At 34.8% G+C, this 144,179-nt stretch overlaps 1 pseudogene; it reads right to left on the bottom strand.

Annotated features, from left to right (window-relative positions):
• Positions 1–134,618: 134,618 nt before the first annotated feature.
• On the bottom strand, positions 134,619–135,358 carry LOC101282041 (oxidoreductase HTATIP2-like; annotated as a pseudogene).
• Between the last annotated feature and the right edge of the window lie 8,821 nt (positions 135,359–144,179).

Raw genomic sequence — 144,179 nt, 5'->3', positions numbered from 1 at the left:
CAGTTTAAATGTCATCCTAGAAATAAAAGTACATACGTCGGGCAGCCAGTTAAGTCCCTGCTCTTCTGATTTCCATACATCCACTTCACCCTTTTCCTACATTAGTTTGCTAGAGCTGCTATAACAAAGTACTACCACAGGCTGGGTGACTTAAGCAACAGAAATACATTGTCTCACAGTCTTGAAGCCTCATCCCAATACTGTCCTTCAGCTTCACACAGCATTCTCCCTGTATGAATATCCTTGTGTTCAAATTTCCTGTTTTTCTAAAGATATAGTTATTGGATTAGCACCTACCCTGATGACCTCATCTCAACTTAACTACATCTGAAATAGTCTTATTGCCAAATAAGGTGTCATTATAAGATACTGGGAGTTAGGACGCCAACATATGAATTTGAGGGGGGACACACTTCAACTCATAACACTATACAAATAGAACATACTCACCTTTTTACCAAGAGTAACAACACAAGTTCTCGTCCAGTAATTGCATTGAGCATGAAGTCCAGGTTTATCACTCGATGTGTGGTTCTTTGTATCTGATTCAATATGGCTTCCCTTGTTCAGGTGACCTAATATTGAAAAGATATATTATTATCAAAAAATTCTCCAGTGTTTTGGATTTTACCCTGGTTTTAAGCTAACAAGTTATTCTACTATAGTGTCATTGATGATGAAAAAAATCACAAAAATCCTGTGTCAGAGACAAAGAACTGTATCACTGGTGGCACAGCAGGTAACATGAGCTGCATGTTTGCATCAGTTACTATTGACACCCCAAGTCCCATGATTGTGGCACAGGCTGATGCTGTTCACCCAATGGGTCTTCATCCCAGCCCAGGAATTCTGAGTTTATAAAATTCCCAATGTTACGATATCAATTCTGCTAACCTTTGCGCTAGTGGGAGACATTCTTATATCATTACAATAAAATGACATAATTATAATCCTGGAGGAGAAAACAGATCTGTTCTTTGCCATGGACAGGGGCATTATCTCTGTCCCCCAAGATGAAATTCAGTCCTCTGGGAAGAATGTGCTTTTTCAAGGTTTTCCATAGTCCATGTGTCTGTATTCTGGGAGATTATTTTCTTAAACATTATTCTTAGGGACACATCTGAAGTGAGTTTTATGTAGTGTACATTCCTTTGTGTCTGCACAGTTTTCATGGCCACTTTTGTTAGTGTATCTTTGGAGGCCTGAAGTTCGTTTTAAGACTTGAACTGTAAAAGCCTTTTTAATCTAGGCCTGTGCTTCTGTGGCACTGTATTCATTTAAAAGTTTAGTAAGTTATGTTTCTTATGTTCTATTTTATTTGGAAAAATAAACAACCCAGTTTAACCTAGAAAATTCTAAAAATCAAAATAAAGTCATGAAGTAGCTCTACCAGATATTAAAATATATGACAAAATGTAATAATTAAAACAGTTGTGACGGTACCTACATAGCTATATCAGTATAATTTAGTTATAAATTTCATAAATTGGTATAAGCATATATGATAATTTAAAATAAAATAAAAATTTAATTTAAAGTAGTAGAAATTCTATATTTTAAAATAAATGATTGTGATAATTTAGTAGACCTCTGGGAAATATTTTGGAAATGATTCTTTAAAAAGTGGGAATAAATAAGAAGGGAAAAATCCAAATGTAAAAATGTTAATATTTCTCTTATTTGTGATATTTCTATAGTAGAGTTAGAAAGATCTTTGAGAGTATGATCAAAAATTCTAGATTTCATTAAAGAAAACACAGTTAACTACAGAACATTAAAAACATAAGGTTAAAATGACATACATAAAATAAAAATACAAACCATGACAGAAAAATAGCTGTATAATTTCCAATATCTATATTTTAGGAAAAAATATGTTATAACATAGTGTGCAGTTTACTAAAATTTGCTTAAAAAATATAGATAGAGGTAGATGCTTGTATATGCATAGGTCACCTCATAAAGAATATGCAAAAAACCCCACAAAAAACCCAAATCATGGCTTTTCAAAGGTAACTCTGTGAAGGAACAAAACAAACAAACAAATAAATGGTAACTCTGTGGTTGTGGAACATGGGGTTTAACATATGAACATATGTGCCCATATATTTGCATATACTTTGTTTTAAAAATTAATAATGACTTCTTTATGACATATTTAATTTAAAAACAGAAACAAAAAAAAGAAGCCCCAAAGAATTGATCAGTAGAAAACTCATAATTGTATCTGCATTAAGTACATATAGTTTCAATGCTGTTTATTATTTCTAAAATTTTCTAAACTGCCTATATTTTAGTTTATATAGCAGAATCTATGTAAATGTGAAAACAGCACAGTCATAAAATGATTCACATTTAATTTATTAATTACATGTGTGAATCTAACTGTTCTGATCACTATTGCTATGTAACAAATCAACTTCATAACTTAGTATCTTGAAATAACCCTGATGTCTCTGGGAATATATTACATCTGTGGAAAAACAGCTGATTAAAGAAGTCTTTTTTTTTTTTTTCTTCTATGTGTATCTGGGAAGAATGAGAGGAATATTTTTTCTTTGATCCCCTAACAGAGGACAAGGAAGTCATTGTAATTATTTGTTTTTGAAGGCCTGAAATTCCCTGCATTATAGAGAGTAAAGAGGATTACATTTTTCAAAGAAAAGCTCTGGCTTTTTAAATTTCAGGGCCTTTCAAGGGGTTGGGCGCAGCTGTACTGGATAAGAGTATTTTTTGTTTTCTTGAAGCCTTGGGCTACAAGGTATCAGTTAGGTCTCTGTAGGGGCTGGAAACTAAGTGACTAACGTCAGCCATGCAGGTGTTCAACCATGGATCAGCGACCAACTTCCAGTAAAAACTCTGCACACCAAGACTCAGGTGAGCTTCCCTGGTTGGTAGTACTTTGTACATGTCACACATCATTGCTGGTAGGTTAAGCACTATCTTTAAGATTCTACCAGAAGAGAGCACATGGAAGTATAGTGCCTTACCTGCCCTATGTGCCTTTACCTTTGCTGATTTCAAACTGTATCCTTTTTCTATAATAAGTTGCAACTGTAAGTTTTCTGGGTCCTGTGAGTCCTTCCAGTGAATCATTGAATTTGAAGGTGGTCTTGAGGATCTCTGATACAGTAATGTAACAAAATTCAGTATTGCTGAAGATGGCTGGGCTCTGCTGGGGACGGTATACATATATTAGAGAGGTATAACCCTGAATGTAATGGCCTTAAAAGCTTAGGTAGAAGTATAGGTCACTAAATTTAACAAATTTGAGTGGATCAACTTGGCTTAGATAATGGACATTGGCAGTGGAGACCATAACGAACTAAAGACCAGTGATATTTGCTATAAATTACTGCATTGTATACAACTACGGAAAGCTAGGGAAGGAAAATGTCCTCAAAATAAAACTAAACTGAATTTTTCATTAGCCAGGTAGACAGGACCTCAAAGCTATTATGAAAAAAATACACATGGCTTATTTAAAGATAAAACAAATTCAAACTAATTAAGACTCATTACTCAATATGAACATTTGTTTTCCTATTTATATAAATATTCTAAATTATTATGGAATTTAATAGAGCCTAGTTGACCATATTATGACTATTTTGCTAAATATACAATGCTAAATTTGAAGGCAGTTTGCCATGCATCTTAAGTCGTATTGTTCAATAAATTAATTTTATTTACAGGAATATCTCCAAAGCAACTCATTAAAATAGGGGAAATCCAGATATATAAGTATATTCATCACGACATCATAAAAAATAGCCAAAACTGAAGTATACCAAATGTTGAAGGGTTGATTTTGATCAAATATACAATACCAGATTTTCTCGTTTAATATCATTCAACCATATTTATGTAGAAACACAGAAAATGAGTAACATTAACTCAAAACGCAGAATATGGAATTACGTTTCTATTTTATAATTTAATATTTTAAATTGTTAAAATACTTAAAATGATGAAGCCATAAAAGTAATGGAGCTAACAGATTTATATGCAGCCATTAATTTAATTAATTTGAGATGGGGCAACATTAGAGATGGCAAAAAACACGTATTTCTCAGACACCCATTGAAACCTTGTAGTTTTCTGTGAATTCACACACACATACACACACACACACACACACACACACAGAGTCATAACGCTAAGAAAACATTCAACAGTAGAGTATAATATTCTCCTCCAAGAGAAAGAAAGTCACTCGTTAGTGAGAAAGATGTTTTACTCCTACCTTGAACAGCAGGAGATTGGGTAGCAAGGCGAGTCCAAAAGCAGATAGCATGGCCATTTCCCTCCCCCCTCCTTGCTCTATCTTAATGTGATCTGTATTTAGTGATTGAATAAGTAGTAGCTTTTCTCAAACGTTCCTGTCTTAATCATTAGATAGCATTCAGACTTAATGAAAACATTTCCCCAGAAGACAAAGAGTAACATAAACAATTTATCATCATTCCCCCTGGTCAAACATAAACGTTTTCTGAATTGGAGATGGAGATTTGCCATGGCTTAGTGGAATTTACTATATGGCAAAAGCTGTGCAATTTTAAAGCTGAATAATTTGTTTTGTGGTACAGTAGAAATATTTATTTTGGATGAAGAGTAGTTTTCAGGAAAAAAGAAAAATGCTGACCAAGGGGAATAAGTGCTGTTTTCAGGATTGGATTTTAGCAGAAAAGAGCAGAAAAATCTGTAAAGTAAACTAAGTTTACTCCTAAGTTATATAGACATAAACATAAAAGGCAAGGAGTCAAACCCTCTCAAAGTCCACTTTCCATCCCTCCACCTAAGTTTGCTGCTATTCTTCCAGACATCTTTTTTTTTATGGATATACATAAATATATTTAGCTATCATTCTTTATAGGAAATAGAATAATCTTCTAAGACTTCTTATATTAGTCTTCATTTTATTGAACGTACCACGTGCATCTTTTCATAGCATTCAATATATATCTCCTCTTTTTCATGGCTGCTCTGTATTCACTTTAATGGATCTCTCATAGTTTAACTATTCCCTTATTGATGGGAAAGTAAGTGGTGTCCATTGCTGGTGTAATGCTTCCGTGAACATCTGTACTATGATGTAATTTCTGTAAAACAGCTTTCTGTGCACAATTAAAATTTAATGTACACTGGCAAATTACTCCTCAGAAGACAGTTACCAAATCTTATGCTCACTGTGAATATGTGAGTGCCTAGTCTCCCTTGTCTTCTCAAAGAATGGTAGAAGTCTTTAAATTGCTTGCTGGTCTGACTGGTGAAATTATATCAATGCGATAATATGAAATCCTGTATTGCAGGAACAGAAGTGTGTCTGGTTGCAACAATACCCAAATGATATTTAATTTGTTTACCCAATATAAGATAGAAAGAAAAAAAAGAAAGATAAATAAAATGATTATATATATATTTATATATTTATATTTTGCCAACAAATGTCTTTTAAAATTATCTGTATTTTCAAATGTGATAACACAAAATGTTGGTTTATACAATGTGTCTCTCTGATGATATGATGTCAGAATGACACGATAAAATGATGAAAAGTGTTTTTGAATTTGAACTATTTTATTTATTTGAATTTGAATTATTTGACTAACATATTTGGTCATATTGATTACCTGTGGCTGAAAATTGTTCAAGGGACCAGGCATAGGGCTAAAATAATGCCATTCAGCTTAGCATCATTACTAATGCTAAGCTAGAACATGCACAAATACAAAATGGTGGCCATGTGAATTAAGTGAAATCTGCAAGTAACTTGTTTTTCAACAAAATCCAGTTCTTATTCTCCTAAATATTGAATTGTTTGGCTTCAAGTTAACTGACACCCCATCTCTCAAGCCAATGTTATATTCTGGCAAACATAAAAATCTGTGGATGGAATGGTAAACAAAGTTTAATTATCTACTTATTTATTTACCAAGCATTTTCTTCTTCTTTTTATGCCTTAATCCATGTTTTACTGCAAACCAGAATAATAATATGAGCCGTATTTCAAAATTCACATCTGGAGAAATTTCTAACAGAAATCAAATCTGTTGTTCAAATTTATTTGTATTTGGAAAACAGGCCTGCGTTTAAGAGAAATGCAGCTAATGATTATTGAAATTGTTAAAAATGATTTTGCAAAATTAATGGAAACTAAGAAAGCAACATTTTAATGGTTTAAGTGCAAAATAACCAGAAACAGACAATTTCTATTTTCCTTTAAAAGTTTTTGTTTTGTTTTAAATCAAGAGAGCAGTGTTCAACAAAACATATTTTAGCTTCTATTGAAATGTAGAATATAGGATCTTTCTTCTATCTATCTTAAAACAATTTTCAAGCACAAGTCATCTTGAGCTTTACTTTTCTGAAGTAAAAGAAAAGATAGACAAATAGCCCTCCCTCCCCGGTGCAAGAAGGGACTATTTGTTCCCTTCTTGCAACTAATGTGCAAGGCCTTAAATCACAAGTAATTCTGTAATCTTGGCAGTATTCTTTATGGAGAATAGGCAGGCTTGATTACTTGCAATCTTTTTCAGGGATCTATCTGTATAGTGACATTAAATACATATATCTCCCGCTCTTTCTTTTTTTTTTTTCTTTCTAAATATTACTATCTACTCTAGCTTTTGGTCAACTGCAGTTTTCTTTCACAGAAAAAAATAACTGTTAGTGGATACTTTCCTGGAAACTATCCCCCTAAGCAGTTTCATCTTAAGCAATGTATCATTAATCATTAGGCTAAAACAGTCTGGATCATCAAAACTAAGTAATATGAAAAAATTTTATACTTTTATAAAGGTCTAAAAACTACAGTTCTTGGTTTATATTTCCTATCTTGCCTAAAATATAAGCCACATTATGCTCTTAGTTTCCCAAGATTTTCTTTCTTTCTGAAATCTTTTTGTTTTGTTCTTTTTTTGTTTTGTTTTTTGTTTTGTTTACTGGAGGGAGGGAACTTCATAATAAACCATTTATTCTTAAATAATATCAATATTTTCTGTAGCGTTTAGGGTTTACTGAAGCATTAGAGAAAGGATATATTAAGGAACAATACATAAATTGTCTCCATTTGTTCATATCCTCACAGGGATCTATTTAAGAGAATAATAAGTCCAGGATATTGACCTAGTGGTAAATATTATAGATTGCTGATAGGGAATGGAGCAGCCTAAAAAGACTATTCTTTGAAAAAAATGTTGTATTTTTTGAACACTTCCTTTAAAAATAATATAAAAATTCATGATTAACATGAACCAAGGTACTAGAACTATGTGATTGTTCATTTAACACAAGGTGATAATGATGTCAAAGTGTAAGGCTTTCACTGATATAGCCCATGGAACAAATAATTGTTCATTTAATCTCTAGATTTTAAAATATGGGCATCTTTTAAAATATCATTTTGTGTGAAACAATTTTTTCCCTAAGATCAAAGAAGTTTTATTTACATGTAGTCAAAAATCATTATCTGTTTTCCACTTATTTTCTTCCATTTTGTTTACCACAAACAAATGGAAAAGCTAAAGAGAAAATAAGGAGAACATAGTTTGCCTTCAAATCAGTTGGGAAGACACAATTAGGATTTCCATCCCAGAAATATAACTTCTTGTTTAAGCATAGGTACAAAGTTTAATTTTAGTTGATATTCTCTTCAGTGATTTCATTTTACAGAGGCCCATCTGCTTTTCTGTTAGCCTATTCTGGTCCATCATCCCTTGTACACTTGGATATCTCAGCCATGCATTATAATCTAAGCACAACAACTGACTCTGCACTGTGTGTCTTCCAAAATAAGCACAGCTGCAGTCTTTGTATCTTTAGCAGCCTCCCTCCCCAATACTGCACAGCAGTCAGAGATGTTCAGCTATTCTAAATTTAAAGTCAGAAAGATCATCTTTCTGAGAAGCCACAGGCATTGCTTCTCCAGTCTAAGAGTTATAACAAACCATGCATTTCTGTATGGAGGAGCAGATTCATAGCTGACCAAGGTATCGAAAGCATTTCACTAAAGCATACAAACCAAGCTGGGTTGATTCTAGTGCTTTCACCTTAGGTTGGTCAACTAAAGTAGATAACATATATCTTCCTCTGAAATGTTTAGCACTAATGCTTACAGTCATGGGACTCAGGGCTCCCCTCTGTCAGGATGTAAAATGTGCCATGCTAAATGACCCTATATACAATTGTCAGGATTGTAAAGCAACCCACAAGTGTGCTGAGAAATTTATTAGAACATTATGTTTTAACACAGAACTACACTGTATCAAGATAATTTAAAATATTGATGTAAACCACACATTGTTCTAAGCGAAACTATTTCTGGCTAATCGGCAGACCCAGAATAACCTAAACTTATATACAGACCTATGCTTCTATTTTTCTGCCTCAAACTTGGTCAGCACACACTTCAATACTGTAGAGTCTATTGTAAAATTCTGAGAGAATCATGATGTCACATAAATAAGATACCATTAGGAACACTGCTCTAATAGTTTAGTGCCTATAAAAAGATACATTTTTTAACAAACATCATTTTTTTCTACCTTTACCTATATTATTTCTGAAATACTCCTGCCTTTAGAATTCTAAAAGCAAACAGTATATGTATTCATTTAGAAAAAATTCTATATCCATATATTTATAAGGTGGTGATGTATATATATGTATACACACACATATATATTGATTAAATGTACAGCTATTTGTTCCATGTGCTCTATAATATATGTATATATATATACCTGTGCATTTACCTCTCTATCTAAATCCTTTTTTAAAGTGTTGCATCTCTTTATCCCCATTGCCTCCTCCTCCTGCCTGTAACCGAGGTCAAGCTGATAATTAGAAAACATTATTTTTTGGTGGCCTTTGAGTTCACCAAGTGGTGAATTTTTTTAAAAAGCCACTGAGCTAAAACAATTATCATGCCCCGTCCCCAGCAGCATTTCACATATTCACATTACATTTTAGGCTCCTGATGACATCTGAATTGTCTTCTGCTTAATTAGGTAAGGAAAAGAGGGTAGAGAAATATTACTTGGAATTGAGAATAATCACTCTAGGACAGAGTAAGCAAACAAGAACAATAAATTCTAGGAAGTTATTGCAGGTCAGTCTGAAGAAAGAGGAGTTACTTTGGAACAGATGGGGGATGGTATCTTTCCTTTATGAAGCAGAGATCAAGACTGGTGTGAACTGAAGTACGACACAACACAGGAGAATAGGGCAGAAGAGTGCTGTGAAACTGCTTGGGGACTTTACCTACCCATTCAGGGTACCAACCTGAAGTTGGCTTTACTGTTCGGAAACAATACCAGATGGAATTAAGGGAAAGTCTTTAAGTCCTTGAAAGTTGGCCAGACAAGTCAATCTGTGGTTAAGATTCCAGCTACCTTCAGAGAAGAGATGCTATGTAAACTTACCTGTGTCTAGATTCCATATTTTGTCTTAATTTTCCCCTTCTTAAAAAAATTACTTTGGAATGTTTGTCCACATTAAACCAAGACATCTGAGGAAAGAGACAGCCTTTAGGGACTAACTGTGGTACCAGGCATAAAATACACCCATCAAGAAGAAAAAAATCTTAGTAAAGCTGTGGTATTTCACTCTGGTAAAACTCTGGAGCCTCAACAATTACGACCACCTCTGATAGCCCCTCTCTTCATACATGACAATTCTGAGTGAAAATAAACTAGAAAAATGACTAAACATCTTATTTTTCAGAGGCAGATTCACCATATATGCTAGATACTAATGTTACTATATGGATTCTTGCAAAAGATTGCATATAATCAAATGTGCCTATTCTCCATAAAGAATAATAGCAAGATTACAGAATTACTTGTGATATAAGGCCACACATATCAGATGCAAAAAGAGAAAAACATTTTAAACATCATTTTTCATGTTGTATATACATATAAAAGGGGGGGAAGCCCTGAGGAATTGCTAAAATAACATTGTGGCATTTTTAAGACTTTAGATAATTTGAGGAAGAAATGCTTCTTTGGAAATAATTTAAGTCATCATTTGTAGAGTGTTTTTCTACAAAATGAGACTTTTGGTAAAAGGGCAAAAAAAAAGAAAATCATGAAAGATAGCTTTGTTAACTGTCAGTGATATGTGTCTGTTATTCTTCTGCCTTGCAGACTCATAAACTACAAACCAGTTGCTTTAGAGACAGCGTTGCTATTAGCTTTCCGTAGACATTAATGCACTGCAGGGACTTTCTACCACCAAAAAAAAAAAGAAAGTGCTCTTAAGAATTTGGAGTCATCCAAGCCACCCAGAGTGAGTGTTTTCTGGCACCCAAGGTGTTATGATTGCTACGGTCCTGTCACATGATGCTATTTTCCCAAGTAAATGTAATCTTTTTTTTTTTAAATGCTGTAAAGAACTTTGCCCAAATGCTTCAGCTACAAGCCAAGACTTTTTCCCCCCAGTTTGAGAAAGAGAGCATCTGCCATTAAAAAAAATAAAATCTTTCTATAACCTCAAAATTAATTTAAAAAAGGCAGTTGCAACCATGCGATAATATTAAAGGATGTAATAAAAATAACAATTAACAAAGCAGGTACTGACATTTTTCATAGAGTCAATTTTGCCATTAAATTGATATTTGGTGAGCAGAGGACAAAAGAGGGGCAAATAGCTCCCCCTCATGTTCCATCTACTGCCTCCAGGACTGGTATGAGAGGGGGCAGAGAACTGGTAGAACAAAGAAAAAAAAGAGGATTTGGAAAATCCTTGGCCCTGCCACAGGATTAGTTAGAAACTCAGAGTATTGGCCCAACAATCTATCTTTTTTTTAATAAGGGCTCCAGTGTTTCTGATATATGCTGGAATTTAAGAAGTTCTGCTCTACCTTAAGGTATTCCACTGCCATTTTTTAACACAGTGGTAATTTTTTATTTTTGTTTTTTGTTGTTCTTTGTTTTTAATCTAAGTCTAAATCATGTTCTGCAACAGAGTGGTTAGTTGATTTCATATTTTAGAACAAAATATAGGTCCTGCTTTAGTGCTAGTCATGTGGCATCTGGTGATGGAGGATGTATTTCTTCCATCCTCCTAATGTGTTAACTTTATCCATACTCAACCAAGACAATGTGTTTTCTTCTTGTTTCCAAGCTTGTGCCCCCTCACGGAACTTTCAGGAGATGGATGTTTCAAATCTTAAAGATGTTTCAAATTCTCTGTTCATTTGCAGAGCCCAGATAATTCATATAACACTCAAAAAGATAAAAGTAAAAGCATGTTTTATTTCAGATTACCAATATCTGTCACGTGTGCAACTTTAGTAAGGAGACAACACTTTTGGACTTTTTGTATGGTATCCAGCTCAGAAAGGATTTATCCTTATGTTTTATTTACTGCCTTTGGCTGTAATTGCCTTCCTTACTTGCTTATTTATTATTAAACACACATGTTCAAAAAATGTTGAGAATTTTTTGTGGCCACCATGTTTCTCTGCTTTATTTTGTTAGTGTATAGTTTCACATTTAAATATACAGAAGGGGTTTGAGATGGCAGCATAGGGAGATCCTGAACTCACCTCCTCCCATGGGCATAACAAACCTACATCTACATATGGAATAATTCCCCCTGAAAGAGTCCTGAAAACTGAATGACCAGAATCTCCCCAACACAGGGTAAAAGAACGGCATTGAGATGGATGAGAGGCAGAGATACGGTCTCAACAAGGAAGAAAATCACACCCAAGCTGTGGTGACCTACAGTTGGGAAGGATCACAAAAGTATGAAACTTCTCCCTGAAAAGCAAGGGATTTGAGCTCCACATCAGGCACCCCAACCCTTAGATCCTGAACAGGAGAAACAAGCCTCCAAAACACCTGGCTTTGAAAACCAACAGGGAATATGTCCGGGAAAACCATAGAACTGCAGGGAATGGAAAGCCAGCTCTTAAAGGGCTCACAGGCAGACTCACTCAAACCAAAAACCAGCACAAAAACACGAGCTTGGAAAGCACATGGACCATAGGTCAAGGGAACTCACCTATTAACACCGAGACATCTGTGGCAGAGGCAGAGACTGGATAGTGCGTCTATAAGCCAAAGATTGCCAGCAAACTCTAGAACCTGGGAGAGGGACATAGAATGGCCTCCCTCACAGCTCTGAGGAAAACCCAATACTTTCAACCCCTTGATCTCAGACTGCTAGCCTCTAAAATTGTGAGACCATAATTTTTGTTCTTTAAACCACTTAATTTGTGGTCTTTGTTATGGAAGCTTTAGCAAACTAATAAAACTAGGATTGAACATAAGAATTACTTAACAGTATTACCATTCAAAAGCTGTATGCTTCCACCTTTACCCTATAAAAAGTATATGTTACACACAGCTGCCACTTTCTAACAGTGCTCATTTCCAAATTAAAGCCTCTTAAGGGGGCATCTGATTGATAAATCCTGGGTCACATGCCTGTGCATGTAGGAGACTTCAAGAGATACATTTTACTTCTTCTTTGGGTGAATTATCCAAATTATCCAAATATGGGAAGTTCATTCAAAATGTGCCAAGGATCCATAAATGTAAACAATCAACATAATAAATATACACATATATATGAATATAACTTTGTTTTTCAATGGCTCAATTTCCCCCCTGCTCTATTTCTTTTTCAAAGAGACAGAATCATTATCTTAATAGTTGAAGATTTATTTCCTTCTCTTTAGGGCTGCTATAATTTCTAGGGATTTATGTATTATATTGGCATGCTTGGGAGAAATGGAAAACTACTGAACATTAATCTGTGTCCTCATCTGTTCTCTCCATTGTTGTTCCCATTTCATTTTCCCAAACAAAAGTTCAAAAAGTCCTTTGGGTCTCTGTGACTTACCTTTGCAGCTTAAAAAAAAAAAATTGTACTATTTCGTATCCTGTATCTTAGGCTTGTTTCATTGATGCCACATGCAATACTTTTACTCTATTTAACTATTGGGCATTGGATTCACTAAGCCCTCATTCAAGAAGAAAGGCACTGTCTTACCTGTCCTCATGCGTATAAACCTCTCTTGGGTTTCTTCTTTTGCTTTACCCTTCTACCCTCATGGCAGGCTCATGCTCTGTAGGGCAGGAAGCAAAAACTTTTCTTATGGTCACATATCAACATCTAACCATCTTGTTTTCATCAGTCTCTTTTTTCTTTCCTCTCCATGGCCATGGCAATGAAGACAGTCTCTAATTGGCTATCTATTCTTGAAAAAAAATTTTTTTAGAATAAACTTTATATTGTTTCTTTCACGATTAGTCTTTGTAAACACAAGAGCTAAGAACTTGGTCTAATTCTTTGCTTTTCTGCTAAAACACACAAGTACTGAATTTGTCCCAAATGTAGAAGGATTGGTGCTTAGAAAATAGTATAAGAGTTTGAGGGGTGAGGGAGGGACACTTGTGACTCCCTCCTGAGGTTCTCTTCCATACGGAGAGATAACCACTGGTGTGAAACCCCTGACCCCTCATGTCCCTCCCCGTCGGTCCCCTCCTACATTAGAGGCTTGGCACAATAAATTTGGGAGAAGAAACTGACAAGGTTTGCCTCGATTCTTTCCTTCTTGGGAGAAAATCTGCCTGCTGAGAATATATGCTCTTTTCTGCTTTCCAGCATGAAGCAAAAAGGGTTTGCTTTCAGGAGAGAGGTCTGGGATCATTCAGCAGAGTCTGACATAGGATGGGTACATTTGCTGAGGTCTGTGGTTCATTACAAACAGTGTAAACATATGTCTTGGTTTGTCAGGATGGTCTTAATCTATGCTCAATGTAATTAATAACATTGCTCCTTTTTTCTTCCCTGTTTGAAATACTAAATAATGTAGTTAGCCTAATTATAAGGAAGCCCACTCTCTCAAAGATAAAGATGCAACTTCTAACGTTACATTTATCTTTTATTTAGGAGTAAAGATAATCTCCCATTTCACTCTTTTGTATCAATTCTCAATTGATACAGAACTTAAGAAAAGGGAGGGGTTTTTTTGGGGTGGCTATTTGATCCCAAAATGATGTAAAAAAGAATAACCACCAGAAGAAAGTTGCAGTTCCTACTATTTGAGCACTCAGGAGAAGAATCAATTATTTTAGAATCAAGAAAGTCTTAACTGATTCTGTGGATTTTAGTTGTTTACTTAAATTATAATCACTATTCTACTGATTCTTTGTGAAGATCATAAGTGATTATAATCTTTCTGAAAGAGAAGCTCCATTTGTAGAACTTTATAAAGCTTATTTAATTAAGGTCATATTCTTTAAAAAACAAAGGTTAAAGGCCTTATTGTGTAAACATCACAGTAATGTTCTTCATAGAATTTCTAGCACTTCCCAAATAAGAAAAAGAATCAAAAAATTTTGAGTAGAAATTTTTCCAGCAGAATTCTTACTTCTTGAAATGATAACTTTATCAACATTTACTTTACCTTGGCTAGGAATTAATTATAATGGGAAAAGGCAAATAGAATTTTAACTAATGCTTTGTAAACTTCGAAACATAGATGCTTGTATACTTGTATACTTACTACACTCCATACACTATTCTAGGCCGTTTGGATAGTCAGTTAAATAAACAGAGAAAGCCCAACGCTCATGCATCTTGTGTTCAAGTTTGAAGGGATTATACAGACAGGATCCAAATGGTCGAACATTTTGACAGTCATGTGTTTTCAGTTTTTTTCATTACTTCTTTCAGAAACACAGCATGTCAGTCATATTAAAACGACACATCTACAAGTGATAACTTAAGGTTTCATGCCCATTTCAGTTAAGTGAAGGTGAAGTAAGTAATGAATTTGGTATAACTGTATGAACTTGGTACAATAACTAGTAATTTTGCAAGGTTTCCTGAAAATGTGACATCTGTATCAGCAAAGTAAGACTTCTAGACTCTCCAATTTGTAAAAACAGGGTCTAACAAATAAATGAGAAAATAATAGATAAAAAGAAAGATAGTTTTGATATTTTACTTGGCATATTGCGTATAGACAGACAACAAAATAGTGGAATAAATCCTTCAGAGAACTTTGTATGGAACTCTGCTTTGCTACTCTCTCGTACAAAAATGAAATTGACTTTTCATACATCGTTATTGCCTCTTTTTTTTTTAAAAAAAAAAGGAATTTCATTATGTTGCACAACCTCACAGGGTAGTTGCTAAAACTAAATAACAAGGCATCAAATAATGGCAAAACACTTTTCACTTAGCAATGCTAGAATGACTGTATGTGTGAAAATAATTTACCATGTAACCAACTTCTGGGAGACAAAATAAGCCAAAATATTAAATGGTTCCCAAACATTAAAAAAAGTCAAAAGATATTATCTTCCCATAAAACCCTGTTTAGTGAAACTTTTCCATCAAACGCTCTGTCTGACGTTGAATCTCAGAACAAATGATAGTACAGGGTGATTCATTCATCGCCTTTTCCAGGGAGAAAACCGTATTCATGTCAATAAAACATTTATTCCCTTATTCAAGACTCCTGATCAAGAAGCTTCACCAAATGTCGAGGGAGTGTTTACCTTCCCACCATCAAGGATAGGAGTGAGTTTTCAGTGGTACTGTATATGTAGGAAACAATCCAAAAGAGCTAACTTTGAAATTTTCATCTGTTTTCTATGGCAATGAAAACCAGCCCACAGTTGTCATTTGTTCTGGTGAAATGTAATGCTTTAGCTTGCATGGCAGTAGATCTAATAACTCTATTTCTCATGGAAAAAAGAAATACAATTTTGGAAAAAACTCTTTGTTGTTAATAATAATTAAATCATAGATTTTCAAATCCTATCCTCTCTTTGAATTCAATATTTTACTTTCGCTGATTCACTTAGCATATTTCAAAAAGAAAAATTTTTTTGAAAAAAAATTTAGTGCATACTAAAACTGCTAAATTGATAATTCCTAGAAATAAGTAACATTAACGGGTAAGAAACAGTAATAATAAGGTGCTATATGATGATAATAGAACTTCTGACCTATTATAATTATTGCTGATATGAATACTAAGTGTTTGAAATATTGTTCTTAAATAATAGTAATCTTAAAGATTTAGCTTCTATTCATGCAAGAGTTTACTTGAGGGAATATTTAACACTTCAGTTAGCATTGTCTCTACAAAGCATTTTTTTTTTTTGGAGTATAATTGTTTTACAATGTTGGGTTAGTTTCTGCTGTACAATGAAGTGAATCAGCCATATGTATACCTATATCGCCTTCCTCTTTGACCTCCCTCCCACTCCCCCTATCCCACCCATCTAGGTTTATCACAGCACCGAGCTGAGCTCCCTGTGCTACACAGCTGTTTCCCACTAGCTATCTATTTTACACATGGTATTGTATTTATGTCAAACCTAATCTCCCAATTTGTCCCATCCTCCCCTTCCCCTCCTGTGCCCACATGTCCATTCTCTACATCCACATCTCTATTTCTGCCCTAGAACTAGGTTCATCTGTACCATTTTTGTAGATTCCACATATATGTGTTAATGTTCATTGCAGCACTATTTAAAATAGTCAGGACATGGAAACAACGTAAATGTCCAACGACAGATGAATGGATAAAGAAGATGTGATAGATATATACAATGGAATATTACTTAGCCATAAAAAGGAATGAAATTGGGTCATTTGTAGAGATGTGGATGGACCTAGAATCTGTCATACAGACTGAAGCCAGAAAGAGAAATACAAAGCATATCTTGAAAGCTACTCTTCTTAATAGTCCAAGAATTCCCATTTTTATGCACACTCAGAATGAAATTTTATAAATAGATTTTATTAACGGAAACAAGAAGGCATATGCACATGCATACGCATACATTCCACAATTCAAATATGACATATGAAAACTATTAAATCTGCTGAATCACAGATTTTAAAATGCTTATCTACAGGTGTCAAGAACTGTGAAAGGTCTAAGATCTTATGCTATTTGCAAGTGAACAAGTTAGGCTGCTAGAGTTCCATGGATGCTGGTAGAAGACACAAGACTCCTGAGTCAGAGACCAAAGAAAAACATGGGAGTCCTTCACATTATAGCCAGATATAATACTGAATATGTTACATGTCTCCCAAAACGATGGGCTCAGGCAGTAATGAGGACAATTTGAGTGGTGTAGCCTTGAGCAGCAGCTTACTTCCAGTTTGACTTATCACAGAATGATCCCCTACTCTGAACATCTGCATAAGTGACCCAGATGGATTGATAAGCAGCCAACATTTGTTTCCAGAGTTAATGGTCCCAAAAAGGGGTATCTTTAATCTGCCAGTCTGCTGTCTTCAATGTGGCAAATGAAGCACCCAGGCCATGGGCAACAACCGAAGAGTCAGTAAAATATAACAAGGTTCATGAAAGGACCAGCCAGAGCTATGAGAATGGCCTTGAGTTCTGCCCACTAAGCAGAGTGACCTTGCCTGCTTTTGGCTATACAAAGCTCATTCTATAGGTCCTGTAACAATAATAGGTTTCAACTTAGGTGAATCATCACTAAATCTAGCCCAGGAATTTAAGCCTCGGTGAACTGAGGACCCTCACGAAACTGCAGATTTGCTCCAGGGGTCAAAGAGGATGATTGCTACTTTTTTCATGTAATGTCAAGATGTCACTGGGGCTAGGCAGGTTGTATTTTGAATATGCCATTTCCAATGGACAAGTAAGCTTGACGGTTCTTTCTACCTCGTTAGTTATTGAGTACATGGTGATTTACTCCATCATGGAAATATCAGGCAAGAGAGTCACAAAGCCCCCTTGGTCAGGCATTCAGTATTGAGAAGCTCCTGGTAACAACCTAATACTTGCTTTCAAAAGGAGTATACTTGAGAGCCATGTTAGGGAGGCGATAAATCCAAAACCCTAGGGAGTGCCTTTGGGTGTTAAGTGCCATCCATTTGTTTGAGACTTCATTGAGCAAGGCTATCAAAGACTTGTAGTCCAAAAAGCTCACTTGATGCTGGGGCACCACAATGACAAAGAGCATCTACCACAACAAGATGGACAGGTTCCAAACAGCATATCAGTTTGGGCCCCACTGAAGGGACACTTCTTTGTGGATCGGCCAATATAAAGATTAAGAAGAATGCATTAATGAGGCAAGCATTGTCTCCAATACTCCAAAACTCCAGTAAGGTACTAGGTCTTACTTTTGCTGTTCAGGAGGTTGTCCAAAAACATAACTTTTTTTGACTGCCAGCAGAGTTAATCGTTATGAATGTGTCCATGTAGTCCCTAGAAACTTTACTGGTGAACAGCCATTTGAATTATGTGTTTATCTGTCATTCCTGCTGGCAATGGTGTAATTACATCATTCTCAGGACCACTGAGGCTGTGATATGCCAAGACAATTCAGAAGGTGACTGAGAAAAATCAACTAAAGAGTAAAAGCTTTAGATATCAAGGATAGAAGCAGTCACACTAAATTCTTATCCACAGGCTGGTGGCAAATGGCAGATGAGTTTGTCTTGTTAGTAGTTTCCTATTGTTAGACATTCTCAATCAGGGGAATCCTGTATGGTACTTATGTGATGGAGAAGCACAAGCATATAGAACATCAGTTCCTATGATATAGTCAGATATAGAAGCAGGAAGAGTACACTGTATTAGTCCAATACAATCTTATAAGTCCTCACCTTTAAGATCATGCTTACCTCACTTTCCCACTAGTAATCCTGCCCAAACCCCATGGGCTAAAATCATGCATCTGTTTCCCCACTTCTACCCCATGGGAGACTATTGGAAAGAGCCATACACGTGGAAATTCTTCACATCCCCAAAGGTCTTCAGCATACTCCATGGTATGTAAAGTCTTCAGTCCACCTTGTAGAGAGGGAGACCTTGCTGCCACACCTAATCCTCTTTTATCTTAAGGTAACTGATATCATGGAGGAGTGAGAGATAAGGGACATGGTACAAGTGAGTGGCTGTCACTGTAAGCCAGATGGATAATAAGCCAGATGATTTTATTTTCTGTTCTTTGAGTGTAGAAGTTGCTACTGACAGCTCAATCAAACGAACTTCCACTGTCTTTGGTCTACCCAATGCCCTATATCAGGTGATAAGGCAATTATTCCCTATACTATCTATTTCAGCTTTGGGGATAACTTGATATCCCCAAATTCCTTTCTCACTGGGGCCATAGGCCTTGAACCCAGTGGCTGGGTAACTCAGCCATCAATAACTCACATGGCAACACTTTATAAAGGACTCCATCTTTTTCTTCTTTTTTTTTTTAACATCTTTATTGGAGTATAACTGCTTTACAATGATGTGTTAGTTTCTGCTGTATAACAAAGTGAATTAGCTATATGTACACATATATCCCCATATTCCCTCATTCTTGTGTCTCCCTCCCACCCTCCCTATCCCACCCCTCTAGGTGGTCACAAAGCACTGAGCTGATCTCTCTGTGCTATGCAGCTGCTTCCCACTAGCCATCCATTTTACATTTGGTAGTGTATGTATGTCCATGCCACTCTCTCACTTTGTCCCAGCTTACCCTTCCCGACCCCATCCTCAAGTCCATTCTCTACGTCTGCGTCTTTATTCCTGAAGGACTCCATCTTTATCTATGGTATTAACTACCCCACTGTCATGATAATATCTCTTAAATTTATATTGGGTTTCATCTTAATGGGGGTAGGAGGATTTTTTATGCTCAGGGAAATTCCCCAGAGAGGGCCAAATCTCCCTTAAATGAGTCAAAAAACCACTGCAATAAAAATCTGAGATCTTTTATGGTTATCTTTGAATGTATCTAAAGTTGGCATGGTAGATGCCAGGAGAAGCTAAGATGAAGATTTAAGACAGTCCAGCTGTTGCCATCTTCCTAAACAAGCGTTACAGAACACACTTCCTCATCTTCCAAGAGAACCAGCATACTCACAATTGGTTCGGTTTCTGCCATAGCACTAGAGAAATTTTCCTCCCTTCTCACTCAGCCCATGAGCTTATCTCTTTATTGTCTGAAAGGCAGTGAAACCTTCTGGCCACCTAGGGTGAATCTTAGCATTTGTTGTTGCAATGGGGTGACCACCAGATTGGCAAGGAATCCCCCTGCCTGAAGGGTATTAAGCAAAAAGATACTACTGAGGAAACTACGATAGCTCTGAAACTATTTTCCAGTACTCAGCTGTAACAACTGACCTAATTCTTCCTCAGTAACAGGCAAAAATGTAGAGGATGACTTATTGCCCAATTAGCCTTATAGTATGGTCAACACACTGGTGATTTATTTTCATGGTCTTCCTTCAAATCCTGTTAATTAGTCAATAGCAACCTTATCCTTCCTTTCTAGAGAGTCACGTCTCTGTCAGTATCCCATCTTCATTGCTAAAACTGTTTTTATAGACTGAATGTTTTTGTCCCTCCAAAATTCAGGTGTTGAAATCCTAATCCCCAGTGTGATAGTGTTAGGAGGTGGGGCCTTTGGGAGGTAAGTAGGTCAATGTTTTTGTGAAAGAGATATCAGAGAGTAGTCTCACTCTTTACACCATCCGAGGGCACAGAGAGAAACGGCCATCCATGAACCAGGAAGTAGACCCTTTCCAGACAAGGGATCTGCTGACCCCTTCACCCTAGACTTCCCAGGCTCCAGAACTATGAAAATAAATGTTTGTTGTTTAAATCATCCAGTTTATGTTACTTTTGTTATAGTAGCACAAACTGTCAAGACTTTTGAGGGATCTGCGATGTTACCCTGCTTGCAAGCTAAAAAGTTTATGAATGCTTTCAGAAGACCCAAGATTCCTGGTTCAGAGCACACTAAGCAACATAAGCATCTATGAATTTCTGAATTTTCATCAGTTTTCTGATGAAAGGTTTCATGGGATTGTTCAGAAGAGCTCAGATGGATGCCTGAACATTTAGCGAGTTGCATTAAAGGAGAGGAATCTTGAGCTAAGAGAATCCCAATTTTTATAATGGGCAGCAAGCTTGCCCTTTTATCTGGAAGGAGACATTATTAAAGGCCATTCCTTTTACAGATGTACTTATAAAGATAATCCGAAACAAAGTGCTGTTAGTGCTTCTTCTCACAAGTTGTGCAGAAATGAGAAGGTTCCATGAAGAAATGTTTCCCAGTTATGGTACTTGGTTTTCTGATGGGGCTAGCTTTCATTACTATGGAATTCAGACTTAGCAGTTTATCATGCCAGAGCACTCGTAGTGCCTTATTTGTTGCTCTGCTGCTTTAATTATGTGAATTAAGTCCTCACAAACAGCACATTTCTATAAACAGTATGATAAGACTTGAGAGTGAATATTTTTTCTTAGGAGACTACTTTCAAATAAGTTGACCTAGAAAGAAAATGCTTAAGATGAGTATAAACAAATGTGTTTTAGTATCTCTTTGGGCTCACTTTCTTTTAGTGTGTCTACACTTTCTAATTTTCCCTCAATGTCCAAATCTTTCATAAATCTACCTACTTTGTTAGCATGTCAGTCATTGTCTTCTCTATATGTTTTATGCTTCTTTTACCACTTGGCCTTATATAAATGCATCTCACTCAATTTCTTACTTATCTGTTGCCTCTAGTTTATACATTTATTTATTTACTTTTTGACTGTGTTGGCTCTTCGTCGCTGCACGGTCTTTCTTTAGTTGTGGCGAGCAGGGGCTACTCTTCGTTGCGGTGCACGGGCTTCTCACTGTGGTGGCTTCTCTTGTTGCAGAGCATAGGCTCTAGGCATGCGGGCTTCAGTAGTTGTGGCGCATGGGCTTAGTTGCTCCGTGGCATGTGGGATCTTCCCAGACCAGGGTTCAAACTCATGTCCCCTGCCTTGGCAGGCAGATTCTTAACCACTGCACCACCAGGGAAGTCCCCTGTCTCCTCTAGTTTAGAACCAGTTAAGAAAGAGACTTATCTCCTTCATGTTCTTCTTTTGATACCAACAGTACTAAGTTCAGTGCTAGGCCTTGGTAGATGCTAAACAAATGTTATTTCATTTCAATTCACTTAAATTTAGCCTATAGTCTTGTGGTCAAAGTGAGAAGTAAATAGCTTATTTGGCTTACTTTTTAAATTACTTAAAATGTTTTATTGTTTTTTCTCATATATCTTGAGATTGTGTGGGGTGTGTGTGTGTGTGTGTGTGTTTGTGTGTATGTGTGTGTGCGCACACTTGTATCCTCTGTCAATAATTTCTTCCATGACATCAAACTAAAATGAATTGGAGGAAAAACATTTAAAAATACATGCTTTTAAAATATTAATCTCTGGGCATCATCAGAAAATTTACAAACAACAAATGCTGGAGAGGATGTGGAGAAAAGGGAACCCTCTTGCACTGCTGGTGGGAATGTAAATTGATACAGCCACTATGGAGAACAGTATGGAGGTTCCTTAAAAAACTAAAAATAGAATTACCATATGACCCAGCAATACCACTACTGGGCATATACCCAGAGAAAACCATAATTCAAAATGACACATGCACCCCAATATTCATTGCAGCACTATTTACAATAGCCAGGTCATGGAAGCAACCTAAATGCCCATCGACAGATGAATGGATAAAGATGTGGCACATACATACAATGCAATATTACTCAGCCTTAAAAAGGAACGAAACTGCGTCATTTGTAGAGATGTGGATGGACCAAGAGACTGCCATACAGAGTGAAGAAGGTCAGAAAGAGAAAAACAAATATCGTATATTAATGCATATATGTGGAATATAGAAAAATGGTACAGATGAACCGGTTTGCAAGGCAGAAATAGAGACACAGATGTAGAGAACAAATGTATGGACACCAAGGGGGGAAAGTGGTGGTGGGGTGATGGTGGGATGAATTGGGAGATTGTGATTGACATATATGCACTAATATGTATAAAATAGGTAACTAATAAGAACTTTCTGTATACAAATAAATAAATAAAATTCAAATAAAAAAATAAAACAGAGAAGATCAGAAAAGAAAAAAATATCAGTCTCATATTCAATTTCTTAGCATCTCTGATTATAATGAATAAAGCATTCCCTTATTGTTCACAGATGCTAAGCTTGGATTTTCATATTTATATTTGGATACACAATATCTTCTGAGAAAATACTCTGAAATTCAAAGTGAGAAAAATTTTCCCATTTTAAATATATTTTTTAATAAAATAAAGTACTTTGAATAATCCTAATTACCATGAATCACTTTGGTTAACATCTTCCATACTGATAAGCCTCAATTCAGCAATTTGGGATTTAAAATAAAGTTTCATAGTCTTTAAACTTTTAAATTATAATATGCTGAGTTTCCACTCTGCTTGCTGGAAAAAACTACTTCGTCACTCCATGGAATCATCTCCAGTGATATGTTCAGGATTCCTGGTGGTAATTACATGGCCCAAGGGCTTAGTTATGAACATTAGTTTTTGGTAGAAGGTAAAATCTAAAGTATTTAGGTAGAGGGATATTTTCTGTTTATCTTTTCATCCTGCATCCAAATATTTGAGAAAATAACATGTGACACTGTGTAATAGATACTGAGAGTCTAAGAGTGAGCCAAAGCAATAAGAAATCTACCTCTTAAACCTTAGTCTAGTCTAGTGGAGGAGTTATCCTTTAATCAAATAATCAAGCAAACAAAATAAAATTATAACTGTAAGTCTAAAAGTAAGCAATTTTGGGAATTACAAAAGCACAAAATAGGCTGATTTATCTAATTCGGACGTATCAGGAAGGACTTTTCCAAGGAAGTAATTACTGAGCCATGATGAAGAAATAGGAGTTTAAGGTATGAAAAGGGGAAAAAGAAGAGCATTCTATGCAGGAAGAAATACATATACAAAAAACACCACTGAAAGAGAGACCATGAGAGAAATAACTCCCTGATTATATATAGCAAGGGAGTATGGCTGGAGGAGAAAGAGAAAAACTAATATAAACTCAAGCTGAAGAATGAGACCCAAGACCTTCCCCCTCCACAGAGTTTAACTATTGAGGCCTGAGAACAGAGGCCACCTGAGTCAACAAGACTTTCCTATTGGCTTTAAGAAACTCTTGTCCCAGAAAACAGGCTGTAAACCAGTAAGTACTTCTCTGGTTCCTTTGGGAAATTCCTACAAACCAATCTATCTGAATTAATCTAGGGAAATAGTTCCTTGATCAGAAGAATACATTGCTCACCTAGACAACCAGCTCATTTATCAGTTTACCTAAAACTTACTTCTACGCTGGGTTACCGAACCGTAAACTATTATTATGACACAAAATGTGCCTAATCCTAATAAGCTCTCTGCTTTGAAAGACTCTCCTTATACCACCTGAGTCCAGATTTCAAAACTTCACAAATATTCTCCCCTGGACTTCTTCTTCTGAGACATTACTGAGACTCTACCAAGGTGACATTTTCCCTTATCGCAGTATACACAATACATTCAATTTTGTTGAATCAACAGACAATTCTGCTGGTGTTTTCTAGGAGGAGTTAGAATATGAGGGGATTTGTAGGCCACAAGAAGTTTTCTATCCTCCCCTCGATTCTATACATATACAATATAATACCCTTGAAATATTTTAAGTGGGGGGATGGAGAGTGGCACTGGGGTGAAAGTGTGATTAGAATTGTATTTTTAAATGACCACTCTGGCTTCAGTGTAGTAACCTGCTTGGAAAGAGCCAGCATGAATACTGGAAGTTCAGAGACATTTAGAATAATGGGGCTTAGAGATGATGCCAGCTTAGCCTAGGATGGTGACAGTTGATAGGACAAGAAGTGGGTGGGTTCAAAGCATTAAATAGTCCTTAAAATATATAAGGTATGGTGATAGAGCAAATAGGAGGGGTAAGAGACAATAAGGTAAAAAAAAAAAAAAAAGAGACAATATGGTACCAAAGATGGATTCCAGATTTCTAATTTACATAATCCTTATTATTTAGAAGGTTATTCTCCCCTATAAATTGCTAAAGAGCATCACTTTGAAACACTGATAATGAATCTATCTCAGTCTAGCCCTCTTGGCCTAGTTAGTTTTAAATTGTGTCCACCTTTTTAGAAACTTGATGCCCAGACAACTTGATGTTGTATTTTTTCTCTTTTGGATGAAAATATCACCAGGAAGGCCAACAAAAGAAGAATCAGGCAGATACTCAAGGCACCCTGATCCACATGACCTCGCATTGATTATTTCTGGACTTTATATAACCAAATGTATGGCTCAGTCCTGATTTTTATTTATACAGCCCCTTGAGTTCAGAAATGCATAGAGTTATTTCTCCAAGCAATCTGGTAGATTCAGAGTGACTTGGCCCAAAGGCATCTCTGGTCCTGGACTGTATTATCAATAAAATATTCAATTTTTCAATATCACCACTTATTTAGTTTATTACGTATTCCTTCTAACCCCATTCCTAAAGCCCTCCCTACATATTGTCAAACCCCTTAATGTGTAAGATATGTATCTTTGTAAATTCTCAGTACAGATTTTGTATTATATATATATTATATATTAATACATATATTATTATATCTGTATATATACAAAATTTTTATTAACTGAATGGCATATTCAATTGCTATAATATTAAGATTTGTCCATCTTACTGTGTCTACATCTAGTTTGATGCTTCAAATGGCTGCTTAGAATTCTTTCCTGTATATTCACCATATTTTGCTTATCTATCTTTCCATTATTAGACACCTAAGCTATCTTAAATTTCTCCCTACAACAAAGCACACTGAGATGAACATATTTGTATATGTCCCATAGTGGAATAGTGTATGAATATACTGGGTTTTGTACAAAGAATAATTGCTATGTTGCTCTGTCTTAGATTTTGTGCAACGTATAAGTGTGTGTATGATGTATATGTATATATGCTGAATTTTATGAAGTACTGCAGATTGCTCTCTAAGAAGGCTGTACTAGTACATTCTTGCATCAGATGCACATGCATCAGGAATTCTGTTTCCCCACATCTCTATAAACACTTGACAATGTTTAAACTTCAAAATTTTGCAGACCTAGTGGGTGGGATATCCTTTGTATCTGATTCCATTGAACTTTCATATGTCCGCATCTACTTATTATCCATTTGAGTATTATCTTATATAAAGTATATGCTCATGTCTTGCCTATATTTCTATGGATTATTTATTTCTATTTATTGCAATAATTTCTTGTAAGTCTATATATTAGTGCTACTCAAATTTATAGAGTGTATCCTCTTCCAATCTGTCAGGTGAATCATAACATCATCTATAATATTGAATCATAACATCATCTATATTATTGAATCATAACATCATCTATAAAGCAAACTAAGAAATATGTTTATTCCTTAATTTAACTTTTTATTGAGATAACTGTAGATTCATATGTAGTAGTTATAAATAATGCAAGGTAATCCAGTTTCCCCTAATGGTAACATCTTGTGAAACTATACTGCAAAATCACAGGTTATTAATATTTAAACAGTCAAGATACATAGTAGTTCCTTAATCAAAAGGATCTCTTCTATTGTCCTTTTAGAGCTACACTCATCCCCCAGTTCCTAATCCCTGGAGCCATTAATCAGCTTCCATTTCTATAATTTTGTCATTTCAAGAATGTTTTATAAATAGAATCAAACAGTCTGTAACATTGCAGGATTTTTTTTTTTCCACTCAGCATAAAGGTCAGCAGATTCATCCAAACTGTTGCTTGTATCAATAGTTCCACCCTATTTATTTCTGAGTAATATCCCTGGTATGAATGCACCACAATTTGTTTAACCATTAAACTATTGAAGGACATCTGGTTTATTTCCAGTTTAAGCTGTTATAAAACAAATCTGCTATGAACATTTGTGTGCAGATCTCTGAGTAAACATAAATTTTCATTTCTTTAGGGTAAATGTTCAAGAGTGCAATTCCTGGGTTGCGTGGTAGTTACATGCTTAGTTTTATAAGATACTGACAATTTTTAATCAGAGAGATTGTACCATTTTATACTCCCACCTTCAATGTAAGATTAAAATATTTTCTCTACAACCTTGCCAGTATGTGGTCTTATTGCTTTTTTAATTTTAGCTATTCTGGTAGTATAAGATATAGTAATATCTTATTGTGGCTTAGTATTTGCATTTCCTTAAGAGTTAATGATGTTGAACACTTTTTTATGTATTTATTTTCCATCTGTAGATCCCTTTCGGCAATATGTGTTCATAATTCTTTCCCATTTTCTAATTGCATGTGTTTTTTTTTAACTATTGAGTTTTGAGAGTCCTTTGTATTGTACATTCTAGATATTAGTCCTTTGCCTAATATGAGATTTGCAAATATTTCTTCCCTGTTGGGAGGTTGTATTTTCATGCTCTTAACAAGATCTTTGACAGAGAAAATAATTTTAATTTATCAATATTTCTTATTATGGATCGTATTCTTTGCCTAGCCTGGGATCCAAAAAATTATCTCCTATGGTTTTCTTCTAAAATTTTTATATTTCTGCAATTTAAATTTAACTCTGGATCCATTCTGAGTAAATTTTTAGTATAAAAGTTGTGGTTTGAGTCAAGTGGGTTTTTTTTTTTGTTTTGGGGATTGGGGGGTCTCTGATGTCCAATTGTTCCAATACCATTTGTTGAAAAGCTATCTTTCCTCCACTGGTTTGCTTTTACACTTTTGACAAATATCAGTTGGATCCATTTACTTCAGGATTCTCTATTCTGCTTCAATGATCTATGTGTCTATACCTTACCAGTATTACACTGTCTTGTTTACTGTGTCTATATAGCAGGCCTCATATCAGGTAGAGTGATTTCTCCTATTATATTCCCCGAGAGTTTAAAGCTATTCTAGGGTCTGTATTTTTCCATATAAATTATAGAATAAACTTGCCTATGTCAACAAAAAATACTTTACTGTGGTTTTAATAGGAATTGCAGTAAGCCTTTAAACCAATTTAGGAAGACATGACACATATACTAGGTTGAGTCTTCCAATATTTCTCTCCACTGTTTTGGTCTTCTTTGATTTCTTTAATCACCATTAAAAATTATCATACAGATTCTGTGCATGTTTTGCTAAGTATATAACTATTTTTAGAGTGATTTTGTTATGTTTTTAATTTTGGTTTGAGTGTTCTTACATCCTGCAAAATTGCTGAACTGACATCAGTTCTAGAAGATTTTTTTGGTTGTTGGATTTTGTTTTGTTTTGGTAGATTCCTTAGGATTTTCTGTATAGACAATCATCTACAAGTATGAGCTGTTTTACATCTTTCTGATCTGTATTTCTTTTTTTCTTATTGCAACAGTTAGACCTTCTGTTACTAGGTTGGATAAGAGTGATGAGAACAAGTATCCGTGATTTGTACCAGATTTTAGAGGAAACACGTTCGGTGTTTCACCATTATGATGTTAGTATCTTGTAGATGAACCATATCAATTTTAGCTGGCTCCCTTCATTCTTAACTTGGTGAGAGTTTATAACATTAATGAATATTGGACAATGGATATTAATAATTATGACAAATATTTATTCTGCATCCATTAACATGATCATAAAATTTTCTTCATTAGCCTGTTAATTACATTGATTAATTTTTAATGTTGAACCAGTTTGACATAATTGGAATAAATTTCACTTGATCATGTCTGTTGTTATTTTTATGTAATTCTGGATTTGATTTGCTAATATTTTGTTGAGGGATTTGTATCTAAGTTCATTAGCGACATCAATCTGTTGTTTGTTTTTTGTACCATTTTTATATGGTTTTGTATCAAGGTACTAATGGCCTTAGTAAATGAGTTGGGAAGTATCTATTTCTTCAACTATGTATCCACAATACCTAGAATAGCTCTGGATACTTAGAAAGTACTCAATAAATATTAGTCACTTTTTAATGCCTTGCAATCAAATAACTGTTTATATGGCTTTTCTAGATTTGTGCTATTGTACAATGAAATTGGTATCAACATAAAGCTTTGATAATTTAATAAATTTACTTATAGTTATACATACCAATAAGAGATAAATTGAAGTGCATGTGTGTCTAGATCCTTTAGCTTTACTAAGTATACATTTATGGATGTTTATAATAGAACAAGCTAGTAATAGTTACTTTAGACTGGTGCTTTCCAATAGAGATGGATATAGTATAAGCTATGTCCCTTTTAGCATAAAGATGTGCTCTGAAAAAAAATTCCTCTGCAGCAATTCTCAACTTCTCTCTCATTCAGTTTATTTGCACCCCAAGCTAAGGACCATGATTTTTAGTAAAATATTCTTGGATAGTTCGTCTCCTAAAAAAATAAGAAAAAATGCAGAAGACATGTTCAGAGCTAATAAGCAAATGTGACTGCTTTTCTAGGATGTAGTTTTAAAAGAAAGCCAACTATTTTTGGATAAATCTAGATAATAATCTTTCAGGGAATTGTGGGGGAAATAACTAGTTGGTTTATGTTCTATCTAACAGAAGTTTTCCTTTTATAAACACATGTAAGCAGTGGATACTCTCCCAGGGACCATAAACAAACATTGTATAGATAGCTTTTGATAAATCTGACCTGTTTCTGATGGTCAGACTGCAAAGCCTTCCTTTTCTTTAACTCACTTGGTCACCTTTTATCACAAATGTAACCTTTATACTTTGTATGTGTGTGCACTGGGGAATAGACAGTTATGAATATTATTCTCTTTTCAGAGTTTTACTCAATTTTTTTGTTTTCCTTGCCAAGGTTCAGGTTTATCATACCTTTCAAAAGATATTATTTAAGAGTAGAATCAAAAACTTTTAAAGATATAGAATCATTATGTTGTACACCTGAAATTAATATAATGCTATATGTCAATTATATCTCAAAAAATATTCTTTAAATTCCATCATATTATGTCACTTTTAGGATTTAGAGCAGGCCAGTGAAACCTGCAGTTTCAATTTGATTTCACAATTTAAAAATGCATCTCCCTAACACTGCCAACTTTCGCGTTCAGTTGTGCTAGCTATTAAGCTAGTTTTCTTTCCTTTTAACCTATCCTTCTATACAGTGATTTTTATGATATGGGGGCTAGAGCTCCACAAACTACAGTCCTGCCTTGTCAGCTGGCTTCCTGTTAGGCTCTGCCAGGGAGTTAAAGGGAGATTGCGAGGCTGGAAGAGTAAGAAGGAAATTGTTTCTTTCTCACTGATTTTTTAGACTTCCTGTTCCTCTCAATGGCACCCACCCTTGCTTCTTCAGCCAGCAGTGGTGGGTTCTTTTCACTTGCAGCAGTTTGGAGTTTTTCCAATACTTGTACTTGTGACCTTTCAATGACGCTGGCATGGAACCAGACAGCATCCCCTTCGCAGAAATCCAAGTCCCAATCTCTTAGAGCCCCTCTTCTAAACTCTGAGATATTAGTGTCAGACAAACTTCTTCCCCTGGGAGGTTGGCCTTCAGTTTAGGAAGACCTCTCCTCCAAACTTCAAAGGTTTGGTAATCCCAATCTCTTCCCTTTGTTCTCATAGTTCCAGGGATGATAACTGCTTCCTACAGTTGTTTCCAAAATAATGGCTTAGTTTCTCTTTTACTGTGTTTCAATATTTCAGTAACTCATTAACCATTCTTTAAGCTAAGCTCTCTTTGTTAAAAGAGCTGGTATGGTTTATGTCTCTTGACTGGACTCTGACTGATACAAGGTCCTTTGGTATCCTCTGCTCCATCTTTTTGAATGTTACTGAATGTCTCTTTAAGATATTATAATAAACATCAATAATATTTTTTTTAAAAATAGAGAAACTAAAGAACAGAGGGCATGCTTTTCTGATTTCCCACTCATTGGGATTTTAAGCAATCTTTATTGCATTTAGAACATGTAGATTATACCTATTTTAAGATTATGACCTAATATAAACATCTCCTTTGCGATTTATTGCATTTGTTCTAAATTGATAATTATAAATAATGAAACCATCTTCTCACAGTAGATATCTGAATTAAATGGTATTTTATTATTTTACTCTATTTCACAGTGTAATTTTAACTTTTTAGTCCCATTATATTTCTACATACTGAAATATAACTAGTCCACTCTCAAGGAGCAAAGATGTAGGTTAATAGAAAGACAATGGAATATATATGTGTGTGTGTGTACATATATATATATATATATATATCTCAGATGAATTGCGTTTATAACAAATTAGTTTTAATAAAGAAATAAACTTTGAAATTAGATTTTGCTTTTTACCAGGTCAAACTACACGTGAATAAGTTTTCGAGTGCTGACCCAAAGGACTTAACTAAAGTCAGAAGCATACAGACAAACAACAACAAAAAACTTTTGACACAAGAATTCGTAGTCAAATAATTAATGTATTTAATGGAAACCGAAAGCTTATTTTGGACCAGCCAAAATAATAAAACACTGTAGCACAAAATAATGAAGAATAATGAAGTTCAAAAGGCCCAAAACTTCTCTCTACTAGAGAACTAAGTCTTTAGCTCTCTCAAAAACAACTATGTTTCAATAACATTGCTCTGGGTTAATGCATCAGTAGTTTTCAATAAATAAACATCTATGTTCGGAGGATGTCCTCCACTGAGTAATGATAGTTCAACTGCTTATAAAAATATCTCCAGTACATTAAAAAATTAAATAGTTTTAAAAGTTTATTTATGAGTTGTTCTTCACCAATTCTGCTTGAAAGATACTCATGTTTATGAAAACTTACAGCAATATCAAGTTGTAAGCTGAATCAATATATAAATTTCATTTCTCTTTATGATAGTTCATTAAGCATCCATTAGAAAAAGTGAAACTCTGTATAATATTTTAAGACTTTCTTTATAATTGCCAGGGAATAAACATTTATAGTTTATATTAGTCAGATATCTCAAGTATCACAGATATCACAATAAAGAACACAACAGATAAAATTATTCCCTAAAGATAATGACTACCAAAGTAATTGCTTTGACAATTCAATTATTGACTAACGGTTAGAATAGATAATGTTTAGCATGAGTCAAGAATGCATAAAGTACATTCTCTTTGGAACAAGATTTTTCTCCTTCCATACTACATTCCTAATTTTATCTCTTAAGAACATGTTTCAATTAATAGTGTGTCAACAAGACAAAAACAAGAGAATTTCCAAATCAAACTGGAAAATGAGGGAAGTATTTTTCCAGCTCATGTTATAAGAATATCCAGTTGAGGTATACATCATTTGAAGATTTTAGAAGACTTGGTTAAGATTACAGGTTTAATAGCTTGACATATTTGAAATATACTGAAAATAGAGGAGCAGACAAAATGGCTCAGGAAGAAAGCATAGTGATGAGTAGAGGGAAAAGCATAAAATTTCAGGTAACACTAATATTTACAAGGTAGGAAAAGAAGGAAAATCAATAAAAGACAATGAAAAGAGGCAGTCAAGCAGGTTTGAGAAGCACCTGAAGAGAGTGGTTAATTACACATAAATTGGTAAGAGAGTAGGAATTGTAAAGTGTTATGCATTATAAGGGGGCAAATTTGCAAGAAAACTAAGAACTGTTCATTTAATAATTTAAAATCTTTCCCAGTAGCCTTTACTAAAATCATGTTAATTGATGTTGTGTGCCACGTAGTACAATTTAATAACTTAAGTGGAACAAATCAAAATAAGAACAAATATTTTAGAAAAAGAACATAGATTTGAAACAGGACCAAATGTAGATAATGCAAGAGCACTGCGCTTAACATGACTTAAAATGATGAGTGCATGTTGAGTGCTTTTCTCAAGACATTTTCCTGAAATAAATACATTCCAAATTTGAACTTTGAGACATAGGGAAATCCAGAGTAGAAGGGAATTATCTATAGTCTCAGTACTCTGGAGACTTTTATGCACCCTGTTTGCTGTCTTAACTGCTAGAAGCTGTAGAACGATAAGAACAAAAGATGGAGCCACTCTGAGGGTGGTGCTTTATACTTCATATTGTGTAATATCTCAGAGCACAATGATGCTATTTATTGTAAAGTCTCTCTGGCATTTTCATCTTAAAATTGGTTATAGAGACAATGGATAAAGGCATTAAAAGAACTCTGATAATCTCTATTTTTATCTCCCCAAAGAAATGTTAAAAGGATTTGGTAGAAAAACACACCAAAACTAATGTTTGCTAATATGGCTATAAAGCTACACCTGGGATCCAAACCCATAATGAAATTAAACAATTGTATTTGCTGGTTAACCTCATTTTAAATAATATGTTTTCTCCCATAAGGGAGGCGTATGTGAAATGTAATCATCTTTTCATTATGAGATTGCAAGTTGTACAGACATACAACCCTAGTGTAAGTATAACAGAGCCCTATATATCAAAGAGAAGTACCTGAAATATTTTTGCTCATGATATTTCCCCCTCTCTTCCTTAATTTCCTTTTAGTAAGGGTAGTATAGGATTCTCTTTTTACCAGGCTTTGAAAAGAGCTGCTGGTCTATTATGAGTGGTAACTTTAAAAAGAACATCAAATTATTTATCTATTTTACTACTTCCCAGGTTTTAATTTTGAAAACTCTTTCAAATATTACATTTAGGCTTGTTCTACCTTCAAATCTACTTGCTCCTGAGTGGCACCACTGACTCTTGTGAGTATTCCTTTATAGCCTGTATCACACTTGTTACAATTTTTCTTTGTTTTTCACTGCCACTAGACTACGGGCAGCTTGGGCACAAAGGCTGTGAATTATTCATATTTGTATCTTCATTAGCTACCATAGGCCCCAGTATATGTTGAAAAAAAAGTAAATGTAGAAATAAATTGTGGGTTGGGATAGCACTCTAATTTTTAAATAAAATATTGCAAACAACACTTGCTTCTTAACAAAACACAGTTTAATAAAACATGCAGTTTTCCATACCCTAGGAATGATGAAAAAACAAACACACACAATGTGTTTAGAATTTTCCTTAGAGAAGTACAACTCCATTTAGGTTCTTTTCAGAAAGGTTATCCTTTAGTTGGAAAGACCTTTCTTGTTAATCAACAGTCTGGAAGGCAATGAGGTAGTGGATATTATAATCCACTAGCCAGTCAGATCAACTAAATAAACCTTGCCAATAAACAAGATGATGAGTGTACAAAGAAACAAAGACTGTTGAAGTAGATGGTATTTCAAATTACAGTAAACCCCCCACAGTAAAATACAGATTATGTGGTACTGGTGAATAATGCCAATGCTCTGACCTGCCCAAGTTCTCCAAAAGGGGCAGGGTGGGGGAAAGCTAATTTCTTCTTGATGATGGGGTGACAGAAGGAAGTGTTAGCAAATGACTGTCTCATGATCATTTCAGTCTTTCTTAGTTCAGTATAGGGTGCATTTTTTTGTTACTTCTTTTCTTTTTTTGTAACAATCAGTCCTTTTCCCAGTTGGCTTAATAAATAGAAACAAATAAATGCAATGTTTTCTCTTTTCCTTTACCATGTAGTCACTGGAAGACTAACTAAAAAATGTATTTTTTTTTTTTTTTGTTAACATTGCAATACCACTATACCACATTTTGTACAGTTGAATTTTTGGACCTTACTTAAATGAGTTATGGCAGGGTTTCACCATTTTCACAATTTAAAATAAATTCCAATCATGTCGAGGTTATTTCATGGGTAAACTACATTTTAACTTGCAATATGTCTTTGCAAATTACAAAAATTTCATATTATCCTCAATGTCTTAAAAGTAAACAACACTGTGATTGAAACAACCTTTAACAAATTGAAACTTAAACAAGTATTTCCACCAGAAACAAATGTTAGTCTGATTGAATGTACCCAAATATAATTTTGGTTTACTTAAATAAATATTTTAATTTGAAAATTTTTCCAGGGTACATGTGGTCATACAGAAATTAACATATAACACTGTTCCTCATAATAAAGACTTCTTTTTAATAAATATTATGTTACTGAAAGAATAAGAATTAGAACTTAATTTTATATGGGGATTTAAAAAAATTAATTTCAAGAATATTAAATCCAAATATTAGCATGGAAAGAGTAAATTATACTAACTTTAATTATATCCTTGCAGATAGGCAAACAAACTAATGGCCAATAAATACTATATAGTTGAGGTTTTTTTCTTAAATAAACAAAATAGTTTTTCATTATTTTTTATCACGTTAGTTTCACATTTAAAATTATTTGGTCTGGGGAAGGCGGGGGGGCGGTTGGTGGTGGTAGGATGAATTGGGAGATTGGGATTGACATATATACACTAATATGTATAAAATAGATAACTAGTAAGAACCTGCTGTATAAAAAAGACAAAATAAAATTCCGAAATAAAATAAAATAAAATAATTTGGTCCAAATGTAGCCTGCTACTGTATTTTCAGTCTATCTAAGATAATACTAATTATTTAGAGGGATAAAACTGCATTATAACATTTGCCCAAGTGCTGAATGGGCATATATTTAATATGTTTGCAACAAAGCTTAAGTTCTCTTGACAGTCTCAAACGGGTTTCATGTTCATTTTCATTTTTTATGTAAATAAACTTTAAAATAATTTATTATTTTAAAAATCATTTAAATATATCTACAAGTTTGTTTCGAGAGTCAGTTTTACAAATGCAGTTAACACAACAAAAGGAAAGCAAAAAAGGAAAACCTAAGCTAACACTATCTTTTAGTTATATCAATCCCCAAAACTTCCTTCATAAGCAAGACATTCATGTAAAGTTAGCTACTGACCAAGCAGAAGCTTATGCAGAGAACATAGCTTTTGTGTATTTAGAAGAATACTAATTTTGACTGGATTTGGAATGTTTTTCCAGGCAGTCATCACAGTTAAGCATATTAAACTCTCTTTTTGTCAGAGTTAATTCATATTTCACTTCCAAAAGCATCTTTATAGTTAAATACAACTTTGTGAAAGCCAACGGTTATTGCTTAGTCATTCATTTTTATAGAGAAAATGTTGTACTTTGACAACACTGCACTATTTAAATCAGCTGTACTCCTTGTTAATCAAGGGAGAGTTTTTCCATCATAAGATGAAAAAACTCAGATTCAGTGATTTGGAAACATCTTGATCTCTATCTTCCAAACCTGAAATATCTTCTTCAGTTTACTCCTTCTCTTGCTCTGCATCACCTCACTAGAAATTTTTTCTAATCTCCTTTCTGGATCCTCTTCATCACGCCAACGTTTAAATTTTGGATTAACTCTAAGTGTTGCTTCTTTTTTGACTTTCTTGTCTTATCTTAACCCTCACTCCTGTCCAACCATATAACTGTAAAAATGTCCAGATTTACATTTCCACCCCCAATCTCCCGACTAACCTCATACATCTAAATCTACAATTGACATTTGCATGAGAGGTTGAATACACAGCTCAAACTTAATATGCTCCAAACAAAATTTTTCATTTCTCCAATCTCCAAATGTACTCCTAAAAGAAAAAAAAAATTTCACTCTTCATGCATTTAGTTTGGTAAAAATACCTAATCTAGGGACCTTCCTGTTAACTACTTTTCTCACTGCACACTTCTAATCCATCAGGAAATTATATCAGCCCTACCTTTAAAATATATCCAGAATCTGACCTCTTTCTACACTCTCTAGTGTTACCACCCTTGTGACAGATGTGTAAATCCACTTCCCAGATCTCAATTCAAGGCAGGACTCTGCCTAAGGGCAAAGAGAACAGTCAGCAGACAGCCTCTACCTGTCAGCAACTTCCTCAGGATCTGTCTCAGTTGCAAGGAGCCACCCCCTGAGGACACTCCCTTCCCAAGGCAGTTCACATCTTTTTCAGGTGGCTGAGCAAGTGGGAGGTATAAAGCCTAAGGGTCTGGCCTTATTGTCTCTGATGCGTACACTCCAGAACGTTATTACTTAGATTCTATATAGAATAATGAATAATGAAATGTACAGTGCTCACTGACATGTTCTTTGAGTTATCCAAATTTTAATGGTATCTATGACTCTGTATTTTATAGATTCCTGAGAGTTTCATCCACCAATAAGTAAGGATATAGCAAGATGCTAATGTATTCAGTGATGTTTTAAATTCTACTACTTGAAAAATCACCTTAGTCATCACCACTAAAAGAAATATCACTGCCACCACCATCCCTAGAAGACTAATTTTGTGGCAATTTTAAAAGATGCATTAGTACAAAGCAATAGAAAGATGTGTGATTTTCTGTAAAATGATTATTAGTTTGAAAAATAATTATCCCAAGTACCTTCATTTGCATTACTAATTTGAGGTTGTTCTTAAAATTATAAAACATTTGGATCATCTCATATTTGTTCAGTAAATTTTCTTTCAAAATATTATAACTAAAAATCTCACTTCTGAGGACAAATTGAGTAGTTAAGCATTTTCATAGTATTTAAAAGTCTAAGACTTTTATTCTCTGCAGCTATTTCCTTTAATATCTGACATGCTTCCATAGCTACAATGTCATGCCAAAGGGGAAAACTAACTACATCTAAAATAGGAGAACATGAAAAAAAAAAGTGCTTGAGGTATAACCATTTTCTAAATTTGGGTTTAAACAGTTAAAATGAACAGATTAAAAACAAGAACAGAAGTATAATCACGTGTAAAAAATACTCCTTAGATATCTCAACTTCGTGTTGTTTTCATTATTAATACTTTCCACTTATAATTGTGGGAAAATATAAATGATTTAGAAAAAACATGTTATCAAGTAAATATTTATCCTATTGTTTCAGTCAGTTGATCAAATGAGCAATATACAGCTATAATTGTACTTTCTCCAATAATCAAAATATTTAAAAAATCAATGCTCTTATAGTAATCTGCTCTGTGAGGCATTGTTTTATAGATTATACATACCAGGTTTTTTTCCTGCAAATAATTTTTAAGACTACTTAATAACATTTTTGCCCCTTGAGTTTAATATGATTGCTGGAACCTGGCAGGAAGTAACTGAAAAATGAAGATGACTACTCTAAGTTTATTTTTATGTTTTTTTTTTTAATCCTAAGATTTTGATTAGCTCATTCACAATTACAGCAAGTCATGTGAAGTCATTCTTCATACTAGGAAGCTATTCTTCCCTAGGGAAAAAAACCCTGCAAGTGTACCCCAAAAGGAAGACCCTGAATAAGGAATTCAGAGGCCATAGACTGCAAAGTATCAAAAGTTTTATTTAGGGACAGGATCTTTCTGTAATGGCTAAGGGATCAGCTCTTAGCTCCCACCCTTAAATGAGAGAGAACATTCTTTCTGTCTTCTCTCCTTCCTAGTCTACACCCCAGACTGATGGGTTCCCTCTGCAGGTGATTCCCTCTCCCAGGGGAAAAATTAAGTTCAACATATGTACCTCCAGTGGTGTCACAGTAACATATTGGCCTTACCATAAAACTTTAAATTGCTTATTTCTATTCTGAGCTTAGCTGTTCAGATGTTTGGTTTCCAGAAAAGCAGTTTTCCTTATTAATGACTTCAGTTTCTTTTGTTAACTAGATACTCTGTCATTTATAAAATGGTATCTTGGAAACTACTACAGTGAGAGAATAGTTTACTTTCTGTATATACAAGACATAAATCAGAACTAATGATTGTTTTAAACCACTTAAGGATATGTATCACAAAAGGAAGAAAAAATGCCCACTTTCAAATGTTATACAGTTAAAAAATGTACTCTTTGCTTTCACTGGCGTGGTAGAAAAGCAGAGTTTTAAAACAATACAGATTAAATCCAATCAACATATGACATCATTGATGAAGTCATTTAAAGGTGGTAAATATACACAAAATATGCAATTTACCTAAGCAGTACTGTGGAGCTGGTAATATTCATATCGTGGCTCCTCTCCTTCACTCCACCCCATTTTACTGACACTGAATTTAGGAACTGAATATGTCTTAGTATTTTTGACATAATATTTCCAGATGATGAAACATCATCCCAGTGATGTAATTTTCCAAATTATTTTCTAGATAATTAAAAAATCTGGATTAAAATTCAGATTTCCCAGCTCTATTTTCAGCGCTCTCATTCCACATGACCAAGCTGAGGCCACCCTACACAGAGGCCAAACCTTCCTTGCATGCCTACCCTCACGTTTGCTCTCAGATGGGTAGAGTTCAGTACACCCTTGTGTGCTAACCACCAGAAATTTTTCTTCTGTATCAAGTTCACCTTGCATCTCAGCTTCGTGTAGTCTCATACTCAGGAAATATTTCAGTCCCTCTGTTTCATTTTTGATCATCAGTCCTGAATTTGTATATTTAAGAAACATTTCTTTAACCCCTTAAGTAGCACACCACAAAATCTCCAGTTCCCTGTGAACCTTTTCCCAGGAAAATTTGCTAGATGACACCTTCTTGTCCTCTTACTTATGATGTCTCAGCAAACAGTGCTTTTCCCCACAAACATTGACTATTTCAACCTATTCTTTTCTTCCTCAAGTCGCATCACCTAGAAGTTAATTTCACTTTCTCTTTGTCTCCAACTATAGCTGAAGGCAGATTCCAAGGTTGTATCTGTGGGAATTCAGAATCTCAGCCTCACTTGGAGGGAGGTGGGGCAATTTCAATACCTTTAGAAGGTAACTGGATAAAAGGAAATCATGTTAACATGCTAATTGTAGTCAAAATGTGCTAACAGAAGACAAATTTGCTCTACCCTCTTTCTCCCCCTTCTTCAATCCTCACAACTTGCAATTTTGCATCGTTGCTGCTGTTGTTGAAAAAAAAAATCTAAACTTGATTATTTGCAGCTCTGAAGGAAGGTGGGCTGGACTGAAGAGGGCTCATTGAGCTCTTAAAGCTATCTATAAAACCTCAAAACAGAGGGCTAAAGAGTCAATAATTTACTCTTGCAGTAGAATCTGGCCTATTTTAAAATAATATTTTCTTTGATTATCTCTTGTCTTGGTGATTACATGCATTCACTAGGAATCACAATTTCTAACTCATGTGACAAACTTGCAGATACTTTACAAAGTAAGCCCCAGAAATATCATGCAGAGATATGTACGAAATACCCCACAAATGAAAAGTAAACAGTGGTTGCTGAACAATAGAGTAAATGGAACTTAAAGTTGCAGAGCACCCGAGTTCTTTATGTGAAAAAAACAACATTTTAAAAATTATCTCTTACCTGTGAAATTTTCTAGAAACTTAATTCATAGAAAATATACAATCTCTATATGGGAGTAATTGACCCACCCCAATCTAACGCAAAGCAATTTTTTTTCAACCCATGTTTATTATTTTGGTTAAAATAACTTTATAAATTTAGTTATTTTATTATTCAAAGAATAAAAACAATTACTAATACATCTATTAATCAATTTAGAAGACACAATATAGTTCTTTTGCAAGTAGAATTAGATTTATTTTTAAACATGTGAAAGTGTCAACTAGAGATGTCCGAACTATTTAAATTATCCCAACTACCCACTAGTTTTCATTTATCAGGATGTCAGGTTTTTGTGTTAGGTTCTGAAATTGGAGCATGACGTAAGTGTTCTATGTCAGACCCCTTAACATATAGCCTGTTCTACTTCACAGAGTGCTTACTTTTTAGAATGCCAAGAAAGGTACTGAAGATATCCTACAGTGTATTACATGTTAATATTATGGCTAAAACTGGTAGTTACATCTAGTTCTCTTCTGTAGTTTCTTGGCTGAAACTTGAATGTAGAAGACTGTATTGTCTCATATAGCACTTTAAGAGATTTTTTTTTTTTCTGGCCTGTTTGTTGCATTTGGAAAGGTTTTATTCTTCTAGCATATTTAAGATTCATGTGTAATTTCTTTCTCTCTCTTTTTTTTTTGTTACCAATACTTTTATCTAATGATTTGATTGTTTATAGTTGGTAATTTTATAAAACTACTGTTGTGTTCTTTATTTACTGGTTTAAAACACACCGCGTGGGTGGGCAAAACAATACGGCAGAGCTGCCACCATGCCAGCTGGCCACCTCAGTGTCTCACGGTGGGTGTCCAGCTTCGTTCAATTGCCATATGACATGAAACAGGGCTTTGACCCTTGCAGCACTTCTGCTTGTAAAAGTGAGCTAGGCTATAAAAATCACGATGATTTCATCAACAGTGGGTCCTCCAATGATACATTCCATGCTTTTGGTTATTTACTGTACATGGTCAGCAGAGCAGTGCCTTGTCAAATTTAGCAGTTTGAAAAATATTTTAAAGGACTGGGAGTCGATCATGGTTGCTAAAGGTTTTTTTAGACACTAAAGCCAGAAAGTTATTATTAATGATCACATTTTGTAATACATACTATACTAATTTGATATTGGCCTCCTTTAGATTCAATATGTTGCCATTCCTCATTGTGTGGAATTTTATATCTAAGCTCATTTCAGAGTCTATAGTTGTTAGAATATACAGTGCCAGGATAAAATTTCATTGTCTGGACTTTGGTTTTATTCTTCCTTGACTATTTGAACCATATTTCTAAGCAAAGCCAATTCAAATTATGCATCTTGAGTGCTGAGCTCCTTTAAAGACAAATGCATCAGTGGAATTATGTTAATAATCAGAGTACTGAAGTGCTAGGGACGGATTTTTCTCTTTGTTTTTTATGGAATTACATGTGCAAACTCAGAAAAAAGCAGCACAAGAATGTGATGATACTAGCTTATTTGACAGAGTTTAGTAAACTTTTGTTTGTCCCACCAAGACAAAGGAGATATCCTAATGACCTTTTGGAAAGAAAGGTTATTAAAGTAGATGCACAATGTTTCTGTAAATTAGCAGAGAGAAAAATCACTATGCCACAAACACAAAACTCTGTTTAGAAACTTTAAAACATGACTCTGATTTCGATGTTAGAAGAGTGTGCTGAGAAAAGGACACACAAATGCACAGACTTAATAGTATATATGGTTACAGAACATTCAACCAAATCTCCACCAGAGGGGAGAATAATAAGATGGCTTTCAATGTCCCTTTGAGTGTTGAGCACCTATGAGTCTGAGATTTGATGACTGCAGATGAAATTTTCCACATTTTGATAACAGGGTTAAGAATTTTCCAGTCTGTTTGTACTATTATTATTTAATTTTCTAAAAGAGCGACCAGGATACAGTAAAACTAGAAAAATAGAAGTCTGTTGATTCTTCCATGATAGGATACTGATATATTTCTATTTCTTTTTCCAGGACACAAATTTTCTCATTACACCCTGAAGACTTAAGTCAATAAAATCTCCACATTTGGTTCACAAATAGTCAATTTTCAGGAAGCTCCTTTACTTGAGTACCTCTATTACTTATCCCAATCATTCCAGACTTAAAGGACCAGTTAGATTTCAAAAATACATCAAGTAAATAAATAAAGGATAACAGGTTTTTGTTGTGTCAAGTAACACTAGTAAGTCTACCATATACTCAACTTGATACAGTTTTTTTAATTTAAATTGAGGTATAATTAACATATAACATTATATTAAGTTCAGGTGTAAACATACTATAAAAAGTCTAGTTCATATCTGTCACGATACATAGTTCCAGATTTTTTTCCCTTGTAATGAGAACTTTGAAGATCTCCTCTCCCAAGAACTTTCAGATACATAATCCAGTACTATTAACTGCAGTAACCATGCTGTACATTACTTCCCTACGACTTACTTATTTTATAACTGGAAATTTGTACCTTTTAACTCCTTTTACCCATTTAGCCCAATCCCCACTCTCCCGCCTCTGGCAACTACTAATCTGTTCTCTGTATCTATGAGATACATAGCTTTGGGTTTTTTTTTGTTTTGCTTTAATTCCTGTCGACTAATATAGGCATACCTTGCAGATATTGCAGGTTCAGTTCCAGATTACCACAATTAAAAGAGTCACACAGGGCTTCCTGGGTGTCGCTGTGGTTGAGAGTCCGCCTGCCGATGTAGGGGACACGGGTTCGTGCCCTGGTCCGGGAAGATCCCACATGCCGCGGAGCGGCTGGACCCGCGAGCCATGGCCGCTGAGCCTGCGCGTCCGGAGCCTGTGTTCCGCAACGGGAGAGGCCACAACAGTGAGAGGCCTGCGTACCGCAAAAAAAAAAAAAAAAAAAAAAGTCACACAAATGTTTTTGTTTCCCAGTGCATATAAAAGTTATGTTTATACTATGCTGTACAGTATACTGAGTGTGTAATGGCATTATGTCTAAAAATGTACATACCTTTATTTTTAAGTACCTTATTGCTAAAAAATGCTAAGCATATCTGAGCCTTCAACAAGTCCTAATCGTTTTGCTGGTGGAGGGCCTTGCCCCCATGTTGATGGCTGCTGATTGTTCAGAGTGGTGGTTGCTGAAGGAATGACTGTGGCAATTTTTAAAAAATAGGACAACAGTGAAGTCTGACACATCAATTGACTCTCCTTTGCATGCAATGCTTGTTTGATAGCATTTTACCCACAGTAGAACTTCTTTCTAAATTGGAGTCAATCCTCTCAAAACATGACAATGCTTTATCAGCTAAGTTTACATAATATTCTAAATCATTTGTTGTCATTTCAACAATCTTCACAGCATCTTCAACAGAAGTAGATTCCATCTCAAGAAACTGGTTTCTTTGCTCATCCATAAGAAGCAACTCGTCATGAGATTGCAGCAATTCAGTCACATCTTGTCTCCACTTCTAATTTTAGTTCTCTAGTTATTCTCATCACAGCTGAAGTTACTTCCTCCAGTGAAGTCTTGAACCCCTCAAGGTGATCCATGGATGAGGTTTGGATTGAAATTCTTCCAAACTCCTGTTAATGTTGACATTTTGACCTTGTCCCATGAATCGCAAATGTTCTTAGTGGCATCTATAATGGTGAATCCTTTCCAGAAGGTTTTCAATTGACTTTGCCTAGATTCATCAGAGGAATCACTATCTATGGCAGCTATAGCCTCATGAAATATATTTCTTAAATAATAAGACCTGAGAATCTAAATGACTCCTTGATTCATGGGCTGCAGAATGGATGTTCTGTTAGCAGGCATAAAAACAACATTAATACTGTATATCTCCATCAGAGCTCTTGGGTGACCATGTGCATTGTCAATGAGCAGTAATATTTTGAAAGGAACCTTTTTTGTCTGAGCAGTAGGTCCTAACAGTAGGCTTTAAATATTCAGTAAACCATGCTAAAAACAGATGTGCTGTCATCCAGGCTTCCTTGTTCCATTTATAGAGCATGGGCAGAGAAGAATTAGCAGATTTAGCATATTTAAGAGTAAATTAGTAGATTTTGGATATCAGTAATGGTAAATGACCACTGGCTTCAACTTAAAGTCACCAGTTGCATTAGCCTCTAATAAAAGAGTCATCCTGTCCTTTGACTCTTTGAAGCCAGGCATTGACTTCTCCTCTCCAGCTATGAAAGTCCTGGATGGCATCTTTTTCCAATATGAGGCTATTTCATCTATCTTGAAATCTGCCATTTACTGTAGCTACATTCATTAACTGTCTTGGCTAGATCTTCTAGATAACTTGCTGCAGCTTCTGCATCAGCACTTGCTGCTTCACCTTGCACTTCGATGTTATGGAGACAGCTTCTTTACTTAAACTTCATGAACTAACCTCTGCTAGCTTCAAACTTTTCTTCTGCAAAGAGGTTTCTTCAAACCTCTCTCAGCCTTCATAGAATTGAAGAGAGTTATGGCCGTGCTCTGGATTAGCCTTTGGCTTAAGGGAAATTTGTGGCTGGTTTGATCTTCTATCCAGACCATTAAAAACTTTATATCAACAATAAGTCTGTTTTGCTTTCTTATTCGTGTATTCACTGGAGTAGCACTTTTAATTTCCTTGAAGAACTTTGCCTTTGCATTTACAATGTGGGTGTTTGGCACAAGAGGCATAGATAGCTTTCAGTCTGTCTCACCTTTCGACATGCTTTTCTCACTAAGCTTAATCATTTCTAGCTTTTCATTTAAAGTGAGAGACATGCAACTCTTCCTTTCACTTGAACATTTAAAGGTCATTGTAGGGTTATTCACTAGTCTAATTTCAATGCTGTTGTGTTTTAGGGAGGCCGAAGGAGAGGAGAGAGATGGGAGAATGGCCAGTAGGTGGAGCAGTCAGAACACACTCATTTATAAATCAAGTTCACTATCTTGTATGGGTGTGGTCCATGGTGTCCCAAAACAATTACAACTGTAACATCAAAGATCACCGATCACCGATCACTATAATAAATAATAATGAAAAAATTTGAAATATTGCAAGAATCATCAAAATGTGACACAGAGACACAAAGTGAGCAAATGCCTTTGAAAAAATGATGCCAAATAGACTGTTTGACAGAGGGTTACCACAAACCTTCAATTAGTAAACAACACGATATCTGCAAAGCACACTAAAGCAAAGTGCAATGAAACAAGGTATACATGTATAAAGAACACAAAGGGAAGTCAGTAGAGTTTGCTTATGTTTTATTTCCTTAACAAATTACAGTTTACTTATATAGGTTGAGGGTAAACCACTCATATTTTTGTATTTCTCAAGTGAAACTTAGAAATGAGTATATTTAAAATTTCCAATGCAATTATCTCTAAGTCCTTACTTGTTTAACCCCACTGTGAATGTTCTGTATGTATTCCAGTCTTGTCCCCTTCAGAGCTCTGTCAAGATTGATACACCACCTGGTTATGCTACCCTAAGACTAGATAACCCTGGAATATGCTGACCCAAGCAGGTTGGCAAATATTTTGAATATCCTGTAGCTAAGCTTTATAAACAGAGGTTGTGGTACCCTAGAGATAGGCTTAGGGGATGTGACACCAATGCATAAAATAGTCCACATCTTCTTAAATCATCACTGTTATTCTCAGATTAGGGCAATCTTTTTTCATTAAATAAATGTTTCCATATCTTGGCTTTAAAACATCATTATATTTATCTTTGCAGATTCTGCTGTATTACTGATAAAAGAAATATAAAGACTCAAAGCCACAATGAGATTAAGAGTTTACTAATATTGAATCAGGGAAAACCTGATTCTACACAGATGAATTATGCTGCAGAGAATGAGAATTTCAGGTTAACATCAAACAATAATTCAGGAAGTTTGTTTAAAACATTTGCTTCTGTATAGATATAGATGGGGAAAAGGAGTCCGTGTAAAGATGATCTCAGACCAAAAGCAAGGATGGGGCCCATAAAGGCAAAAGACATAATGTTTTACAGGGGAAAATGATTAGTCAAATTAAATAAGTTTCTGTTATATTCAGAATTTGTGATTGTAGCATTGCTCGGTGTGACATTGTTGAACAAATGGGTAAAATCTTGCAGCTGAATTGCTACTTGGAGAAAAAGAACAGCAGGGGGAAAACAAACAAACAAACAAACCCCACAACTAAACCAAAACAAAGAAAAAAATTATAAAATGAAGTTTAAAGAAAGTGCCAACTGCATTGATCTTTTAGATTACTGAATAGGCTAGGAATGATCCCTTCCCTGAAAACATTCTTGCTATTACTAGAGCGGTGTATATCGCTAAGAAAGTAGAATGGCGAATTGCTTAGAAAAAAATTCTTGATTGATTATTTTAAATTGGGAAACATTCATTCTGCTCTAGATTTAGGACTAGTCCAGAATATTTGAAGCACACTGACTAATAAAATCAGCATCACCACTACTGGTAATATTAGGAGATGAAAGCATGATGAGAAACCTATATACAGTTGACCCTAGAATAACATGGATTGGAACTGCATGGGTCCACTTACATGCAGACTTTTTTCAATAGTAAATACTATGGTAGTACATGATCCAATCCATGGTTGGTTGAATCTGAGGATGCAGAACTTCAGATATGGAGAAATTTCAGATATGAAGGGCCAGTTATAACTTATACATAGATTTTTGACTGTGCACTGTTCAAGGGTTAAATGTAGTCACAAAGTATTGATATCTCCTCTCAATATACTAATTGAGTACAAAGAAAATACAGTAACTTTATAGTAGAGAAATCTTGCAGTAACTTTATGGTGGAGAAATCTTGTAGATACCATCAACACCAAGTGATCATTGTATTATAATTAGTAATGGGACAAATCAACATCATGTTTTCTATAAGATTTACTGAGAAGAATACAAAAATCACTTCTGTGATACTCCATCAAAATACAAAATATGAATATACCCATGAGGAAATACAAGACAAAACTAAACTGAGAGACACTCTATATTCCTCATAAGAGTCAAGGTCATGAAAGACAAAATAAAGACCTGTTCCAAATTAAAGGATATTTAACAGCATCATAGTTAAATGCAACATGTGATTGGATTGAATCCTTGATCAGGTAAAGGACATTAGTGGAGAAATTTGTCAAAATTTGAATAAAATCTACAGATTTTATTTTTAGGTAATAGTTTTAGGTAATTATTTTTAGGTAATTTTATTATGTCAGTGGTATCTTTCTGAGTTTTATAATTGTACTTTGGTTATGCAAGAGAGTCCTTGTTTCTAGGAAATTATTTAGGAGCAGAAGGAGTCATGTCTGTCATTTATTTTGAAATGTTTCAGAAAGTTTCACGGACTGTATGTTTTTTATGTGGTAAATTGTTCACATTTGGAGAATCTCTGTGTAAAGTATAAGCAGGGATTCTTTGAACTATTTTGCAATGTATATATAAGCCTATTATTTCTAGATGAAATGTTAAGAAAATTAAATTCATGATAATCAAAAGTTGCCAGTCACTTCTGAATGATTCATACTTTCATATTTGCTATAATCATAGTAGTTTTGCCCAGACTTAGCTCATTTGCTCTTAAGAAATCCTGACTAATGTTTTTGTCAGTCACACCTCACATAGTTTGGTCAGTCATGGTTCACATGTTTTTGCTTTTGCTTCTATAAAATCTCATTCTGGCTATTGATTTTATTAGAAATTCCTTAGGTGCAAAATAGTTTGACCTTATCCAGAAGAACATGTTTACCAAACGTTTTCTGAGCCCCTTCATCTGGAAGCACTGAAAGTGTCTACTGAAGCAAAAGTGAAGAGAGGGGTACAGACAGGTATGTGGATAACATATCTTCTTAGGGAAAATAAAGTTCTAAGGTAAAATTTTCTCAACTAACAAAATTTCAAATGCTTCACATAAGTGTCTCTGAAAAGGCAAATTATTTGTAAAAGATATGCTGGGACACCCATGTTTATATTATTGGACCCATCCTTTTGGCCATAACAAATTAGATCAGAGTATACAGTTAACCCTAACAGAGTGAACAAATTGGCTGGCTCAGCAGCAGTCTGATCTTTAAAAAAATAAATAAATAAATAAATAAATCAACTCAGAAACATATATAGTGGTAGGCTCTGGAGCTGAAATTTCATTGAGAGTCAAGGCTTGAAATAGCACCACAATAAACCTAAGTAAAGTTAAGGAAAAACACAGACCATGCGTCAGTAGAGACATCACATCCCCAGATTGAAGACTCAAGTATTGATAGAAAATGGATTGTGTTTCTTTCTGGAACAGATACAGACAGTCGCCACCTCACATCTTGACATATTAAATCCTCCAAAAGTCATACATGTGACTTTTCCTGTGAACATCCCATTGTCTTTTCAATCAGTAAATTCCATGTTTGGGCTGGTCTTAGTTTCCGTTCCTTGAAACAACAGACATTTAAGTAATTTTTTCTATTCCTAATGCTCAAAGCTAATTCCTGAAGCAGTGACCAAATAACAGATAGCAGATTTTTAAAAAATAAATAAAACAAAACCAAAAAATGATCAGCAATCCATAATACTCTTAAATGTAATACATTTGCATAACTTTAGGTAGAGAGACTATAAAAGTAAGGGTTAGACTATTTGGATTATGGTTCTGATTCTGTCACTTGTTAGCTAAATTGCTTTGAGTAATCATTCTTTTAAACATATGGACACTAATCTCTTTGTTTTCTATAAGTTGAGAAAACTCCTGTCCATATTACTGAGCTAGGAGAATAGAATTATATAATAAAGTTGACAATGTTTTTAATTACCTGTCACTTTCTAAAGCTTGTATAATTGTTAATGCTAGTCAAATTTTATATGGGGCTGAAAGTTAACTTTGGGAAAAATTCTCTGTTACATTTGTATTAAGATTAAAAAATTGAAGTCTCATTAGAGCGAAGGGGGAAGAGTCACACAGACTATAATAAGGGCAAAAAAACCCCATGTATAATATAGTCCTCAGTTCCTTTTTCCCTGCAATATTTATGGAGTTGTCCAAATGCCAAATTCTACTTTCTCTGAAATATCACAGCATTTTATTTTTATTATTGTTCTTCCTCATCTTTGACCTTTCCATAAATATTTATAGAATTTTTAAAAGTAAGTGAACAATAAATTTTCTTCCAAATTCTGGCAACCTAGAAATCATTAATAGTATAGCTTTGATGATTAGCTTCGGAATCTCAGTTTTAATCATGATTCTGCAACTTAACTGTCTGTATGAAATTGGGAAGTCACCCAGTTGAAGTAAGCCACATGTGAGTTTTGTAAAGATTAAATGAGATGGTTAATGTGATAGTGCTCTCTGATTTAGATTTGTAATTAAATCATATTTCTTTGGCTTAATTTTGAGAAATACTAACAGTGTTTATAGATATTACCACAGTGTCTAGTACATAATTGATTGTGTTATTTAAGATTATTTTTTAGGGACTTCCCTGGTGGCGCGGTGGTTAAGAATCCACCTGCCAATGCAGGGGACATGGGTTTGATCCCTGGCCCAGGAAGATCCCACATGCCGTAGAGCAACTAAGCCCATGTGCCACAACTACTGAGCCTGCACTCTATAGCCCACGAGCCACAACTACTGAGCCCCGGTGCTGCAACTACTGAGCCCGTGTGCTGCAACTACTGAAGCCCGTGAACCTAGAGCCCATGCTCCACAATAAGAGAAGCCAACGCAGTGAGAAGCCCATGCACCACAGCTAAGAGTAGCCCCCGCTCGCCACAACTAGAGAGAGCCTGCATGCAGGAACGAAGACCCAATGCAGCCAAAAAATAAATTAAAAAAAATTTTTTTTAAATTATTTTTTATAAGTGACATAAATTCAGCTTTAATCAGGCACACAAAAAAGGAAGATTCATATGTATATATGATATGCAACTGGCAGAAGTTGTGCTCTATATACATCACCATTTTGCCCATAGAAGGACACTGAGAACCTTTCCTTAGATCTATGGTTTGAAACCTAGGAAGGTCTATGATTGGCCAGGTTTTGGCTGAAGCTTAATCCTGGGTCCATCATTTTTGGACTCAGAAAGATGGATTTAGGATTCAGAAAGAAAGGCAGATGGTCCCAGAAAAAAAAAGAGTGGGGGTGGTTTCTGTGAAAACAATAGATGGCCACTTAGGAATGATATCCAAAGTATTTAACAGCTGTTACGTCATGGCCTTCAGTCGATCAGAACAGAGGCAAGCTGGAACTGCTGGAGCTAGGGAGACTCACTATTGGACAGACATATTACATGCAGGCTGGCTCCCTCCTGTCCTTAAAATATTAAAATTTCAACTTCCCACTGAGTCCTATTATCTCCAGAGTAACATACATTGAATATATTTAACTTAATCTTTTAAAAAATTATTATTACATATCTATCCCAACCAGAGTGTAACTTCCACGGGGGCAAAGATTTGGTTCTATACTACTGTATTTCTACAGTCTAGAAAAATACCAACAATCAACATTTATTAAGTGAATGAATGTTTAGAATATTACTGACTCTATTTTCCCTTATTACTTTTGGAGTCCCATAAGAAAGTGACACTGTACAGATGACTTCATTCATAAAGCTCATTCATGGAAAATGCCTAAATTCCATGGAAAGCTGAAAATAAAGATATTATATACTAAGTAATTTAGTTCCATGTAGAGATATTTGTAAATTAAACAAACACATTTTTAAATGGGCTCACATTTGGACTTTAATTACATAGATACGTTTATTTTTCAAATTGCTCTTTTGTCAGAATGGAGAATTCTAACTTATTAAATGGGAATCTCCATTGTAATAAAAGCAAAAACACATTCAGGCTTGTGTTTTGGATCTGTAACGAAAGTTATCACGGTGGTAACCCCTGGAGCAGAATTGAGTATATTTGCAAAGCAGATATCTGTAGTTCCTAGGAAAGAATGACCACTGGGGAAGCAGCAAGAAATAAGGCACAGAGACAGAGCTATAGTTCTTTGGGCATATTTCCCCCCACCTCTGCCTTCTCATTTATCAGAGCTTGATGCAGTGACCAATGGGTGCTAGCTTGTTGCAGTTTCCAAGCCAACATAACATATGACAGGGAAAAGAATAATACTAGTAGTCTTCACATACTTTTAGCTCCAATATCTCTGATTGTGGGGAGTTTAAGATAGTATTAAGATAGGTGGAGAAGTTTAAAATAATCTTTTCTTGGTTTGTTTTTAGATCAATGATTTTCTGTGTGTTGGGGGATGTCGTGAAATTTTTCAGGTTTCTGTCCCCTCCTGGAGCGTCCAGCCAGACCCATAACCCATGTCTAGTATAGAGTGATATACTCTTGGTTTCTGTGTAAATGTCAAGACATAGGAATCCTTATTATAACTCTTCACAATAAGGTATGAAGTCCGCCTATCAGATTAGTCTCTTCTTAAGTACTACCCCCTTTAACTCATGTCCATTAGCAACTAATATGCCCAGCTTCCAGAACTAAAGCCCTGATCTCAAGCCCAGCCATTATGTATGCGCCCCTAACATACTGATAGTTCTTTCTTAGGCATGGACATCAGCTGCATTAAAAACAACAACAACAAAAGAAAACAAAATCTTAATGTGAATCTTTTGTACACATTGCTATTGCGTCTTCAATGTGAACCTATATTATCCTATTCTTAATCTGCCTTGCGTGGCTACTGAGGGATTTAGAACCTTCCCAAATGCCACATCTAAGGATAGCAGCATAAACTGAAGTTTAAAGAAGTTATTGAATTTAACCCAAGGGGCAATTGCTAAGTCTGCCACCAATTAAAACAGCAGAAAGGCAAAGATCCCCAGGTATAAACTTAATAAGAAAATTATAAAATGCTACCAATGGAACAAGAATTCTGAATAAATTGAAAGATAAATGCCTTTGTTGGAATAAAGGACTTAGAATTGTACAGATGACAATTCTTCTTAAGTTATTTTATAGCTTAATGAGATATCATTAAAATTATTCATACAGATTTTTTAGAATAAGAGATGTTTCTAGCATTAATTTGGAAAATGTGTAAGAATAACCAGAAAAATTCTGGAAAGTAGTTATGAGGGGAAGAATAAAAGGTAAAGAAGAGATAATATATTCTATCTTATGTAAATACTATAAAGCTAAAGCAATTAAAGTTGTTTGCTCCTGGTGCAGAGGTAGAAAGAGTAATAAAACATAGACCAGAAACAGACACATATATATGGGTAAAAAGAAAATATAATAAGAAGAATACTTCAAAAGAGCACAGAAATGGTATAGGGACAATTGTATAATCATAGGAAATAAATACACTTGGCTAGCTGACTTAAACAAAAGAACTTCTAGAAAAATAAAAATTTAAATGTAAGTAAAGAAAGAATAAAAGGAAATATCAAAGACTTACATTTCATATAATGATAGCAAAGAAATCCTTCCTAGGGATGGTACCCAGACATTCATAACAGAAAAGACTGATAAATGGTTTTGAATAAATATTTTAAAATTCTCCATAGAAGATATTTTTATACATTAAAAAATAAAAGACCATCTTAAAAATATTAAAGATACATGTTTGATGAGGACTATCAGTAAAATACACTTAAAATATAAAGAATTTGAAAAAAAAGAAAATATATATAGACAAAGAATATAAAATGGGCAAAAGGCATCAATAAAGACTTCCCCAACAGGAAATAGACATATTGGCTTTTAAATTCATGAAACAAAAATGAGCACCCTTAGGAAATTTGAAAGAATAGCAAATTAAAAATACAGTGAGAAAAAATTCCATATCAATTTGTAATGTTGTATCTTTAGGCATGGGGAAACAGACATTCTTAAATGTATTTTTTTTAGTACACTATCTTTAGCAGGCATTTTGACAATATCAAACTAGCAAGGCATATATTTTTTGAACAAGAAATTTTAATTGTAAAATATTTTTATAGAAGTACTCATATGTATACACATATACATATATGTGAGTAAAGGATTCATTGTGGTAATGTTTGATTTCAAAAGTGTGGGAGCAACCAAACTTAATATCAACTGGAGACCTTGTATTTTAAAATAGGGATGTAATATCTATTAAGAGTTACAGAATACACTACTGAAATACATGTTAAGATATATTGTTAAGTAAAAAAAAGTGAGGTTAGGAACCATGATTTGCCTTTTATGTAAAGAAATAAAAGTGATATTTACTTATATGATTATATATGGTCAGACTATGATTATATATGGTCAGACTATCACTGGGAATATGAATTAATAAGAACATGGACCAGAGTGTATTGATAGAAAGAATGTACTTTTCATTATAAACAATTTTATAATTTTTGACTTTGTGTTTAAGAAAGCATGAGCATAAATATATATATATATCTGAATAAATAAATGTTTTAAAATATATTTTAGTAAAATACCTATCAGTTAAAAAATTCATTGTTTTGGGTATTGAGGGTAGAGCATGGATGTTGGGGTCAGAAATATGTGGATTCAACGCTAGATACAAACTAAGTTGTAAACCCTGTGGCTTTGCATAATATACTTAATCTTTATGAATTCACTTTTTAATCTGAAAATTGGGTAATAGAACATAATCTAAGGATTCTTCTGAGGATTAAATGTGATAATACAGAGAATATCCCTGGACTTCTCCCTCTCTCTCTTGTTCTTTCCCCTCAAAACTCTTTTTCTTTCCACAGTAATATGATCTTTCAGGGAGACCTATTAAGTGGTAAATTTGGAAATAGATTTATTTTTCCTATAGAATGATCTTTAAAGTTCTTCATGGTCTTAATATATTTTACATTTTTCTATGTGGTACATTTATCCACAGCAATAAGTACAGCATATTTTTGCAATTTCCAAATTTTTAGAAATTAGAAAGAACCAATGTGTAAGTTTTACTCATAGATTTTAATTTTAATATACCTTCAAACTTACAGAAAAGTTGTAATAAGAATACGAAGAGCCCCCATACGTACCTTACTTAGATCCACCAAATGTTTACATTTTCCCCCATGTATCATTCTTTCCTCCTACCAATGTATCCATCTATTTACAAAGTCTATTTCTCTATCTATTGATATCTATCTATCTATCTACCTGGTCTATTTTTTTTCTGAATATTTTGAGAGTAAGCTGATGACACTCTGCCTACTTACCCCTAAAATGCTCTATGTATGTATTTCCTTAGAACCAGACACTCTCTTATACATTTAAATTATACAATTATCAATAACAGAAAATTTAGCATTTATACAATGTTATTATTATTTAATCCACAATCCAAATTCAAATGTCATTAATTGTGCAAATAATAACTCTTTTTATATAGATTTTTTTCCCCCCATGTCCATGATCCAACTCACAATCACACATTGCATTCAATTGTCCAGTCTGGAATGATTCTTCAGCTTTTATTTGTCTTTTTTTTCCCCCTGACATATTTGAGCGTACAGGCCAGTTACTTTGTTGAATATTTCTCAATTTGAGTTTGTCTGAAGCTACCTCATAAATGTACCCAGGTATGCATTTTTGGCAGAAAAGTTATTGAATTGATAATACATTCTTTTCTAGTGCATCACTATCAGAAAGCATATTGTGTCAGTTTGTCACAATATAGCAGATGTAAACTTTTATTATTTGGCTATAGTGGTGTCTGGTAGCCATAATGATAATTTTTCTCATTTTAGTTAACAATTTAACATTTGATATTTAACAAATTTAATAATTTAACAAAATTAAGGAGATACCTTGAAATGATGTAAATATCCTGATCCTAGTCAAATTTTCATCAACTAGATTTAGAATCTATCGATGACTGCATAGCTCCATCATTCCTTTACTATCTATTGAGCACATTGCAAGAAAAAGCTTCATGTTTTCTGTTATTCAGTTCTTGAATTATTTTAGAATCAACTCATAGTGATTTTATTCAATAAAATTTAAATGCATATTACTTTTACATTATTTTCTTTTTTTAGTGGTTCCATTTACATCTTCCAAATAACACTTCAAGTCCTCTTCCAAATAACACTGTGTCATATTATGTGAAGTTTAAGTACATTATAACAGAGTATTCCCAATTCTTCCTATCTACCCCTTATAATATTGCTGTCATTCATTCACTTATCCATAAAGTATCAAAACCAAATACACTGTTGCTATTATTATTTTGAACAAAGTGCTATCTACTAGCTCAGTTAAGAATAAGAAAAAATAGGGGGTGGAGTCAAGATGTCAGTGAGGGAAGACACCAAGTTAGCATCTCCCCACAACTAGGGCACCTGCCATTACTGGTGGGGGACTTGGATGCCCAAGGATATGGGAGGAACCCCCAAGTAAACTGGTAGGACATGGGGGAACAGAGGAGGGAGGAGAAGTGGAGGCCAGACAGGATTGGCACCCCTGAGGCTGGGGAGATCAAGAGAGGCAGGTGGGAAAAGCCGTCCAGGAGGAGCAGGATAGGAGAGGAGGGCATTTGTCCTGCCCACTCAAGCCCAGGAAGCCTGCTGGGCTCCCAGGTGAGGTCCCCTGCCCTCTGAGATCAGAGGTGGGGGACATGCCTGGACCCCTTCTGTTTCTTGAGCCTAAGCCCCAACCCCCAGAGCTCCCAGGGCCTTTTCCAGGCCTGTGGGTCCTAAGCATAGGGCCCACTCACCACCCAAACCTCGCCCTTGCTTAGGCCCCACCCTCCATAGCCAAGGCCTTTCCCCCTTTTTATTGCTTTCTTTTTTTTTTTTTATTTCCTTCCTCCTTTTTTTTTTACTATTATGGTACTGATGTACCTTCTGGTTGTTGATTCAACTATATTGTTATTTTTATATTCTTTCTAATATGTCTGCTAGTTTCCTAGTCTAATTTTATTTTTTTACTTTGTTATTGTTCTCTTTTTCTTTTTTTCTTACCACCCCACATGGCTTGCGGGACCTTGATTCACGAACTGGGGGTCGGGCCGAAGTACCTAAAGTGGAAGCTCCAAGTCCAAACCACTGGACTAACAGGAGAACCTGAGACCCCAGGAAATATTCATTAGAGCAAGGTCTCACAGAGGTCCTCATCTCAGCACCAAGACCCAGCTCTGCCCAACAGCCTACAAACTGCAGTGTTGGAAGCCGCAGGCCAAACAACCAGTAAGACAGGAACACAATCCAACTCATAAAAAAAAAAAAAACTGTAAAAAGTATGTCACAAATGAAGGAGCAAGGTAAAAACCAACAAGACCAAATAAATGAAGAGGAAATAGAAAATCTACATGAAAAAGAATTTAGAGTAATGATAGTCAAAATGATCCAGAATCTTGGAATGGAGGAACGGATTAAGAAAATACAGGAGGGTGGGAGGGAGGGAGACGCAAGAGGGAAGAGATATGGGAACATATGTATATGTATAACTGATTCACTTTGTTATAAAGCAGAAACTAACACACCATTGTAAAGCAATTATACTCCAATAAAGATGTAAAAAAAAAAAAGAAAATACAAGAAATGTTTAACAAAGATCTAGAAGAACTAAAGAACAAACAGAGATGAACAACGCAATAATTAAAATGAAAAATACAGTAGAAGGAATCAATAACAGAATAACTGAGGCAGAAGAACGAATAAGTGGGCTGGAAGACAAAATGGTGGAAATAACTGCTGAGGAGCAGAATAAAGAAAAAAGAATGAAAAGAATTGAAGACAATCTCAGAGAGGTCTGAGACAACACTAAACACACCAACATTTGAATTATAGGTATCCCAGAAGAAGAAGAGAAAAAGAAAGGGTCTGGGAAAATATTTGAAGAGATTATAGTCGAAAACTTCCCTAACATTGGAAAGGAAATAGTCACCCAAGTCCAGGAAGCACAGAGAGTCCCATACAAGAAAAACCCTAGGAAAAACACACCAAGACACATATTAATCAAACTAACAAAAATTAATTTCAAAGAAAAAATATTAAAAGCAGCAAGGAGAAACAAAAAATACAAAGGAATTCCCATAAGGTTATGAGCTGATTTTTCAGCAGAAACTCTGCAGGCCAGAAGGGAGTGGCAGGATATATGTAAAGTGATGAAAGAGAAAAACCTACAACCATGATTACTCTACCCAGCAAGGATTGCATTCAGATTCAATGGAGAAGTCAAAAGATTTTCAGACAAGCAAAGTTAAGAGAACACAGCACCACCAAACCAGCTTTACAACAAATGCTAAAGAAACTTCTCTAGGCTGGAAACACAAGAGAAGAAAAAGACCCACAAAAACAAACCCAAAACAAATTAAGAAAATGGTAATAGGAACATTCACATCAATAATAACCTTGAATGTAAATGGATTAAATGCCCCAACCAAAAGACACAGACTGGCTGAATACATACAAAAACAAGACTCATATATATGCTGTCTACAAGAGACCCAATTCAGACCTAGGGACACATACAGACTGAAAGTGAAGGGATGGAAGAAGATATTCCATGCAAATGGAAATCCAAAGAAAGCTGGAGTAGCAACACTCATATCAGAAAAAATAGACTTTTAAACTAAAGACTGTTACAAGAGACAAAGAAGAACACTACATAATGATCAAGGGATCAATCCAACAAGAAAATATAAAAATTGTAAATATATATACATCCAACATAGGAGCACCTCAATACATGTGCTAACAGCCATAAAAGGGGAAATCAACAGTAACACAATAATAGTGGGAGACATTAACACCACACTTACACCAATGGACAGATCATCCAGATAGAAAATCAATAAGGAAGCACTGGCCTTAAATGACACATTAGACCAGATAGACTTAATTAATATTTATAGGACATTCCTTCTGAAAACAGCAGAATACACTTTCTTCTCAAGTGCATATGGAACATTACCCAGAATACATCACATCTTGGGTTACAAATCAAGCCTATGAAAATTGAAATCATATCAAGCATCTTTTCTGACCATAATGCTATGATATTAGAAATAGATTACAGGGGAAAAAAAGCTGTAAAAACATGGAGACTAAGCAATATGTTACTAAATAACCAATGGATCACTGAAGAAATCAAAGAGGAAATCAAAAAATACACAGAAGCAAATGACAATGAAAACACAATTACGCAAAACCTATGGGATGCAGAAAAAGCAGTTCTAAGAGGGAAGTTTATAGCAATTCAATCTCACCTCAAGAAACAAGAAAAATCTCTAATAAACAATCTAACCCTACACTTAAAACAAGTAGAGAAAGAAGAAAAAAAAAAAAACCTAAATTCAGTAGAGGAAAGAAATCATAAAGACCAGAGCAGAAATAAATGAAATAGAAATGAAGAAATCAATAGCAAAGATCAAAAAAACTAAAAGCTGGTTCTTTGAGAAGATAAACAAAATTGATAAACCCTTAGCCAGGCTCATCAAGAAAAAAAGGAAGAAGATGCAAATCAATAAAATTAGAAATGAAAAAGGAGAAATCGCAACTGACACTGCAGAAATACAAAGGATTATAAGAGAGTACTACAAACAACTATATGCCAATAAAATGGTCAACCATGAAGAAATGGACAAATTCTTGGAAAGCTACAATTTTCCAAGACTGAACCAGGAAGAATTAGAAAATACAAACAGACCTATCACAAGTAATGAAATTGAAACCATAATTAAAAATATTCCAGCAAACAAAAGTCCAGGACCAGATGGCTTCACAGGTGAATTCTATCAAACATTTAGAGAAGAGCTAACACTGATCCTTCTCAAACTCTTCCAAAAGATTGCAGAGGGAGAAACACTCGCAAGTTCATTCTACAAAACCACCATCACCCTGATACCAAAACCAGGAAAAGATATCACAAAAAAAGAAAATTATAGACCAATATCACTGATGAACATAGATGCAAAAGTCCTCAACAAAATACTAGCAAACAGAATCCAACAGCACATTAAAAGGATTATACACCATGATCAAGTGGGATTTATCCCAGGGATGCAAGGATTCTTCAATATATGCAAATCAAACAATGTGATACACTATATTAACAAATTAAGGAATAAAAACCATATGATCATCTCAATAGATGCACAAAAAGCTTTTGACAAAATTCAACACCGATTTATGATAAAAACTCGCCAGAAAACGGGCATAGACGGAACCTACCTCAACATAATAAAGGCCATATATGACACACTCACAGCAAGCATCATACTCAATGGTGAAAAACTGAAAGCATTTCCACAAAGATCAGGAAAAAGACAAGGATGTCCACTCTCGCCACTCTTATTCAACATAGTTTTGGAAGTCCTAGCCATGGCAATCAGAGAAGAAAAAGAAATAAAAGGAATACGAATTGGAAAAGAAGAAGTAAAACGGTCACTGTTTGCAGATGACATGATACTATACATAGAAAATCCTAAAAATGCCAGCAGAAAACTACTAGAACTAATCAGTGAATTTCTTAAGATTGTAGGATACAAAATTCATGTACAGAAATCTCTGGCATTCCTATAAAAAAACAATGAAAAGTCAGAAAGAGAAATTAAGGAAACACTCCCATTTACCACTGCAACAAAAAGAATAAAATACCTAGAAATAAACCTTCCTAAGGAGGCAAAAGACTTGTACTCAGAAAACTGTAAAACACTGATGAAAGAAATCAAAGATGACATAAACAGATGGAGAAATATACCATGTTCTTGGATTGGAAGATCAATACTGTGAAAATGACTATACTACCCAAAGCCATCGACAGATTCAATGCAATCCCTATCAAACTACCAATGGCATTCTTCACAGAATTAGAACAACAAATTTTACAATTCGTATGGAAACACAAAAGACCCCAAATAGCCAAAGCAATCTTGAGAAAGAAAAATGGAGTTGGAGGGATCAGTCTCCCCAACTTCAAACTATACCACAAAGCTACAGTAATCAAGACAATACGGTACTGGCAGAAATAAAGAAATATAGATCAATGCTACAGGATAGAATACCCAGAGATAAACCCACGCACATATGGGCACCTAATTTATGACAAAGGAGGCAAGAACGTACAGTGGAGAAAAGACAACCTCTTCAATAAGTGGTGCTGGGAAAACTGGACAGCTACATGTAAAAGAATGAAATTAGAACACTACCTAACACCATACCCAAAAATAAACTCCAAATGGATTAAAGACTTAAATGTAATACCAGACACTATAAAACTCTTAGAGGAAAACATAGAAAAACACTCTTTGACATAAACCACAACAATATCTTTTTTTGACCCACCTCCTACAGTAACAGAAATAAAAACAAAAATAAACAAATGGAATTTAAAAGCTTTTGCACAGCAAAGAAAACCATAAATAAGACAAAAAGACAACCTCAGAATGGGAGAAAGTATTTGCAAATGAAACAAGAGACAAAGGATTAATCTCCAAAATATAGGAACAGCTCATGGAGCTCAATATCAAAAAGACGAACAATCCAGTTAAAAAGTGGGCGGAAGGGCTTCCCTGGTGGCGCAGTGGTTGAGAGTCCACCTGCCGATGCAGGGGACACGGGTTCGTACCCTGGTCCGGGAAGATCCCACATGCAGCGGAGCGGCTGGGCCTGTGAGCCTTGGCCGCTGAGCCTGCGCGTCCGGAGCCTGTGCTCTGCAACAGGAGAGGCCACAACAGTGAGAGTCCTGCGTACCACAAAAAAAAAAAAAAAAAAAAAAAATGGGCGGAAGACCTAAATAGACATTTCACCAAGGAAGACAAATGGATGGCCAACAGACACATGAAAAGATGCTCAACATCACTAATTATTAGAGAAATGCAAATCAAAACTACAATAAGGTATCACCTCACACTGGTCAGAATGGCCATTATCAAAAAATCTAGAAACAATAAATGCTGGAAAGGGTGTGATGAAAAAGGAACCCTCCTGCACTGTTGGTGGTAATGTAAATTGATACAACCACTATGGAAAACAGTATGGAGGCTTCTTAAAAAACTAAAAATAGAATTACCATATGACCCAGAAATCCCACTACTGGGCATATCCCTGAGAAAACCATAATTCAGAAAGACAAATGTACCACAATGTTCTTTGAAGCACTATTTACAATAGCCAGGACATGGAACCAACCAAAATATCTATCAACAGATGAATGGATAAAGAAGATGTGGCACATATATACAATGGAATATTAGACGTGGAACCAACCAAAATATCTATCAACAGATGAATGGATAAAGAAGATGTGGCACATATATACAATGGAATATTACTCATCCATAAAATGAAACAAAATTGAGTTATTTGTAGTGAGGTAGATGGACTTAGAGTCTGTCATACAGAGTGAAGTCAGTCAGAAAGAGAAAAACAAATACCATATGCTAACACATATATATGGAATCTAAAAAAAAAATAAATGGTACTTATGAACATAGTTGCAGGGCAGGAATAAAGAGTAGACACAGAGGATGGACTTGAGGACATGGGGTGGGAGGGGGAAGCTGGATCGAAGTGAGAGTAGTATCAACATATATACACTACCGAATGTAAAATAGTTAGATAGTGGGAAGCAGCAGCATAGCACAGGGAGATTAGCTCAGTGCTTTGCGATGACCTACAGGGTTGGGATAGGGAGGGTGGGAGGAAGACTCTAGAGGGAGGGGATATGGGGACATATGTATGCATGTTGCCGATTCACTTTGTTGTACAACAGAAACTAACACAGTATTGTGAAGCAATTTATTCCAATAAGATCTGTATAAAAATAAGAATAAGTAAATGAAAGATTTTATATTATCTTAGTTTGTTTTCTCTAGGGCTATTCCTTTCTTTCAAATATTCCTATTTGAAATGACTATTTCAGTCTTTCATTCATTCCTTTATTGGAATGGCAGTTTTTTATTATTAATTTTGTGTGTGTATGTCTGTGTTTAATCAGCATATGAGTTTTTTCTCAATTATTTTCTCCCAGTCTATGGTTTGCTTCAAAACAAATTTTTAATGTTGCCTTTTGATGATATCTGATTATACAGTTTTTTAATTGTTACGGCTTTGTGTGTCCTCTCTAAAATACTTTTTTGCCTACTCTCAGGATAAGACATGCCTCTGTTTTTTATTTCTAGAATCTTCATCATTTTAGATTTTATGTATAATTTCATTATTCATCCCAAATTATTGGTTAATTTCCAATATGAGGTAGGAGGAAGTAGTTCTTCTTTTTTTGATTAGATATGCAATCTTTTTCAATGTAATTTCTTTGAAAAGGCTTTTCTTATCCCATGAATTACTTTGGAGCCTATGTCAAAAGTCAATTTACCTTCTAAATGTAGGTCTGTTTCTGGATTCCTTATCCTTTCCACTGAGTATATTTAATTTATCTTTAGGTCCAAACTAACCTGACTGTGTATCATTGTAGTAACACCTGAAATGAGATATGTTAAGGTCTCCAAATTTGTTTTTATTTTCAAGATTGTTTAGCTACATAAGTTCTGTGTATTTCCATACAAATTTTTGAGTATATTTTAGAAAAAACTTGTCACATCAATGAAAAATCCTTCTGAGGAAAATAGAAATTTTAACAATGTTGAGTTTTCTAATCCAGGAATACATTTATTTCTCCATTTACTGAAGTATTTAATTTTTTTTTCAGTAATTTCTTGTAGTTATCAATGAACAGGTTTTTCTTTTACCTTGTTTATGAAATTAATTTCTAGTTATTTACTTAAATAATATTGAGAAATGGAGTTTTAAAACTTTATTTTTCAATTCTTTTACTACTATTACTTTGAAATATAATTGAATTTTATATGATTGTGAATCTTTCAACCTTGCTAATTTTAATCATTAATGCCATAGTTGTTTTGTAGTTTCCTTAAGATTTTCTGTGTAAACAATCTTGTTTGACTCATCTATGACTAGAATTATTTTACATATTTCTTTTTAATCTTTATACTTTTAACTTTTATTTTCTTTATTTCTTTAGTTTTCGTTAATTGTTCATATTATTTCTTAATACATTTTGTTTATTTTTGGGGGCAGGAACTACCAGACAATGTTAAGTAAAAGCAAGGAGAGCAGTCATTCATTATTTTCCTTAAATTGAAGGGAAAGCAATCAATATTTGACCATTATGTTTGATATTATCTTTAGGTTTTTCATAGCTATCCTGTGAATGGGTACCAAATTGCATCTATTAAAATGGTCATATGTGGGTTCTTCCCCTTACTTTATTAATGTGGTAAAATATATAGATACATTTTCAAATGTCAAGGTGGTCTTCTAGTATTGGGCTAACCCACATTTTGGCATGATAGTTTTGCTCCTTTTTCTGTTGATAAATTGCTCTATTTGATTTACTAATATTTTGTCCAAGATGTTTCTGCATATGTTCATTAGGGCTAGAGCTCTATAGTTTTCTTTTTTTTTTAATGTCTTTATCACATTTTGATGTTAGATTTTTGCTCACCTCATAGGACATGCTACAAAGAGTTTCCCTCTTTTCTAATTCCAAGAGGTTTTTCATAAGTTTAGAACCATTTATTTATATGGTTGATAAAATTCACTGGTGTATCATGCAGGCCTAAAGTTTCTCTGTGGACAAAGTTTTGTTAGCATTTATAACTTCTTTTATAGACATAGGGCTATTCACTTTGTGTTTTCTATTTCACCCTGTGCCTGTTTCAGTTAGTTGTTTTTATCAAGGAATTACCATATTTCATCTAAGATTTCAAATTTATTGACATAAAATTATTTAGGAAATTTTCAATCTTTTTAATGTTTGTAATATCTATGGTGGCAACCTCTAGTTGTTGTTTTTTTTTCTTTTCTGTTAATGGTAATTTGTGTTTCTTCTCTTATTTGTCATTCCTACCAGTGAATTTTCATTTAAAAAAATAGTCTTAAAGAACCAATTTTTGACTTTAACATTTTTCCCTATTCTGTAGATATACACTCATATCTTTATTATTTTGTTTCTTCTCATTATTTGGGTAGTATCTTTTCACTAGCTATTTAAAATGAAATCTTAGAACATTGATATTAAACTTTCTTCTTTTCGAAATTTACTATTAATATTAGTTGCTAGGGCTGCCATAACAAAGTACTATCAACTGTGTGGCTTTTAAAACAACAGAAATTTATTCCTTTATAATTCTGTAGGCTACAAGTCTGAAATACCACTGTTGGCAAGGCCAAACTATCTCTGCAGAATCTAGATGATCCTTCTTTGCCTCTTAAGCCTCTGGTAGTCTCAAGTATTCCTTGGCTTGTGGCAGAATAATTATAGTATTTTCATCTTTCACCTGGCCAGCTTCCCTTGTGTGTGTGTCTCTCTCCTCTTTTTACAGAGTCCAGTGATATGGGATTAAAGGCCCAGCAGGCACCTAGGATGTTAAGCAGAAATTTAAGAAGAACAAATTATCATCCTGCTCTTGGAGGAAGTAAAATTTAGCTAAGTAAAGAAGAAAGTTTTGTGGTGACTTTCCTCTAGAGGAGAAGAAAATAATGTAGTATCAGAAATAAACTACTGATTTTAGTTTATAATTTACAAATAGAATTTAGGGTTAAAAAATTACTCTGTGAATAATACTCTATTACTTTTTTTTTAAATCCTGGTTTCAGGCATTATGCATCAGAAAATGCATGTTTCACAAATAAGCAATCTCAACGTAAATGTTATCACCATTTAACAAATCAGAAAATTAAACATCAGTAATTAAACATTCTTGCTAAATGTTTAAATACAGCTAAGGTGTCCATGTTGCAGTTAAACTAATGATAATATTATGTATTACTTCACTAATTGTAAGTTTGATCATTAATTTTGATACCTAATAAGTTGAAATAAGACCTACGTCATTTTTTAATCAACTTGTTTCTTTTAGGAGGGAGAAATTATGGGTACCCACAAATAATGTGTTGTTACCTCTAAAGGGTGAAATTTTCCCTCCTTGTACATCTTATAATGAAAATGCCTTATCTACCTTCTTAAAAAAAATATGAATTAAGGCATGACACTTCTATTACCAATTATTAAGGAGCATAGATTCTTGATGTAATCACCTTTTCTTGATGTTCTATAATGTGCTTTGCAGCAGAAACTAAATCATGGGATTTGGTTTTTATTTTCTCTATATTTAGAACTAGCTAACTGAATTACATTAAAGTAGTTCAAAGAATGTAAATTAATATCTTAATAATACTAATTTTCTGTCTTTAAAATGAAATCATGGTTTAAATTAAATATACAAAGTCATAAGTTAGAGATCATTTCCCATCTTTAAGTTATGTTTATTAGAGATACAAAAATTATTTGTGATGAAAACTCAATTATAAATAGTTAGACTACACCAAACATATTCAATAAAAATATGCTTTTTTAATATTCCAGCCTCATACACAAAACAACTACAGAGTCTACTCTGGAAATTCCTGATAGTGAATAAACCAACTTGATACTGATGAAAACCAAAACACTATTTGTTCATTTCATAAATTTAGACATACGTCTTTGTTACTGGAAAATGGTGTTGGATGAAAGATTAAGTAGGTATATATTCCCCTGGGATTCTGTCACAGAGCTGGTATTTCTTTCTAGACCCCCCACATTATGAAAAGATACAGTTTTAATAAACAAACCATTTCTGATCTCAGCAAGGAACTTAGCAGGGATTTTGAAAGTCAAACACACAGGAGCCATGCTTGACTGTGTTGGTAAAAGTAACATCTGCCTGAGAGTTTTAAACAACAGACTTTTCAAATCACTTTTAAAGCCACAGTAGGAGATGTGACAACCATAAGCAATACCTCAGGCAGAACAGGAACATGAAAGCTGGAAGAAGTCAATTGCACTCAAATAATGAAATAATCCCTATTAAGGGGAAACAAGAGGAATAACTTAAAGTTCCTGTTTATCTCTGTCTACCTAAGCTTTTATGTACCCTTTCTAGTCTTCATTACTGAATGCCACTGACTTTAAAGAAAGAAAATAATTACCACTGAAGAAAATTAACTTCACACTGCCCAAGTTACAATAGTGACTTATTTCAAAATCAAATTTGATTCCTAATTCAGTACTTTTACTTAGGATATATAGGATATCAAGCAACATATATCAATTAGTACTGGCCTGGATGATTAGGATGTAAAAAGAGTGAAGCAAGGCACTAACAATGCAATTCTGGAAAAACAAGGTGAAAATATACCCCAAGATACCTAAGGCCTTTGAAATTCATTTAAATGTGTTGTATCTTTTCTATTGTACCTGCAAAACAAGGAAAGATGCAATACGTATTTTTACTTTAGTTTAATACATGTTCATATGTATTTTTACTTTATATGCTGTGTTGTTCTAAATCTGTTACTAGATAATTCACTTGGTTAAAACACAGCAAATAGGGCTTCCCTGGTGGCACAGTGGTTGAGAGTCCGCCTGCAGATGCAGGGGACACGGGTTCGTGCCCTGGTCCGGGAAGATCCCACATGCTGCGGAGTTGGTAGGCCCGTGAGCCATGGCCGCTGAGCCTGCACATCCGGAGCGTGTGTTCTGCAACGGGAGAGGCCACAACAGTGAGAGGCCCACGTACCACAAAGAAACAAAAAAAAACCCAAAAAAAACCCACAGCAAATAAAGCTAAGAGCACAGAATAGACTCCAAAGAAGAGAATATTACTATTCAGCTTCTCTTATACATGTCAATAAAAAGAAAGAAAATCATTTTTTTCATGTTGGCATAAATAAGTTACATGTTCAGGTCTCAAGAAAAAGTACACTGCGTAACATTTCTACTTACTAAAAATCATGAGGTGGTCAATGAAGGATGAAGAGAATTTAGGAGACTGAAGAGAGAGAAAGCAAAGGAGGAAACTGTGTTCCTCCGTAAATAAAAAATGTAGTTAATATGTGCATTCCATTTATCTTGTTCCCTTATAGGATATTTAATAATAATTCAGGCACTCACAATTGTAGCTCACTAAATCTTGCCAAAATTGATTTATGTGATGACACACTTAATAAATGTCAAAAATATTTTTATAGGAAAGAAATCACTACTGACTGAACTATGAGAATATAGTTAAAATAAATTAGCTATTCTCTGTAATATGTCAGCTAGAGAAAAACACACAACTTAAAAGTTGCAAGTTATGTTTTGTTTGGGGAACCTTACTGAGGACTATAGCCCAGGAAACAGCCTCTCAGATAGTTTTGAGGAACTGAGCCAAAGAGGTAAGGGAGGAGCCAGGATATATGAGTTTTTGGTGAATAAAAAGGAAAAAACATGTAGTCTCACATCAAAAGATTACTGCTAATCACAAAAAACACACATCTCAAACTAACGATTTGAGTACTTTTTTATGTACGGGAAGGTGCAAGAATCTGGGTTCATTGAAATTATTCCTTGGATATGCATCTTAACTATCTAGGGCTAATATCCAAAGCACAGAATACTTCTGGTTTTTCTCCATCCTGAATTCCCCTCAGGGCCCACCACAGGGGGTGGCAGCAGAGGTTTACCACTTGAAGGCCCACAACATTCTTCATTTACTGAAATGGCAGGCAAGTTTGTTTTTTTTTTGTCTGCAAATAGATAATTTCTCTCAAAGTTCTCTCTATAATGATCATCAACCAATCTGAGGAAAGTAAAACAAAAGGACAAAGTTTCACCAAGAACGGTCAAGAATTATCACAAGAAATATTTTGAAGTATTTTTTCTCTGTTATCAGCACAACTGTGGCAAACATATAATTCTCCAACTATCTAAATGCAATGTCTTTAATTCATTTGCATTTTATTGAGAATTGACTCCATGCAAAACACTGTGCTGAATATGATGACAGTTTGCTAAAAATTATTACTTTAGACTGAAGGATCAACTAAGGTCAAGGAACAGAACCAGTAAGTGATTATGTGATAGTTAGGACTGAAATCTATGTATTATGACACCAAATTCAGCAAGATTTCTGCTATGTTACAACGGATAATTTATCCACCACAATTAAAATATCTTAAAATACTTTACTATAATATATATCAATATGAAAATTTCCAAAAGAATGACCTAATTATGGAAGTATATTTTATAATTTATTTTCTTCTTTCCCAGGGAAAAGAGTTATGGATACACATATGGACTCTCGGCGTGCACGTGCACACACACACACACACATATTAGCTCAATCAGTTTACTGATACACTGATGAATTACTTCATGTAATTTATTCCTAGAGAAAAATCAACTGAAATTAAAACAACTTGAGGAGATATTATGAAATCCTACTTCTGTGAATTTTTAAAGGAATTTAAAAATTTTTTTAAATTTCTGGCTATATACAAAATCATAATCATTTTGGGGCTATCTAGTAACCAGTCACCATGTACTTCACATTCAATAGCCAACTCTTCCTTACTAAATTCTGATAAAATAAACTTTAGATGTGATGAAACAAAATACTTATTTGTTTTTATGTACCTTTAAGTTGTTAGGGATCCCCTTAGATAAAGTTAATATCTTTTCAGAGAAGTTAGCTTTGTTGTCATACATACACGCTCCTCTAAAGACTGCAATATTTTATAAAGCATGGCTGGTTTAAAAGCTGTCTATAAGGTAAAAAAAAAAAGGTGAAAACAAACTACAACTTGGGAATCATTTCACAATTGTTAATATACCCTGCTGAATTTAAAAATTGCTAAAAAGTCATAAAGAATATTTATTTGAAAGTATTTTCCTCTGGAATATAAAACATAAACATGAAACAATAGTTATCCTTGCTTCTACAAGTCTGAAAAATTTCAAAGTTGTTTAAAGCATATCTAACTGTCTGAGAATGCAGGGATCATAACATGATTCTGGGTACCTTATAACCACGTCTAGTGATGTAAGATTTGGCAACAAATAACACCTGCATTTTTACAGAGTACAAATATATTCATATATTTTTCTTACTCTCTTCTGAAAAATTTTCTATATCTGGAATGTGTGTGTATCTGAGGGACTTGATGATTTCTAACAGAAACAGACATATTGTAATCATCCTTTCCTTTACATGTTGATGATTATCTCAAAAATGAAATATTCTATTAAAACTCTAAGAAGAGCATCAACAGATTAATGTTGGTAATTCATATGAAAACAGAAACATGTAAGAAGTGTTACTGGATAATTTTTTCTAAATGACCATCTACATAATTATCTTTTTAACAAATATTCATAAAAACCCACGAGGAACAAACTGTTGGTTACCAATTCATGTTTATGAATAACCTTATCTTCAAGACTGTGGGCATGAAAGATGATGCAACTAATAATTTATTTCAGAAATAATCATTTTGTCTTCATCTTCGTGTAAAATTATTGGTATAAATATTTAATTTTAACATGTTTTAAAACATGTTTTAAAACATTATTAAGACCCTTATATATAAAAATGGGTTATCTGACAATCAAAAAAAGTAGTTGGGTCAAAACTGTATTTTTCAAATACTATTATCAATCTTTGCTTCATTCCAAAGAATTTCCATACAAAAGTTCAATATATAAAACAATAAATGGTTGCTAATTTGTCTTAAAATGTATAGCATGTCCATTGTATCCACACTGTATATTTATTTAGCACCATGTCCATTCCTTTACTGGACAATTAAATTGGAAATGTGAATTTTGAAGACACAGAACCACATCCACTATGACAGTAGTGAGAAGAGGGATCAGTACACACGTAAGCGTTGATCATTTCTTTTTATCTTAAGGCTTACAGAAGTTCCAAGAGGAGCAAAATAATTCTGAATTTTGAAATGGATAAAACTTTTATGGTCAAATAAATGTTATGTAGGGGATATGGCACACACCCAATAGCTGATGAATTTTGTTAACAATATTTTTCAAAATGACTTCGAAAGTGATATTAATACCTTATCAATATATTGCTTATGAGGGTCAAGGCAGTATACTCTTAGTTGTCAGGAAATTGAAATAGTGTTTAAATTATTATCATTTTATAGTACACTTGTAGATTACTGGTATATGATAGAGGAATGTGGAAGGGAGAGATAGCCCTTAGAAAGAATTATTTAAGGATAATAAAAGGAATTTGAAAGAAAAAATTCAAGAGACAGAAAACCCACAGTAATGGAAAGGACTGAATGCCATAGATCATTTTTATTCAAATCACTGCCTAAAGATAGATAGATTCATGAAAATGATGACAAAACAAAAGGTTTAGGGTACTGCAAGCTATAAGTGCTTTGGGGAAGAGCTAGAATCCATGTTGCAAGTAATCCCCAGCTTTACACACAACCCTTTGGAACTTGATGTGTTTACACACAAATCTAGAAACACTGTAGTAAATACTTCAGGAAACTTCATTACACAAAACTTTTTTGTATCCTTAACTTCAGTGTTTACTCTAAAATACATGAACAATCTATATATCTTTTATCAGTATTTTGGTGCTATGTTAAGTTTTACCTTTAATTTTTGCCTCATGTTTTCATTTTAATTCCAAATTTTCTTTGAAAACATTATATTTTACTGTTACTGCTTGGATGGTGTAGTTCTTCATATGATCATTTCCATGTTCAAATATTACAGAACGTCAAAGACCCTGAATTTATGAACTTTTATTTTCTGCTAAAGTTTAGTGAAAAATTCTAATTGGAGACTAAGTAGGTAAACCCCTCCCCTGAAATACTTTTAATATGGTCCATGTGCAAAAACTTTAGTTTATGATCTTACCCACCACATAAAGTGTCAGAGCAAGATATCATACAACCCACTGAGAAAATTGGCCAGGGACTCTGTGTTTCCAAAGTATTAACTGAGACTTGTTAGACTTTAGTTATATAAATGCACAAATTAACCACATCTTTTAACAAAATAAGATACTTAACTTGTTTTAAGAATATTTTGAATGGTTTAAACAAATCATAATCTTGAATGTGTTATTTTCAAACCACTCTCATACAACCAACGCTAGATCTCATCTTGGAGTATATTTTAAAATAACACAAAAAGAGAGAAAGCAGCATTTATTCCCAACTGGATAATATATGTAGTACTAGGTAGCTTTACCTAGAAAGAATAAAAAAGAAGAAAAAAACCTGGAAAATTCTTAAAAGGAGCAACAAAACTGACCAAGGAACCAACATGAATGAGAAAATAATTAAAGTTTGTACCAGTAACATATGAAAAGTGTGAAATTCTTGTCTACTAATTCCCTTGTCTCCAGTAATAGAAATGCATATGGAATAATTTTCAGGCTATTAAAAAAAAATGGGGGAGGAAAACTCAATTAACAGAAAGGTATTTTTAAAATAAATGTTAAGAGAATTAAAAATTATCTTTAACCTCTCAATTTAGAGATGACTATTAGCACCATATTGGTATATTTATTGCCATCCTTTTTTCTTATATTGATTATACTACACCCTAATTTGTTGTATCCCTGTTCACTTAGGGACATTTATAATTACCATGAGTTTCTAATTGACGTCACAATGAGATAAAGATAAAAATGGGCCAAGATGGATTTATGAGGAGCCAGGTTTGAAGGAAAGCCAGGAATGTGCCAAAAGGTGAAAGTGCTAGCTGGGAATCAAAGGTTTAGTGAGTTCGGAGCTAGGTTATCAATGTGACCAATTTATTTAAAGTATAATTAATGAGATTTTAAAACTGGGTAATACAATAAGATAAATGTGAATGACTTTTGCCTTCAAATCATGCCCTATCTAAATGTAAGCTGAACTTTCAAGGATGACGAAGTGTGGCAGGTGGACACAGGGTGATAAGAGTGCAAAGTGCTTCCCAAATCCCCATCTGCCCAACTAACTCCCACTCTACTCTTCAGCATTAGCTGGCTCTATTAAAATCTCAATTTGGAGAAGAGAAATAACTTAAAATGAAAAAAAATAGTGTCCATGCAAAACTGAAATGAAAAAATTAAAAACAGAGACAGGTTAAAGCATAGCAAAAGATAATGAAGTATTTTAATTAGAAGAATTGCCCTTGGAAATTCTCAGAGAAAAAATACCTCTCCATAATCTCAAAGGAAGAAGCATATGAATTATTTTAAAGGATATCAAAAAATGAGGCATGATTAAAAAAGAAGAGATGATTACTCTCACCAAAAGGGATTAAAAAAATGAACAAACAGAGCCTGGAGAAAATCTGTAGTAGAATTAAATCATTTCAAAAAGTAATGCTAGCATTTGAAGGAAAATATAGATTCTGTTGAAAATTGAGTTGGGGCATGGATAGGAGAAGCTACATTACATGAAGTTGAGAAGAACCAAGAATTAAAGCACAAAGATGATAAACATAAAACTTTAAAAAGATCTAATCTGTATAATTGCATTTCTAGATAAGACAAAAGAGTTAAAAGAAAAATCTAAGTTATAGAAACAATTGTTCTCTTAGATAAATAATAGAATTTTTAGATCATAATGTACAATTTGTACTAGGAAATGTCATTAATAAATATGCCTCACACATATGTATCTTGATAAATATTATGAACTTCAAGACAATAACAAAATCGTCATCCAAGATGTAAAGGCACCTTCAACAGAGGGAAATAAGGACTTCAGACTTCCCAGAGCAGTGATCACTGACAGGAGAAAATGCAACTGTCTGTAAAGTTTTGGGAAAAAGAAATTTGATATGTGTTTATGTTCTCAAATATGTAAGAAATAATAGATCATAGCCCAACAAGTTAATCTAGGAATAACTATTAAAACAACTAGACAGAGTATTAGGCAAAAATATTCAGCCAATGGGAAAATATAAAAATGAAGAACTCAGGAATGGAGAAGTAAAGCGTTTTTTTTAAAGTAGTGAGCAGTGACTACCACTAATTAAAGACTAAACGATGAAGAGAACTATTTTAAAAGATTGGAAATGCTACAAAACTGAACAAGGCAAATTTAGAATAAAAATGACAAATAGAAGTAGGTTGAGATATAGGTGTTCAAATTTTCTCCATTTTCATAGTGAAGTTATTTTTTATTAGCTAAAATGGATACACTGGCATACCTAAGTTTTAAGTATATTATTGGTAGTTTTGAAGAATAGATACTATAATATGCATACCTTCTAAAGCCAGACATTTACACAACAAATAGAGCTTCCAGCAAAAGGTAGGAAATGAACAACAATGATAAAATATCAAATGCAACTTACAATAAGATGGCAAAATTAGAAACAATAATATCTGTAATATTATACTTTTACAAGGTAATGTTAAATGTCTCAAAATGATAGATGGAACAATGTGTGATGAACCTAAAATAGTTACAATGTAATTGGAGAACCTTGGTAATGGGTATATCACTGTAAAATTCTTAAGTCTTTTCTATGTGTTTGAAATTTTTCATAGTAAAATGCTAAAAAAAAATTACGTAATCTGTTAAGCCAAAATAAAACACACTGGCATAAAGTGTGTAAACACTGGGAAAAAAACTAGAGGCCCAGAAGAAAACATAAGAAATTATTGAAAAGTTAAGACCTTTTCATGCACGGCACAGAATACAGAAGCCATTCAAAAGGTTTTCAAAATTATCACTTTAATTAAAAGAAAAAGATGCACATAGAAATAAATGATACATTCAGTTTTTTGAAAAGTGAAACTGGCAAAACATGACAAATCACTAATGTGGTTATGTAATGTTTTACAAATCAAATAGGAGAAAGACTACAAACTCAACAGTCAAATCATCAATATGAACAGTTTACAACAAAGTACATAAAAATGCTTATAAGCAGAGAAATAAATTCTCAATCTCACTCAAAAGTAACGAATTACAAATGAGAGTCCAGTTAGAGAGTATATTATTCCTATAAGTTTCGCAAAGATTAAAAAGTGTGATGATGCCTATTTTTGGCCAAGAAAGGGGGCAACTGGCATTGTCGTATGGCTGACTGAGCACAAACAGTTGTATGGACTTTGGCAGGAAATTTGGCAGGATCTGTTCAACATAAACCTGTATAATCTCTTAGACTCAGAAATTCCACTTCTGGGAGTTTACACTAGAAAAATATTAACACAATTGTGTAAAGATAGGAAAAGACATTTGTTGTAACAGTTTATAATAGCGTAGTTTTAGAACGATTTAAGTTTCTACCAGTGGAAGATAGGTTAAATATATTATACTTAAATAATATGCAGTTAGCAAATAATAAATCAGATCTAAAGTGATGATACTCACAGAAAGCATTATAAAGGGAAAAATGTACAGAGCAGAACAATCCTAATGAACAAAGTATGACCCCAAATTTAGGAAAATGAAAGCAAATACTTCCTAGAATATTCATAAAATATTTCAGGAAGGACATACAAAAATGACTTAGGAATGGATTTGGGATATGTGAGAGAGATGAAATTTTACTTTGTTTTTTTAAACCATGTATACTTGAGTTGGACCCAAACCTGTTTTTCATAAATCTTCCCAGATAATTTTGTTATGCTATTAGTTAAGATCAGTAGTATCTGTCAATAGCAGTAAGTGGTTTGCACACAGAGGATATTAAAATCATTCAGTATGAGGATGAGTTAGGGAAACAAGGAAAAACTGTGTACCAGGTAATAACAGTTGTCTGTAATAAACAGAAGCTCTGGGAATAAGAATGTAGAAAAGTAACAAGGTTTCAAGGAACAAGAAAGGCAAAGGTGAGTTGTCAGGACATCAAGAGCAAAAAATAGCTGCTCAGAGGTAAGGTTAGTGACAAACAGCATCACCCTATTTTCTGCTGGTTATAGGAGGAGCCAGCTTGCTTGCTGGTCAATATAATACCGTTGCTAGTGTAGGCACTAGATAATTACGTCTAAGGGAATTGTGACAGCGTGTATGTTCTCATATCGATTCTAGTCATATTTGAGGCAGAAGTAGAATATTACAATTATGAGTGTGTATTTACAAAGATCAATAATTTTTAGGCCACAGTCCTTCAACCTGAGGTGCTGGTTAATATAAAATCCTTAATAGAGTATTTTTCAGTACAATTCTCAAAGGAGTCAGACTTTTACCTAACAATTGCAGTCAGAATCATCCTACTTTCCACTAAGAGATTTATTGTCTCAGTGACTTACCCACAGTCACCCCTATAAATCTAACCATCTGGTAAATTTCATCACTGCTGAGAAGAGGCATGAAAAGTGTATTACTAACTATAGTATCTCTTTATTAAGCCAAAATAGTACCTTTTCGTGACAAAAAAAGCTGAGCATTTTAAATTATGACAGAAATATACAGACGTTTTGATGAACATACTTTACTAAAGATACGCCATCAATATAGGCATTTGTGTCTAAATTCCATTTCTACAAATTTTATGTCATAAAATTTGGCTGAGTCAGATCTCTTGCCCTTTTTGAGTAACTCTATGTGGATCCAGCAAGTAAACATCACACCTAAATCTCATAAACATTTAAAAGATGTCCACCTACACCTCATAAGCCATCATAAGGAAGAATTAGAACCCCATCCATAATTTGGATTTCAGGCGAAAAAAATCTGAATGAAGAAAAAGGAATCATATAAAAACACTATTATAAATGTTAAAAAATAGTCTGGCACTGTGAAGCAGACTTGAAGCCAAAGCCCAGGAGTTTAAAAAAAAATGATTTTAAATTTAGTATAAGATGGAAATTTCTTGCACCCTCATCCTGGTCCACACCCACCTGTTTCCCAGCCATGAAGAGCTCCTATGCGAACCTAGGAAAGATGGATGCATGTTAAATCGATGAAACTTTGCCTCTAGAGACTCCAATCCCTTTTATGTAGATTCTCCTTTGGAAAAGGTAGACAGTAGAAAAGGAAGAATTTTCTTTCTTCTCTACAAAGAGAACAATAGAAATAAGTAGCTGGCTCTAGACAGCTATATCTGAGGGTGCACAAATCCCCCTCAAGCTTGGGAGATAAATGTTGTTTAGTGCTGCCTTCTCCAACACATGACTTGCATAAACCTTTTCTTAACTTTGAAAAGTAAAAGAAAGAGACAGTGCACACACGAGAGAAAGAAAAGGCTGAGTGCACTACAGCCAACCACATCTGTAAACAGTAGTTCTAATTAAGTGAGAGACCCTAGGCTGCCCAAAGGAACTCCTAGAGAGAAAAAAAAGGTGGTGCAGTTGACAGGTGGAAGCTATTAATTATCAGGCCAAAGGTAATGGACTTGATAGAGATTCACGCTTATGATAGAAAAAAGCCCTGTCAGAATGATAATATAATATTGTTTACATTTTCATCAAAGGAATGATTGAATTTCCTCTGATAAGAGTACATTATTCCTGCTACTTGATTTGATTCAATTATATTTTGTATTATATGAATAGGACCACTTAAAGGAACTTTTATTATTAGATGACATAGATGACATCAAGTGCTTTATCCTTTTGCATTAAGTAGCTGATCATGTTTAAATCATGAAGATAAAAGCTATCCATTTCATATTAGTCTAAAAGAAAGTGGACACAAAATTGGATTTATTCATGTAAATATATTTCTTAAAGTTCAGTAAGATCCTACTTATATGATCTATTGTTTATAGTCTGTCTCCTCTGGAATTCCATGGCTTTCTAGAATGGCTTTTAATTCAGCTCATGATATTTATATTTATCTCCCCATTAACTTTTATAATTTCAGGTGGTCTGGGTTCACGTTTATTATCAAAATAATGTTATATCTCACTGGATTTGCCCAAATTTTTACATACTTGTTGACCTGCATTATTATTAACAAGTTACTGAGTCCCCAAAGTGGGATCTATGAAACCTTTTGGACCCCCAGATCTGGTGATCCCTACTACGTGGCATTGCTCACAATGTAGCAAAGGCACTTGCTAGAAACCTGGTTCCCTCACCCTGGACATCAGGCTGCCTGTTTGAGAAAGGCCTGTGAAAAGTGTCCACAGGTTTCCTTCCAATATCTCTGCACAGTTTCTTCCAGTGACTGACCAGGAAAAAACTGCAGTTTGCATTATTACATAATAGCACCTTATTTGGATTGCCTTTTACCAATCCATTAGTTTAAATTACTTTTAGTAAACTGCACAGTTTACTGATTGGGGAAGTAATGGACTGTGAAGCAAGAATTGCTAGAGGGCCCCTTTTCCTAACAGAACTTTTCTGTTATTGTTTTTGTTTCAACAGCATCTTGAAAACTGTCCATTTATACAAGTGGTAAATAATGCAAGATGAATGACAGTTCAGCATGTAAAATGCTGGCTATTCACCAGGAAAATGTAGATAATTCCATTAATTTAAACAGGCTGGATTTTGTTGAAGATCAGTGACACAATGCAAAGTATTTCAAGACAGGAAGCAGAGGCTGGTGCAGAAGAGGCACCCTTTTCCCTTTCATGGTAATGTTGAACAAGGAAAGCAGTGAAACAATACTCTGAGCAATGCTTTTGACCAATGGCAGGAAAAACTCAAACATTTGTCTTGTACTTTTAGAACAAACCGCGATGGTCAAAGAAACAGATGGAACAACTCCATAACATTTTTAAGGATATATTCTGACAAAGAAATAAGATCTCAGAGTAGTTTTCATAGGATTTGGAGAAAACAGTCAGCAGTTTTCTGTTTGATTAATAATTCAAATAAACAAACTAATGGTCAAACATAACGTCAGAAAATATTCAAAGAAAAAATTTACCCCACATTATAAGTGATGAGATATAGTAATTGCTTTTGAGACAGAAATAGCTTATTAAACATCAGCTGGTAGTTCAGATAGATCTGTAGAGGGAGTTATTAGGTAATAAGATCTGGTTGTTAGCTTCACAGACCAAGAATTTCCACATTATCTGTGATCCACGTTACGTTAAACTCTGAGAAACAATGTGCAAGATTTTTCAGGTACACGATTTAAAATTTCTAATGAAAAAGATAGGGTTTAAATATACTAGACCTACCTTATCCAATATGGTAGCCACTAGCCACACATGCCCACTGAACACCTGAAATGTGGCTAGTCCAAATTGAGATATGCTATAAGTAAAAAATACACTCTGGATTTCAGTGACTTAGTGCAAAAAAATGCAAAAATCCTATGTGTATCTATTGTAGTTTTTTGTTTTGCAGTTCCCATGAGGTTTTGATATAGCAGTCTATATATATATAAGGTTATTTTAAGTTGGTGGTCTCTTAATTTCTAATGCATTTCCCATTTCCTGCATTTGTACTCTACTCTTCTCACTGCTGCTGGTTTTGATACCATATTTTTGTGTGGATGATTTCCTACTTTTACTGTATGTTTGCCTTTACTGGTGAGCTGTTCCATTTATGATTTTCTTGTTTCTAGTTGTGGCCTCTTTTTTTTTCCTCTCTAGAGAAGTTCCTTTGGCATTTATTGTAAAGCTGGTTTGGTGGTGCTGAATTCTCTTAGCTTTTGCTTATCTGTAAAGCTTTTGATTTCTTCATTGAATCTGAATGAGAGCCTTGTATTATGTCATTTAATTGTGGAATCTAAAAAAACTGGAACTCATATAAACAAAGAGTAGAATGGTGGTTACCAGGGTGGGTAGGGAGAAATGGGGAGATGTTGGTCAAAGAGTACAAACTTTCAATCATAAGATGAATAATTTCTGGGGGTCTAATATACAGCATGGTGACTATTGTATACTTGAAACTTGCTTGGAGAGTAGATCTTAAATATTCTCACCACAGACACACAAAAAAGTAATTATGTGAGGTGATGGATATGTTAACTGATCTTACCGCGGTAATCATTTCACAATATATACATTATCAAATTATCTTACTGTACATCTTAAAATTATACAATGTTATTTGTTAATTACCTATCAATAAAGTTTGGGACAAAAAAGAGCCAGTGACTACTTAGTGTTTCTAATTATTTCCATTTTTGAATGGAAGATTTATTATGACTATCCTTTCCTGTTGCTGTATTTGTATTTATTAGGTGTGCATACACACGTTGGGGAGGGGGGAATTAGATAACATGTATTTATTTTGAAAGTCACTAGTCCACAAGAAGCTTTATCTGAAATTGATGGGGAATACAGTACTTTGCTCCCAATTCCCAAATCTTATTCAGAGGTATTATCTGGCTATATTATGGAGTTGTCTCCCCTGGAGAGGGAGTGCTTGTGTCTACATGTGGAAGGAATGAGCATGGAGATTTGAGTGGCCAAAGAGGACCATGGCAGACTAGTATTTGTATGCACCAAATCAATTTACAATTTCTTTTAAGGTAATAGAGTTATAGCTGGCAGCATGTACCTTGCAGATAGGTATAGCCATATGGCTAATTTCTTATCCACAGAATGTGAGCAGACATGTTATCTCCTGTTTTTTGGATCTAGGTTTAAACATCAGGCACATGTGCAGTCAGGCTCTTTTCCCTCCCTGCCCTTTGGAGTACAGAGCCTGGCAGGGATATGGCCATAAATGTGACCACTTGAAAGAATAATGCCTCCAGCATATCAAAATGTTGGAGCAAAACAGAAGAAACTGGTGACTTTAAATGATTTCCAGGAGTAGATTTACTACACCTTTGAATACTGAAATGACTAAATATGAAAGAGAAATCAACTTCTGTTCTTCTTTAAATTACTGAATTATGGAGGTGTCTTATTATATAACAGATACATGTCTCAAATATTTAGTTTTTCTTTTGTTTTACTATGGTTAATATGAATTGTAGCCTAGGGATAGGTGGACTGTATAGTAAGTGGCAGTTTCAATTATGTATGGACAAACTTTTTGAATTTTTGTGGTTGAGTCATAACAGTATTTTCTCAAGTAAATATCAATATGAAGGTTTCCCTACATATGTATAAATATTAATAAACATTTTCCACATAGACATTGCATTAGTAACATTGCCTATAATTATTACTGTAAAAATTTCTTAATATTACTAAATGTATACACAGAATTAAGATGAATTACTACTGTATGAGAAATCCTAAAGTCAAACATTTACTTTTTTGGGCAAAATGAAAACATTTGGTTATTATCTTTACCTCTACTGAAATACTGAAATTACTCACTTAAATGGAGAGGCAATTGACTCTAAGTAATACTAATGTTTTATCAAAAGTGTATAATTTATTTTTGTGTGTAAACATAACTTTTAAATAAAAATGGTGATAACATGCACATGAACTTATTGTTAAACTCTGCACATTGTATTAGATCTAGAAAGGTACTGAGGTAGTAGATAGGTCCCCGGCTGAGCATCTGTAACTGGTCTCTCTGGGCTGAGAACCTGCAGCTGGTCTCCTGCTGACACTTCGAGATGGGATATCAGCAGAGCATTGCACCCCAATTGGGTGTATTCTTGTGGATTTCCTGGCCCAACACATGTGTTGAGAAGGCCCTCAGTCGAGGGGAAGGACAAAAGGAGGGAGAAGACACCAGCTGGAATCCATACTGGCTGAAAGATGTGCGCCACACGAGGACCAAATATGGAGATGATTGGCCAGAAAAAAACCCAGAAAAGTGCCCCTATGTAAACAACCTAAGCTGCCCCTATTGCACACAACTCACTCCACACTTGCCTGTGTGCTCCTCAACACATATTTTGTTTTTGGCCACAGGCACTTTACTTTTTCTACACATTTTGTTTTTTCCACACCTATTTTGCTTCTTCCACACATATTTGCTTCTAATAAATGCTTTTACCTTTTTCACAATCTTGGTCTCTTTGCTTAATTATTTCTTCAAAGAAGACAAGAACCAAGATCTTTCTTCCAGCTTTACACTGCTTGAATCAATACAACAGGCCACCCAGCTGTGATGAAGGGCATAGGAAGCTCAGTTTGTTTCCTAGTGCTGCTTTTGGTTGTTGTGTGGTGTTGGTCAAATTAACTGACTTCTCTGGAATATCTTTAAATTGAGAATAATAATGGACTATTCATGGAGTTGTGATAATTAAAAGATAAAAGGGATGATAAAGAAAAGATAAATTCTATATAATATAAAATAATTGCTACACAGATATAAGTTAATTAGGTAGAAGAAAATATTTGTATAACTATTTACATAAGTATAGGTAACAAGTGCCGTAAATCTTTAATCAATTCATAAATTGCAAGCTTGGGTTAATGTATTCTACTCACTCTATTCCATTTCACTTTGTACATACCCATTTGGAAGAAACATTCAGACTGATGTAGAGTTATGTCCATTTTGTTTTTAATCACTTTTAAGACTCATTCTTTAATTAGCAGGTAATACATGAACACTATGAAGAAGTTATTTACTAATCATATTCTGTGGAAATCAGTAGTTTCAAGAAGTTCGCTAAGATTGTTCTTTAAGGGTTCAGGATATAGAACTATGTATTGTTTAAGAGCACAAGATTTAAAACCAGGGAGTCCTGAATTTGTAATGTCACCTTTGCCAGTTTTTGATTTTGTATATTAGGACAAATTCCTTAATCTCCCTAAGGCTCAGTTTTTTAAATGTTGATTGAAATATTAAATTAAGGCAATGATATCTATAAACCAAGTTTAGCACCAGATGCAGTAGAATGCATGGATCTTTGTAAATTCTCAATAATAGCTACTTCCACGTTCAGAAGCATTAATAATAAAATGAATGCAATCTAAGTTAGATATATAGTACTTACTATTTTTCTTTTAAAAAATACTATAACTTTTATAAGGATGTAACAGTTTTTATTTCATTTCTTTCTAGCATTATGCTTTTATTTTTTTCCCATGCAGTTGTTCTAAGATGTACTCTGGAAATAAATGAGTAACATCTTTGTTATAAACAAAGTTGTTTTACTATTAGAAGGAATATGCCAAATTGCAAAGATTAAATTTTCCTATTCCACTTTAATTATATTAAATGATTTTAGTTCATGATAATAATTTGAGCTATTTTCACCAGCTTTCTTTCAATCTAAACCATGTCATATTATTAAATATCTGTACATACAGTGCTTTTATCTTAAAGATGGAAAATACCAGTACAGTTTTACTCCTCATTGTTTTTTTTTTTACCTTTTTCTTCATGAGAAATGCGCATAATTATTTTTCAAAAGAAGCACACAAAGAAAATACTTTTTATTTGTTTAAAGTTATTATCCTTTAAGTACCTTTACTAAGTTTTCTTGAGTAGAGCAGAATGAATTAATTTGCAAAATGTAAATTTTGAAAGACAGATTTGACATGTTTGCCTTGAGCTTGGAAATTGTAAATAATCACCAGATTGAATACTTTGTGTTGAGGATCTCAACCATTTAATCTGAATATAAAACTATGTGAACAAATAAATATACCTAAATTCTGCATTTATTTTGTAGTTCCACTTGAAACTCTCCACTGTGGAGTTTGCCTGGCATATATTACACCAGCTGATCTTTCTGTTATTTATAGTCCTTGAACTGAAACTCTATCAGAGGTTTTCATTCTCTGTTCCATCCATGGCCCTACTAAGCTTCTCAGGAGCTTTGTTAAAGGATGGAATTGCTCACATGAGAGAACCTTGCTTCTCCACATGTGCTGCAACCACAGGACCTGTGTTTTATATGTTTGACATGTTTAGTTTCTAAGTAAGAGTTTACTTGAAGAAAGAGTTGGGGCAACAGGTAAATAAATAAATATTAATACCTTCAAAATTACTGCTGTAGTTTATCTATTTTATATGTAGTAGTTTGTATCTGCTAATCCCAAACTCCTAAATTATCCCTCCCCCACCTGTCTCTCTATATATGTAACTGCATCACTTTGCTGTACACCAGAAACTAACACAACATTGTAAATCAACTATACTTCAACAAAAAACAAAAACTAAAAAAAAAAAAATTACTGCAGTCACACATTGTGTTGATCTAATAATTATTCAATAGGTTTATTTTTAGCTTCCAAACAAATTATAAATTCTGTTAATGAATTAACACATATATATGATGTGAGTGTATATGTGTGCATGTGTGTTTTAGAAGGAGCTGTTTCAAATTTTGTCTTCATCCAGAGATTCTGCTTATCACAGAGTAGAGTTGTAAAAATCCCAATTGAATTGAACTTTCTAAAGTCCTTAGGAGCCTAGATATGAGCTTGGAATTTTGACACAGATGCAAAATCTAGGAATGCTCTCTTAGGACCTATTTTAAGAAGTTATTGTGCTTTCATGGTTGACAAAACTATAGCAGAGTCAGGTGTTGAAGAATGTATCTCAATTTTCTCAAGCTCAGAAACATCCTACAGTTTCCACATTCAGTTATGGATTGTTTGAAGCGATTGTGGAGACTGTCTCTCTCCCTTCTCTACTGCACCTCGCATATTGAGCTGCCATAATAACTCAAGTAGCCACTTTTCTGAATCTAGTGTAATCAGACTTCTCATAAAACTCTAGAATAGATCCTAGAGCTAGTCATTACCTTGACTCTTAAGAATTTGATGTTGACCAAAGCAGCTAGTATCATAAATCCCCTAGACTTTCTCAGTGTCTCTCTGAAAACTGAATAGATTTCAATTCCAGTCTTGGTCAACACCAAACGAAGAGCAATACAGTGGCTCTGGAACTTATTTGCTCTATAAACTTCAGCATGTTACCTAACTGATCTTGCTTCAGTTTCTTCATCATAAAGTAGAAATAATAATGATAAGTACCTCAGAGTTGTTATCAAAACCAGAGAAGTTACTATTTTTAAAGCACATAAAGAAGTAGTTGGGGAAAGACCTTCAAGATGACGGAGGAGTAAGACGTGGAGATCAACTTCCTCCCCACAAATACATCAGAAATACATCTACATGTGGAACAACTCCTACAGAACATCTACTGAACGCTGGCAGAAGACCTCAGACTTCCCCAAAGGCAAGAGACTCCCCATGTACCTGGGTAGAGCAAAAGAAAAAAGAAAAACAGAGACAAAAGGATAGGGACGGGACCTGCACCAGTGGGAGGGAGCTGTGAAGGAGGAAAAGTTTCCACACACTAGGAAGCCCCTTCACTGGCAGAGATGGGGGGTGGCAGGGGGGAAGCTTTGGAGCCATGGAGGAGAGCACAGTAACAGGGGTGCAGAGGGCAAGGCAGAGAGATTCCCGCACAGAGGATCGGTGCCGACCAGCACTCACCAGCCTGAGAGGCTTGTCTGCTCACCCGCCGGGGGCGGGTGGGGGCTGGGAGCTGAAGCTCGGGCTTTGGATGTCAGATCCCAGGGAGAAGATGGGGGTTGGCTGCGTGAACACAGCCTGAAAGGGGCTAATGTGCCCCAGCTAGCTGGGAGGGAGTACGGGAAAAAGTCTAGAACTGCCTAAGAGACAAGGGACCATTATTTTGGGCTGCTGGAGGTGAGTGGATTCAGACCACCGCCGAAACAAGCTCCAGAGACTGGCGCGAGCCACAGCTATCAGTGCGGACCACAGAGACGGGCATGAGACGCTAATGCTGCTGCTGCAGCCACCAAGAAGCCTGTGTGCAAGCACAGGTCACTATCCACACCTCCCCTCCCGGGAGCCTGTGCCGCCAGCCACTGCCAGGGTCCTGAAATCCAGGGACAACTTCCCCGGGAGAATGCACGGCGCGCCTCAGGCTGGTGCAACGTCAGGCTGGCCTCTGCCGCCGCAGGCTCACCCCGCGTTGCGTACCCTCCCTTCCCCGGGCCTGAGTGAGCCGGAACTCCCGAATCAGCTGCTACTTTAACCTGTCCTGCCTGAGCAAGGAACAGATGCCCTCTACACGCAGAGGTGAGTCCAAATCCAAAGCTGAACCCCAGGAGCTGTAAGAACAAAGAAGAAAAAGGGAAATCTCTCCCAGAAGCCTCAGGAACAGTGGATTAAATCTCCACAATCAACTTAATGTACGCTGCATCTCTGGAATACCTGAATAGACAACGAATCATCGCAAAATTTAGGTGGTGGACTTTGGGAGCAATTGCAGACTTGAGGTTTGCTTCCTGCATCTAATTTGTTTCTGGTATGTTCATCTTACTTTAGTATTTAGAGTTTATTTTCATTGGTAGATTTTTTTTTATTGATTTAGTTGCTCTCTTCCTTTTTTTTAATATATAGATATATATATTCTTTTCCTTTTTCTCTTTTTGTGAGTGTGTATGTGTATTTTTTTTGTGTGATTTTGTCTGTATAGGTTTGCTTTTAACATTTGTCCTGGGTTCTGTCTGTTCTTTTTTATTTTAGTATAGTTTTTAGCGCTTGTTATCATTGGTGGATTTGTTTTTGGTTTGGTTGGTCTCTTCTTTCTTTTTTTTTTAATTACTTTGAAATTTTTAATATTTTTAAAAAATTTTTATTTTAATAACTTTTTAAGTTTTTTTCTTCTTTCTTTCTTTTTTTCCTTTTTCTTCTGAGCAGTGTGGCTGACGGGGTCTTGGTGCTCCAGCCGTGTGTCAGGCTTGTGCCTCTGAGGTGAGAGAGCAAAGTTCAGGGCATCGGTCCACCAGAGACTTCCCAGCTCCACGTAATATCAAACGGCGAAAGCTCTCCCCAAGATCTCCATCTCAATGCTAAGACCCAACTCCACTCAACGACCAGCAAGTACAGTGCTGGACACCCCATGCCCAAAACTAGCAAGACAGGAACACAACTCCACTCATTAGCACAGAGGCTGCCTAAAATCATAATAAGTTCACAGACACCCCAAATCACACCACCAGAAGTGGTCCTGCCCACCAGAAAGACAAGATCCAGCCTCATCCACCAGAACACAGGCACTAGTCCCCTCCACCAAGAAGCCTACACAACCCACTGAACCAACCTTACCTATTGGGGCAGACACCAAAAACAATGGGAACTACAAACCTGCAGGCTGCAAAAAGGAGATCCCAAACACAGTAAGTTAAGCAAAATGAGAAGACAGAGAATCACACAGTAGATGAAGGAGCAAGGTAAAAACCCACTAGACCAAACAAATGAAGAGGAAATAGGTAGTCTACCTAAAAAAAGAATTCAGAATAATGATAGTAAAGATGATCCAAAATCTTGGAAATAGAATGGAGAAAAAACAAGAAACATTTACACAGAACTAAAGAGCAAACAAACAGAGATGAACAACACAATAAATGAAATTAAAAATTCTTTAGAAGGAATCAATAGCAGAATAACTGAGGCAAAAGAATGGATAAGTGACCTTGAAGATAAAATAGTGGAAATAACTACCATGGAGCAGAATAAAGAAAAAAACAATGAAAAGAACCTAGGACAGTGTCAGCGACCTCTGGGACAACATTAAACACACCAACATTTGAATTATATGGGGCCCAGAAGAAGAAGAAAAAAGAAAGGGACTGAGAAAATATTTGAAGAGATTATAGTTGAAAACTTCCCTAATATGGGGAAGGAAATAGTCATTGAAGTCCAGGAAGCGCAGAGAGTCCCATACAGGATAAATCCAAGGAGAAACATGCCAGGACACATATTAATCAAACTGTCAAAAATTAAACACAAAGAAAAATTATTAAAAGCAGCAAGGGAAAAGCAACAAGTAAAATACAAGGGAATACCCATAAAGTTAACAGCTGATCTTTCAGCAGAAACTCTGCAAGCAAGAAGGGAGTGGTAGGACATATTTAAAGTGATGAAAGGGAAAAGCCTACAACCAAGATTACTCTACCCAGCAAGGAGCTCATTCAGATTCGATGGAGAAATTAAAACCTTTACAGACAAGCAAAAGCTATGAGAATTCAGCACCACCAAACCAGCTATACAACATATGCTAAAGGAAATTCTCTAGGCAGGAAACACAAGAGAATGAAAAAGACCTACAATAACAAACCCAAAACATTTAAGAAAATGGTGATCGGAACAGACATATCGATAATTACCTTAAATGTAAATGGATTAAATGCTCCAACCAAAAGACACAGACTGGCTGAATGGATACAAAAATAAGACCTGTATATATGCTGTCTACAAGAGACACATTCAGACCTACTGACACATACAGAGTGAAAGTGAAGGGATGAAAAAAAGGTATTCAATGCAAATGGAAATCAAAAGAAAGCTGGAGTAGCAATTCTCATATCAGACAAAATGACGTTAAAATAAAGACTATTACAAGAGACAAAGAAGGACACTACATAATGATGAAGGGATCGATCCAAGAAGAAGATATAATATTGTAAATATTTATGCACCCAACATAGGAGCACCTCAATAAATAAGGCAAATGCTAAAAACCATTAAAGGGGAAACTGACAGTAACACAATCATAGTAGGCGACATTAACACTCCACTTTCACCAATGGACCAATGGAGAGCAGCCCCCACTTGCCGCAAGTAGAGAAAGCTCCTGTGCAACAACAAAGACACAACACAGACCCAAATAAAAATAAATAAAATAAATAAATGAAAAAAAAATCATCCAAAATGAAAAAAATATGGAAACACAAGCTTCAAATGACACATTAAACAAGACAGACTTAATAGATATTTATAGGACGTTCCATCCAAAAACAACAGAATACACTTTCTTCTCAAGGGCTCATGGAATATGCTCCAGGATAGATCATATCTTGGGTCACAAATCAAGCCTTGGTAAATTTAAGAAAATTGAAATAGTATCAAGTATCTTTTCCAACCACAGTGCTATGAGATTAGATATCAGTTACAGGAAAAAATCGGTAAAAACTACAAACACATGGAGGCTAAACAATACACTATTTAATACCCAAGAGATCACTGAAGAAATCAAAGAGGAAAACAAAAAATACCTAGAAACAAATGACAGTGAAAACACAATGACCCAAAACTTATGGGATGCAACAAAAGCATTCCTAAGAGGGAAGTGTATAGCAATACAATCCTACCTCAAGAAAAAGGAAACATCTCAAATAAACAACCTAAACTTACACCTAAAGCAATTCGAGAAAGAAGAACAAAAAACCCCAAGGTTAGCAGAAGGAAAGAACTCATAAAGATCAGATCAGAAATAAATGAAAAAGAAATGAAGAAAAAAATAGCAAAGATCAATAAAACTAAAAGCTGGTTCTTTGAGAAGATAAACAAAATTGATAAACCATTAGGCAGACTCATCAAGATAAAAAAGGGAGAAGGCTCAGAACCATAGAATTAGAGATGAAAAAGGAGAAGTAACAACTGACACTGCAGAAATACAAAGGATCACGAGAGATTACTACAAGCAACTCTATGCCAATAAAATGGACAACGTGGAAGGAATGGAGAAATTCTTAAAAAGCACAACCTTCTGAGACTGAACCAGGAATAAATAGAAAATATAAACAGACTAGTCATAAGTAATGAAATTGAAACTGTGATTAAAAATTTTCCAACAAACGAAAGTCCAGGACCAGATAGCTTCACAGGTGAATTCCATCAAACATTTAGAGAGGCGCTAACACCTATCCTTCTCAAACTCCTCCAAAATATAGCAGAGGGAGGAACACGACCAAACTCATTCTACGAGGCCATCATCACCTTGATACGAAAACCAGAAAATGATGTCACAGCGAAAGAAAACTACAGGCCAATATCACTGATGAACATAGATGCAAATATCCTCAACAAAATACTAGCAAACAGAATCCAACAGCACATTAAAGGGATCATACACCATGATCAAGTGGGGTTTATCCCAGGAATGCAAGGATTCTTCACTATATGCAAATCAACCAATGTGATATACCATATTAACAAACTGTAGGAATAAACCATATGATCATCTCAATACATGCAGAAAAAGCTTTCGACAAATTTCAACACCCATTTATGATAAAAACCCTCCAGAAAGTAGGCATAGAGGGAACCTACCTCAACATAATAAAGGCCATATATGACAAATCCACAGCCAACATTGTTCTCAATGGTGAAAAATTGAAACCATTTCCACTAAGGTCAGGAACAAGACAATGTTTTCCACTCTCACCGATATTATTCAACATAGTTGTGGAAGTTTTAGTCACAGCAATCAGAAAAGAAAAAGAAATGAAAGGAATCCAAATCAGAAAAGAACAGGTAAAACTGTTACTATTGCAGATGTCACGATACTATACATAGAGAATCCTAAAGGTGCTACCAGAAAACTACTAGAACTAATCAATGAATTTGGTAAAGTAGCAGGATACAAAATTAATGCACAGAAATCTCTTGCATTCCTATATACTAATGAGGAAAAATCTGAAAGAGAAATTAAGGAAACACTTCCATTTACCATTGCAACAAAAAGAATAAAATACCTAGGTATAAATCTACCTAAGGAGACAAAAGACCTGTATGCAGAAAAGTATAAAACACTAATGAAAGAAATTAAACATGATACAGATGGTGAGATATCCCATGTTCTGGAATTGTAATAATCAACATTGTGAAAATGACTATACTACACAATGCAATCTACAGATTCAATACAATCCCTGTCATACCACCAAGGGCATTTTTCACAGAACTAGTACAAAAAACTTCACAATTTGTATGGAAACACAAAAGACCCCAAAGAGCCAAAGCAATCTTGTGAAAGAAAAACAGAGCTGTAGGAATTAGGCTCCCAGACTTCAGAATATACTACAAAGCTCCAGTAATCAAGACAGTATGGTACTGGCACAAAAACAGAAATATAGATCAATGGAACAGTATAGAAAGCCCAGAGGTAAACCCATGAACATATGGTCCCCTTATCTTTGATAAAGGAGGCTAGAATATACAATGGAGAAAAGACAACCTCTTCAATAAGTGGTGCTGGCAAAACTGGACAGCTACATGTAAAAGAATGAAATTAGTACACTCCCTAACACCATACACAAAAATAAACTCAAAATGGATTAAAGACCTAAATGTAAGGCCAGACAGTGTAAAACTCTTAGAGGAAAACATAGGCAGAACACTCTATGACATAAATCACAAGAAGATCCTTTTTGACCCACCTCCTAGAGAAATGGAAATAAAAATAAAAATAAATGGGACCTAATGAAACTTAAAAGCTTTTGCATGGTAAAGGAAAACATAAACAAGACCAAAAGACAACCTTCAGAATGGGAGAAAATATTTGCAAATGAAGCAACAGACAAAGGATTAACCTCCAAAATTTACAAGCAGCTCATGCAGCTCAATATCAAAAAGACAAAAAACCCAATCCAAAGATGGGCAGAAGACCTAAATAGATATTTCTCCAAAGAAGATATACAGATTTCCAACAAACACATGAAAGAATGCTCAACATATCTAATCATTAGAGAAATGGAAATCAAAACTACAATGAGGTATCACTTCACACCAGTCAGAATGGCCATCATCAAACAATCTACAAACAATAAATGCTGGAGAGAGTGTGGGGAAAAGGGAACCCTCTTTCACTGTTGGTGGGAATGTAAATTGATACAGCCACTATGGGGAACAGTATGGAGGTTCCTTAAAAAACTAAAAAACAGAACTACCATACGATTCAGCATTCCCATTACTGGCCATATATCCTGAGGAAACCATAATTCAAAAAGAGTCATGTACCACAATGTTCATCACAGCTCTATTTACAATAGCCAGCACATGGAAGCAACCTAAGTGTCCATCTACAGATGAATGGATAAAGAAGATGTGGCACATATATACAATGGAATGTTACTCAACCATAAAAGGAAATGAAATTGAATTATTTGTAGTGAGTTGGATGGACCTAGAGTCTGTCATACAGAGTGAAGTATGTCAGAAAGAGAAAAACAAATACTGTATGCTAACACATATATATGGAATCTAAAAAAAAAAAAAAGGTTGTGAAAAACCTAGGGGCAGGACAGGAATAAAGATGCAGACGTAGAGAATGGACTTGAGGACATGGGGAGGGGGAAGGGTAAGCTGGGATGAAGTGAGAGAGTGTCATGGACATATATACACTACCAAATGTAAAATAGCTAGTGGGAAGCAGCTGCATAGCACAGGGAGATCTGCTCGGTGCTTTGTGACCACTTAGAGGGGTGGGGTAAGGAGGGTGGGAGTGAGATGCAAGAGGAAGGGAATATGGGGATATATGTATACATATAGCTGATTCACTTTGTTATACAGTAGAAACTAACGTACCATTGTAAAGCAATTATACTCCAATAAGGATGTTAAAAAAAAGTAGTTGGCACATAAAGCAAAGCAACTTTGAGTGCACTGACTTCAACTAACACCCATAAAATCAGACCTTAGATTTCCTTACCTCTTTTAGAAGGTGAAAACCCGAGTGAATTCCATATGCTTTAGGGTAAAATCTTTCTACCAGTTGTACATTCTGAAATAACTTTACAAATCCTAGCTTACCTAACCACGTGGATATTCATAACCAAATCAGATGTAATTCCTCATGGTTTATAATCTAGTGTAAAATAATTATAAATTAATTTTATATTCCTATATAGTAATTATTATACCAATTATCAATTTTATTTTATGTGAAGTACGAAGAGGTTGGCATGTTGAGCTTACTATACGACATAAAAAATAAAAATTCTAAGGTCATTGGAAGTAAGGCCAAGTTTAATTTTTCTCCCACGTGATAGTGTATTAACAAGCTATTGTTTTGGAGACTGACTCTCAGTTTAGCTGAGCCAGAATGGTTTGAATTGATGCCATTTATTTCAGCCTGTCAAGAATCTTGGATAAAAATCAACTGTGACTTTGATTTCGGATCAGCAAGTCAAGTATTTGCTCATCAGACAGTATATAATCCAGGTATTTAAATTAATTTTGTGATTCTCTTTTCAAAGATCCCTCCCCCAAAATGATTCCCATTTTTCTTTAGCCTAAACTTATTTATTTTATGCATTCCAGTTATTAAAATTAACAAGAAGGGTTTTTTTACATATCTACACATCTAGACCCCACCATTCTGGAATGTCCTCTGGACATCATTAAAACCAGATGCTTTCAAATGTCATCTTGCATATACTGAAATGATTATAAAATGAGAAAAAATTTTTTTCCAGGCTGTTTCTGCTCAGACAAGAATGCCAGTTTCCACTGGTTTGGAGGACATTTTTATTTCTAATAGCATGAAGTTGGTTCATGACTCAAAATACAGATATTTTTCATGTCAAACACAGTACATCGTTGCCTCAGAAAATGTTTTTTTAAATAGCAGATTTTATTAGAATTTATGTGTTGTGTGTATATAATATTACTTGGAGCTTGAGTTTTATTTTCATTTATAGAAATTATAATTTTATCTCGATTTATACATCCAGCAATTTAACCAAGAAAAATGGTGTCCTATAACTCCTAGGAATGAAGATTTGTTATTTTCCATCTCCATTAAATTATTAGAAATTTATATAGCTTGAAAATGGCAATATGTCTAAAAGGAATGTGGTACAACCACTTTCTACTTATGTGATCAATATTATCATATTCAGTAGAATATTTCTTACTGTTTAAATGTCTATAGATGCTCGCTGTTGGTCAAGCTAGGGAAGCAACTAGTTTGATTTCTTTTCTGTGTGTTATGCATGTACTGTTAGCTGATGATTGGTTTTCATACATCCCAAATGTAGCTACGGATCAGTAAAGTAGCATTTGTATAAGAAATACAATTTTGTAAAACATTTGGAAATGATTAGTGGGAATAGCTACTATAGCAGATCCTAGGTAAATTATAGCAGATCCTAGGTAAATTAATCTAAAAGTTAAGACTGAATTCCTACCCATTTGGGGAAAAATGAAACTGATTTTCCTTCTTAGGGATAAAAATATAAGATCTAAGTCTAAACTACTGATAATTTACAAACAATCCAATTTTACTGGAGCAAAAAGATTTTAAAAATATGTGATATAACAAAAATGATAAAAGTCACAATTTGTTTCATTACCCAGAAATTATCATTGTTATCATTTTGTAATTGGTTAGTTGTAGACCTAGCTACCATTTGTATAAGAATATTTATATGAAAATCCACGTGAAAATGTCTTTTTAGAGGTCATTTTTGATTCTTCTTTGGCTGCTATATCTTGAAGAGAAAGGCAAATAAAAGCCCAATTGCTCATACACTTGAGATTATGCATAGTTCAGGTAAGATTGGGGAACTTTAGATAGAAATTATTCTGCTTACCACCAACATGATCATTTTTATGAAACTGTGCAGGTTACCTAATTAGATTCCCTCCTATAATTATTTTCATAATCTATGGGGAAAAAATTGCATGTGCATGGTTGGTAAGTATTTAGAAAATGACATGGATAAATTGACCTTGTTTTACTTCTACTAAATATTTCATAAGTTGTATAGACTTCTACTAACATATTTCATAAATTTTATACATTTAGTATAAATCTCATTTTCCCTACTACTTTCTTTGCCAGTTTCTGTTCATATGACCTAACATGTAAAATGTGAGCATATACAATTTTATAAGCAGCTATTATTTAAGAAAGCCTACATTTGAAAGTAATAATCAGTCCATCTTCTTCAACAACTGGAAGGTAGACCAAAAAAATCATATTTATCGAATATGGGGTGACTAAATAAAAAGCTGAGATCACCAATAATAACTACAACAGATTTACACTAAAAAATCACAAGGCATGCTGAAAATTAAGATGAGATTTAATAGGAATGATTATATATTTTTATTCTTAGGTTTAAACAGAGTACAATTGAACCAGAATAATATAAATTTATTTTTAAAAGACAGGTTTTCACTTGACTACAAGGTAACAGAGAAAAAAAAATCAATAGTTTAATGGGCTTTAAAGAAAAAAAGTTATTGCCATGTTTAGTGGAGGCTTCCCAAGGACAGTTTTTTCCTGTATTGCTTTCCAATAAATCTGTAGTGTTACATAGATGAAAATATGCTTCAAACAATCCCATTGTCTGATTGTCAACAGAAAATATTTTAATGCTTGATCATCACACTGACAAAATGGACTGAGTATGACACAGCAGACAGAGTTGCAAAGAAGCTAGAAACCTTTATACATGAAAAACAGCTGAAGACAAAGAACTCTTAAAACACAACAATAAGAAAACAAACAACCAGATTAACAAAATGGGCCAAAGACCAATTGGACACCTCACCAAAAAAGATACACAGATGGCAAATAAGCATATGTAAAGATGTTCCGCATCATATATCATTAAAGAAATGCAAATTAAAACAAAAATAAGTTATCACTACACACCTATTTGAATAGCCAAAATCCAGAACACTGAAAACATCAATTACTGGAGAACAACAGGAACTCTCATTCATTGGTGTTAGGAATGCAAAATGATATAGTCATTTTGGAAGTTTTGATGGTTTCTTACAAAACTAAACATACTATTATCGCATGATCTAGCAATTGTGCTTCTTGGTATTTACCCAAAGGAGTTGAAAACTAGGTTCACACCAAAGCTGCACACAGATGTTTACAGCAGCTTTAGTTATAATTGCCAAAACTTGGAAGCAACCACAATGTTCTTCAGCAGGTGAATGCATAAACAAACTGGTACATCCAGGCAATGGAATATTATTCAGCACTAAGACCAAATGAGCTATCAAACCATGAAAAGACATAGAGAAAACAAATGAATATTACTAAGTTAAAGAAGCCAATCTGAAAAGACTAAGTACTATCTGATTCCAAGTATATGAAATTTTGAAAAAGGCAAAACTATTGAGATAATAAAAGGATCAGTGGTTGCCAGACATGGGAAGCAGAGAAAATAGGTGGATACAAAATAATTGGGGGGCCATGAAATCAACCTGTATGAGCAGTAATTGTGAATTTATGTTGCTAGAAGTCTGTCCCAACCTATAGAATGAATAATAACAAAGTGAATCCTCAAGTCAATAGTGATGTGTCAATGTAGGTCCATCAATTGTAACAAATGTACCACTCTGGTGAGGGATGTTAATAGTGAGGGAGACTGCAATGTGCAGGCAGTGGGTGTATGGAAAATCTCTGTACATTCTGCTCAATATTGCAGTGAACCTAAAACTGCTCTAAAAATAAAGCCTATTAAAAAATACTGCTGAAGAAGCTGGCTACTTTTTACTTGGAATGGGAATAACTAGGAGGAGAATGATGACAGTTTTCAGATACTTTTACAGGTTGTCACATTGAAGGTTTTCTGATGCTGGTCAGACTTTCTGATGCTCATAAGGTTACATTAAAACAGAGGTAGAATATTTCAGAAATGCTGATTTCCTAATAAGGACCATTTAAGAACTGACTTCATGGCTTTAAGACTGACCGACATCCTTTGGAGGCATGAAATACCTGGATGAACCAATCCTCAGAAATTTCTAAGAGGGGATTACTGACTTAACTGTGAGCAAGGAATACAAACAATTCTTATTCATTTTAACTAATATTTTAGGACATAGCTGTATTTCATAAATTACTTAAAAGAAAAAAAACCTCATTACTCTTTTTCATACCATTTCCTCTACTTTCAACATTTCAGTGTGAAATCACTGGAGTTATTAACAAGATATCAGTAATGCTGGCCAAGAGGAAAAGTAAAATGCATTTGGAAAAGAAAATGCACAAAGAAGTTGTACAGACTTTATGATGAAGTCAAATATCTCCTCAAGAGGAATATTATCTGCTTTTTCCTTTCTATTTCCTGGCACTGCCAGATATTTACAGCAGAAGCTCCTCTGGAAAATTGCTCTTTTGGGGGAGTTTTGAGTGTACTTATTTTGATATTTACTACAACATTGCTTCATTTTACACGCCTGAATTATATAATTCCTAGAGGTAAAAATAGTACATTAGACTGTTGCATTCATTTTACTTAAGACCCAGTATCAGAAGTGAGTGATTATCTCCTGGACAACTAAAAACAACATCTTTTTGTATGTTTAGTTAAAATCTTTTAAACATGGGTCAAATAAACATGCAATTTTTTATGGGTTTGGCAACATTAATCTACTGGCTTATGCTTTAAAATCTAGAGATTGCATTATTTGTAGAGCTGTTTATATATATGCATATGCTTCTTTTTAAATATAATTTCAGACAATTTGGAAGAAATAATTTGTTAAATTTTTATTGAAAACTTGTTAGAATATTCAAGTTACAGACTTTGAACTAGATTCAAATCCTTCCTTCAATTTATTTTATTTTTTTGCTAATGGTTTTAATTAAACATACACTGTTCCTCATGTCATGTCATTATGTATTTTTTGGTAGTCTGTATAATATAAAAAGTACAGTTAAATTCTTTGCTTACATCATTATGGTTTGCAAGAACACTTCACATACTAAAGGGTATTTTAGTAGAACATTTAAAGAAACAAAGTCTAAATCTTTTTCAAATATTGCAAACACAAAGTGTTGTTTACATTTTATAAGTTTAAAAAAGAAAATAGTAATGGATTTTGAATGAGTAAATTACTAACCAGCAGCTAGCTATAAATTATTGGCTACTTATTAATATACCTACCATAATTTTTAAATGAATATTAACCACAAGTTTCAAACAAATCATATATTGTAAAATACTTTATGGGGACAGAACTTAAGTTTTTTTTTTTTTTTTTTTTTTGGTGGTACGCGGGCCTCTAACTGTTGAGGCCTCTCCCATTGCGGAGCACAGGCTCCGGATGCGCAGGCTCAGCGGCCATGGCTCACGGGCCCAGCCGCTCCGCGGCATGTGGGATCTTCCCAGACCAGGGCACGAACCCGTGTCCCCTAGCATCGGCAGGCGGACTCTCAACCACTGAGGCACCAGGGAAGCTCCAGAACTTAAGACTTAAACCTGCCCAAATGGAGATTTTATTTGAACCTTGAATGAAGATATTTAAATAAATATATTTTGAAGAGTCTATAGTAAAAGTTGCAGGTAACCTCACCGAAGTAAGTATTGCAGTTTACTGGATTTTATCATAAGCATCCTTTGGCAATGTGTAACAATGAATATGTCACCTCATTATAGAGACTTATGTTACCTTTTGTGGATACAGAACTCAGAATGGTTCCCATTTTTTTGATTCCCCATGCCCTCTTTTTAGTGATGCTTACAAGGTAGTATTGGGTACACAAACTTTTCATAACTGTTTAGACATGTTTGACTTGTAAACAGTGTGCTTAGCCCTACATATTTACAGACTATTGCTTCTTATCACACATCTTACTTATTGAATGTCACGATGCCATGGAATATACTTAATTCAGTGCCTGGATGCAATTTTTAAACATACAGAAATAATTCTTAGTATACAGAAATAATTCTTAGTAGTCATCTGAATTATTTTTTAGAATAGTTTGGATAAATCTAGCACAGGAGGAATAAAACTACCAATATTCAATAGAAATGAAATTGTTCAAATTCTTTAGGGACACAATAGTGAGCTACAAGCATATTAGATGGTAAAGTTTTAGATGCAATGGTATTTATCCTGGCTATCATAGTCAATATGGGGAATAACTCCTCTAACAGTTATATGGATTTTTCTTTAGTCTCTGGAGTTTCAGAGAGATGTCAAAATAATTTCAAGGTGGTATAGTAATTAATATGATTTTAAGGTGGAAAAAAGTTGAATATAGAAAATACTGAGACTTCTAACTGCTCAACAGCATCAGTAAGTTAATTTCCAGAGCGTTGTTAAACTTTTTTTCATAGAACTAGCCTACATACTCCTGAGGTTGAAATATGGTTTTAGTCTCCAGTCTAAAGATATGATATGATCCTTTCCATTCAAGAATTATTAGAGAACAAAGAGACTGTGACTGTAATGTTTGCATTAAAAAAATAGAGCCACCATAACATCATTTCATAATGAAATCCAAGGGAGGTCTAAAACCATTAACACACTCTTAAGGAGACAGCCTTTTCATCTTATTATAGTTCTGGACAATAAAAACCTTAGAATTAGTCAACATTTAGTTAACTACCACAGAGCAAAAATCTAGCAGCAACTGAATAGAAATTTGCTAGACTAGAAGTTGGTAAGCATAGGCCCTATGATAGCATGCCCCAGGTTCACACATTTACTGAAAGCATTCTCCTGTATATCCACTGAATCCATGCCCAGCAAGTATCTGCTTCTGCTGATTACTGGCATGTTGCTCATTATTCAATTTAAAAATTAGGTAAGTGCTTCCTAAACAGTAGTGTACAAATATCATCTGGGATCTTATTAAAATGTGGGTTCTGGTTCAGTTGGTCTAGGACAGGGGCCCAGGGGTGGGGCGGAGAAGGGAGCTGAGATTCTGCATTTCTAACAAACTACCAGATGATACCAATGCCACAGGTCTATGGATCATACTCTGTAACAAGGATCTAGGTGATGTGGAGCAGAGCTGATACATGGTCTCATAAATGAGGAGTGAAAAATAGGACATGTGGTTTGGGTCTGCAGACTGTCTGGATAGGTTGATGTCTTCATCATTTCAGGCTACTGCTATAACCAGGTGCCATAGACTAGGTAGCCTATAAGCAACAGAAATTTATTTCTCACCCTACTGGAGGCTAGAAATCTGAAATAAGGATGCCAGCATGGCTGGGCTCTGATGAAAACTCTTATCCAGGGTTTTACTTTACCCTCCCATGGCTCCTACGTATCACGGAAACAATCTGAGAGTTCTATCTGTAGCTAATATGTCCATCTCAATCATACACTCAGGAACTGTGGAACTTAACCACAGTGTGGACTGTGGGTCTGGTAGACTCAATGAATTGACTTAAACACAGACATGGCTCAAGAATCCATGTGTTATCTGACCACTGCATACCCCTGTTCTAACAAGGAGGACACGATGGTGTTTTGATTCCCCTGGCATTAGTGTCAGTTCAGATCATGTGTCCAAGAGCCCTTAAAATATGTATATGCCTTTTACCCAGTGTCCAGTTACTCAAGTAAATGTCAAAAGCCCTTTGGGGAAATGATTTGGAAACATGTATTCCATGTTCCTTCTGTAGCACTGCAGAGTCTTTCTCAAGGGCTCCTGATCTCCCTTTCAATCAACAGCCTCTAGATCTGAGAATTGGTTCAGGTCTGAAAAGTGTGTGAGAGAGTAATTTTTCAGTACTGTGGCTGATATTACTCTTCTGCTTTAGATATCTTAATCATTTTTTGTTATGTAAGTCAAACAATGACATGTTGGAAGATAAACACAGGAAGAACTATTAGGGAGTAGGCAAATGAAATAGAGGAGAGGAGAAAGTCACAAAAGGTGTGTTAATCGGTGGGTTATACTTAAAGGTAACTGGAGCTTAATTTCACTAGAGATCTTCTGGAATATTGTGTGGAACATGTTTTAGAATTGTGCCAGCACTTGTCCCTAGTTGACTGAGCATTGCTCCAGAGTGAGCCAAACACATTTTAGCCAAAGAGCACCCTTACACAGAGAGATGCAGGACAATTTCTGTGACTATGGGAATTGTCTGTAGGCTACCCCCAAGTAGGCCAAATGATATAGGTGGGGCACTGGCAGAATCTGCTTCAGTGATTTAGTACTTTATTTTTTTTTACTAGTTTATTTCTTTACTTACAAATTAATAATAATAGTCACTACATCATTAGGATGCTGAAAAAGAGGTTGAGATATTTCACGTGAAGTGTTTCACAAGGTGTCTTGGACACAGAATGTACTTAACAAATGCTAGCTGTTATCTTTTTTCTCTCTCCTCCACACATTTTCTACAAAAAATTTTTGTGTAGGTTTTTCCTACACAAAACCTCCTGAATGTGCACTCTAAAATTTCACTGTATTCCTTTCCTCAACTCAGCCTTGAATTCTTTTCTAAATCTTAGCTATTATTTGAGGTCCAACCAAATACTCTTTCTCCATAAACATTTCTATGTCCTCAACAGATTATGGTTTTTCTTCAGACTTTAAGTATTACTACTACTTTAGACTCCTTCTTTTCTATTTATTATGATCATTTGGAGACATATCTACAGTTGACCCTTGAACATTGCACGGGTTAGAGGCATTGACCCCTGCACAGTTGAAAAATCCACATATAACTTTTGACTCCCCCAAAACTTAATTACTAAAACCTACTGTTGACCAGAAGCCTTACCAATAGCATAAACAGTCCATTAACACATAGTTTGTACACTTTATGTATTACATATTACATTCTTACAATAAAATAAGCTACAGAAAAAAGAAATATCATTAAGAAAATCACAAGGAAGAGAAAATAAATTTATAGTACTGCAGTGTATTTATTGATATCATAAGTTTACATCCTCTGTTTACAAGATTCATCATCTGTTCATCAGTACCTATATCAATATTGTCTTAAATGATACAAAACACTGTATGTGCTATACCTACTAACACCAGACATCAAAAATAAAAAGAATATGAGAAAGTAGTTCATTATTAACAGGTATAGCGATTTATTGATGATGAAGCAGCAGTATGAATGATTCATGGTAGCCTAGCTTATACACTAATAAATTAATCATTATAAAATTTTTATAGTTTATGGTATTATAGTCATATTCATAATACAGTTTTGGAAACATTACATTTTTTAAAAAATCACTTGTTATGAAAGGCTGATAGGAAGTTTCTCCAGTTACAAGAAGAGGCATACTATACAGTGAAGTAATTCTTTGAAGCAAAGTCATAAAACAGTAAAAAAAACTCACACATTCTTAGTTTTATATTAAATATGATTCACATTATGCCTATGTAAGGATAGGCTAGTCGCTTCAATACAAGTCTCGCACTCAATGTTGTACATGTATATTTTTGTACCTTTTTTGAAAAAGACCCATGTATAAGTGGACCCATGTTGTTCAAGGGTCAACTGTATGTATTTTCTAGATTTTAAAGCTTTTGAGAGTTAAATTTTCATCTTGTTTGTGTATCTCTTATAGCACAAAGCTTAATATCTGGACTTTAGTGGATATTCTATAGCTATTATCTCTTCTAATAAGCTCTAGCACAACTCAAAAAAAAACTTGGTTTCTGACTCAATTCAGTGCATTTGATATGACAAATCATTATCTCTTGGACAATATTACAGTTTTAGGTATATAAGGTAAATATTAATTAAATTCTATGGGTGCAATCTTGTGGTATATGGATGACATCTCTTAGGTATAATTAAACAGAATAGTGAAATCATAAAAGTAATATTGATGCAGAAACATCTAGGAATAGTTCAAAAGCAGACTGTAAATAAAAGGAAGCAAAATCCAGCACAAGATTATTACTGCAATTATTGCTCTTCGAATGTTCTGAAGGGCTCAGCAAGGAAAAGCTGTGGACTTGGAAACATTATCTTAAATGACAAGGTAAAGAAGACAAGGCTCTTACGATTACATATGGGGCCAAATGAGAAGACTTCATGAATGACTCCACTGACTGAGGTGATGATGGTTAGAAGAAAAATTAATGAGGTGTGGGGTGCAGATCACTATATTTTTAATTGTGGTGAGGGTGGTTCCCTATGCTATGTCATAAACAGATGTTTATATAAAAATTAACTTTATTCCAAATAGCTCTTGCTTTCTTCCCATTTTTTCTTTTTTCCATTGCCATCATGCAAATTCACGTCTAAATTGCATCCCACATATACTGCAGAAATGGTCTCCTACATGTCTTTTCTAATTCTGATTGCTTTCCTTCTTCATACATCTTTAATTAGCTTGAAGAGGACTCTTGTATTAGTACCTATTTCATTAAATAATTTATTTCCACAAAATCTTCAAAAGTTTCATGAAATATAACCACCTCTATCTGGTTGGGTGTTATGTTCCATTATACTATCTTGAGAAATACACATTTCTATGACTTCCAAACTCTATCTCCTTTGTGCTCTCTTTTGTCATACATTTTCCTCCCTCCCCTTCTTCCATCATAGACTCTATCCTTCTCTATCCTCTTACTAGTCTCCTCTGGTCATAAGGCAGCTACAGCATTAGCAATGGAGTTCTGTGTGTTGACTCTGGAGTCCAGCTGCCTGACTTCCCATCCCAACTGCACTGTTTAATATCTGCACGATCAAGGGCAAACTACTTAACCTTTCTGTGTCTCAGTTGTTTTATTTAATGATGAAGTGAGGAGCTAATAATACTTAACTCTTACAGTTGTTGAGAGTATTAGGTGAAAGAGGACATAAGAAGTGTGCGGCACAGAGTAAATAATTAATAAAAGTTCCTTGTTATCACTAACTTCATTGTTACTCTTCTCTGAACCCTTTCATTATAAAAAGTGTACACACACATTGCCTTGATTTTTTGATGAATGTTTAATGTGCATTGTTCTTAAATTCCCAAACATGTTACAGGTCCTTGTGTACAGAGTCCACAGTGTATGCATCTATTTCCATTATAGCTAAATGTATAAGTGTTGAATAAATACTAATAGATTACATGAAGTTGGACCCAAAAATGTGGACAGGGAATCATTAGCAAAGGATATTGTGGAAGAGGATAACTAAAGGAAATAATTAGAAAATAATAAAACTTGTTACAACAAAATTAACCAAAACTTTTTAAAAAACACATTATATAAGATTTTTCTATAGGCAATTGGAGGAACAGACATATTCCTGGTTAAAATACATGCAAAAGAATTTTCATACCTTCTGCCTTATTTTTTCCCATCACATATTTTCCAAGAAGTCAGAATATGAAGATGGAACCTTTGAGAAGGTAAACCCAATATAAGGCAGGAAACTTATGGTCAAGTTAATCGCACCCTAATTCTCTGTGTATCTTTAAATATTTCATCTCCAATTCCTATTAAAAAATATAGAACGTGAGCTAACTGCTTTGAAGCATTATAAATGCAATCATAATCTTTAATATTTTGTGGAAATGTCTTTGAATCTGTTAATTTTAACGTTTCCAAATTTAAAAAAATATATTCATATCTTTAATTTCTGTATTTAAAAGACCAAACATTGTAAGTCATTAAATCTAATAAAATAACTACACTTGCCATGAAATAATTCAATTCTTAAATTTGAAAAAAACCTGCCTTTTAATTTAGAAGCATGTACTTAGCTACTATTTTTTGAAAATTTATTATATGCCAAGTGTTTTACATATGTCAATGTAACTGCAGGACCAGCCCAAACTGGTCCTACCTACTCGGTGGATAACAAGATACTAAGTTGTTTTTCACAGAGAAACTGCAAGTCATGCAGGTAAAGCATGCGCAGAAAAGAAAATTTTGCCTGGGATATGACCAGCCCCTGACCACTGGAACGCTTTCAGAAGTGAAGGGTCCATTGTCCAGGAAGATCCTGTGCTGAATCCCCCTTTCCCATACGTTAGCATAAATGGCCAAGTTCCAAAGCCCTCCAATAAAAACCGCCAATGCTTCTGCATACCAACCCTCCTCCCCTAGCTCATAAAGGTTTGACCGAACCCCAGATCCCCAGATGGGGAGACAGATTTGATACTGTTTCCCTGCCAGTCTACCTCACAATAAAGCCTCTTCTTTCCTCAAAAGCTGGTGCTATATAGTATTGGCTTCTATGCATGTCGGCCAGTGAGCCCCTGCTTGGTAACATAAACACATTTAATTACTGAAATAAATTTATGAAATAAATATTAGCACCCTTATTTTGAAGATAAGGAATGAAGTTCAGAGACATTAAACTTTGCAAGTTTACACAGCTATCAAATGGCAGGGGCTTGGTTTGAACCAAAATTTGCCTGAAGTCAAAATGAATCCTTAATCTCTGAGTTGCCCAAAATCCTAAAAACATCACTTAATTGGCTCTATGAATTTAAGCAATTCATTCAATGCCATTGCTTTGTGTTTGTTTTGTCGGTTGCTTGATTTTTGTACCCGTCCTATAAAAACAATATAACATAATTGTTCAGGTTCACACTCTGGAGTCACACTACCTGTATCTGAATTTTGGATCTTGTGGCTCCTGCCTGAACGGCCTTACATAAAATATTTAAACTCTCTATTCCTCAGTTTCCTCATTTGTAAAATGAGGATAATATAACACACTACCTCTCAGGGTTGTGTAAGGATGAAAGATTTAATATTATTTTAAAACTTAAAATAAATTTTGGAATATGTTAAGAACTCTAGACCTGTAAGTTGTTATTATCTATAAAATACAAAAAATAATGCCTATATTCATTTAATTCACAGGATTGTGGAGAGAAATAAATGAGTGAGTTAGTGGTTGCAAATGTGCCTCACATAATAGAAAGTGTTTTATAAACTTAAGATATGTTTATAGGTGTTACTTACATTTATATGCCAATGGTGAATAATATAAATTTGATTAGATATGCATTTAAGTACAAACAGCATGTAAGTACTAAACTGAGAATGCTCGGTATTGTTCTTTCAAAAAAATATTTAGTAAACTTTAAAATTGACTTGTAAGTCAAGCTGGTAATATACAAATTATTTACTTGCTTTGAAAATAAATTTTCTAAATACATCGTTATTAAACTTTTCTGATGTAATATCAAGAATGAAGATACTAAAATGAAAAGACATCCACATATATTTCACCTAATACTTTTTTTATTCCTTCTTAAAGGTTTTTAGGATTTTTTTAAATTGCTTGCACACATTTAAGATTTTATGTGTATGTGTGTATTGTCATATATACAAACTCCTCTACTCACACATCATTTCAACCATCTGATGGACAGCGGGGATGAGCCACATGGCACACAGTTGAAAATAATGTCCTTTAACAAGAACCATGGGGTATTTAATGGCTTGCAGCATAAGCACTGACCCCAGCTGTATGTAGTGCTTCACGCTGCCTAGGATGTAGGCAGATAAAATATGTTTAGATTATTTCCCCAAAGCAAATTATTTGAATTCATGGCCATCTGTCTGAAAATAAGAGCACTTCTAGCTTAGACACACACACTTAATCTGTCTGTTTTTAAGTTTATGAGTATATAGGTACAGTCAAATCAATCTGAAATCCAAACTGTTGGACATAGACTCTCTGAGAGAGAGAAACAAGAGTGTGATAGTGTGTGTGTGTGTTTGGGGGGGCATGGGGAGGGAGGCAGTGCAGGGGATAATTAAATTGGAGGCTGCCTAATTCAGAATTTCCTTTACCTGAATCTTTGGTTGTCTGTGACCACCAACAGAGCTTCCTCCACTGAAGCAGTCTGACTTAAATGTGTCTGCTGTGCATATTAGCTCACCTGAGAGTTCTGGTAAAGAGATTTTTCTGCTAAATGCCAGAGACTGCGAGATTCAACATACATCAGTTTAAGTATATAGCATCATATGCTGCCAGTGGTAGGTTATTTGATTTCTTTTCCTTTTAGCCTTTTCTTTTGAGATGTTCCAAGAATATTGATTACCTGCACTGAAAAGTTGTTCTCGCCATGGAGAGCTTTTTGCTTCCCTCCCACTAGTGATTATATATGTTTAATGGAGATTTTTAAATAAGTATGTATGGTAGAGCTGTAGGCTTAAATAAAATTAATTTTCTCAATGAATCAATCACTCATTGTTTTGCAATGAACTGCTGGCGTTTTTACTTAAAATAACAATAATAATAAGCCAAACACCTTTTGTTGAAGAAGTATGAGCAGAGTGAGGAAATTAACATTATAGAGCTCATATTATGTGCCAATTTGTCAGTAAGTCTACATATTCATTTTGTAATTTACTTTCTCTACAATCTTCTGAAATGTGAAGAATAAAATTATGACAGTTTAGGCCTTCTTGTTTAAAGGTATGTCTGATGTAAAAATCCACATATATTTTTGTTTTGTTTCTTTAATTTTCTTTGTGAAAAACATTTTATTTTAGGAGAGTTTTAAATTTACGGAAACTTTGTAAAAACAGTACAGAGAGTTCCTCCAACACCCACACCTAGTTTCCCCTATTAATGTCTTACATTAGTGTGATACGTTTGCTACAACTAATGAATCAATATAGTAACATTATTACTGAAAAAGTCCATACTTTATTCGGATTTCTGAGTTTTTACCTAATGTCCTTTTTCTGTACCAGAATCCCCCCAGGATACCATGATACATTTAGTCATCATCTCCTTAGGCTTCTGCAGACTGTGACAGTTTCTAAGAACTTCCCTGTTTTTGACAACCTTGGTAGTTTCGAGGAGTACTGATCAAGTATTTTGTTTACTACTCATCAACTGGAGTTTGTCTGCTGTTTCTCTCATAATTAGACTGGGATTTTGATTAGTAGAGAACACAGAGGTGAAGTGCCATTTTAATCACATCATATTGAGGGCACACACATCAGCATGGTTTATCTTTGCTGATGTTTACCTTGATCACCTGACAGGTAGTTATTCAGGTTTTTCCACTGTAAAGTTATTCTTTTGCCCCTCTTTCCAAACTGCACTCACTGGAGGAATTCACAAACAAACAGCTCACATTTAAAGGAAGGGTAGTTATCCTTAATCTCTAGAGGAGTGTAACGGTTAATTTTATGTGTTAACTTGGCTGGGCCGTGGTGCCCAGATATTTGATCAAACGTTGTTCTGGATGTTTTGGTGAGGGTGTTTTTGCATGAGATTTACATTTAAATTGGTGGACTGAGTAAAGCAGATTACCTTCCATAAAGTGACTGGGCCTCATTCAATTAGCTGAAGGTCTTGATAGAAAAGACTTACCTCTCCTGAGCCAAAAGGAATTCTGTCAGCAGCCTGTCTTTGGACTCAAACTGCAGCTTGGGCTTCCCTGGTGGCGCAGTGGTTGAGAGTCCGCCTGCCGATGCAGTGGACGCGGGTTCATGCCCCGGTCCGGGAAGATCCCACACGCCGCGGAGCGGCTGGGCCCGTGAGCCATGGCCGCTGAGCCTGCGCGTCCCGCAACGGGAGAGGCCACAACAGTGAGAGGCCCGTGTACCGCAAAAAAAAAAAAAAAAAAACTGCAGCTCTTCCCCTAGTCTCCAGCCTGCTAACCTACCCTGCAGATTTTTGAATTACCAAGCCCCTACAACTGCAAGAGTCAACACCTTAAAATAAATCTCTCTCTCTTTCTGTATGTATTTACACACAATTTTGTGCTCTCTGTTTCTCTGGAGAACCTTAATACAAGGGTAGTATCATCTATTGTTAACAATAATTAGTATCAAGGCTGCAAAGAGGGTAAAACCTAAAGAGTGTTCCAGGGAAGAGAAAGAGTCAGGGGCTTATAAAGACAAAAAGCCACAAGTTGTTAAAGTTGCCAGGTGAGAACTGCGATTGCCTCTCATGCAAGTCAGGATATTCTTCCTTAAGGATTCATAAGTTAGTTTAGGGTAAAGGTCTGATAACAATCTTGAGTTTCTGGCAAGTGTTCTGGATGTCTTTGTTAAAACAATAAGTGGTCAAAAGGGCAGATTCTATCCACGATGAGACATTCATAAGTCATAATCCTCAGTGACCTTCTGGCTTCATTTTAGAGAACTCTCTTCACAATACCAAGTCCATTTTGATTATCCTTTCACACTATATAAATGATTTGGAATTATTCTTCTTAAGAAATGTATCTATTCATATTTATTTAGTTAGTTATTTTTCATTCATTCACTATTAAGTCATTTGTTTGGACTCATGGATATGTATTTTATACTTCGGGTTATGGTCTAACACTATTTTGTTGTTCAAATTGCTTTGGCTTATGCCACTGGGAGCTCTTTCACTTGGTTCCTTTAACATACACTCGTCACAGTATGTATTGTGTGTGTGTTGTATTTTGTTTGTTTGAGCATTTCCTTACTTTCTGGCAATACAAGATGTTCCAGGCTTATCTGTATATTCTCAACATCAGCCCTAGCATCAACCATTAATTCATGCATTTTTTAGCAAAATACACTGACTAGATGCTTGTTGGACGAAGGGGCACTTATGTCTATTAGCTAACCTGAAATACATGTAATTTGAAATACTGTCCTTAGTAGCTGTATGGGGCATTTGAGGGGAACACTGCACTAGGCACTATGAGATAATATGAATTAATTAGTACATATTATACTTGTCATATAATTTAAAATGATAGATGAAAAGTTGAGAAAATTGAAAACAAATACTAGTCAATGTTTATGCCAACTTATGTTATATGAAATTGAAACATATGTCAGGATGCTGGAGCTGGAGCCACTGTCAAGTGTAACAAAAGCGTTAGATGACATTGTCCTGAAAAGATGTGAGGTACGATTGGTAAAGAGTTCAGAAATATCATTTAGCCCTGTACCTGTGGCATTTGGGGCACTCAATAGACACCAGTTGAATTAATAGACATATACTGACACAATTTAAGGGGAAATATTTTCTACACTGAGGGAATGGGATTATGCAAGGGGTACTGCAATTGAAAGAAGAAAATAAAGATTGTAGGGTATTAAGCAAATTAATTTGGCTTAGGAAGAGGTGCCATATGGAAGTTAAAATAAATAAATAGCTAAAATAGTGCAGTGGGAGAATGAGACTGCATGGGATGGAGTGCTGGTAAGAGCTTAGATGACAAATTTGGATTTATAGAGGGGTGGCTGTGTGGTGTTTGGAAATAGAGGACAGTGTTTCAGCTCAAAGATAATTTACACGTACCTGGAGAATTTCTGAGAGCCTGGATTGCCAGAAGTCTTTTTCCATATGACACTGAAGAACCTTCTTAGAAAGAACAAATCTAAGTGAAACACTATATGAACAACCCAGGAAGAAAGGTGTAGTTGTCTTCTAAGGGTGGGCTAGTGTTGTGATAGCTGAAACTGGAATTTGTTTCCCAGCCTCTTTCTCTTTGGTCTTCAATATTTGAATTCCTTTTTAAGGACCACAGAGAGGTTTTGTTTTGTTTTGTTTTGCAGGGGGTGGGGGGAGTGTGGTTGGAAAGGAAAGGGAAGGTAATGAGGCAGAAAGACCTGATTAACTAAGTGACCATATAATTTCTTGTCCCAACTACGCTCCTTTTTTACATACAATTTGTAAGGGTTACACTCCATTTACAGTTATTATAAAATACTGGCTATATTCCCCATGTTGTACAATACACCCTTGTAGCCTTATACCTAATAATTTGGACTCCCCACTTCCCCATCCCTATATCCCCAACCACTGGTAACAACTAGTTTGTTCTCTGTACCTGTGAGTCCGCAACTAGCTACTTTTGAGAGCAAAAGAGATAGCTATTTATAATTATGCAGAGACAGCAAGAGTAAACAGGGTTATAGGTAATTTTTGGTAAATCACTACAAGACTTTTTAGAACTCTTCTAAAAAAGAGCAAAGTAAAGGAACAGAATCTGCACTTTGTGCCACCAGCTGTGGCAATATGTGGGATCAAGGAGAGACCTGGTGAAACAGAGGCCTCTTGTCTTACAAGCAAGAGTAAGACATCAGTAATACACACCTATCAGGACAGGCTAGTGGGCGGAAGCATCATAAACACATAGTAGATACTCTAGGGAATTCCTAGAGATTATAGGATTTGAAGATGAAGGAACCAGCCAGTGAAATTTGAATTATCACTCAATCCTCTATACCTACCATTTTGAGGCCAGGAGAAATTCAGATGATGAATTTCCCTAAAGTCTATCTCATTACAAACTCCATTCACTTCTAACCACACTGCCCAGAAAGTAAAGGCATATATGTTTATTAGCTAATCTGAGATACCTGTAATGTGACTACTGTTATGCAATAGGAGATTTGGGATAAATCTGATATGAGGGGTCACAAGGAGATAAAGTATTTGAGGAAGGTAATTATATATCCCAGATGAGGAAATCTTTGCAACAGGAAGAAAGGCTGGAGCTCAAGACATCATGTGTGTGTGTTACAGTTACACAGAACCTAGTATGGTAGAGATGGACAATAAGAACGCTATGAAATAAAAAGCAAAGTGTGAATCTGAAAGAAAAAAGGAATTGGAAAAATATAATACTTGGATATAGAAAGTGGAAATATATTAGTAATAATAATAGTAATAATAATAAATAATTGATTCTTCAAAATCTGAAAGACTCAAAATTCAGTAAAACCAATGTGAATATTCAATAGGTGAGAATAATGGCTTTGTGCATTCCCTGTGCATTGCAGCTTCTCAGCTTTCAGAATGTCATTGTCATTGTTATCGATGGCCCTCCTGAAAAAAGGATGACTAAAATAGCCTCTCTTAGAATAATGCTTATCACCAAGCCTTTTTCCTGTTGCAAAGCTGTCTACATCTTGATGCTAAAATTATCTTCCTCAAACACTTCATTCATCTTAACATCCTGCAACCTCAGAAAGGCAGAACTACTGCAAAGTCTCTTCAATAACATATATGTACATCATGTATACATAAATTTACATTTATATATATATGTATTATAAATATAACTGTTATCATATATGTGTGTGTAGCGTGAAAATGCATTAATTTTAAATACTCTTTTCCACCTTATTTTATTGACAGATTTAAAGGTGATAGTACAGAAAAGATCACTTGTTTTAAATCAAAGTCCCCATTTACCCTTATATTACAAATGACATCAAACTGCCTTTACTATAAATCACAGAAGAAATGAAGCTTTATGGATATTTTTAATGAAATCAAATTATGGTACTTCTAAATTCCAAAGAAAAAAATTTTGAACACATATTAATTCCCAAAGTTATGCTATAAAACGTTACTCACTTTGTAATAATTTGGAAACTTGATTAGTTGATAGACTATTTGGGAGAAATAAATTGTGAAAGATGCAGAACTACTGGTCTAGTTTATATTTCTGTTTTACCTTTAATCTGAGAAGAACAGAAATACCTAAGTATATTATATCTATTAAGCATGCCACTATATATATGGTTGTAGAAACCGTCTGCATGCAGTCTTCCCTGGATATTGGCTTAACAAGGCACATATTTTCTGCAAATTGTTTCAATCACAAAGCAATTAAAATAAAATTCCATTTTGGATTAGCTTGAATAAAAAGTTAAAAAACCTTTGAAAAATTACCGTTACAATTGAAGGAACAAAAACAATTGCACGAGTACCATTTTCCCAAATAGTAGAATTATATTATTGGCTCATATCCAAGCTTTATTTCCTAGAGGCTGACATAAGATCTAGTCCTAAATTTCTACATAAATCCAGCTTGACAAGAGACTGAGGAGAAAAACAATACAGCTAAGTAATTTTGATGACAAATTAAGTTCTTACAACCAACATAGATAGGTTTGGGGGTCCTAAAATACTTTAATCATTTTATATTACTAATTCTAAAATAACTCAAAAGAAGTGCAAAAATGAGGTGAAAAGTTATTTATCTTCTATTTTGACTTGATAAACAGTGGTTCTCAACCCTCAGTGAAAATTATATTCATTTAAAGAAGTTTGAATTTCCAATATCCGGGCCCACCCTAGCCTGAAGAGTCAGAATCTCTTGTGGTTGGGGTCACTCATTGTTTCTGGTTTTGCTTTTTTTGTTTATGTTTTGTTTTTAGAAGCTCCTTGAGAGATGCTTTACACAGCCAGGATTGAGACCATAAAGCGGTGTCACGATTTTAACATTAGAAATCTATACAGGATAACTGTTTCTCATTCTTAAAACCTCAGTTCAGTGGCAACTTCTGGACCATTTCCCCAATCCCACTTCTGTGTCAGGGTTTATCTATATTTAATGTGCTTGATCTTAATAATTGTTTAGCTCTTTAATGTGTTTAATTGTCTGTCTGTAGCCTAAGTGACAGCATGCTTCTTGAAGGCAAGGAGAATTTTTTTCTCTCTGAATCAACCACCTATGGTACAAAGCATGACAAAAACAAAAACTTGATTTTGAAGGAATGTATGCATGATATAATTGCACTCAACTGCACAATCTAGAACTCTTCCTTCCATACTACTTACCATCACTTGTAATAATCATGGAGTATTTTCACAATTGCTTCCTCACAAATTTAATGCAACTAGAAAAATAAATGCAATGTGAAATAAAAAATAATAGATATGGGATTCACTTAAGTGAAGCCCACTTAGCAAATTAAATGAATAATGATATTTAGATTACTTTTTCTTAGCAGTTCTATAACCTGCTTTTCTTAGTTGTTAAAATAGAATTTCTCTCTATTTATAAATACACTATACAGAATATATCCCATTTTGTAGCATGAATACCATCTTTATTTGTATACACAAAAAAGTAAGGTGGGTAAGATCTCCCTCCCTAAAATATGCAACTGTGCATAGGTGATAAGAAGTGGAGCCCTGGGAACATAAGGGCCATTATGCTAGGGAAAGGAGATGAATGTGCATTTTTCACAATGACTGTAATGGTAACTTTCAATATCTGAAAACACAGTAGGAAAACCATTGGATATAATTTCCATCATTGTTCCCCCTGTGATTAATCTCCACACCTTTCCCAAATGAATACATGTGCACAGGAGTATTTGTGTCCTATAATAAATGAGAATTGAGCCAGAAAAAGAGGTAGTCTGATATTTGTTTAACCCATCTCGTACTTGAGCCTGCAGGAAGAGAAGATACTATAAATGGCCATATGCCATAAAAAATGCCACAGGATTTTTCAACCTAAGATCTGAAAATTACTGCATGCATCAAAAAAAATCACGTTCCATTAATACCGTGGAATGTTTAGATGGTTGACCTGCTTCTATCTGGCCTGTTAACAAGTATGAGCTGGACACATTCAAATGTTTTGTTTATTGTTTTCTTTATTACTTCTTTTCTTAGTTGAACATAAAATGTAACTAGGGAAGACTTATTTCAGTACAAAGGGATCATTTAGATGAAAAGAGTTACTTTTCATTTAAAAAATCTACATTATTTACATTGGCTCTGTTAAAACTGATTCATAATTATTAGATATGTCATATATCTTTGAATTTGAGAAAAAATTAGTGTTCAGTTATCAAGTATATTAACAAGTATGGGAATATAATTCAGTAAGCATCTGGCCTAGTCATAAAATAAGCATCTGTCTTATGTTTGCGATTTAGAATATTTGATTATTTTAAGCCACGTTCACAAGTTCAGATGTTTATCTGCAATCTGATTTGACCAACCTGACTTCTAGAGTTGGACTATAAATCAGGTGGGACCAGACTTTACCACTCTCATACATTCTTCCCTCACTGGCCTTTAGAATGTGCAAACACAAAACAATAATGGAGATACCATGAAAATAACATCACTTGAATTGTCACTGACAAATAAAACTTAATTCTCTTCTCAACTTTGCTTATGTGTCTGGGCTGAAAATTTTCTTTAAAAACATCATAATAATATATCATCATGCATGTCTTCCTACTGTTAAAGTAAAGCAAATCATCATAATAAATTATTTCCTCTGTATTACACTTTATATTTTATGGGTCATGATGCCTTTTGTTCATTGGAATAGCCCTGTTTATAGGCATAGCATGTGCTAACATATAGACACTGCTATATGAAACAGTAGTCTTAGATTTTCCTAACAGTTTAATGCTAGTATTAAATTGGTATCTATTAGACAAGTTATGATTTAAAAAAATGAAAGCTCAGAAGCGTTGTTCCCTCAGACTGCCGTTTACCATACACATAGCATACAAACTCCTTGTATAATGTTCAATTTTGTTCCAAACTAATTTTCCAGCCTATCACTCGCTTTTGCCCCATGCATCTTCCACTTCACCCAAATAAGTGCATTTGCACCTTCTCCATTTCCTTCCTTTTAAGAATTACTCTCCTTTGCCCATAATTTTAAAACTTGTGAAAAGGTCTTTTGCAGCTCACGGCAGCCTCTACCTTGCGTTAGAACTATTTATATGTCAGTCTTAACTGTGAGAAGTTAGTTCTCAGTGTAAATGAATTCATTTTATTTCTCCCTGAATATTTATTAAACATACAGAGTACTCTTGTACCGAACATTATGATAAGCACCTTATATCATAACAGTTAATCGTCATGACATTAGAATTATACTATGGATTAGCATTGTTGTTCTGATGAGGAAACTATGGCTTTTAGAGGTTCGGATCATGGCCAGGCACCTTCAGCAAATATAGTAAGCATAGGATTTGAATTCAGGACTCAAAGCACAATCTGCTAACGACACTATTTACTGGTTTCCAAATTAAAGGGTGTGAACGTGAATAAAACAAAGCAATAAAAGCAAATAAAACATACAAATAAATAATCTGCATCAGTTTATGTGGACCAGATGTCCCCAGGCCTGGCACTACAAAACGAGGGCACATGTTCATTTCATAAAGAAAGAGGACTCCATTCCCATCTTAAATTGCCCTGCTGCTCTGCCCTAAGAGGAGGAAGTCTACATTTATTAGTGGGTGGGACCACTAGGTGCTGAAACGTCTACTGTGGTTCTTGAATCCATAAGGGTATTGCCATACTTCTGGTCCTCTCTTTGCCTCTACTCATACCCATCTGCAGCCTGATCCTTGCTTCTCTATATGAGGGTGACTGATGGTAAGATTTTAATTCAGGCTTATTAGAGAATAGAAAGTCCCACTAAGACCTTCAGCTTAGGCCACATACTTCACAGGAGATACCTGGTCATCAGAATCTTGTTTTCCATTTACTGTTGCTGCTTTAGGAACCTCATAGGAAGTAGTGAGTTAGGGCAGGTAGGATTTGGGTTCTTGAACTTCATCCCAATTGTCATTTAACATTAGCCCAAACTCCCTACTATTTATAACACTTTTTTGGAAAGGCACGGATTTCATATTTTTTCATTTTATTTTATTCGTTTTTGTTGTTCCTTAAATTTTCCACAGCTTTACTGAGGTATAACTGACAAAATACTGTGTATATTTAAGGTGTAAAATGTGATGTTTTGATATCAGTATACTGTGTGTAATGGTTACCACAATCAAGCTAATTAATATATCCATTATCCCACAGAGTTACCATTTGTGTGTTTGTGTGTGAGACAGAGTAAGATGAAGACACTTGAGATTTACTCTCTTAGCAAATTTCAAGTATACAATACAGTATTATTAATATAATTACTATGCCATACATTAGATCTCTAGAATTTATTCATCTTATAACTGAAAGTTTGTACCCTTTGACAAACATCTTCCCATTTCCCCCACCCCCTAGCCCCTGGCAACCACCATTTTACTCTCTGATTTTATGAGTCTGACTTAAGATTCCACATATAAGTGATATCATGCAGTATTTGTCTTTCTGTGTCTACCATGCAGTTCAAACCCATGTTGTTCAAGGATCAACAGTATATATTTATATAAGTATACATTCATATATGTATATATACCTATATGTAACATAACATACATTTAATATATTACATATAATATATACTTATATATGGGTAATACATATGTGTGTATTCATATCTATTGATATATCTGTAATCTCCCAATTTATTTTTCTATTCATCACTCAACAGACACTTAGGTCATTTCCATATCTTGACTATTGTGAACAATGCTTCAATGAATACAGGAGTGTGGGTATCTCTTTAAGATACTAATTTCATATCCTTTGGATATATACTCAGAAATGGGATTGCTAGATGATATGGTAGTTCTGTTTTTAATTTTGTGAGGAACCTCCATTCTATTTTCCATAATTACTGTAGTAATTTACCATCCCACCAATAGTGCACAAAGGTTCCCTTTTCCCCACATCCTTGCCAGCAACTGTTATCTCCTGTCTTCTTGATAATAGTCATCCTCCTTAACATGAGTGAGGTGGTATCTCACTGTGTTTTTAATTTGCACTTCCCTGATGATTAGTGATGTTGAGCACGTTTTCATGTACCTGTTGGCCATCTGTATGTCTTCTTTGGTGAAATTCAGTTACTTTGCCCATTTTTTAATTATTTTTTTGTATAATTGCTATTGAGTTATACATATTTTGCTTAATAACTCAACCAGATAGATGGTTTGCAAATATTTTCTCCTACTATGCAGGCTACCTTTTAATGTTGTTTCCTTAGCTGTGCAGAAGCTTTTTAGCTTGATGTAGTAGTCCCACTTGTTTATTGTTGCTTTTGTTGTCTGCGCTTTTGGTGTCATATCCAAAAAATGATTTACAAGACTATTGTCAAAGAGCTTATTCTCTATATTTTCTTCTAGGAATTTTACAACTTCAGGTCCTCTATTTAAGGGTTTAATCCATTTTGAGTTGAATATGTATGGTATAAGAAAAGGATCCAATTCATTTTTGTATGTGGATATCTGATTTTCCGAACACCATTTATTAAAGAAACTATCCTTTCTGTATTATGAATTCTTGGCACCCTTGTCAAAGATTACTTGACTGTATATGCCTGTGTTTATTTCTAGGCTCTCTATTCTGTTCCATTGATCTATGAGTCTATTTGTATTCCAGTACCATACTGTTTTGATTACTATAGTTTTTAAAATACATTTTGAAATAAGGTAGTATGATGTCTCTAGCTTTGTTTTCTTGCTCAAGATTATGTTGGGTGTTTGTAGTCTTTTGTGGTTTCATATAAATTAAAGGGACTTTTTTCTATTTGTGAAAAGTCTGTAGACCTCTGGGTAGTATGGATATTTTAGCAATATTAATTCTTCTAATCAATGAACACAGAGTATATTTTTATTTATTTGTGGTTTCTTTATTTCTTCCAGCAGTGTCTTATATTTTTGTGTGTAGAGATCTTTCACCTCCTTTGTTAAATTTATTCCTAAGTATTTATTCTATCTTTTCCAGTTTTATTGATATATATAATGATGGACATACACAGCACTGTATAAGTTTAAGGTGGATAGCATAATGATTTGGCTTAAATATATCATGAAATGATTACCTCAATAAGTTTAATGAATATTCATCATCTCAAACAGATACAAAATTAAAGAAATAGAAATTTTTTTTCCTTGTGACGATAACTCTTAAGATTTACTATTCTTTTTGATGCTTAATATGTTCTTCTAGTTCCTTAAGGTGCAGATTAAGGTTGTTTATTTGAGATTTTTATTTTCTTAATGTAGGTATTTATTGCTATAAACTTCCTCTTAGAACTTCTTTTCCTACATTATGTGAGTTTTGGTGGGCTATGTTTTCATTTTCATTTGCCTTAAGATACTTTCTGATTTCCTTTTTGATTTCTGCTTCAACCCATTGGTTGTTCAGGAGTGTGTTGTTTAATTTCCACATATTTGTGAATTTTTAAATTTTCCTCCTATTATTATTTCTATCTTTACACTACTGTGGCTAAAAAAGGTACTTGGTATGATTTCAATCTTCTTAAATTTGTTAAGGCTTATTCTGTGGTCTAATGTAGGATCTTTGTGTACTTGAGAAGAATATATATAATGTAACTAATTTTTTAATTTAATGTAACTAATTTTTAATTTAATTTTAATTTTTTCAATTCACTGATCTATATGACTATCCTTATGTTAGCATCACACTATTTTGATTATTGTACCATTGCAGTAAGTATTAAAATCCGGAAGTATAAGTCATCTAACTATTTTTCAAGATTGTTTTAACTATTCAAGTCCCTTGAATTTCCATAGGAATTTTAGAATCAGGTTGTCAATTTCTGCACAGAAGTCAGCTGAGTGAATCATTTGGTGTTGTATCTCAAAGCATGCAGCTATGGGAATATGCACATTCACTCTGAGATGACAATGGTTTTAGCAGGGCTTTTAAAAACTGTTTCTTTCTCTGATCTCTCTATTAAACTATCTTTCCCATTTGGTATTACACTCAGTTCCATTAACTAATAGTTAGTTGTTTCACTGTTTTTGACAATGCCTTGGAGCATAAACAATTCCCTAGTCTGATCCAATTAAATTTGGGCCCCTTTTGCAGAAGTAGTTTTTGAGGTCAGTCTTCAAGGTTTGTTTTGATATCAAAAAGGCTTTACTTAGCTGTCTCTTTCTCTGGTTCTTTTTGGTAAACTAGCCTGCCTACAGTTTAGCTTATTTCTCTCATGGTGCTGCCATATTTCTTTTAATTGCTAACAGCCAAAATCTCTATTGTTTTCAAGAGCACTGTTAGGCTTGAATTTCCCCACACTGTTCTAAATAAAATCATTTCTTTTTGTGGAAAGTTTGAGTTCTATGTTCTTATGGCCTGTCTCTTCCCCCTGGAAATAACCTCTGTGCCACTTCTTCTGAGCTGGAAGTGGGAATAATGGCCCACTTGGTTAAGCTTGTTATTCTTTATTAAGAGGAACTAGTATTTTTGAGAGCATTATTAGGCATGAACTTCCCATGAAATCAGCTCCTTTGGGGAGATCTTTGATCTCTCTTTTCTCACAGACTGCCTCTCCCACCTAGCCAAAATCTTTGGCCAAAATCTCTGAACCACTACTCTGGGCATTGGGTGGGGTGGTAGCCTGTTATCTTTCCTGCTTGCCTCTACCAGTATGGAAACCTCTACCCTATAAGCCAGCTGGGGCAAAGACAGTCAAGGCCCTATTAATTTTGGCTTGCAATGCCTCTAGGCAGGGCCAAAGGTAGACCCTCTTTAGACAGGGTATAACCTCTATACCCTATAGTTAAATAGGGTAGAGTCTCTATTCTGTAGATAGGGGCTGGGTTGAATAAGGAAATGCTTGGACTTTTTTTTTTTTTTTTTTGCAGTACACGGGCACTGTTGTGGCCTCTTCCGTTGCGGAGCACAGGCTCCGGACGCGCAGGCTCAGCGGCCGTGGCTCACGGGCCCAGCCGCTCCGCGGCATGTGGGATCCTCCCGGACCAGGGCACGAACCCATGTCCCCTGCATCGGCAGGCGGACTCTCAACCACTGCGCCACCAGGGAAGCCCAACCCTTGGACTTTGACCAGGATCATCGGGAAACTACCCTCTTCAAATTGGAGTTAAAAGAGTTGAGAAATCAAAAGAGACTTCAGAAACCTTATAATAGGTTGAGTTTTATTTAACTGAGAATACCAAGGAAGGCCCTGGAATGTCCCATATTGTTTGTATTGATGTTTTATTCATAGGCATATAATGTAAATTTTGGTCAGTTATATATATGAGTAAATTATCTAGGAAATTTCGGGGCTTTCTGTATATTAAAATGACACACAGGAAGATGGCAAGTTACTTCTATCTTTAGATATTATAAGAGGAATATGATTACCAGAATTGCTGCATCCATCATTAAATCCTGAGAGATGATAACCCAAGAGGAAGCATATTAGCTGGGAATGATAGAGGAGAATGACTGGAAATGGCTTTCATGACATTAACACTTTCTGAGTGGCCCTTGACTCATTACAGGATATAATATGTTGCCATTGAATAAGCCAATAGATTTGTATTTACCCCTTACTTGCAGCCAAAACATTTCGATAAAGAAGGGGGAACAACATTTTCAGTATATCTATGGTTGATGGAAACATCGGAACTATGAGGAATAAAACAAGGTCATAAAATTTGAAGAGAAAAGAATGAAAGGAGCTATAGTAGGGGAGAAGTCAAAATGGTAGTTAAGAAACAGAGCAAGTGAGATCTCTTAGAACATGTTATAGAAGTCTGTCCTTATCAAAAGGACAGAAAGAACTGACTGGAAGATTTTAGGCAAAGAAGGATATTCAGATTTGTATTTTGACGATATTGTTCTGGCAGAAATGCAGAGAATGTATTTGCAACGTAGAAACAGAATGTGTGTACAAATAGAGCAACTGAAGGTAAAGGGATGCAAGGGAGACATAACTGTAGCTGGGATTTTGAAATATGCAGTAGAAGTAGAGCAAAAATGTCTAAGCAGTAACTACAATAAAACATTTGATGGATTGGGTTAATGGACTAGACTCTGAAGGGTGTCAAGAATGATAATTATGTTCTGTTCCTTCAGTGGAGTAAACAGTGGTACTATTTACTAAGATAGTAAACAATGGAAGAAAACCACACAGCAGAATAGGGGACAGATTGTGAGTTAAGTGAAGAATTCAGTGAAAAGGTGCATGGGAAGATCTATATAGACAGATTCTCTATATCCAGGTGACAATTAAAGCAATGCATGAGAATGAGATGGCTAAGGGCCCAGCGTTGTGCCTTGAAGGATGCCAACAACTGGCTTTATAGAAAACGAAGAGGCAAGAGAGAAAACAGTAAGATAGAAGCCAAAAGATTACTGTGTTAGTTAATCCAAAAAGAAAATGTGCTTTAAAAAGGAGGTTGAGGAGGATTATGATCACACTAGTTCATGTAAAATTATAAAACAGAATGCATTTAAAAGTAGATGGAGATTCGAAATAGAAAAATAAATTATTCAATTTGGCTGAAATTCCAAATTCATCTTTAGAACAATAGATGATTTTATATTACAATCTGAAATGCAAAAAATAAATGTGGGACAGAACCAACTAAATATATATTACATTCATCAAAAATGTCTAAAATATCTGAAGTTTATCCTAAATAATTTAATAAGTATTACCACAGAAAATCATATATCCATTCCCTAAAAATGATCAAAACAAGCCTCTCCAAATTAAGAGTACCTAGAGGATTATATAGCTGTAATTCTAGCATTTGTGAAGGATTTTATGTTGTTATTTACTAGATGATCAAATGAAAATGTGAATTTGTCATAGAAACTCATGTCTGGAACTAAGAATGCACGACTTCTTGAGAATTACAGCACTTCCCCACACAATAGTGCTGCATGCAATCTGAATCCTTCCAGGAGCTTAATTCAAAAATATGGTTTTAATAAACAACATAGTTTTACTAGTTTTAGAGTACAGCTAAAATCCAATTTAAATTCAGTGGGGCTATTGTGAGTTTTGTAAACTACAATTTTCTATCAAGTGGAAATAACCATTTTTGTAGACAAGAATTTAAGATTGGGGTTTGCTAATGAAAAGTCATGAACTCCAGGAAAAGTTTGGAGGTGTTTGTTAGATTGATCAAACTTGTGGATGGTAAGTTGCAACTCCGCTATCTTGCATTTCAGGAGAAAAACAATGGCTGTGCTAGCTTGCAAAAATGTATGTGCAACTCCAGTTATTCTCTAAACAATTATTGTGTGGGCAATAATTGTTTTTTTAAATAACTTTCTCATGATGTCATTTTCACATATTTGAACAGCTATCCAAAACTTATAAAAATTTTTCATTGCTGAATTATTTGAATGAGTAAAATCTGTACTAGATTTGTGAGACATTGTTTTAAAAATGCTGGTCACAAACACAATCTCTCCTATCTAAACATCAATAACCAAAGAAAAGTTTTTTCAATCACTTTATTTCAAATAATACACTCCTTAGAACTACATTCCAAGACAAACTATGCATGAGTATTAGATCAAGAGAGAGAAAAACTTCTGTATGAGAGGCAGTATAAGAATCTGTTTCAGGGAGTGACCTTCAAGATGGTGGAGAGGTTAAGATGTGGAAATCACTTTCCTCCCCACAAATACATCAAAAATACATCTACATGTGGAATAACTCCTACAGAACACCTACTGAACGCTGGCAGAAGACCTCAGACTTCCCAAAAGGCAAGAAAATCCCCATGTACCTGGGCAGGGCAAAAGAAAAAAGGAAAAACAGAGACAAAAGAATAGGGACAGGATCTGTACTTCTGGGAGGGAGTTGTGAAGGAGGAAAAGTTTCCACACACTTGGAAGCCCCTTCACTGGTGGAGATGGGGGTGGGCAGAGAGGAAGCTTTGGAGCCACGGAGGAGAGCGCAGCAACAGGAGTGCAGAGGGCAGAGTGGAGAGATTCCTGCACAGGGGATCAGTGCTGACCAGCGCTCACCAGCCTGAGAGGCTTGTCTGCTCACCCACCGGGGCAGGCAGGGGCTGGGAGCGGAGCCTCGGGCTTTGGAGGTTGGATCCCAGGGAGAGGACTGGGGTTGGCTGTGTGAACACAGCCTGAAGGGGTGTAGTGCGCCACAGCTAGCTGGGAGGGAGTGAAGGAAAAAGTCTGGAACTGCCTAAGAGGCAAGAGACCATTGTTTCGGGGTGCGTAAGGAGAGAGGATTCAGAGCACCACCAAAACGGGTTCCAGAGATGGGAGCAAGCCGTGGATGTCAGCGCAGACCCCAGAGACGGGCATGAGATGCTAAGGCTGCTGCTGCCACCACCAAGAAGCCTGTGTGTGAGCACAGGTCACTATCCACACCTCCCCTCTCAGGAGCCTGTGCAGCCTGCCACTGCCAAGGTCCCGTGATCCAGGGACAACTTCTCTGGGAGAACACATGGCATGCCAAGGGCTGTTGCAACATCACGCTGGCCTCTGCTGCTACAGGTTAGCCCTGCATTCCATACCCCAACCTGCCCCAGCCTGAGTGAGCCAGAGCACCCTAATCAGCTACTTTAACCCCATCCTGTCTGGGTAGGGAACAGATGTCCTCAGGCGACCTACATACAGCGGTGGGGCAATCCAAAGCTGAACCCCAGGAGCTGTGCCAACAAAGAAGAGAAAGGGAAATTTCTCCCAGCAGCCTCAGGAGGAGCAATTTAAATCTCCACAGTCACCTTGATGTACCCTGCATCTGTGGAATACCTGAATAGACAACGAATCATGCCAAAATTGAGGTGGTGGACTTTGGGAGCAACTGTAGACTTGGGGTTTGCATTCTGCATCTAATTTGTTTCTGCTTTTATGTTTATTTTAGTTTAGTATTTAGAGTTTATTATCATTGGTAGATTTGTTTATTGATTTGGTTGGTCTCTTTTTTATATATATATATTTTTTCCTTTTTCTCTTTTTGTGAGTGTGTATGTGTATGCTTCTTTGTGTGATTTTGTCTGTATAGATTTGCTTTTACCATTTGTCCTAGGGTTCTGTCTGTCTGTTTATTTATTTATTTACTTTTGTATAGTTTTTAGCGTTTGTTACATTGGTGGATTTGTTTTTTGGTTTGGTTGTTCTCTTCTTTCTATTTGTATTACTTTTCTATTTTTAATATTTTTTTTTTAGTTTTTACTTTAATAACTTATTTTATTTTATTTTACTCTTTCTTTCTTTTTTTTTCTCCCTTTTCTTCTGAGACGAGTGGCTGACAGGGTCTTGGTACTCCGGCCGGCTTTCAGGCCTGAGCCTCTGAGGTGGGAGATCTGAGTTCAGGACATTGGTCCACCAGAGACCTCCCAGCCCCACGTACATCAAACAGTGAAAGACCTCACAGTGATCTCCATCTCAACGCTAAGACCCAGCTCCACTCAAAAGCCAGCAAGCAACAGTGCTGTATACCCTATGACAAACAACTAGCAAGAGATGAACACAACCCCACCTAACAGAAGAGAGGCTGCCTAAAATCATAGTAAGTTCACAGACAGCACAAAACACACCAGCAGACGTGGTCCTGCCCACCAGGAAGACAAGATCCACTCTCATCCATCAGAACAAAGGGACAAGTCCCCTTGACCAGGAAGCCTACACAATCCACTGAACCAGCCTTATCCACTGGGGGTGGACACCAAAAAATAATGGGAAATACGACCTGCAGCCATGAAAAAGAGACCCCAAACACAGTAAGTTAAGCAAAATGAGAAGACAGAGAAATACACAGCAGATGAAGGAGAAAGGTAAAAACCTACCAGACTGAAAAAATGAAGAGAAAATAGGCAGCTTACCTGAAAAAGAATTCATAGTAATGATAGTAAAGATGATACAAATCTTGGAAATAGAATGGAGAAAATGCAAGAAACGTTTAACAAGGACCTAGAAAAACTAAAGAGCAAACAAATAATGATGAACAACATATCAATGAAATTAAAAATTCTCTAGAAAGAATCACTAGCAGAATAACTGCAACACAAGAATGGATAGGTGACTTGAAAGATAAAATAGTGGGAATAACTACCGCAGAGCAGAATAAAGAAACAAGAATGAAAAGAATTGAGGACAGTCTCAGAGACCTCTGGGACAACATTAAATGCACCAATATTCAAACTATAGGGGTCCCAGAAGAAGAAGAGAAAAAATAAAAAGTGGACTGAGAAAATATTAGAAGAGATAATAGTTGAAAACTTCCCTAATATGGGAAAGGAAATAGTCAATCAAGTCCAGGAAGCACAGAGAGTCCCATACAGGATAAATCCAAGGAGAAAGATGCCAAGATACACATTAATCAAATTATCAAATATTAAATACAAAGAAAAAATATTAAAAGCAAAAAGGGAAGAGCAAGAAATAACATAAAGGAATCCCCATAAGGTTAACAGCTGATCTTTCAGCATAAACTCTGCAAGCCAGAAGGGACTGGCAGGACATATTTAAAGTGATGAAAGTAATCTACAACCAAGATTACGCTTCCCAGCATGGATCCCATTCAGATTCGACAGAGAAATTAAAACCTTTACAGACAAGGAAAAGCTAAGAGAATTCAGCACCACCAAAACAGCTTTACAACAAATGCTAAAGGAAATTCTCTAGGCAGGAAACACAAGTGAAGGAAAAGATCTACAATAACAAACCCAAAACAATAAAGAAAATGGCAATAGAAACATACATATCCATAACTACCTTAAATGTAAATGGATTAAATGCTCCAACCAAAAGACATAGACTGGCTGAATGGATACAAAAAGAAGATCCGTATATATGCTGTCTACAACAGACAAAATTCAGACCTAGGGACACATACAGACTGAAAGTGAGGGGATGGAAAAAGATACTCCATGCAAATGAAAATCAAAAGAAAGCTGGTGTAGCAATTCTCTTATTAGACAAAAAAAACTTTAAAATAAAGACTAGTAAAAGAGACAAAGAAGGACACTACATAATGATCCAGGGATCGATCAAAGAAGAAGATATAACAATTATAAATATTTATGTGCCCAATATAGGAGCACCTCAATACATAAGGCAAATGCTAACTGCAATAAAAGGGGAAATTGACAGTAACACAATAATAGTAGGGGACATTAACACCCCATTTTCACCAACGGACAGATCATCCAAATTGAAAATAAATAAGGAAACATAAGTTTTAAATAATACATTAAACAAGATGGGCTTAATTGATATATATAAGACATTCCATCCAAAAACAACAGAATACACTTTCTTCTCAAGTGCTCATGGATCATTCTCCAGGATAGATCATATCTTGGGTCACAAGTCAAGCCTGGGTAAATTTAAGAAAATTGAAGTCATATCCAATATCTTTTCCAACCATAACACTATGAGACTAGATATCAATTACAGGAAAAAATCTGTAAAAAATACCATCAAATGGAGGCTAAACAATACACGACTTAATAACCAAGAGATGACTGAAGAAATCAAAGAGGAAATCAAAAAATACCTAGAAACAAATGACAATGAAAACACAATGACACAAAACCTATGGGATGTAGCAAAAGCAGTTCTAAGAGGGAAGTTTATAGCAATACAATCCTACCTCAAGAAAAAATAAACATCTCAAATAAACAACCTAACCTTACACCTAAAGCAATTAGAGAAAGAAGAACAAAAAAACCCCAAAGTTAGCAGAAGGAAAGAAATCATAAAGATCAGAGCAGAAATAAATGAAAATCAAATGAAGGAAACGATAGCAAAGATCAATAAAACTAAAAGCTGCTTCTCTGAGAATATAAAGAAAATTGATGCACCATTAGCCAGACTCATCAAGAAAAAAAGGGAGAAGACTCAAATCAATAGAATTAGAGATGAAAAAGGAGAAGTAATAACTGACACTGCAGAAATACAAAGGATCATGAGAGATTACTACAAGCAATTATATGCCAATAAAATGGACAACCTGGAAGATATGGACAAATTCTTAGAAAAGCACCACCTCTGAGACTGAAGCAGGAAGAAATAGAAAATATAAACAGACCAATCACAAGCACTGAAATTGAAACTGTGATTAAAAACCTTCCAACAAACAAAAGTCCAGAACCAGAAGGCTTCACAGGCAAATTCTATCAAACATTTAGAGAAGAGCTAACACCTATCCTTCTCAAACTCTTCCACAATATAACAGATGGAGGAACACTTCCAAACTCATTCTACGAGGCCACCATCACCCTGATACCAAAACCAGACAAAGATGTCACAAAAAAAGAAAACTCCAGGCCAATATCACTGATGAACATAGATGCAAAAACCGTCAACAAAATACTAGCAAACAGAATCCAACAGCACATTAAAGAGATCATACACCATGATCAAGTGGGGTTTATCACAGGAATGCAAGGATTCTTCAGTATACACAAATCAATCAACGTTATACACCATATTTAAAAAATTGAAGGAGAAAAAACATACGATCATCTCAATAGATGCAGAAAAAGCTTTTGACAAAGTTTAATACCCATTTATGATAAAAAACCCTCCAGAAAGTAGGCATAGAGGGAACTTACCTCAACATAATAAAGGCCATATATGACAACCCCACAGCCAACATCATTCTCAATGGTGAAGAATTGAAACCATTTCCACTAAGATCAGGAACAGGACAAAGTTGCCCACCCTCACCACTATTATTCAACACAGTTCTGGAAGTTTTAGCCACAGCAATGAGAGAAGAACAATAAAAGGAATCCAAATCAGAAAAGAAGAAGGAAAGCTCTCACTGTTTGAAAATGACATGACACTATTCATAGAGAATCCTAAAGATGCTACCACAAAACTACTGGAGCTAATCAATAAATTTGGTAAAGTAGTAGGATACAAAATTAATGCACACAAATCTCTTGCCTTCCTATGTACTAATGATGAAAAATCTGAAAGAGAAATTAAGGAAACACTCCCATTTACCATTGCAACAAAAAGGATAAAATACCTAGGAATAAACCTAACTAAAGAGACAAAAGATCTATATGCAGAAAACTATGACACTGATGAAAGAAATTAAAGATGATACAAACAAATGGAGAAATATACCATGTTCTTGAATTGGAAGAATCAACGTTGTGACAATGAGTCTACTACCCAAAGCCATCTACAGATTCAATGAAATCCCTATCAAACTACCAATAGCATTTTTCACAGAAGTGGAACAAAAATTTTCACAATTTGCATGGAAACACAAAAGACCCCGAATAACCAAAGCAATCTTGAGAAAGAAAAACAGAGCCTGAGTTATCAGGCTCCCTGACTTCAGACTATATTACAAAGCTACAGCAATCAAGACAGTATGGCACTGGCACAAAACAGAAATATAGATCAATGGAACAGGCTAGAAAGCCCAGAGATAAACCCATGCACATATGGTCACCTTATCTTTGATAAAGGAGGCAAGAATATACAATGGAGAACAGACAGCCTCTTCAAGAAGTGGTGCTGGGAAAACCAGACAGCTATATGTAAAAGAATGAAATTAGTACACTCCCTAACACTGTACACAAAAATAAACTCAAAATGGATTCAAGACCTAAATGTAAGGCTAGACACTATAAAACTCTTAGAGGAAAACATAGGCAGAACACTCTATGACATAAATCACAGCAAGATCCTTTTTGACCCACCTCCTAGAGGAATAGAAAAAAAAACAAAAATAAACAAATGGGACCTAATGAAAGTTAAAAGATTTTGCACAGCAAAGGAAAGTATAAACAAGATGAAAAGACAACCCTCAGAATGGGAGAAAATAGTTGCAAACGAAGCAACTGACAAATGATTTATCTCCAAAATATACAAGCAGCCCATGTAGCTCGATATCAAAAAAACAAACAACCCAATCCAAAAAAGGGAAGAAGACCTAAATAGATATTTCTCCAAAGAAGATATACAGATTGCCAACAAACACATGAAAGAATGCTCAACATCATTAAACACTAGAGAAATGCAAATCAAAACTAACATGAGGTATCACCTCACACCAGTTAGAACCGCCATCATCAAAACATCTACAAACAATTAATGCTGGAGAGGGTGTGGAGAAAAGGGAACCCTCTTGCACTCTTGGTGGAACTGTAAATTGATACAGCCATTATGGAAAACAGTATGGAAGTTCCTTAAAAAACCTAAACATAGAGCTACTATACAACCTAGCAATCCCACTGCTGGGCATATACTCTGAGAAAACCATAATTCACAAAGAATCATGTCCCACAATGTTCATTGCAGCATTATTTACAATAGCCAGGACACGGGAGCAACCTAAGTTTCCACCGACAGATGAATGGATAAAGAAGATGTGGTACATATATACAGTGGAATATTACTCATCCATAAAAAGAAACAAAATTGAGTTATCTTCAGTGAGGTGGATGAACCTAGAGACTGTCATACAGAGTGAAGTAAGTCAGAAAGAGAAAAAGAAATACCGTATGCTAACACATATATATTTGGAATCTAAAGAAAAAAAATGGTTCTGCAGAAGCTAGGGGCAGGACAGGAATAAAGATGCACAGGTAGAGAATGGACTTGAGGGCATGGGGAGGGGGAATGGTAAGCTGGGACAAAGTGACAGTAGCATGGACATATATACACAACCAAATGTGAAAAAGATAGCTAGTGGGAAGCAGGTGCATAGCACAGGGAGATTAGCTCCGTGCTTTGTGTCTACCTAGCGGGGTGGGATATTGAGGGTGGGAGGGAGACACAAGAGGGAGGGGATATGGTGATATATGTATACATATAACTGATTCACTTTGTTATACAGCAGAAACTAACACGCCATTGTAAAGCAATTATATTCCAATAAAGATGTGAAAAAAAAATAAGAATCTGTTTGAGAACTTTTCTTTCTGGGTAAAAATCTCATATTTAATTTACAAGATATATGACCTTGGGCAGTTACTTACTCTCCCTTTTCCTTAGTTTTCCTATTTACAAAATCTGGATAATAAGTATAACTTTATCTTATGACTATTGTGGAGAATAAATATGTTGGTATTTGCAAGAAGATAAAATAATTCATTGCATATAGTAAATACACAATACATATTAGATATTAATATATATTAAAATACAGGTGGGATATACAGATGTATACTTTTTAAGATATTCAAGTCTTTTAGTTTCCTTAGTTTGCTCTGCAAGATTTCAGAGCATGTTTCAGTGTATGTTTGTGTATGTGTAAGTAACTCTGTATGTCTATTAATAGATTCATTGCTAAGTTTGAAACAGAATTATTTTTCTGCTGTATCCAAATTGGCAAAGGGCTCAAAGTTGAAGACAATGCATGTTAAGTGAAGAGAGACTCTAAATTTAACGTTCTCAGAGTTGCCCAGCATATCTGCCTTCATGGTTTGCAGAGCCTCAGGCAAATATATTTTAGGAGGCTTCTCTTTCTATAAACAATTTGATTAAAAATGTATCACAAGATATATGATCCCTTGTGAGATATACTGATTTATCAATGATGAATTAATTAATGGCAACTCAGTGGTACTTGCATATTTTATGGCCAATGAGTGCATGGTAAGAGTTTTCTAGTGTCCAGACACCATTTCTTCCTACTCAGTTCTAGGAACCATCTCTGTATTCTTCATTGTCAAATGCATTGTTAGTGGCTAATGTCATATTTCCTATCATGAGGAGCAAGGCTATTATTACTCCCAATGCCGTGCTCTTAGGAAACCATTTGTGTAAAACAATTAAGATCTTCTTGCTTCTTCAGCTCCTTATCAATTTTTATTTATTTTTTAAAAATGCTGTTTACCTCATTACTCATGATACTGCATCATCCTTCAAACAGCCAATGACTATCAGCTTCCAATGGCTCTCTAATGGCTGTTATTGTGCTTTGTTGATGATACCCACAAATGTAAGTCTTACCCAGATGTGCAGGAAGACAAGAATCATAATTTTCTTTCTAGTCATGTTAAATTTACCACTTGGAGTATTATAGGCTAAATACAGTATGATATTCATCTTCTAATGATGACTTCTCTTGAACTATTTAAGTTATAGTCACTACATTCTTAAAATGTGATTTCTTTCCATGTAAACTGCAAACCTTCCTTCTACACAGTGCTGTCAGTGGGGTAGACAGTCAAGGGTCCATGGGCAAAAGTTCCATTTATACAAGGAAACTTCCACTTCTAGTTTTCATAACTTAAGATTTATCAGTTGAAGCATGAGGGGGTACCAATGAGAAGTGTCTATTGATGTTGAAGAGCAACTATCTTCAAAAAAACTCAGAGGAGATTGCCAATGCCATCCTTGAAGGATTGTCTGAGCTGGTGGAGTGACTGCCCTGGGTGCCAGTGCCTGGGGATGCACAAGATGAAGAACACATGTTACTACCCCAACTGCCCTTGGGTGCTGTAGAACATGGGTGGCACCATGGGTGGCACCATGGTTAGAGCACTGGCAGCTGAGCGCTAATGCCCAGGCTTTATATGGCTCAAGCCCAAAGGTAATCAGACCACTGTTAACTCAGAGTCTTAAAATTTTCCTATGTCCGATGTGACTGAGACTCACTCAAGATCAGCATGTCAGTACCATCCTGGTAGCCCCATCTAATGCAATCCCATGAGACAAATACCACCTTAGTCAGTAGGTGTGGCCCACTTACCATGCTGTGCTCCTGGACTAGAAACCATCCAGGACCCTGGGGTAATCCTATCAGCTTGAGTCTCAGAGCTCTTGGGGCATCTGGTAGACCCCATGCTTGGGATAAAGAGATGGAAAGTTCCCAGGAAGGAGAGAAACAAAGACATGGGCTCAGGGCACCCTGCCTGGATAGCACTGCCAGCCCAAGCTGATCCCAATCACCAGGGAGAACACAGAAAATTTTGAAATAGGTGCTTCTAGAGACCAGAATTCACACAAGGCAAGATCCAGGCTTGGAGTGCCCTGCCCAGACAGCATGGGAAGGCACCACAAAGTACAGCTCCTCCTTGACCCCCCCACCCCCCCAATCAGCCCTGGGAAGGAGTGCTGCCTACCTTTTACCTACAGGGTAGAGATTTACTGAGAAAGAATTCATTGACAAAATTTAAGGAAAAGAAAACACACAAGGAAAGCAAAGTTCTTCTTCCCCCTCAAGTCAAGTGAGGGTAGCTCTAAGAGAACCCCTTAGAAAAATATGGGAGATGTATGCAAGATGAGGAGCCTGAAATCTCACACCTCAGTGAGCTCTTCAGGTGATTCTAATCCATGCTAAACCCTGAGAACCACTAAGGAGAGGATTGTTGTGACTCACAGTTTCAAATATTTTGGTTCCCTAAGGTCATATTTCAGAGGAAGAGTTGCTGTTTTAGACTATCTTTTCCTGATGTCAATAAACATTTGAATCATTTAAATCCCCTTTCTCTGATTTCATGCTTTCATGCTTTACCAAGACAACTTCTGATTTCATTTGGCTTCTATATCACTTAAAAGGCTACAAACTGCATTTAATGAAAATTTCCAATTCAAACAGAATTAACAACAAAAAAGGTATCATCAAATAAATGAATGAATGATTGAATGATAGAATGGGGTAGCTTTCAGAGTTGGTTAACTGGGTGGCTCAATAACACCATCAAGGGCCACATTTCCTTTTTTATTCTCACCTTTGTTCTTATGTTTCCAAAATGGTTATAGCATCCCCGGCATCAGTCATAACTACAAAAACATCCTTGTGCATATATTTTAAAGAAGTTTCACAGCTGAATTCCAGAATTGTATCAGAGACCTAAGCCTAACACAATCACTGTCAAGGATATTTGAACCACCACAATTGGGTTAAAACAATTAGGAATCATTCTCTGAGCTGTGTTGGGAAGAGGGTGGCAAGTGTGAAGCAATTTGATGTAAGCCAATTTCTTGCAATAAATCTCTTAGTATCCATCTCCTACTGGTTCTATGTCTCTGGTTGAAACCTGACTAGTATGCTTTATATCACAGATATTCACTAAATTAAATTTTATTAATTGTAAAGTACATTATAAATATCTTCCCTGGTAACCCCTACCTCACTTCATGATCTCATTAAAATATACATAGAAAATCCATTTCATATCAGGGTATATCATGCTGTGATATTAATTGGATATACTATGAATTAAAAAGTGATTATAATAGTTAATATGTAACTATAAAATGGGTCTTTCACCAAAAGCAAATATTCTAGGCAGGTTCCTTTCTAGCTATACATTCATTCGTTCATATGTGAAAAACACTGGATATTAGTAGACCTCAAAACATACATGACAACTAAATATGAATATCACTTTGCTTCAATTAGAAAAAGGCAAATTGGTTTGCTGATATTTGATTTAAATGATTTCTGTTTTCTTTCTGGTACTGAGAGAAAATATTTTGCACATAGCTGATATGTAATAAACATCTGCTTATTATTAGAAAATTACATATTTATTTTGCATTCTATTTTGCAGAAATTCACTGATGGCAGTCAAAAAGCTATTTTTTAGAGAAGTCATTGATCAGTTTTCATTATTTTTGGATATTAACAAAGAGCAACTATTTACACTGCTATTTAATGTGTAAAATTATATCTATTAAAGGACACTAACAATTTTTGTAAATTTTTTATAAAGTAAATTAACTTGATAACCCATTGCAGTATTCACGAATGCATTTTTCACAGAACTAGAATAAATAATTATAAATTTGTATGAAAACAACAAAGACCCAGAATAGCCAAACTATCTTGAGAAAGCAGAACAAAGCCGGAGGTGTCACACTCCCTGATTTCAAGCTATACTACAAAGCTATAGTAATCAAAACAGTATGGTGCTAGCACCAAAAAAGACACATAGATCAATGAAACAGAATAAAGAGCCCCCAAATGAATCCACATTTATATGTTCAATTAACCTACAACAAAGAAGAAAAGAATATACAATAAAAAGACAGCTTCTTCAATAAATGGTGTTGGGAAAACGGGACAGCTACATGCAAATAAAACTGGACTACTTTATCACAGCATATACAAAAAATAAACTCAAAATGGATTAAAAACTTAAATGTAAGATCTGAAACCATAAAACTCCTAGAAGAAAACCTAGGTAGTACAATCTTTGACATTGGTCTTAGCAATACTCTTTCAGATCTGTCACCTCAGGTAAAGGAAGCAAAAGCAAAAATAAACAAATGGGACTACATCAAACAAAAAACTTCTGCACAGCAAAGGGAACTATTGACCAAACAAAAAGGTGGATAACTGAATGGAAGAAAATATTTAAAAAGGATATATGTATTTATAAAGGGTTAATATACAAAGAACTCATATGACTCAACATCAAAAAAATATGCAACCTGCTCAAAAAATGGGCAGAGGACTTAAACAGACATTTTTAAAAGATGACATACAGATGGCCAAGAGACACATAAAAAATGCTCAACATCACTAATCATCAGAGAAATGTAAATGAAAACCACAATGAGACACCACCTCACACATGTCAGAATGACTATCATCAAAAAAGCAACAAATAACAAGTGCTGGTGAGGATGTGGAGAAATGGGAACCCTTGTGCACTGTAGGCAGGAAGGTAAATTGGTATAGCCACAATGGAAAACATTATGAAGGTTTCTCAAAAAATTAAAAATAGAACCCACCATATGATATAACAATTTCACTTCTGGGTATTTACCAGAAGAAAACAAAAACACTAATTTGAAAAGATACACGCACCCCAATGTTTATTGTAGCATTATTTACAATAGCCAAGATATGGAAGCAACCTCAGTGAATAAAGAAAAGTATATATTATATTACATATATATCTGTAATTGCTCAGCCTTTAAAAAAGTGAAATCATGCCTTTTTTTTTTTTGCCCACTGAAGCTTGAAATTTATTACCTTGCTTCCCCCAGCACACAAGTTAAGACAAATTTCCTTTGTTCCATGATGGAAATTAACAGTGTGCTCCTCTTGACTTTGACCCTTCCTTCTGCCTCTTCCTTTCCTTTTCCATAGTTTTTCAAGTGAAGCACTTTGAAATATACATTTACTGGCTATGTGAACATTTTGTGGTTAATCATTAGAGGGATCCTAGAACAATGGAGAAACCCAAACATTTCTAGTTTATTCATCCATGGCATGTACTGATCCAGCAACAATTAACTGTAACTTCCTGGAAATATACAGATACTGGATGCTCTTGCAGAGTAGTTAAAAACAGAAGCTATGGATTCAGGCTCACTTGGGTTAGAATCCTGGCTTTGCCATTTCCTAGCTTCATGCTTCAGCTTTAAGCCCTTGGGCAAGGTACTTAACCACAGTGAGCCTCAGTTTCCCCACCTAAGATATGGGGATGATAGTACTGCCTGTAAGAATTATAAGGATTGTCTGCAGGGTTAAAGGACAGACAGTATGTGTAAAGGCTAGCAATTAGCAAGTACTTGATATGTATTAGCTGCTATTCTATCATCCCATTGGCCAAAATACTTCATATTACCACCGTTACTTAGGCATTTTCTAACAATGTAAGGACACCCACGACTTATACATTTATTTTAATTCTTCTATTTAATTCTCCCATGAATTATATAAGCTCGGCTATATAATAACTTTTATTATATATTCTAAAGAAGTAGTAAAGCACAATGTTCACTTACACAATTAACATGCAGTCAACACTGGGTAACTCAGAGACACAAATGTCAACAATTTTTGTTCAGAACTCATCTGCATGATACATAAAGTCTGCACTGCTGCTGTGACTCTGCAGACAAGCTTTCAAAGCTGGCCTCCCCACCAGTGGCATCATAAGAGAAGCTTAAATAAAACAACAGATTTCTGTGCCCATACCCCCCAAGTTCTGATTCAGAAAGTCTGAGGTAGGGCCTATGAATCTCATTTCTGTGCCGAACATGAGACACCAGACCACTAAGGAGCTGCTGGATCTCTATTTTTGAAAGGCCCCCAGGGTGATTCTACATATGTAGAATCAGGCTCTAAAATGCTGATGCAGAGCACGATCATTTTTTGATTGGATCTGGGCGACTGAGAATAGTGAAACCACAGTTAAAGCACATGTTTTTTTTAGACCCTGAAATTACTGTTAGGTGATAGGTGTTGAGCCTGACACTGGAAAGCATTTCTCCATTGTGGTCACAGCTTGAGAGAGCCATCAGCTTTCCCCAGTTCGTGGATGGCCTTGTTATCCAGCAGTTCCTTCTTGTCACTTGGTCTCACTGCGTTGTTCAGCATTGCTCTAACCACAGTCATCACTGGCACAGAATGGTCGCTGGATCAGGATTCTGGTAAGGAGCCATAGAACTTCCTAACCAACCATTCACCTGGGCAAGATTCTTGCCTATCACATAATAGAACTCCAGGCCAAAATATGGAGTAACGATCAAATTTTAACTCTTCAACCCTAGCTTCCATTTCTCCCTTGACTTGCAGATATAAAAAATTGCTTGACTTGTCAGCTCCCTTAGAGGACAGCAAGTTGAAATGTTTGCACCCTCCAGCTTTTGCCAGCTCTGCAGCCTTCAGGACATAATCTCGATCAACACGAACAAATGCCTCTGCCCCAGCTTTTTGTCTGGTGGTACCCAGGCAACAGAATGCAACATCATGACCTTGAAAGGCAGAAGCGTAGTCATCCAATTTCTCAAAGTCCACCACTTCTTGATTCACATTTTTAGAAACTTCCTCGTCAAAGGTGAGCTTCCTCCGGCCAGTCAGCGTGACTTTGGAAAACAGGCTCTGCTCCAGGGTTTCTTTCAAGAGTACTCTGTCGGTTTCCCCGCTGGCACCCAAAATAAAGACGGATTTATTCTGCATCCTGAAGTCTTCCGAAGCCTCGGCAGCGCTTCTGTCTCGGCCATGCTAGAGCCGGCCCCCGGCCCCGGGTCCTCAGGATGCAGCAGAAGCAGCGCGCCACGGCCACCAGCTCGACACCGACGCCGCCACCGCCACCGCCCGCGCTCAGGGCTGCGGGCCGGGACATTTGGCCATCCCTCCAGCCCAGGGCTTTCCTCCCCTCACCGGCCTCTGTGAGGCCCCTCCCCTGTCCGCGCCTACCTGACTGTGTCAATCTTGGCATTTTTGACAACACAGATGGATCTAGAGGCTATCATGCTAAGTGAAATAAATCAGAGAGACGAACACTAATATCGCACGACCTCACTTACAGGTGAAAGCTAAAAACAGGTGTTTGCCAGATTGGAGGAGGGTAGAGGAGTTGTGCAAAATAGGTAGCAGGGATTAAGAGGTACAGACTTCCAGGTATAAAATAAATAAACCGTGGGGATGTAATACAAAGCACGGAATATGGTTAATAATAATAATATTAACCATGTTCCTTGTGAGGGGACCGATGGTCACCAGATTTATCATGGTGATCATTTTGTAATCTATGTAAATGTACAACCACTATGTAGTAGACCTGAAACTAACATAAGATTGTACACCCACTATATTTCAATTAAAAAAAAAAAAAACGTTTTTTGGATAGGTCAACAATAATGTCCAGAGCTTGATTAAATCAGGTCACAAGCTCTACAGATTAGGTGTTCTCTCAAACTTGCATGGATTAATTATTTTCTTTTAAGGATCTTACACCAGGATCTGCCATAGTAGATCAAGCATTTTTAATTAACACAAATTAAAGCAGTATCCAGTACCTACCTATGGTTTTGGAAAATTTTTTTGCTGTTTGGTTGAACTATGATTGTTCAGACTATTTGATGGAACATATTCAAACTGGTTCTTGAGTAATTAAGCTCATCTGGAGTCTTTCTATAATACTTTGGATTAATATGATTTTTGTACAAAAATTAATTCCATATTGAGAGAAGTAGAGTGTGGCACTGGGATGTTTAGTTGTTTTGTTTTTTCTTGCACACGATGAGAGAAGGCAGAATCACTGGCTGATGGAATCTAATAATCATTTACCTAAAGCTGACTTGAACCAGATTTAGCTGTTCTTACTCTGCTCATCAAGATATAAAGCTTTGGGGCTTTGGCTACAGATCACTTCTTTAATAAATGGTTGTAATTTCAATGACTTTTGCGGTACGCGGGCCTCTCACTGTTGTGGCCTCTCCCGTTGCGGAGCACAGGCTCTGGACGCGCAGGCTCAGCAGCCATGGCTCACAGGCCCAGCCGCTCCGCCGCATGTGGGATCCTCCCGGACCGGGGCACGAACCCGTGTCCCCTGCATCGGCAGGCGGACTCTCAACCACTGCACCACCAGCGAAGCCCTCAATGACCTTTTCTTAAACCTCCTTATCTACTTACATGCAAAATTGCAAGAAATGAAGCTTGACATTTTTCCAATCCATGTCTTAAAACTAGAATTACTCCCACTGTGACACGAATCAGAGTGTAGTTATGATCATTTAAAATACCAAGTTGAACAGTTATTTTTACAATCCCACAATTCTGATTCCTTTCCACCCTAGACTTCTCAACATTAGTCAGGAAAACGAGAAGAAAAAGAACTGACAACATAATTTTTTCTCTTTTCGTTTAACAAATGAAAGTAAAAAAGAAATGTAATCGAACAAATGCAATACATGCCTACTATCTTAGATACCTTTAGAAAGTTTATTCATTCATTGTTTCATCACTCATTCAAATATTTATAGAGTGCTTAATATGAACTGGCAATATCGTAGGCACTGGGGATGTTACATATACAAGAAAAATCTCTGCCATTGTAAAATGTATATAATAGTGAGTGGAGATAGAAAATAACTTGTAAGCAAAAAATATTTCAGATAAGGATAATTAACATGGACAAAATGAAACAAAGTAATTCATGAAAATGCATGTTGTGTGATGAGGTGTGAGGGGGGCGTGAAGAACATCTTTAATTAGAACTGTCAGCAAAAGCCAAGTTGAGGTTATGGTATTTTAATTAATATAGAACCAATCACAAAATCAATACTATAATAATATGTCACTGAAAAATTTTATTTAAAATCAAATGTTTCAATGATTTTACAAAGTATATTAAAAAGGATCAAAAAAGAGAAAACCTTTAAATTCATCTTTATGTATGGAGAGTAGTATCAACATCATTAAATATACTAAGTGGATAACTATTATAATTTAATAGTATAATGATATAAAAGATGATGTGTTTTCCTTTTTCTTTGATTTACTTATCACACATGATGTCAAAATTATAAAATGACAAAGGCTCAAGGAGAACTGTAAGCTTATGTATTAAAGATGGTTGATGTATCCAAAATGTTTGCAAAATATGACTTTAGGATGAGGGATGGAATATGGAGAAATATGAATCTTTTTATTTCATAAAAATGCTAAATATTCTTTTATTTTTTTAATTTTTAGTTTTTTTATTTTTGAATTTTTGAATTTCATTTTATTTTTTTATATATCAGATTATTAGTGGTGTGATGAATTGGGAGATTGGAATTGCCATATATACACTAATATGTATAAAATGGATAACTACATATTCTTTTAGATCATTGATATTTGACTTTTCACAAGAATATACTGACTACTGAGTTATTAAATTTTCATTGTATACTTCTCTGAGGTTGACTCAATTAGACATCTGTCTAGCTATTATTTGTAGGTTTGTAATTCTTACCAGAGAAATCACCCATTTTGTTTATTTTTTTAAATGAAAGGCATGGTAAAATAAAAGGTAATTTTCTTAATTTTAGGTGTACTTTCTATCTCAAGTATTGCTCATTTCTATTTCATTCTCTACGCAGTCTCCTTATTGATCTATCAAAAATACAAACATATCATTGAAAAGTGTGAGCATATAAATTCCATGCTTAAAATGCTTCAAAGACTCATTATCTGGTCAGTGCTTTTCAACATGTTTCACTGATATGTTCTAAATTGTATTGGACATTGAACATATATATCAGGGTGTGGGGATCTTTTTACTGAGGTATATTTTATATTCAGTAAAGTGAACAAAATTTAAGTGTATAATTCAACACATTTTAAAAAATTCTTTCACATGATAACTCAGACTCCTATCAAAATACAGAATATTTTCATCATTTGAGAAAAAGCCCTTCTGCTTCTTCCCAAACTCCACACCTCTCCCCACTCTACCTGTCAAGAAGCAACCATTGTTGTGTTTCCTCAGAAGTTTCTTTGACTATAACAGAATTTCAAATCTAACTACAGAGTGTGGGGCTTCTTTTGATCAGCTAAATAGAAAAATGTTTCTTACGTTTATCAATTTTTGTACATATTAGTAGTTTATTCCTTTGTTGTCTTAATTTGCTGAGAGTTATTCCACTACCTGGATATACAACATTTTTCCTAGCCATTCTCCAGTTGATGGACATTTGGATGTTTCCTGTTTTGAGCAACTATGAATATCCCTGTTATGTTATGGACATCCTTGTGTACCTTTTTGTGTACATATGTTTTCAATTCTCTTGTTTAAATAACTAAGTATAGAATAGCTAGGTCATGTTAAAAAAAAAAACTTTATGTTTAACTTTAAGAGAAACTGAGAAGCTAATTTCCAAGATGACTTTAATCATTTTATTCTCCCATCACTAATGTCTACATCTATGCCAATATTGAAGGTTGATGGCCTTTTTGAAATCTAGTAAATATGTAGTAATATCTCACTGAGGTCTTATTTTGCATTTCTCTGATGACTAATAATGGTCACTTGTTCATATGCTTATTGGGCATTTATCTTATTTTGTGAATTTTTTTGTATCTTTTGACTAATTTTTAATTTGGTTGTGTTTTTATTATTGAATTGTAGCAGTTATATATTCTGGATACAGATTCGTTGTCAAATGAACTGTAGATATTTTCTCCCAGTCTGTAGTTTGTTTCTTCAATCCTCTATGAAAAAAAAAAAAAGAAATTGCCTACCTAAGGCTAAGAAGATATTTTCTTGCTTTCTTGTAGAACAAGAGAACAAACTGTTCCAGCATCATATATTTTGAAAAGACTTTAATGTCTTTATTGAGTCATTCTGGTGCCAAGTTTTAAAACAAATTGACCATGTAAATGTGAACCAACTTCTGGACTCCATTCTGTTCCACTAATCTAGTTGTCTATCTTTATGTTAATACCATACTAACTAGCTTGGTAAATGTAAATGTGTGCAAATTTTTATTTCAGATAATGTATCTCCTCCAGCATTGTTTTTCTTTTTCAACTTTTGTCTATTCTAAGTACTTTGAGGTTCTTACATACATTTTGTAATTAGTTGGACAATTTCTACAAACACCATGCTGAAATATTTATTAGTATTGCATCAAATCTATAGATCAACTGGATGAATTGGCAGCAAAACAATACTGAGTGCTCCATTCTATTACTGGGTATAAATCCCTGTTTGTTTAAGTTTCTTTAGGTTTCCCTGAATGTGGTTTTGTTTAGCTACATGCTACAATTTATAATATAATGTATCTTTAATATCATTCAGAACTTTTTTTTTACTTTCAAATTTTTCTTTTGTTCTATTGGTTATGTGCAAATAGGATGCTTAAGTGGCAAATGTATGGGCATTTTCCAGGTACCTCTTTGCTATTAATTTATAATTTGTATTTTTCTTTGTATAATTCCTAAACATTATTAAATTTATATGTAACTATATCCTATTAAAAAAATAATGCTGTGCCTGATATTGCAACTGCAATTCCAATTCAGTCTCACACACACACATACACACACACAAATTAACCCACTATTCTATCACTTTGCTAAATTCTTTTACTAGCACTGGTAGGTTTTTTTTCTTGTTGCATTGTTTTCTTTTTTGTTCCTTAGGATGTTCTACATACAAGATTATGTCCTCTGTGAATATAGGTAACTGTTTCTTCCTATTGAATTGGTATTACTTTTTTTTTTTTCTTTCTCTTGATGTATTATACTGGATAGGACCTCCAGTTTGAATGGAAATGATAAACAGACATATATGTCTTTTTTGCAATCTTAAAGGGAAAGTTTTCAGTTCTTTAACATATATTGTGATGCTAGCTATAGTTTTATTTTGTTTTGTTTTTTGTAGATGCACTTTATCAAACTGAGAATTTCTTTTATTCTGTTGCTAGAATGCTGGTCATTTTTATTATGAGTGTGTTAGATTTCTCTGACACATTATAAATTTATTGATAGAATGTTTTTGTTTCTCCTTTAATGAATATGATGAATTATATTGTTTGATTTTGAATTTAAAAAGTGTGGCTCTGAGTTTTGCTAATATTTGTTTAGGACTTATAGCTTATAGCACCTAAATCAGAGGTTAGTCTGATAAATAAAATATTATTGGAACTTAGCCATGTCAATTCATTTACATATACTCTATGACTTTTTACACTACTATGGGAGAGTTGAGCTGTTTCAACAGAAATAATATGACCCTCAAAGTATAAAACATTTACTCCCTGAGCTTTTAAAGAAAATGTTTGCTAACCCCAGGCCAATATCAGTGAATGATATTAGTATTTTTTTTCTTTTTTTGGTAATGTCTTTGGAATTACTGGCCATATAAAGTAAGATGAGAAGTGTTTATTGCTCCTTTATCAAAGAGCTTTTGTAAATTTTTTTTTCTTGTAATTTTTTGGCATAGTATTTTGATAAGCCTTTTGGCCTGGAGTTTTGTTAGTTGGAAAGCTTGTAATTAAAATGCAATTACTTTAATATATAAGATTATTATTTTTTAAATTTAACCTATGAAAATTTTAGTAATTTCTTTTCAAAGAATTTGTCCAAATCTTCTAGGTGAATTAATAATTTTATCATAATATTCTTTTATTATCCTTCTGAAGAATTTATAGTGATTTTTAAATTTAATTCCTAAATTATTCACTTGTGTCTTCCATATTTTTCCGGATTAGTCTAGTTAGTGATTCACCAATCTTATTAATTTTTTTAAAGAATCAAGTTTTGTTTTTGTTAATTATTTCTGTTTTCTCCATTTGCTGTTTAATTGACTTAATTCTGTTTACCACTTCTTTTCTTTGCTTACTTTGAATTTAATTTGCTGTTCTTTTTCTAGCTTCTCAGGGTAGACATTTACATCACCAGATTTAAAATTTTCTTCTTTTCTATAAGCATTTATGTTAGCTTCTAAGCCCTAATTTAGCTACATCTCACACATTTTGATATGTTATTATCATTTATTTTAAAATATTTTCTAATTTCCCTTATACGATTTCTTCCTTAATTGATAGATTATTTAAAATTATGCTGCTTAATTTCCAAATAGATTTTTGGTTACTGATTTCCAATATAATACCACTGTTTTGAAAACACATTCTTAAAACTTGTATATTTATTGAGAATTATTTTATGGTCTGGCACATGGCCTATTCTAGTCAGCCATCTATGTGTAGCTGAAAAAAATGTAGTCTATTGTGTGATTGGATGTAATTTTCTATAAATGTCAGTTAATTCTACTTGGTTAATAGTGTTTCTCAAGTCTTTTATACCCTTACTGATTTGCTATATACTTACTCCATAAATGACTGAGGGGGGATGTGGACATTTCCAACTATAATCTCAGTTTGCTTCTTTATCACTTCAGTCCTCATATTTTGACAATATTTGAAGCTATATACACGTATTTTTGGAATTGTTATCCCTTCATGATTAATTGAACTTTTATCAGTGTGAAATGTCTGTTTTACTTCTGGTAATCTTTCTTGTTCTAGAATTAATTTTATTATTAATACAGCCTCTCCATTTTTCATGATTTGTGTTTGTTTGGTATACCATTTTTCATTCTCCTTTGAGTCCATATGTGTCTTTACAATCAGTTTGTCTCTTGTAAATATCATCATAAATACTGGACACAGTGCAGGTTTTGCTGGCACAAAATTCTCATAGCTTTTCTTTGGTTAGAAATGTCTTTATTTCCTCTGCATTTTCCTAGCATATTTTTTGCTGCATATGTAATTATAGGTTAAAGATTTTTAAATATAAACTTTTTATTAAAAACATATCCTTCATGTTGTGCCTCTAAATGTAATATGTCTTTTTTTCCCCTTAGTTCTTTTAAAGTTTTCCTCTTTATTACTGGTTTGGGCAATTTTTTTAATAATGTATCTTAATGTTCATCTTGTTATGTATATTTTGCTTAATGTTGATAGAGCTTCTTAAAACTGTTGATTTATATTTATATTAAAATTTGAAATATCTGGCCATTACTTTTTGCTTGAAATTTTCTCTCTTCTTACTGTATGTCAATTACATGCATATGAGACTACTTGATGTTTTCCCAGAGTGCCCTGAAACTGTTCTCTTCCTTTTTTTTAACTTTATATTTCAGTTTGAAGCAGTTTGAAGCATTCAGTTTTTCCCCTTATTCATGTTCAAATATTTTATTTATTAGATTCTTTTGCTTATGAGCCCATCTTTGAAAATTTCACTTTGGGTATCTAATTTTGCTGTTTTAAATGCGCATTTGATTTATTTTTACAGTGTTTATTCCTCTAAGGAGATTTTACAGTTGTTCTTTCATTATCTTTATGTTTTTTTCTTAAATAGTTGAACAAATTTGAATAGATCTTTTAAAATTATTGCCTGCTAATTCCATTACCTCTGACAGTTCTGTGTCTATTTTAACGGACTTACTTTTCTTATTATGGGACACATTTTTCTACTACTTCACATATCTAGTAGTATTTTGTTGGATTTTGGACATGATGAGTGCTATGTTAGTATATGTATAATTTTTTTTCTCCCTTTTGAGAGTTTTGAGGTTTTTCATGGCAGTCAATTAGTTTATTTGCACATTAGCTTGATCCATTCAATGGTTGCTTTTAAGTGTAATTAGGGTAAAAATAAAGGAGCCTTTATTCAAGAGTTAGAGTAGTTCTATTCCACTGTCACAACTTCTGAATTCTATTCAATGTCCAGCTATTCAGTGAGGACTCTTCATTCTTGCTTTTTGGAATATGAACATTTTTCAGTTGTGTCTGTTCATAATACATACAGTATATATTAATATATAAATATATATAAATATACATATAAATATATAAATATATAAAAATATAAATATAAATATATATATATATATATAGTTTTATTCCCCAGCTCACAGCTCCTGATAACCATTCTTTCCCTAACTTTATGGACTCTTTTCCACAGCATTTGCAGCTTAATATTTGCCAATAATTCAAGGAAAGACTATTAGGACTTTCTTTTTCTGTATAGGTCCCTATTTTTCTACCATGCAAATTTCTGTCACCCCAGGAGCCTTGAACTCAGTTTTCTCAACTCAGTGAGACTGCTATGATTTAGTCTTCCTTTCACTGTGCCACAGTCCAGACAGTGTTGGTTGAAAGTCAGGATAAACATGAACCAAATTTCTTATTTCCCTTATACTTCGAATCATAGTCCTTCACTATCTAATGTTTAATGTATGAAAATAATTATTTAGTTTATTTTGTCCAGATTTATAGTTGGTTATCACGGGGAATCTAGTCCTATACTAGTTACTTCATCATTGATAGAAATAATATACTCTCTGGGAGGTTTTTTAAGTTATCCAACAGTGTGTTTTATAAATGTCAAGACATCTCCTTATTATTATTATTTTTAATTATAGCAAACCTGCATTATGAAATACCATAAATTTTTATTTAAAAAGCAATATTTTATGTCTCTCTTTTTTTGCTGTACACGGGCCTCTCACTGTTGCGGCCTCTCCCGTTGCGGAGCACAGGCTCTGGATGCGCAGGCTCC

This window comes from Orcinus orca, chromosome 4 (assembly GCF_937001465.1).
Source record: "Orcinus orca chromosome 4, mOrcOrc1.1, whole genome shotgun sequence".
In the NCBI taxonomy this organism is placed as follows: Eukaryota; Metazoa; Chordata; class Mammalia; order Artiodactyla; family Delphinidae; genus Orcinus; species Orcinus orca.
Note: the sequence above shows the minus strand (reverse complement) of the source record. Positions and strands in the feature narration are given on the sequence as shown.